This window comes from Grampus griseus, assembly GCF_964374135.1.
Source record: "Grampus griseus genome assembly, chromosome: 18".
NCBI classification, from domain to species: Eukaryota; Metazoa; Chordata; class Mammalia; order Artiodactyla; family Delphinidae; genus Grampus; species Grampus griseus.
Genome location: NC_139012.1, coordinates 38,661,936 through 38,806,114, shown reverse-complemented (window position 1 = coordinate 38,806,114; position 144,179 = coordinate 38,661,936).

Below are 144,179 nucleotides of genomic sequence, written 5' to 3'. Positions count from 1 at the left end.
AATACACAAGTATACAAAATGGATTAAAGACTTAAATGTAAAACCTGAAACTGTAAAACTCCAGAATAAAACATAGGGAAAACCTTCCTAACTTGGGTCTTCACAATGATTTCTTGTAGATGACACCAAAAGCATATGGAACCAAAGCAAAAATAGACCAGTGGACTACATCAAAATTTTGTTTTGATGTATTTATAACATTGTTTAGAAATTCACGATTTAACTCAGGCTTAAAGACTCATCCTTTATGACAAAATTCCATAGCTCCATGAATGTGCATAGGTAAATATATTTAGGAACACTTTCATAGCATTGCCTAAACCATAAGTAGATCTTAAGAGATAGGGAAAGGCAAGTGACAGGATGGTCACTTATTTTGGATTAAGACTGTCCAGGAAAGGCCTTGATGAAGAAAATAGGAAGGAAGTGAACGAAATTCTCAGGTGGAGGGGAGATTTATTTAATATCAACTGGAATGATGTTCCATTGCAAATATCTACAGTGAGATTGTCCTCAGTGTATCCTTATCTTGGGTTAACATGGACAGAAGTAAGAGAGAATGATCCAATAGTGTGGGAGAGAGAATTGGATCAAAAAATAAGAACTCTTAATGAGATTCTAAAACATGAATATTAAGAATTAGGAAGACAGAGAAAAAAGAAAAAGTGTACATTCTTAGTATATTGAAAGTTATGATTTCAGAAATACAAATAGAGAACTGCCATCACAAGTAGCCACAATATTACAAATATATATTATTCATATGTCAAAAACACTAATAATATAAAAATCATATCAAATATCTCTATTTGCTATCAAAACATTTCTGTATTAATAAATGTGTCATTCAGAGATATCAGCTCGGTGTTTTGTGACCACCTGGAGGGGTGGGGTAGGGAGGGTGCAGGGAGGGAGACACAAGAGGGAAAAGATATGGGAACATATGTATATGTGTAACTGATTCACTTTGTTATAGAGCAGAAACTAACACACCATTGTAAAGCAATTATACCCCAATAAAGATGTTAAAAATAAATAAATAAATGTGTCATTTATTTCCCATGTATATGAACACATCAGCTTCATATGTTTTATTCCATAAAAAAAGGAATTAAAACTTAATTCAGTATTCCTCAAAGTGTATTTCACAGAAAAGTAGGTTTTATTAGATGCTTGAAACAAATAAATAAAAAATGTTCATACAGTTAGTCAGAATGAACTAGCCAACCAGAGAGATGGATGTTGTCTAACCAAATTCCCGTGGGAAAGCCCTGGCTTCTCTGATTGTAGTTTAGATTAAATTTGCTCTCATCTTCTGAGTTGGACAGTCAGTTTCACCAGTTAACATCAGTGTTTCTATGTTACTACTGGGCTGTCATATGTCACTTGACTCATCCTAATCTATGAAGTGTCAATGTTATCCACTGTCTGCAAAAGGCCTGGAATAAAGGGATGAAACAAAGGCTTGCAATTTCAATTTGCAGGATGTTGCTGAAACTATAATACTGAGCCTCTTATTAAAAACTAAGTGGGAGGTGGATAGACCTAGAGTCTGTCATACAGAGTGAAGTAAGTCAGAAAGAGAAAGACAAATACTGTATGCTAACACATATATATGGAATTTAAGAAAAAAAAATGTCATGAAGAACCTAGGGGTAAGACAGGAATAAAGACACAGACCTACTGGAGAACGGACTTGGGGATATGGGGAGGGGGAAGGGTAAGCTGTGACAAAGCGAGAGAGAGGCATGGACATATATACACTACCAAATGTAAGGTAGATAGCTAGTGGGAAGCAGCCGCATAGCACAGGGAGATCCGCTTGGTGTTTGTGACCGCCTGGAGGGGTGGGATAGGAAGGGTGGGAGGGAGGGAGACGTAAGAGGGAAGAGATATGGGAACATATGCATATGTATAACTGATTCACTTTGTTATAAAGCAGAAACTAACACCCCATTGTAAAGCAATTATACTCCAATAAAGACATAAAAAAGAAAAAACAACTAAGTGAGATTTGCCCTGTACAAAAGGGCAGAATACATTCATTTGTGATTATCTAAATTCTGAAGGGAATTTTATCCCTTCCAAAGAGTTGATTAATTTCCAGGAACAGTGAGAAACAGTGGCAAGGAATATGATCTTGATCATCTCCATCACATGGCCTGGCAGAAAAATCCTCAGATGACCTGTGCTGTGTAATTGCTTTCTTCCTTCTTTCTTTCTTTCATTTATTTGGTGTGTCTCCTGCATATGAAGGACTATCATTTTCTTTTGCAGAGAAAAATTCCCTACTTTCATCGCATTTCTCTGCTATGGCATGACTTACACAGGTATTTCCTTCTTTCCTTTGGAATTTCCTTTCTGCCTCTAGTTTATCCCAAACTTGCCTCCTCTTACAAAGATGATGATACTGTTTGGCATTCACATAGAGGCTCTTCTTCAAATATCTCTGTCCCAGTAAAGGGATACCTTAGATAGCATGCACAGAGCCAGCTCCAAACACCACCATGACCGTCCCTCCTGAATTGATCACATAACCTGCCACTGGTAGAATTATGATAGACCCTTGTTGGTTGTGTTGGTTTTGGCTCCTGTCTGAACAGTCTGTGCCCCTATCAAACTTGCTGCTGGATCATGCCTTTCCAGTGAGTGATGCCATCTTCCTTAAATGGCTGATAGAAGATGGTCTGTCCTTCAACAGTCTGTGCTACTTGCTGCCCCTAGAGAGTGATCTGCTGCTGTGTTTGCGTCTGACTGGTAGTGACAGTTGTCTGTGGCTGCTGGATGATGATATGATGCATCTGGCCCTTGCAAAGTCTGTCCTTTCTTTTACTCCCAGATCTGGATCTATCTCAATGGAACCAACTGTATCTGCTACAAATATTCTGTGTCCCAGATACAGGTACTAACATGATGGTTTCATCATGTCCACAAGGGATAGTTTGGATAATGATAGGTTGGACAGAGATTAACACTAACTTGTACCACTAATGTATGCCCCTGGACCTGCTGTTGAATCCATCTTGCAATCTGCTCTTTTGAAATATTGCTCTTTGCTGCATTCTGCTCTATGGTCCAATGAAGTTAAAATCCTATTCAAAGACAGCTTTGCTCTGGAGATCCTAGAAGATTATGAAGTATATTTCAGAGTGCAGGGGAGTTGGTAATAGGCAAGATTGCTCTGGGTCTGGTGCCTGAAAATCTGGACCTAAGTGTGAGAGAGAAAGAGGTGCATCTCTATCTGGCACTAGCACTCTGCAAGGGTCAAGAACTCCAATGTGCCTGCTCCAGTGGTCACATCCATGCATGGGACTGGCCTCTGCAGGCCTTGGACTAGAGTGCCTGGAGGCACTCACAGGCTCTGGGCCAAGGCCACCAGCTCTTTTGCTCATGTAGGTAGGCTAAGCTCAATTCTAACAATCTATTTTTTTATTTAATATATATTCATAAACATATGCATATGGACACTGGACTACATTACTTTCTGATAACCATTCTAGGATATTTAGGCAAGTATTATTCATAAAACCATCTATAAGGCATTAGAAAAAGTGAAAACAGCAAAGAAAATTCCTATGACAATGCAAACTAAGAGATAAAAGAGACATAGAAAGACAGTTCTAGGGATATTAGCAGAATAACAACCCTGTCTAAAAATCAGAGACTAGAGCACATAGTGATATTTGAACATGATCTTTAATATAGAAATATTTTGACAAGAAAAGTAGGAAATTTTTGGAAAACAGGATAAACTTCTTTCAAAAAGTGGGGAACAATCCAATTGACATTAATATAAGACACACAAAGGAGCAGTGGTCTTATATTAATAAGACAATATTAATAATAAATATTATAAATAATAAATATAATATAAAAATAAATATTATAAATATAATAATAAATATTATAAGACAATAAAGGAGTTGCAATCTTCTATATTTTGTTACTGTGTTCTCTCAACTTTTTTTTTTTTCTTTCTACAGATATGCTATATTTGTCTAGTATGGACTTCTTATTGCAACCCTGTAAGTCAGCATTTCCAAGGGTTCTGGCTTTAAACTTCTTACTTTGTACACTCATCCTTAGAGCTGACATCACAGCCATGGCTTCCTGAAAAACTTTAATGCTGATGACTCCCATCTTAAATCAGTCTCCTAAACTGCAGACTATTTCACCAAATGCCTCCTAGTTATCTCCCAATGAATGCCCTATAATGATTCTAAAACCATTATGTCCATCATTTCCTCACATATCTATGTTATGTTGAGTTCTCTAACTTAATATATAGCAATGAAATGCTTGAAAAAAACAATAGAGGAATCCCTAGGCAACAGTAATAATCACATGATGTCACATCTGTAGACAATTTAGAATATCCTTCAGAAATTTTCCACACAGAGGAAATAAAAGAAAGTGATAACGATCCACCTTAAAGATAGTTTTACTGGAATAGAATTTCTCTGAAATGTGCCTCTGTGGAGAAGTAGGAAGAAAGAGCAAAAGAGATTTTCAACTGAAAGGGAGCCATGCAGGACTAGCTACATAATTTACAGCGCCCAGTGAAAAATAAGAAGTGGGACTCCTGTTAAAAAATTATTAAGAATTTCAAGTCAGTAGCAGTAGAACATTAAACCAAGTGTGAGACCCTACCATGTGCAAGCCCTGAACAACTGCATAGCCCACACACCTTGAAGCCATCCTTACGTGCAAGGATCCTTATGTGCTAAACCATCCTTTTGTGCTAAGCCATCCTTAGCCTGCTGAAATTGGCAAGTTAGAAAGTACTTGGGGTTCACATAAAAGAGCAATAGGTATTCATAACGAAATTTTAAAGACAATTGAAAGAGAGACAAGATCTCTAAATGAGGACAAATTGTGACATAGAAATTTTCAGTATCCTATTAATCTTCCATTCAGCTCTACCTGTAATTAAATCAGTGATGATATGAAATATTAAGGAACTATGCTTTTACTTTATTAGCTCATAACCATTCTACATTCATAACTTTTCTTAGAAGTATGATTGACATTTATTAACATATTTTGTAATAAAGAAGTTCTCACTGTGTCCATCATTACTTACCTTAATCTGCATGTGCTTATTTTAAAGAAAATATTCATATGGCTTCTATGAAGATTTGTTTTCACTTCTGACATTTTATCTGCAACTTCCTACATGATAACTTCAGAAATAAAGCTTATATTGCTTATAAGCTTATATCTATATTGATATTGTAGGCTATTATTTAATTCCTTCCATTATGTCTTAGTGGTACAAACTCTGCTATTATTGATCATGCTATATTTCAAGACCTATTGAAAAAAATCTTTTGTTGTTTAATTCACTTTCAATGTAGCACATCTTCATATCGTCAACTCTGCCTTTTCATTCAATGGATTTTACCCTCTTTAGATTTATTACATTGTTTACTCTTTTCAGCTTATGAACTATTTTCTCAGATTCAAGAAAATTAGGCACCCGTGAAAAATATAGGAGGATACATAAAAGCATTCTATATTCTATTCTGGAATATATTTGTGCATCATTGTTGACATATGCCCCCTGCTGGTCCAGTTTTGATCCCTCCTCATTGGAACCTGTCAATCATTCTAAATTGTATGTGGGTTTTATAATGTGAGGATATTTCCCAGAGGCTAAAATAACTGAAATTCTTGGGTAAATTGAAAAACAAACAAATACATGAATTAATAGATTCAACAAAAGACATGACAGAATATGCAATTCTGTGTATATTTATTATTTGGATTTTCAATGCTGTGCCATAGAGAAAAGATGGAAAAAATCTATTGCTAAAATTGTTATAGTAAAAGGTTTTTAAGCTCATCTTTCTTTTAGAAAATAAATGAGGTAAGTTAAATATCCTGAGTCGTATCAGGGAGAAAAAGCTATCTAATATCCTGTGTTTGGTATAAGTTTTTTTTATGTTTTCAATAAATGGTGCATATAAATCTTTTGATATATAATTTTAGTGGTGTATATAGAAAATGAGGTTTTCTGTAATTCTAACCTCTTTTGCATTGTCATGTGCTACTTTCGCTTCCAATGTTGTTATATTGCATATCTAGTGTCTCTTTTCTTGTTCATTTCGTACTTATGAATTGGGAAATGCTTATTAGAAAACATTTTTATAAAGTTCAAAAAAAACACAAATTATAAAATGTCCATATATAATTTTCATTTTTTGCAAATTAATGTTTGTTAAATGTCTGTTGTTCGTTATCATATTGTAAATTCCATAATGGTGGTAAAATATTTAGTTCTAGATTAGGTGCACAGTTCCATGGTCATAGTTTCCAATATTTTATCAATTCGCCACATGAGTTCCAAATTCATATTTATTCTGTGAGAATTTTGTAGTAACTATACAAGCACAATCCAAATTATAAAATATAGGAGTATTTGGATGGGTTTGTTTTTATTTTTGCTTGTGTTTATTTACTTTGTGAGAGTGCAATAACCTCCAAAGTTTTATTTATTTAATAGTCTGTGAATCAAAACTCATTGAAAAATGACCAATATCAGGCATGTGATGTGTCAGTCATATTTCCTGAATAATAAAATTTTTACCATAGGAGCTACTGTCCTGGGTTCTAGTTTCTCCTTCTCACATACATTTGAACTTGTCTGTGTTTATGCTGTTGTTTGAGAACATATATGTTAGGTATGATGCAGGCATCTCAGTGAAAAACAGCCTTAATTGGCAATCAGTTCAAGAATACAATCTCAGAGGATAATTCATTGAAAATTGGGGAGATTCTCACATTTCTGTTGCTTTTCTATAATCTTTCACATGAGGATCACATCTTAACTGCCAAAATAAATCCAAAAGAAACAGAAAAGGAGAGTCAAGAACAGAATGGTGATCTTACCCAGGGATAAAGGTACATGCTTAGTATAAGGGGAAGATTAACAGTAAGAAAAAGTCCCAACTGTAATGTTTACAATGCAGTTATAACTACATCATAAGCATTATCAACTTTAAATAAATTCATATGTAAGTAGGGAATGGTAGCTTGGAGGAATACATTTCACAGGTGTAATATAAAACTATATTTACTTGAGATTACATTAATTAAAAACAAGAGCAATGAGCTCATGAAAAATCTTCCAAGCTGAAGCAGGATATGTTACAAATAAATTTACCATTTAATTGTATCTTGAGGTCCAAATTACTTCATACTTATGGAGATGGCTATTGAACTCAAGAGAATAAGGCTACAAGATATGCATCAAATGGGACTGGTTTGTGGGTCAGGTCTATTGCAGCAGATTATCAATTCTGGAATGAACACTAATACCAGATTCAGTACTTCCCATAAATTTGAAGAGGTAAAGAAGAATTTTACAAAAAAAAATCAAAGCCATAAGTGTCTATATTGTCCCTTTTACTGCTAACATCCACTAATTCTCTTGAGGTTCACCCTCTGATAATTGGTATTCTTTGTTGTGAATGGAATTGTCTAGGCTTCCACAAATAATTTTGACTAATAGATGTATTTATAGAATCTTATGCATTACAAATAGAGAACAAACTGCATATATTAAAAATAAACCATGGACTAGAGAAAAGAAAACCTCATATTCAAAAGAAACATCATAAGACCGTGGCTTCTAACCATAATGCAATAAAGTTAAAAATCAATGAGATGATGTAAAATCCTCATATCTCTATGTTAACAAACTACAAAGTGAATGCTGAGTTTAAAAGAAAATAAGGAAATTTGCAAAATACTACTTAATTCTTATGGAATTTTCTTATGCCAAAATATATAAGCCAAAACTAAACTAGCCATTGTAAGAAAATTTGTAGTTTAAAATACAGTTCAAAAGTAAAATGTGTCTACTATACAGCCACTAGAATGGCAAAAGTTAAAAAGACAGACAATAAGAGAATAACAAACATCTGTAAGGATGTGAATGAATAAATATTCATATACTGCTGATGGCAAAGTAAATGGATACAACCACTTTGGAAATTTTTATACCTTGGTGGTATCTTTTAAAGTTAAACAGTTGAATATCTTTTGACCTAACATTTACATGCTTAACAGAAATATTTATGATATATATTAACCATATAATATGCACTAGAATGTTCATGACAGTACTATTTTAATTGACCTAGAACTTTACCAGATGCCCCAAAATAAATTAAATTGTAAATATAAATAAATTAAATTATGCAAATTAAATTGTAGCATATCCATATAATGTAATTCTTTTCAAAAATAAGAATAATCTGGACTACTTGCAATATGAATAGATCTCATAAAGCATTATGGCAAGTAAAAGAAGCAAGACAAAAGAATATACACTATTTGGAAGAAATGCTATAGAATACCATACAGAACGTTGCTTTGAAAGAGGATAGGAACCTAAAGGGAATACAGGACAGCTTTTAAGAGGTTATGAATTTTGATCTAGGTTGCTAGTTTCACAAAGTAGTCAGTTTGTTAAAATTATGCGAGCTATACTCTTATGTGCACTACTCAGTATTTATATTACCCTTCAATAAACAGTTTTAAAAGACAGATGAATAAATGTTGAAAATATGTAAATTCTCAAGTCAAAATTTTAGAAAGAATAAGAAAGCAAATCCAAAATATGAAGAATGAAGGACGTTGGTTTTGAAAAAGAGCCATGGCAATGAGTGAGAGCAAATTACAAAGCCTGATTCATGTTTGAGGATGATGAGAGCAATGATTTGGATTCAATTAAGGTTAGTACCACCTTAATTTATTATGTAATTATCAACAAGTAGTTCAAATTAAAACTCAATTTTTGGTCACAGATACATTTTCCTTCTTTCAAATAGAAAGAACAAAACAGAAAATTAATAGATAAAGGAATCCATGTAGATCATTCTTTTTCTGTTTTAACTGGTAATAGGAGACAGAAGTTGGGAGGGAATATAAATACAAAAGCAGCAATTTTACCTTTCCACATTCTGTTTCTTATTGTATTACTGGGTCTATTTTTGTTTGTATTATGGTAAGTGTGGAGTTTTGATAACCTGTAGGGACACTTTCTCATAAATCTGGTGAGACATCTTTTACTTCCACAGTGAAAAACACAGGGCCAATTTAATTGACAGGTGATAGTACTTTCAGCAAAACTCACTGTACCAAAAACCCTAACACAAAAGTTAGAAAGAATAAAAACTCTATGCAGTTTAGCTCTTTAACCTGCTGGTACTTGAACATGTTTCACTACCCATATGGTTTATGAAATTACAAGTATATGTCTCGTCCTATTCAAGAGTTCAATAAGCCTTTTCTCATTAATAATTGATTAACTGATCATAACATTTCTTAAGGATCTTTAGCCAAGGAAAGAAGGTGTCACTATATCAGGATAATGATGTATGTGGTCTGTAGCAACTGTCTCAGGCTCCGGGTCTGTATGACTGGCAAGCTCCATTTAACTAGACATAACTGGCCATTTGGGGACATAACTTTTGGATTTTGCAAGAGCATTACTCTATCCCTTCAACAAGTTTACCATGAGTATTAAAAAAAACAAAAAAAAGCATTTGTGTAATAATTTCTTCCTCTTCGCCACTAGGCCATATTTCCTAACCCTAACCGTCTCTGCATGATCTACACTGTCTCGGCATATCAAGATAAAAGGCCATCTCAATTTCATAGTGCCAGGGCATTTAGGACTCTTATCCCTTAACTTTTTATTGAGTCTTTAATGAAAAAGAGAGACCAAATTAATATTTCTTACTTTAATTACACATTCCAAACGCTTAGGAATATAACAAGTATTCCATCGAATATTCACCTTGATATTACCACCAGACAACTAACAACGACACACACATACATACAAACAGACTGCACGTACTTCCTCCTACCACATCGTATTGGTAAAGTTTGAGTATGAGAGAATATGCCTGAACCATTATAGAGTAAGGGAAATTTTGGAATTTTGTGGAATGTGTATATTGTACTGCATGTACACTATCCCCTCAGATGCATTGGTGAAACAAACTATGTGGATTCCATGAAAATTTTTCCTGGGAACAAAATACAGTATATTTATTCATGTCTCTTAAAATGACTTGCTGAACAATTTACTCCAGTGGATGTCATTATTGAATTGGAGAGCTTTCTATTTTTATTTGTTGATGTCTAAGTGCTCTTACGATTGCTGTCGATCAGAGATCGATGTCCTTGGGCACTCTTTGGAATGGAAAATATGTCATTTTATTTGAGAGATTGTTGTGTACAAGTACCACAATTAATTGATCATATAGACCCTCCACCTTCCATAAGGACTTTATAACTTCTACCCATTTTTCCAAATCCTCTATTACACAGCCTCATTGTAACTGTGAGGACCTATATAACAAAGATATTCTCATGTGGATATTTTAAAGCCAGTTAACTTCTACCAGTGGAATAAAGGAAATAAACTTAACAAATCAATTACTTCATTCCATTCCCTTGTTGACAGGGCAACAACTATCGTTGTCAAAGTTTGTACTAATGATTACAAGTGTGACACAATGTTATTTAATCCATTCTAGTTCCACTGTGAGGTACCATGACCAATCTACATAGAGGGAGTTGTTTAACAAGAGTAATATAAAGTAAAATAAAATAAATAAATTTTCTTTTACATCTTTGAATATCCACTTAACCTAGAAAGAAGCATTTAAACTTCTTAACCACTAAGACAGGCTGTTCAAATTAAGGGATTTCTGTTGTACCTTTCCCATTATTCTGATCCTTGACTTCCTTCCAAATTCATAAAATAACACTATCTTCTGAAATCTCATTTATTTAGTCCCATAATACTTTCTGCCTGATCTAACATTATGGTTTTCCTAATTTAGAAGGCATCAGAATAGCTGTTTTCTCTGCTTGCAATGACTCCACTAATATTTATATTACCCTAAATAATTCTCCATGTCAATAGGCAGTATCTACATCCCATATTAACACTAACTTCAGCACAACTGCATGTTCCATAGAATGTAGAATGACATAATGGGGGGTGTGACCTTCATGTTTAGCTATTACCAGCCAGGTAAGCTCTGGCACTGGGTTTGCTAAATATCTGAGCCCAAGGGATAAAGTGTGCCATCCTGAGAAGCAATCAAGATACACTACTTTTTTCCTTTCCTGTGACTACCATAGGGTCCTACCACATTTGAGTGGGTTGGAACTTTCTTTGCCAAATCCAGAGTTCTGCTAGTGACTAATTAAGTAGATATTAAGGTGATGAAGTATTTGATAAATGACAGGCACAGAAGATCCACATGGAGGCATCTAAGCAACAGTGATCCCACTCAGGTGTCCCCAATTATACTACAGATTAAGAGTCAGTCTCTGAACTCATACCAGTTGAAAGACATCTGTTAAAAAGAATCTGAGACTAGACATTACAGGGGACCTTGACTCAACAATGCATGCAAGAGTAACAAAAGATCTCACCAGGGGAATTTACCAGTAGAGGCTAGGCCACCTCCAGAGTCCAATCCTCAAACCCTCACTTGGGTTAGAGATTGAAAGGTGCCCTCCTAAACCTTTTTTGAATTGCATGTTGTACTCAAGAGAAGACTGTAGAGACCTGACTGGTTTTCTGCCACAGGCCGTCTCCTAGAGGCCTCTTAGAATGTTCTTTTTTGTTCCTTTTTGCTTAAACCAAAACAAAGGGAGTATGCATCTTATATTTATATCAGCCTTTCCCCTTTCTCACTTAAACCACTAGGCTATTCTGTCAGTCCTGCCACAGCTACTCTAATGCCAGTAGAGTACATTTATAAGATACTTTTCAGAGCTTTGTGTGTGCGTGTGTATATTTGTGCATATGCGCTTATGTACACACTTATAGGCTATAAAATAGGGAAAAATGTCTGTCATTGGAAAAATTGATCAATAAAATGTGGAGGATGAAGACTGTATAATATATATAACATTTAGAAAAAGTCTTCACAAGCAACCTAGGAGAATATTACATAACACTCTTCACCCAGGTACATTCTTCTTTCCTCAAAGAGGATGGCAAAAGGAGTCTTTAATTTTATCTGGCAGCCTTAAAATAGAGCGGTGATTTTTTTGAATCTTAAGCCGCTTCTTAGACAAGGAGAACTGTCATGTCTCCTGCTCTATGTATGTATTTACATGGATATATATACGTGTAATAGGTTGTTCGCTTTAGTATAATAACTGGTATTGTTGGTCTATTTCTCCACATCTGGCTGTTCGACCCACTTTGATCATCCCACAATGGCTAAAATAACCTTCTACTTTGTTTTCTATCTAATCTAAAGTTTGAGTGCTTTACCAAACTTAAAATTATAAAAGCAGCTGCCATGAAATAAAACTATGTCTATCCTCAGTAGCCTGGCATATGAGATATGTATCACTCACTGGATTATGAGCTAGATAAGTGTAAGAACATACTTTGTCATATTTACCAATTTAACCCTGGTGCACAGTACACCACTGGTTTTAATTGTTTTTTAAATAATAAATGCCTTTTAAGTTCCAGCTCCAGTTAAATATTGTAGCTCTTTCTGTGTATTCTTCTTCACACCAGACAATATCATAATCATGTGTGGAATCTCGTACTGTAACTTCCTATTATTTGTTAAAATATATTCTCAAAATATAGATTAAGTAGCTTTTCAAACTTAGAACTGTGGCAGAAATTACTTCTGGTTCTTCTCTATGCTGGACTCAAAAGAATATTATACTGCCCTGTTCCCTGAGGTTAACATGTTTATATAATACTTTGGCCAAGAAAATGTGAGTGAAACTGACATATATCACCCCTGGGTGGAAATACTTAATTGCTAGTGCTTGACTTTTCCATTCATTCTTTCTCTGTCATACAGAACTAGAAAGTTGTGTATTCCTGATATATGTGTACAGATGGTTGAGCCTCATTCAGCTTGGCTCACTGAACTGCCTCATAAGGATAGTTGCACGAATGATCACTTAGATTTGCAGGGGTATTTACCTGTTACTGAGATCAAAGAGTTGTGAGTTGTCAGAGCATAACATAGTCTGTCCTGATGGACACAGAAGTTTCTCACTTCATTGTGTTTTCTTAGCCCGTCTTTTCCCCTAAAGAAATGAGTAATACCTTTTTTTATTTCTTTCTGCATTTTATTTATTTTTTATTTTCTCTTTTTTTATTGAGGGATAATTGCTTTAAAGTGTTCTCTTATTTTCTGCTGTACAACAAAGTGAATCAGCTATATGTATACATATATCACTTCCCTCTTGGACCTCCCTCCCACCCCCACCCTCCAATCCCCCCATCTAGGTCACCACAGAGCACCGAGCTGACCTCCCAGTGCTATACAGCAGGTTCCCACTAGCTATCTGTTTTACACATAATAGTATATATTTGTCAATCCCAATTCCCAATTCATCCCACACCCCTTCCCGCCATGGGACCAAACATTCATTCTTTACATCTGCCTCTCTATTTCCACCCTGCAAATAGTTTCATTTGTACTATTTTTCTAGATTCCGCATATATGTGTCAATATACGATATTTTTCTCTTTCTGACTTACTTCACACTGCATGACAAACTAGAGGTCCATCCACATCTCTACAAATGACCCAATTTCATTCCTTTTTATGGCTGAGTAATATTCCATTGTATATATGTACCACATCTTCTTTATCCATTCATCTGTTGATTGACATTTAGGTTCCTTCCATGTCTTAGCTATTATAAATAGTGCTGCAATGAACATTGGGGTGCATATTTCTTTTCGAATTATGGTTTTCTCTGGGTATATGCCTAAGAGTGGGATTGCTGGGTCATATGATAGTTCTATTTCAGTTTTGTAAGGAATCTCCATACTATTCTCCATAGTGGCTGTATCAATTTACATTCCCACCAACAGTGCAAGAGGGTCCCCTTTTTTCCACACCCTCTCCAGAATTTATAGTTTGTAGATTTTTTGATGATGGCCATTCTGACAAGTGTGAGATGATAACTCACTGCAGTTTTGATCTGCATTTCTTTAATAATTAGTGATGTTGAGCATCTTTTTATGTGCTCCTTGGCCATCTGTATGCTTTCTTTGAAGAAAGGTCTATGCTTTCCACCTATTTGGTGATTGGGCTGTTTGTTTTTTTGATATTGAGTTGCATGAGCTGTTTGTGTATATTGGAGATTAATCCCTTGTCAGTTGCTTCATTTGCAAATATTTTCTCCCATTTTGAGGGAGAATTCTCTATTCGTCTGGTTTATGGTTTCCTTTGCTATGCAAAAGCTTTTAAGTTTAATAAGTCCCATTTATTTATTCTTGTTTTCATTTTCATTACTCTAGGATGTGGTTCAAAAAAGATCTTGCTGTTATTTATGTCAAAGAGTGTTCTTCCTAAGTTTGTTCTCTAATATTTCTATAGTGTTTGGTCTTACATTTAGGTCTTTAATCAATCTTGAGTGTATTTTTGTGTATGGTGTTAGGGAGTGTTCTAATTTCATTGTTTTACATGTAGCTGTCCAGTTTTCCCAGCACCACTTATGAAGAGACTGTCTTTTCTCCACTGTATATTCTTGCTTCCTTTGTCATAGATTAGGTTACCATAGATGCGTGGGTTTAACTCTGGGCTTTCTATCCCATTCCATTGATGTATATTTCTGTTTTTGTGCCAGTACCATACTGTCTTGATGACTGTAACTTTGTAGTGTAGTCTGAAATCAGGGAGCCTGATTCCTCCAGCTCCGTTTTTCTGTCTCAAGATTGCTTTCACTATTAGGGGTCTTTTGTGTTTCCATACAAAGTGTAAAATGGTTTGTTCTAATTCTGTGAAAAAGAGACATTGGTAATTTGATACAGATTACACTGGATCTATAGATTGCTTTGATAATACAGTTATTTTCACAATACTGATTCTTCCCCTCCTAGAACATGGTATATCTCTCCATCTGTTTGTGGCATCTTTGAGTTTTTCATCAGTGTTTTATAGTTTTCTGAGTACAAGTCTTTTACCTCCTTAGGTAGGTTTATTCCTAAGTATTTTGTTCTTTATGTTGCTATGGTAAATGCAATTTTTTTCCTTAATTTCTCTTACTGATATTTCATTGTTAGTGAATACGAATGCAAGAGATTTCTGTGCATAAATTTTGTATCCTGCAACTTTACCAAATTAATTGATTAGTTCTAGTAGTTTTCTTGTGACATCTTTAGGATTTTCTATGTATAGTATCATGTCATCTGCAAATATTGATAGTTTTCCTTCTTCTTTTCCAATCTGGATTCCTTTTATTTCTTTTTCTTCTCTGCATTTTGTGGCTAGGACTTTCAAAACTATGCTGAATAGTAGTGGTGAGAATGGACATCCTTGTCCTGCTCCTGATCTTAGAGGACATATTTTCAGTTTGCTGTGGGTTTGTCATATATAACCTTTATTATGTTCAGGTAGGTTCCCTCTATGCCCACTTTCTAGAGAGTTTTTATCATAAATGGTGTTGAATTTTGTCAAAAGCTTTTTCTGTAACTATTGAGATGATCATATGGTTTTTATTCTTCAATTTGATAATATGGTGTATCATATTGATTTATTTGCATATATTGAATAATCCTTGAATAACTGGGATAAATCCCACTTGATCATGGTGTGTGATCCTTTTAATGTGTGTTGGATTCGGTTTGCTAGTATCTTGCTGAGGATTTTTGCATCTACGTTCATCAGTGATATTTGTCTGTAATTTCTGTTTTGGTGATATCTTTGTCTACTTTTGGTATCAAGGTGATGGTGACCTTGAAGAATGAGCTTGGGTGTGTTCTCTGCAATTTTTCAAAGAGTTTGGAAGGATGGGAGTTAGCTCTTCTCTAAATGTTTGATACAATTTATCTGTGAAGCCATATGGTCCTGGACTTTTGTTTTTTGGAAGATTTTTAATTAAAATTTCAATTTTGTTACTTGTGATTAGTCTGTTTATATTTTCTATTCTTCCTAGTTCAGTCTTGGAAGGTTGTACCTTTCAAATAATTTGTCCATTTCTTCCAGGTTGTCCACTTTATTGGCTTGTAGTAGTCTGTTTTGATCCTTTGCATTTCTGCAGTGATAGCTGTAATTTCTCCTTTTTTGTTTCTAATTTTATTGATTTGAATCCACTCCCTTTTCTTGCTAAAAGTTTATCAATTTTGTTTACCTTCTCAAAGAACCAGGTTTTAGTTTCAATGATTTTTGCTACTGTTTTCTTCATTTTTATTTCATTTATTTCTGCTCTGATGTTTATGATTTCTTTCCTTCTATAACTTTGAGTTTTGTTTGTTCTTCTTTCTCTAGTTGCTATAGTTGTAAGTTTAGATTGTTTATTTGAGATTTTCTTTGTTTCTTGAGTTAGGATTGTATTGTTATAAACCTCCCTCTTAGAACTGCTTTTGCTGTGTCCCAAAGGTTTTGGATCATTGTGTTTTCATTGTCATTTGTCCCTAGGTATTTTGGATTTCCTCTTTGATTTCATCAGTGATCTTTTGGTTATTTAGTAGCATATTGTTTAGCCTCCATATGTTTGGAATTTAGAAATCAATTACAGTTTTTTCCTGTAATTGATTTGTAATCTCATAGTGTTGTGATTGGAAACGATGCTTGGTCTGATTTTAATTTTCTTAAATTTACCAAGGCTTGATCTGGGACCCGAGATGTGATCTATCCTGGAGAATATTCTGTGTGCACTTGAGAAGAAAGTGCATTCTGACACTTTCAGATTGAATGTACTATAAATATCAATAAAGTCTATCTGATCTATTGTGTCATTTAAAGCTTGTGTCTCATTTATTTTCTGTCTGAATGATGTCCATTGGTGTAATTGGGGTGTTAATGTCCCCCACTATTATTGTGTTACTGCCGATTTCCCCTTTTATGGCTGTTTGCATTTGCCTTATGTATTGAGGTGCTCCTATGTTGGGTGAATAAATATTTATAATTGTTAAGTCTTCTTCTTGGATTGATCCCTTGATCATTACGTAGTGTCCTTCCTTTCTCTTATAACAGTCTTTATTTTAAAGTTTATTTTATCTTATATAAGTATTGCTTCTCCAGCTTTCTTTTGATTTCCGTTTGCATGGAATATCTTTTCCATCCCCTAACTTTCATTCTGTATGTGTCTCTATGTCTGAGGTGGGTCTCTTGTAGACCTCATATATGGGTTTTGATATTGTATCCATTCAGCCAGTCCGTGTCTTTTGGTTTGAACATTTAATCCTTTTACATGTAAGGTAATTATCAATATGTATGTTCCTATACCATTTTCTTAATTGCTTTGTGTTTGTTTTTGTAGTTTTTTTCCTTCTCTTTTGTTTCCTGCCTAGAGAAGTTCCTTTCATTTTTTTTGTAAAGCTGGTTTTGTAGTTCTGAATTCTTTTAGCTTTTGCTTGCCTGTAAAGCTTTTGATTTCTCCATAGAATTTGAATGAGGTCCTTGCTGGGGAAAGTAATCTTAGTTGTATGTTTGTCCCTTTCATTATTTTATATATATCCTGTCACTCCCTTCTGGCCTACAGAGTTTCTGTTGAAAAATCAGCTGATAACCTTATGGGGATCCCCCTGAATGTTATTTTTTGATTTTCCCTTGCTGCTTTTACTATATTTTCTTTAAACTTAACTTTTGTTAGCTTGATTAATATGTGTCTTGGTGTGTTCCTTCTTGGGTTTGTCCTGTACAAGTCTCTCTTCATTTCCTGGACTTGGGTGGCTATTTTCTTTCCCATGTTAGAGAAGATGCAGCCCAAGTGCCACCCCTGACATGGTCTCCTCTCACTACCTAGGTCCAGGTGGGTTGAGTGTCAACCCCCTCCAAGGCCTCCTGTGGTGCAGCAAGTCCCTGCGGGTCTGCATGTGGAGGCCTGTACCCCTGCTGGCCTGCAAGGGAAGCTGTGCTCTGTGCCAGCTCCAGGAACAGATACTGGAGGCAGAAATACATGCAGAGGTGGGGCTGACTCAGAGGGTCCAGGGATGTACCTAGAGGTCTTGGAGGGCTGCTGGGGAGCTGGTGGCTTGTGAGGTCTTTGTTCCCAGGCCTGGAGTTGGTCCTGTGCTCCTGTGGTGGGAGCAGTGAGTCCAAGCCACTGGGCTAACAGAGAGCTTTGGTCCCAAGGAATATTAATCAGTGTGAGGTCTCCCAGAGGTTCTCCTCTTGGTGCCAAGACCCAGCTCCACCCAACTGCCTGCAAACCCTGGTGCTGGATACCTCAGGCCAAACAACCAGCAAGACAGGAACACAGCCCCAGTCATCCAAAAAAAAAATAGATAACAAAAAAACATGCTACAGATGAAAGAGAAAGGTAAAACCTACAAAACCAAATAAATGAAGAGGAAATAGGCAACCTACCTGAAAAAGTATTCAGAGTAATGATAGTAATGATGATCCAAAATCTCAGAAATATAATAGAGGCATAGATTGAGAAAATACAAGAAATGTTTAACAAAAACCTAAAAGAACTAAAGAAGAAACAAACAGTGATGAAAAACACAATAACTGAAATGAAAAATACACTCAAAAGGATCAATAGCAGAATAACTGAGACAGAAGAACAAATAATTGAGCTGGAAGATAGAAAGGTGGAAATAACTTCTGAGGAGCAGAACAAAGAAAAAGAATGAAAAGAAATGAGAACAGTCTCAGAAGCCTCTGGGACGACGTTAATCACACCAACATTTTAATTATAGGGGTCCCAGAAGGGGAAGGGTCTGAGAAAACTTTTTGAAGAGCAATATCTTCTTTAAAACTAAAATACCTTTATGTTCATTTGCAGATATCAAAAGAAAGAGTTAACTAGTGAAATTCATTCTTTCAAAAGACCCAAGAGTGAAAGAGTACATGGAGAAAGCAGGCTGAGGCCCTGAAAAATGTGACTATGGTTCTTACTCTCTAATCTGTTCCTTCTTTGGAACATTCTACCTGTTTTGGCTTGCAGTAAAAAGCAGATTGTAATTCATAAGTAGTCTTCCTCAATTGCCATTACATTGCCACTCATGAAAGCCACAGCAGAGTGAGTTCCTGTTTTCCTTAGTAAAAGAATAACTTCACTTAGTGGTATAGTTAAACATGGCTGTGAACCTAATTATATGAGTAAAATATGGTTTCAATAGGCCAATAGTGACCATGCCTGTATAAGTAAGGTCAGGCAGCTATTAAAACCAAAACACATTCATGCACAAAGTTTCATTGCTGTTCTATTTTTTTTCTAACACAAATACCCCAATGTTTGAACCTCTCTACATCTGCTTCATAGAATCTACTCTGTTTTCCCTTTTTCTGTTATTCTGTATGAATTCCAAAGCTATACACTCTATACTTTCTTATTTCTGAATTTTCATGTCCTGCTAAACAAATTATTCTTATGCTAAATGTGATATAACAAAATTTTGCATACATATTATGCTTATGTAGGTTAAAAATAAACTACATAATGTTTTGTAGTAAAATATTGTCAATTAATTAACTAAAAATACATAATCAGAGTTATACTAGTGAGACAGCATAACAGATACAATTTTATATTGATTTGTGCTAATACTGACCATGTATCTGAGCAGGACCCTATCGGGCCTTTCTGAGACAGACCCTTCCCCCATATCCTCTGCTTTAACTCCTCTCTGAAGTACCTAGATAACAGTATCTGATGAATATTTCCTGAGTTGTTTTATAGATAAGAAAAACCCTCACCAAATGGAAGATGTTAACTACTTGATGACCATGAGCCCATAGCCCCAGCCATTGGAGCCAAATGATTGATAATTTTAATCCCTGTGACACTGCCCTGTTACCTTACCTTACCATTAATCAATCAGAGAATTGTACACAAGTTGATCATATATTCTGCAACCTCACTCCATCACCTGCCTTTTAAAAGTGCTTTACTGAAATCCTTCAGGGAGTTTGGGGCTTTTGGGCATGAGCCACCTGTCACCTTGCATGACTCTACAATAAACATTTCTCTGCTCCAAACTCTGATGTTTAGGGAGTGTATGGCCTCATTGTGTATCAGGCACGTGAACTTGGGCTTGGCAATAACTAATCAGTACTTGTGAGCTAGTGATCCACATGGTACCTTGGTAAGTAATCACCTTTGGGCAACAAGTTTGAGAACAAGTTGGATTTATGTGAAGTTTCCATGGGTTTCCAGTTCATGTATTACTCATTAACATGTACACTGGATACTTGGAACTTATTTTTCATGTAATTTTTATTCACCACTTTATTCTAAATATGCCACTTATAGGGCAATCTCCTTTATATACATTTTTTGATACGTGATGAAAATGTTACAAATAGTATAGCTGAGCAGAATAAGGAGAATAGAATAGGTCAGAAGAAATTGAATGTTACAATAGATCTAAATTATTTTGGTATGTGTTATAAACCGCTAGATAAAAAGTGCCATAAAGTTGAGGAAATGGCCTGAAAAATAAAATGAGCTTGTGATATAGGGGAAAAAGAACTGGTGAAGGATTTTAATTACCTAGTGCATAAAAATTAATCTAAAAATGTGCTGTTCAGAACTACATAATATTGTCTCATAGTCAAGATATCACTTACCTTCTTTTCACTCCACTTAAGGTAAAACTTCTATGTAATCCCAAACTATACAGTTTTTTTTCAAATTATCTGCTCAGTTTTGCGTAAGTTTTGACTCATTTATTTGGCATAGATATTCTAAATTTTTAAAATTAACTTTAGTTATGGCATTTTTCCTAGTTAAAAAATAACACTTTGATTATGATTAAACAGTAGATATAAAACAGACCAGAAATCTGTTAATAGGTTACTAGGAAAATCAAACTGAAAATAAATTATATTAATATATGTAGTTCAAAAAGAGAACCATAAGAGTTCAGCACATTTAGAGTAGAAAAAGCACTGCAAATCTACCCACATGTATTTTGGAATATCTATATTATTGAGTCTTGGAAAGGAAAACAAAACAAGTTAATGAAATGTCAAAAGTCCAAAGTTGAATTTAAATAAAAGCATTTCACCTAAAATTACCAAACAATTTTGAACTGAAGTTTAAATCATCATAACTTTGCCCTCTACCTCAATTTATTGCTGTACCACTTTGTCTTCAGAGAAAAAGAATGAAAAAGAAGAATCAAAGAAAGTGTTTGCAAGCACCTGAAATATCAAGGGTCTGGATTCTAGCTGCTAATTGGTTTAAATCCTTAGATAGGCACCTCTTATAGCAAAACCTCTTATTAGTAAGCTTATTTTTTCCCTCAGATCACCAGTGTCTGGACTTCTATAGGAAAAATTCTATTTAACATATCAGAGGAATTTTCATTAATCACTGTGCTTCAATAGTAATTTACTATGTAGTATTTAAAATAAATGTATCCTGTTTATAAAGGAATAAAGGCATCTTAGTGTGCTAGGTTAAACAATAAATAGTTTATAAGTGAATTAAAACATGATGACTTTCTCATCTTCTACAAGCATAACAACCTAGATTCTGGAACCTAGAGTTAATTTACTTTCCCATAAAATATTGAAAAAGGCTACAGTGTTCTTTTGTATTCATTACCAGGTACTTGAACTTCAGTTTTGCAAAAAGATAGAAAATCTTGATAACTTGCTCCAGAAAAGTCTCTGATAAAATTTAATATAATACATTGATAAAAACTTAAGTATTTGAAAGTTGATGCCTGAACTCATAGCCCAACATTTTAGCCATTTTTAACTCGGACACCTTGAGCGAGTTCATTATTCTCTTGGAGTTTCAGGCCCCTAATCTGGAAAATGAGGAAAATAATAACTTACAAGGTTATATATAGAGAGATTAAATGAGATAATAATATAAAATGCTTAGGACAGTGACTAGCATTTGCTGTATAAAAGTGGACTTTCATTTTCTGTAAGCTATTATTTTTGAAAATCAGAGATAAATGGTTCCATCTAAGAGTGCATAGTGTTTCAAAGATAAATTTGAAATGTGCTTCGGGCTAGATGTCAAATATTGTAATTGATTTTTTCTTGGGTCCGTAGCAGAAGAGTTTGATATTTCTAAGTGTATAAATTCATTTCCAGAGACTTAGTAGGAAATCTTTTTATCTCAGCTACCAGTTAACCCTTCATGGTATTTCAGGCAGTCATTTCTGCAATCCGGCTGGCAGTGTATAGAAAAGATTTCCTCTTGATAGAAAATTGAGACTTTTTTATTTTTATTATTATTATTATTTTTTGTGGGGGGGAGGTACGCGGGCCTCTCACTGTTGTGGAATCTCCCGTTGTGGAGAACAGGCTCTGGACACGCAGGCTCAGCAGCCATTGCTCACGGGCCTAGCTGCTCCGTGGCATGTGGGATATTCCCAGACCAGGACATGAACCCGTGTCCCTTGCATCAGCAGGTGGACTCTCAATCACTGTGCCACCAGGGAAGCCCAAGACAGATTTTTTTTTTTAACATCTTTATTGGGGTATAATTGTTTTAAAATGGGGTGTTAGTTTCTGCTTTATAACAAAGTGATTCAGTTATACATATACATATGTTCCCATACCTCTTCCCTCTTGCATCTCCCTCCCTCCCACCCTCCCTATCCCACCCCTCCAGGCGGTCACAAAGCACCAAGCCGATAACCCTGTGCCATGCGGCTGCTTCCCACTAGCTATCTACCTTACGTTTATTAGTGTATATATGTCCATGACTCTCTCTCGCCCTGTCACAGCTCACCCTTCCCCCTCCCCATAACCTCAAGTCCGTTCTCCAGTAGGTCTGTGTCTTTATTCCTATCTTACCCCTGGGTTCTTCATGACATTTTTTTTTCTTCTTAAATTCCATATATATGTGTTAGCATACGGTATTTGTCTTTTTCTTTCTGACTTACTTCACTCTGTATGACAGACTCTAGGTCTATCCACCTCATTACAAATAGCTCAATTTCGTTTCTTTTTATGGCTGAGAAATATTCCATCATATATATGTGCCACATCTTCTTTATCCATTCATCCGATGATGGGCACTTAGGTTGTTTCCATGTCTGGGCTATTGTAAATAGAGCTGCAATGAACATTTTGGTACATGACTCTTTTTAGATTTTGGTTTTCTCATGGTATATGCCCATTAGTGGGATTGCTGGGTCATATGGTAGTTCTATTTGTAGTTTTTTAAGGAACCTCCATACTGTTCTCCATAGTGGCTGAACCAATTCACATTCCCACCAGCAGTGCAAGAGTGTTCCCTTTTCTCCACACCCTCTCCAGCATTTCTTGTTTCTAGATTTTTTGATGATGGCCATTCTGACTGGTGTGAGATGATATCTCATTGTAGTTTTGATTTGCATTTCTCTAATGATTAATGATGTTGAGCATTCTTTCATGTGTGTTTCTTGGCAGTCTGTATATCCTCTTTGGAGAAATGTCTATTTAGGTCTTCTGCCCATTTTTGGATTGGGTTGTTTGTTTTTTTGTTATTGAGCTGCATGAGCTGCTTATAAATTCTGGAGATTAATCCTTCGTCAGTTGCTTCATTTGCAAATATTTTCTCCCATTCTGAGGGTTGTCTTTTGGTCTTGTTTATGGTTTCCTTTGCTGTGCAAAAGCTTTGCAGTTTCTTCAGGACCCATTTCTTTATTTTTGTTTTTATTTCCATTATTCTAGGAAGTGGGTCAGAATGGATCTTGCTGTGATTTATGTTATAGAGTCTTCTGCCTATGTTTTCCTCTAGGAGTTTGATAGTATCTGGCCTTACACTTAGGTCTTTAATCCATTTTGAGCTTATTTCTGTGTATGGTGTTAGGGAGTGATCTAATCTCATACTTTTACATGAACCTGTCCAGTTTTCCCAGCACCACTTATTGAAGAGGCTGTCCTTTCTCCACTGTACATTCCTGCCAACTTTATCAAAGATAAGGTGACCATATGTGCATGGGTATATCTCTGGGGTTTCTATCCTGTTCCAATGATTTATCTTTCTGTTTTTTTGCCAGTACCATACTGTCTTGATTACTGTAGCTTTGTAGTATAGTCTGAAGTCAGGGAGCCTGATTCCTCCAGCTCCTTTTTTCATTCTCAAGATTGCTTTGGATATTCAGGGTCTTTTGTGTTTCCATACAAATTGCAAAATTTTTTGTTCTAGTTCTGTGAAAAATGCCAGTGGTAGTTTGGTAGGGATTGCATTGAATCTGTAGATTGCTTTGGGTAGTAGAGTCATTTTCACAATGTTGATTCTTCCTATCCAAGAACATGGTATATCTCTCGATCTATTTGTATCGTCTTTACTTTCTTTCATCAGTGTCTTATAATTTTCTGCATACAGGTCTTTTGTCTCCTTAGGTAGGTTTATTCCTAGATATTTTATTCTTTTTGTTGCAGTGGTACATGGGAGTGTTTTCTTGATTTCCATTTCAGATTTTTCATCATTAGTGTATAAGAATGCCAGAGATTTCTGTGCATTAATTTTGTATCCTGCTACTTTACCAAATTCATTGATTAGCTCAAGTAGTTTTCTGTTAGCATCTTTAGGATTCTCTATATATAGTATCATGTCATCTGCAAACAGTGACAGCTTTACTTCTTCTTTTCTGATTTGAATTCCTTTTATTTCCTTTTCTTCTCTGATTGCTGTGGCTAAAACTTCCAAAACTACATTGAATAACAGTTGTGAGAGTGGGCAACCTTGTCTTGCTCCTGATCTTAGTGGAAATGGTTTCAGTTTTTCACCACTGAGGATGATGTTGGCTGTGGGCTTGTCATATATGGCCTTTATTATGTTGAGGACAGTTCCCTCTATGCCTACTTTCTGCAGGGTTTTTATCATAAATGGGTGTTGAATTTTGTCAAAAGCTTTCTCTGCATCTATTGAGATGATCATATGGTTTTTCTCCTTCATTTTGTTAATATGGTTTATCACATTGATAGATTTGCGTATATTGAAGAATCCTTGCATTCCTGGAATAAACCCCACTTGATCATGGAGTATGATCCTTTTAATGTGCTGTTGAATTCTGTTTGCTAGTATTTTGCTGAGGATTTTTGCATCTCTGTTCATCAATGATATTGACCTGTAGTTTTCTTTCTTTGTGACATCCTTGTCTGGTTTTTGTATCAAGGTGATTGTGGCCTCATAGAAGGAATTTTGGAGTGTTCCTCCCTCTGCTATATTTTGGAAGAGTTTGAGAAGGATACGTGTTAGGTCTTCTCTAAATGTTTGATAGAATTCGCCTGTGAAGCCATCTGGTCCTGGGCTTTTGTTTGTTGGAAGACTTTTAAGCACAGTTTCAATTTCAGTGCTTGTGATTGGTCTGTTTGTATTTTGTATTTCTTCCTGATTCAGTCTTGGCAGGTTGTGCATTTCTAAGAATTTGTCCATTTCTTCCAGATTGTCCATTTTATTGGCATACAGTTGCTTGTAGTAATCTCTCATGATCTTTTTTATTTCTGCAGTGTCAGTTGTTACTTCTCCTTTTTCATTTCTAATTCTATTGATTTGAGTCTTCTCTCTTTTTTTCTTGATAAGTCTGGTTAGTGGTTTATCTGTTTTGTTTATCTTGTCAAAGTACCAGCTTTTAGTTTTATTGATCTTTGCTATTGTTTCCTTCATTTCTTTTTCATTTATTTCTGATCTGATTTTTATGATTTCTTTCCTTCTGTTAGCTTTGGGGTTTTTTTGTTCTTCTTTCTCTAATTGCTTGAGGTACAAGGTTAGGCTGTTTATTTGAGATGTTTCCTGTTTCTTAAGGTGGGCTTGTATTGCTATAAACTTCCCCCTTAGAACTGCTTTTGCTGCATCCCATAGGTTTTGGGTCGTTGTGTCTCCATTGTCATTTGTTTCTAGGTATTTTTTGATTTCCTCTTTGATTTCTTCAGTGATCATTTCATTATTAACTAGTGTATTGTTTAGCCTCCATGTGTTTGTATTTTTTACAGATCTTTTCCTGTAATTGATATCTAGTCTCGTGGCGTTGTGGTCAGAAAAGATACTTGATACAATTTCAATTTTCTTAAATTTACCAAGGTTTGTTTTGTGACCCAAGATATGATGTAACCTGGAGATTGTTCCATGAGCACTTGAGAAAAATGTGTATTCTGTTGTTTTTGGATGGAGTGTCCTATAAATATCAATTAAGTCCATCTTGTTTAATGTACCATTTAAAGCTTGTGTTTCCTTATTGATTTTCATTTTGGATGATCTGTCCATGAGTGAAAGTGGGGTGTTAAAGTCCCCTACTATGAATGTGTTACTGTCGATTTCTCCTTTTATGGCTGTTAGTATTTGCCTTATGTATTGTGTTGCTCCTATGTTGGGTGCATAAATATTTACAATTGTTATATCTTCTTCTTGGATCGATCCCTTGATCATAATGTAGTGTCTTTCTTTGTCTCTTCTAATAGTCCTTATTTTAAAGTCTATTTTGTCTGATATGAGAATTGCTACTCCAGTTTTCTTTTGGTTTCCATTTGCATGGAATAATTTTTCCATCCCCTTACTTTCAGTCTGTATGTGTCTCTATGTCTGAAGTGGGTCACTTGTAGACAGCATATGTAAGGGTCTTGTTTTTGTATCCATTCAGCCAATCTGTGTCTTTTGGTGGGAACATTAATCCATTTACATTTAGGGTAATTATCCATATGTATGTTCCTATTCCCATTTTATAAATTGTTTTGGGTTCGTTATTATAGGTCTGCTCCTTCTCTTGTGTTTCTTGCCTAGAGAAGATCCTTTAGCATTTGTTGTAAAGCTGGTTTGGTGGTGCTGAACTCTCTCAGCTTTTGCTTGTCTGTAAAGGTTTTAATTTCTCCATCAAATCTGAATGAGATCCTTGTTGGGTAGAGTAGTCTTGGTTGCAGGTTTTTCTCCTTCATCACTTTCAGTATGTCCTGCCACTCCCTTCTGGCTTGTAGGGTTTCTGCTGAGAGATCAGCTGTTAACCTTATGGGGATTCCCTTGTGTGTTATTTGTTGTTTTTCCCTTGCTGCTTTTAATATGCTTTCTTTGTATTTAATTTTTGACAGTTTGATTAATACGTGTCTTGGCGTATTTCTCCTTGGATTTATCCTGTATGGGACTCTCTGTGCTTCCTGGACTTGATTAACTATTTCATTTCCCATATTAGGGAAGTTTTCAACTATAATCTCTTCAAATATTTTCTCACTCCCTTTCTTTTTCTCTTCTTCTTCTGGAACCCCTATAATTCGAATGTTGGTGTGTTTAATGTTGTCCCAGAGGTCTCTGAGACTGTCCTCAGTTCTTTTCATTCTTTTTTCTTTATTCTGCTCTGCAGTAGTTATTTCCAGTATTTTATCTTCCAGGTCATTATCTGTTCTTCTGTCTCAGTATTCTGCTATTGATCCCATCTAGAGTACTTTTAATTTCATTTATTGTGTTGCTCATCATTGCTTGTTTCATCTTTATTTCTTCTAGGTCCTTGTTAAATGTTTCTTGCATTTTGTCCATTCTACTTCCAAGATTTCGGATCATCCTTACTATCATTATTCTGAATTCTTTTTCAGGTAGACTGCCTATTTCCTCTTCATTTGATAGGTCTGGTGCATTTTTATCTTATTCCTTCATCTGCTGTGTGTTTTTCTGTCTTCTCATTTTGCTTATCTTACTGTGTTTGGGGTCTCCTTTTTGCAGGCTGCAGGTTCGTAGTTCCTGCTGTTTTTGGTGTCTGTCCCCAGTGGCTAAGGTTGGTTCAGTGGGTTGTGTAGGCTTCCTGGTAGAGGGGACTAGTGCCTGTGTTGTGGTGGATGAAGCTGGATCGTATCTCTCTAGTGGGTAAGTTCACGTCTGGTGGTGTGTTTTGGGGTGTCTGTGGCCTTATTATGATTTTAGGCAGCCTCTCTGCTAATGGGTGTGCTTGTGTTCCTGTTTTTCTAGTTGTTTGGCATAGGTTGTCCAGCACTGTAGCTTGCTGGTCGTTGAGTGAAGCTGGGTGCTGGTGTTAAGATGGAGGTCTCTGCGAGATTTTTGCCATTTGATATTATGTGGAGCTGGGAGGTCTCTTGTTGACCAGTGTCCTGAAGTTGGCTCTCCTACCTCAGAGGCAGAGCCCTGACTCTTGGCTAGAGCACCAAGAGACTTTAATCCACATGGCTCAGAATAAAAGGGAGAAAAAAATAGAGAGAATTAGTAGAAGTATGAAGAAAGAAAGAGAGAAAAGAGGGAAGGAAGGAAGGAAGGAAGAAAGAAAGAAAGAAAGAAAGAAGCAAAGAAGGAAAGAAGGCAAGAAGGAAAGAAAGGAGGGAGGGAGGAAGGAAGAAGGGGGGAAAAGGAAAAAAGACAGAAAGAAAGCAGATATGGTAAAATAAAATGAAGTATAATAAAGTTATTGAATTAAAAAAATATTTAGAAAAAAAAGGGATAGATAGAACCTTAGGACAAATGTTGGAAGCAAAGCTATACAGACAAAATCTTACACAGAAGCATACACATACACCCTCACAAAAAGAGGTAAAGGGGAAAAAATCATAAATCTTGCTCTCAGAGACCACCTCCTCAATTTGGGATGATTCGTTGTCTAAAGGAGGGAAGGCAGGAAAGAAAGAAAGAAAGAAAGAAAGGAAAGAAAGAAAGAAAGAAAGAAAGAAAGAAAGAAAGAAAGAAAGAAAGAAAGAAAGAAAGAAAGAAAGAAAGAAAGAAAGAAAGAAAGAAGGTAAAGTATAATAAAGTTATTAAAATTAAAATTAATTATTAAAATAAAATTTATAAAAAACCATGGATGGATAGAACCCTAGGACAAATGGTGGAAGTAAAACTATACAGATAAGATCTCACACAGAAGCATACACATACACATTCACAAAAGGAGGAAAAGGGAAAAAATAATAGATCTTGCTCTCGAAGCCCCCCTCCTCAATTTGGGATGACTCGTTGTCTATTCATGTATTCCACAGATGCAGGGCACATCAAGTTGATTGTGGAGCTTTAATCCACTGTTTCTGAGGCTGCTGGGAGAGATTTCCCTCTCTCTTCTTTGTTCTCACAGTTCACAGGGGCTTAGGTTTGGATCTGGCCCTGCCTCTGCATGTAGGTCGCTGGAGGGCGTCTGTTGTTTGCTCAGACAGGATGGGGTTAAAGGAGCCGGTGATTCAGGGACTCTGGCACACTCAGGCCGGGGGGGTAGGGAGGGGCACTGCATGCAGGGCAGGCCTGCGGCGGCAGAGGCCGGCATGCTGTTGCACCAGTCTGAGGTCCGCCATGCGTTCTCCCGGGGAAGTTGTCCCTGGATCATGGGACCCTGGCAGTGGCGGGCTGCACAGGCTCCGAGGAAGAGGTGTGTGGATAGTGACCTGTGCTTGCACACAGGCCCCTTGGTGGCGGTAGCAGCAGCCTTAGCGTCTCCCGCCCGTCCCTGGGGTCCGTGCTTTTAGCCGCGGCTCGCGCCCATCTCTGGGGTCCACGCTTTTAGCCACGGATCATGCTTGTCTCTGGGTTCCGCGCTTTTAGCCGTGGCTCGCGCCCGTCTCTGGAGTTCCTTTAAGCAGCGCTCTTAAATCCCTCTCCTCGCGCACCAGGAAACAAAGAGGGAAGAAAAAGTCTCTTGCCTCTTCGGCAGGTGCAGACTTTTCCCAGGCCTCCCACCCGGGTAGCCGTGGTTCACTAACCCCTTCAGGCTATGTTCAAGTCACCAATCCCAGTCCTCTCCCTGTGCTCAGACCTAAACCAAAACCCGAGCCTCAGCTCGCAGCCCCACCCGCCCCAGCAGGTGAGCAGACAAGCCTCTGAGGCTGGTGAGTGCCGGTCGGCACTGATCCTCTGTGCGGGAATCTCCCCGCTTTGCCCTCCGCACCCCTGTTGCTGTGCACTCCTCCGCGGCTTCGAAGCTCCCCCCGCCACCTCCCACAGTCTCCACCCACGAAGGGGCTTCCTAGCGTGTGGAAACTTTTCCTCCTTCACAGCTCCCTCGCACTGGTGCAGGTGCCATCCCTGTTCTTTTGTCTCTGTTTTTTCTGTTTTTCTTTTGCCCTACCCAGGTACGTGGGGGAGTTTCTTGCCCTTTGGGAGGTCTGAGGTCTTCTGCCAGCCTTCAGTAGGTGTTCTGTAGGAGTTGTTCCACGTGTAGATGTATTTCTGGTGTATCTGTGGGGAGGAAGGTGATCTCCGTGTCTTACTCTTCCGCCATCTTCAAGGTCCCCCCCAGTTTTTTTTAAAATATAAATATTACCAGTTCCTATGCTAGATTCTCAGTAATATATTTTTCCCTGTGTTTAACATATAGACTAATTTTTGCTTTAAGAAATTAACCTTGCTAGAGATAATGGTAATATTTTATTTCACTTCTACAAACATCATGAAATTGTGGGTGATTTTTCTAGGCAGTATTCATCTATTAAAATCCAGATAATCGAGACGAGGGGAAGATGGTGGAAGAGTAAGATGCAGAGATCACCTTCCTCCCTACAGACACACAAGAAATACATCTACACGTGGAATAACTCCTACAAAACACCTACTGAACACTGGCAGAGACGTCAGACCTCCCAAAAGACAAGAAAGTCCCCACATACGTGGGTAGGCCAAAGAGAAAAGAATAAACAGAGACAAAAAGATAGGGATGGGACCTGCATGAGTGGGAGGGAGCTGTGAAGGAGGAAAAGTTTCCATACACTAGGAAGTCCCTTCACGGGTGGAGACTGTGGGAGGTGGCAGGGGGAGCTTCGAAGCCACGGAGGAGTGCACAGCAACAAGGGCGCGGAGGGCAAAGTGGAGAGATTCCTGCACAGAGGATCAGTGCCGACTGGCACTCACCAGCCCAAGACGCTTGTCTGCTCACCCACCAGGGCAGGCAGGGCTGTGAGCTGAGGCTTGGGCTTGTCAGAGTACAGGGAGAGGACTGGGGTTGGTGGCGTGAACACAGCCTGCAAGGGGTTAGTGCACCACGGCTAGCCAGGAGGGAGTCCGGAGAAAATCTGGACCTGCCGAGGAGGCAAGAGACTTATTCTTCCCTCTTTGTTTCCTGATGTGCAAGGAGAGGGGATTAAGAGCACTGCTTAATGGAGCTCCAGGGACAGGTGCGAGCCACGGTTAAAAGCACGGACTCCAGAGACAGGCATGAGATGCTAAGGCTGCTGCTGCTGCCACCAAGAAGCCTGTGTGTGAGTACAGGTCAGTATCCACACGCCCCTGCCAGGGAGCCTGTGCAGCCTTCTACTGTCAGCATCCCGGGATCCAGGGAAAACCTCCCCAGGAGAATGCACGGTGTGTCTCCAACTGGTGCAACATCACGCTGGTCTCTGCCACTGCAGGCTTACCCCGCACTCTGTAGCCCTCCCTCACCCCCGCCTGAGTGAGCCAGAGCTCCTGAATCAGCTGCTCCTTTAACCCCATCCGGTCTGAGTGAAGAAAAGTTGCCCTCCGGTGGCTCATGTGCAGAGGCGAGGCCAAATGCAAAGCTGATACCCGGGAGCTGTGAGAATAAAGAAGAGAAAGGGAAATCACTCCCAGCAGCTTCAGAAGCAGTGATTTGAAGCTCCACAATCAACTTGATGTATCCTGCATCTGTGGAATACATGAATACACAACGAATCATCCCAAATTGAGGAGGTGGACTTTGAGAGCAAGATTTATTATTTTTTCCACTTTTCCTGTTTTTGTGACTGTGAATGTGTATACTTCTGTGTGAGATTTTATCTGTATAGATTTGCTTCCACCACTTATCCTAGGGTTCTATCCGTCTGTTTTTTTTTTTTCTTTTTAAAGAAAAAAAATTTCTTAATAATTATTTTTTATTTTAATAACTTTATTTTATTTTATCTTATTTTATTTTATTTTATCTTCTTTCTTTCTTTCCTTGCTACCCTCCTTCCTTCCTCCCTTCCTCCTTTCCTAACTCCCTCCTTGCTTTCTTTCTTTCTTTCCTTCTTTCATTCTCTTTCTTTCTTTCTTTCTCTCTTTCTTTCTTTCTTTCATTCTATTTTTTCTACCTTTTTTTCTGAGCTGTGTGGATGAAAGGCTCTTGGTGTTGCAACCAGGAGTCTGCACAGGCTCCCCGGCAGGGACATGTGGATACTGACTGTGCTGTGCCTCTGAGGTGGGAGAGCCACCTTCAGGACACTGGTCCACAAGAGACTTCCCAGCTCCGCATAATATGAAATGGTGAAAATATCCCAGAGATCTCGATCTCAACACCAACATCCAGCTTCACTCAATGACCAGCAAGCTACAGTGCTGGACACCCTATGCCAAACAACTAACAAGAAAGGAACACAACACCACCCATTAGAAGAGAGGCTGTCTAAAATCATAAGTCCACAGACACCCCAAAACACACCACCAGATGTGGACCTGCCCACAAGATAGAAAAGAACCAACCTCATCCAACAGAACACAGGCACTAGTCTCCTCCACCAGAAAGCCTACACAACCCACTGAGCCAACTTTAGCCACGGGGACAGACACCAAAAACAATGGGAACTACGAACATGCAGCCTTCAAAAAGGAGACCCCAAACACAGTAAGATAAGCAAAATGAGAAGACAGAAAAACACACAGCAGATGAAGGAGCAAGATAAAAACCCATGAGGCCTAACAAATGAAGAGGAAATAGGCAGTCTACCTGAAAAGCAATTCAGAATAATGATAGTAAAGATGAGCCAAAATCTTGGAAATAGAATAGACAAAATGCAAGAAACATTTAACAAGGACCTAGAAGAACTAAAGATGAAACAAGCAACAATGAACAACACAATAATTGAAATTGAAAATACTCTAGATGAGATCAATAGCAGAATAACTGAGGCAGAAGAATGGATAAGTGACCTGGAAGATAAAATAGTGGAAATAACTACTGCAGAGCAGAATGAAGAAAAAAAAATGAAAAGAACTCAGGAGAGTTTCAGAGACTTCTGGGACAATATTAAACACACCAACATTCGAATTATAGGGGTTCCAGAAAAAGAAGAGGAAAAGAAAGGGACTGAGAAAACATTTGAAGAGGTTATAGTTGAAAACTTCCCTAATATGGGAAATGAAATAGTTAATCAAGTCCAGGAAGCACAGAGAGTCCCATACAGGATAAAGCCAAGGAGAAATATGCCAAGACACATATTAATTAAACTATCAAAAATTAAATACAAAGAAAAAATACTAAAAACAGCAAGGGAAAAACAACAAATAACACGCAAGGGAATCCCCTTAAGTGTAACAGCTGACCTTTCAGCAGAAACACTGCAAGCAAGAAGGGACTGGTAGGACATATTTAAAGTGATGAAGGAGAAAAACCTACAACCAATATTACTCTACCAAGCAAGGATCTCATTCAGACTTGATGGTGAAATTAAAATCTTTACAGACAACCAAAAGATGGGAGAGTTCAGCAACTCCAAACCAGCTTACAAGAAATGCTAAAGGAACTTCTCTAGGCAAGAAACACAAGAGAAGGAAAAGACCTACAATAACAAACCCAAAACAATTAAAAATGGGAATAGGATCAAATATATCGATAATTACCTTAAAGGTAAATGGATTAAAGCTCCCACCAAAAGACATAGACTGGCTGAATGGTTACAAAAACAACACCCACATATATGCTGTCTACAAGAGAACCACTTCAGACCTAGAGACACATACAGACTGAAAATGAGGGGATGGAAAATGATATTCCATTTAAATGGAAACCAAAAGAAACCTGGCGTAGCAATTCTCATATCAGACAAAATAGACTTTAAAATAAAGACTATTAGAAGAGACAAAGAAGGACACTACATAATGATAAAGGGATTGATCCAAGAAGAAGATAAAACAATTGTAAATATTTATGCACCCAACATAGGAGCAACACAATACATAAGGCAAATACTAACAGCCATAAAAAGGGAAAATGACAGTAACACATTCATAGTAGGTGACTTTAACACCCCACTTTCACCAAAGGAAAAATCATCCAAACTGAAAATAAATAAGGAAACACAAGCTTTAAATGATACATTAAACAAGATGGACTTAATTGATATTTAGAGGACATCCCATCCAAAAACAGCAGAATCAACATTTTTCTCAAGTGCTCATGAAAAATTCTCCAGGATAGATCATATCTTGGGTCACAAATCAAGCTTTGGTAAATTTAAGAAAATTGAAATTGTAGCAAGTATCTTTCCCGACCGCAATGCTATGAGACTAGATATCAATTACAGGAAAAGATCTGTAAAAAATACAAACACATGGTGACTGAACAATACACTATTTAATAACGAAGTGAACACTGAAGAAATCAAAGAGGAAATCAAAAAATACCTAGAAACAAATAACAATAGAGACACGATGACCCAAAACCTATGGGATGCAGCAAATGAAGTCCTATGAGGGAAGTTTATAGCAATATAATCCTACCTTAAGAAACAGGAAATATCTTAAATAAACAACCTAACCTTGCACCTAAAGCAATTAGAGAAAGAAGATCAGAAAATAACCACAAAGTTAGCAGAGGAAAGAAATCATAAAGATCAGATCAGAAATAAATGAAAAAGAAATGAACGAAATGATAGCAAAGATCAATAAAACTAAAACCATGTTCTTTGAGAAGATAAACACAATTGGTAAACCATTAGCCAGACTCATCGAGAAATAAAGGGAGAAGACTCAAATCAATAGAATTAGAAATGAAAAAGGAGAAGTAACAACTGACACTGCAGAAATAAAAAAGGTCATGAGAGATTACTACAAGCAACTCTATGCCAATAAAATGGAAAACCTGGAAGAATTAGACAAATTCTTAGAAATGTACAACCTGCCAAGACTGAATCAGGAAGAAATAGATAATATGAACAGACCAATCACAAGCACTGAAATTGAAACTGTGATTAAAAATCTTCCAACAAACAAAAGCCCAGGACCAGATGGCTTCACAGGAGGATTGTATCAAACATTTAGAGAACAGCTGACACCTATACTTCTCAAACTCTTCCAAAATATAGCAGAGGGAGGAACACTCCCAAACTCATTCAACGAGGTCACCATTACCTTGATACCAAAACCAGACAAGGATGTCACAAAGAAAGAAAACTACAGGCCAATATCACTGATGAACATGGATGCAATAATCCTCAACTAAATACTAGCAAACAGAATTCAACAGCACATTAAAAGGATCATACACCATGATCAAGTGGGGTTTATTCCAGGAATGCAAGGATTCTTTAATATATGCAAATCAAACAATGTGATACACCAAATTAACAAAATGAAGGAGAAAAACCATATGATCATCTCAATAGATGCAGAGAAAGCTTTTGACAAAATTCAACACCGATTTATGATAAAAAACCCTGCAGAAAGTAGGCATAGAGGGAACTTTCATTAACATAATAAAAGTCATATATGACAAACCCACAGCCAACATCGCCATCAATGGTAAAAAACTGAAAGCATTTCCACTAAGATCAGGAACAAGACAAGGTTGCCCACTCTCACAACTCTTATTCAACATAGTTTTGGAAGTTTTAACCACAGCAATCAGAGAAGAAAAGGAAATAAAAAGAATCCAAATCAGAAAATAAGACATCAAGCTGTCACTGTTTGCAGTTGACATTATACTATACATAGAGAATCCTAAAGATGCTACCAGAAAACTACTAGAGCTAATCAATGAATTTGGTAAAGTAGCAGGATACAAAATTAATGCACAGAAATCTCTGGTATTCCTATACACTTATGATGAAAAATCTGAAATTGAAATCAAGAAAACACTCAAATTTATCACTGCAACAAAAAGAATAGAATATCTAGGAATAAACCTACCTAAGGAGACAAAAGACCTGTATGAAGAAAATTATAAGACACTGATGAAAGAAATTAAAAATGATACAAATAGTTGGAGAGTTAAACCATGTTCTTGGATTGGAAGAAGCAACATTGTGAAAATGGCTCTACTACCAAAAGCAATCTACAGATTGAATGCAATCCCTATCAAAGAACCACTGGCATTTTTCACAGAACTAGACCAAAAAATTTTGCAATTTGTATGGAACACAAAAGACCCTGAAGAGACAAAGCAATCTTGAGAACGAAAAACAGAGCTAGAGGAATCAGGCTCCCTGACTTCACACTGTACTACAAAGCTACAGTAATCAAGAAAGTATGGTACTGGCACAAAAAAAGAAAGATCAATCAATGGAAAAGGATGGAAAGCCCAGAGATAAACCCATGCACATATGGTCACCTTATCTTTGATAAAGGAAACAGGAATATACAGTGGAGAAAAGGCAGCCTCTTCAATAAGTGGTGCTGGGAAAACTGGACAGGTACATGTTAAAATATGAGATTAGATCACTCCGTAACATCATACACAAAAATAAGCTCAAAATGGATTAAAGACCTAAATGTACTGCCAGAAACTATCAACCTCCTTGAGGAAAACATAGGCAGAACACTCTATAACATAAATCACAGCAAGATCTTTTATGACCCGCCTCCTAGAGAAGTGGAAATAAAAACAAAAGTAAACAAATGGGACCTAAAGAAGCTTAAAAGTTTTTGCACAACAAAGGAAACCATAAACAAGACCAAAAGACAACCCTCAGAATGGGAGAAAATATTTGCAAATGAAGCAACTGACAAAGGATTAATATCCAAAATATATAAGCAGCTCATGCAGCTCAATAACAGAAAAACAAACAACCCAATCCAAAAATGGGCAGAAGTCCTAAATAGAGATTTCTCCAAAGAAGATATACAGACTGCCAACAAACACATGAAAGAATGCTCAACATCATTAAGCATTAGATAAATGCAAATCAAACTACAATGAGATATCATCTCACACCAGTCAGAATGGCCTTCATCAAAAAATCTAGAAACAAGAAATGCTGGAGAGGGTGTGGAGAAAAGGGAACACTCTTGCACTGCTGGTGGGAATGTGAATTGGTTCAGCCACTATGGAGAACAGTATGGAGGTTCCTTACAAAACTACAAATAGAACTACCATATGACCTAGCAATCCCACTACTGAGCATATACCCTGAGAAAACCACAATTCAAAGAGTCATGTACCAAAATATTCATTGCAGCTCTATTTACAGTAGCCTGGAAATGGAAACAACCTAAGTGTCCATCATTGGATGAATGGGTAAAGAAGATGTGGCACGTATATACAATGGAATATTACTCAGCCATGAGAAGATACGAAATTGAGCTATTTGTAATGAGGTGGGTAGACCTAGAGTCTGTAATACAGAGTGAAGTATGTCAGAAAGAGAAAGACAAATACCTTATGCTAACACATATATATGGAATTTAATTTAAAAAAATGTCATGAAGAACCTAGGTGTAAGACAGGAATAAAGACACAGACCTACTGGAGAGTGGACTTGAGCATATGGGTAGGGGGAAATGTGAGCTGTGGCCGGGCGAGAGAGTGGCATGGACATATATACACTGCTAAGCGTAGGGTGGATGGCTGGTGGGAGGCAGCCGCATAGCACAGGGAGATCAGCTCAGTGCTTTTTTACTGCCTGGAAGGGTGGGCTGGGGAGGTTTGGAGGAAGGGGGACGCAAGAGGGTAGAGATGTGGGAGCATGTGTATGTGTGTGGCTGATTCGCTTTGCTGTGGAGCAGATGCTAACACACCATTGTGGAACAACTGTACTCCAATAAAGAATTTTAAAAAATCCAGATAATCACATCAAAGCCAAACTGATCTTTTATGGTATTTATAGTTAGAGTAATATCAAATTTGGCAATTTTATATTTTCTTCTTGACATTCCCTAAACCATATGAGTCAAAAAAATCCATATCAAGTTTTACTCAGAATTTGTGGATTTCAAAGCATTCGTTAAAATTCTTTAATTACAAAAACTTCCATAGCTACCACCTATAAATCTCACCTCCCTGAAAACAAAATCCTATGTTCTCCTTCACATCTATTTGAGAGGATGGGATTTAGAGGCAAACAAGAAATAAATTACGGCTGACTACACTGTCATTTTTTGTTGGAGTGCTTCTGATCTGAACCCATCCTGTGAGATCTTGGCCTATAATGTCTTCTTTACCTACAAGCCTTGAAAAAGCTGAGTTGAGTATATACTTTGGGATCAATAACAAATTCCAAAATCACTAAATATATATTTCAGATTTGTTTGGAGACTACTTGTAAATGAGACTCACAAGTCAGGAGTCCCAAGTTCCAATTTTCTAATAAAGGAAAAATATACACATAAAGTAAACCTACCTTAAGTGATTGCAATTTTTTTGTTTCAATATTTTGATCATTTAATTAAATTGTAGCAAACCTCACATTTTTTTCAAGTTCAGATAATATGCTAGTTGTCACCTTCTAATATTAATTCCGTTCTACATATATTTAAATTAATTTCTAATTAGCCCTAGGTGGATAAGTTTCTGTTGATTATTACACATGCGGTTTACAAAATATCAACAATTACAGAAAGACACTTATGATGCTCAGTCATTGGTTTAATTTAGTATGTCACTGCAGGCAACTAAAAGAATCATAAATATGCTTCTTCTCCTTAAGTATAGATGTAATACTAAGAGTATTATTCCAACCGTCTTTTGTCATAGACATATGAGGCTCTTAACCTGGCCACCAAAATGAAACATTTATAATTTAGAAAATAATTGCATATAGTTAAGTGTACAAACTTGCATCAGAGAATAGAGATAATTATCTAGATTCTTTACTGTAAATTCCCAAAGTAATTTTCATCTTGTAAAAATATTTGACATTTTATTTCTGAAAAAAAATGCTGTTTTTGCATTTCACTTAAACATCATTACAATACTTGTAAACATATGACCACAAAAATATTTTCTTTAGCACTAAAATTGTATATCATATGTTTAAATATTGTCACAATAATAATAAATAACAGAAGGAAACAAATAAAATAAACTAATTGTGCTAAGAATCTATATTTTTTTGGCTTAATAGAAGCATCTTCTCATGAAAGAAAAAAACTGTTCCAGTGTACCAATTATTTTCTTAACAGGATAAATAATCTGCATTAAGAGTATTTAATCTCAGGTAATAGAAGACAAAACCATTAGAACCATTCATACAATTTCTTGGTGTTAACAATCTAATTTGTGAGCTCATTTTGAGGAAATTTCAGTCCCCACCACAAACACTATGGTAGTTTCCTTCCCCCAGATTGGTTCATAACCTTGACTAGAGATATAAAAAAAGAAAGAAAAAAAAAAAAAAACATGTTAGACCAGAGTAAAACAATTGGGATAGGAAAAGCTATATAATTAAATATAAAAGAAAATTTTTTAATGATTTCCTTAATCTAAAAATATAATTTGGTATTATGGACATATTTCCATAAAGAATTGGTATTTCATAGTTATTTTATACCTAGAGTTATTTCCTTTTTTTAATATGAAAAAAGAATTTGCTCCTTGGCAAACATCACATAAGGCTATTAGCTCAATATTTTAGTTAAATATGATTTTTTAAATTTAATTCATAATAACTGAGAAAAAAGGGAAAAATTAGAAAATGAATTTAAAGAGAATGAAGTCTTTATTATGCCCTATATTTATGCCCTATAATTATCAATTAAGTCTATCTGGTCTATGTGTCATTTAAGCCTTGTGTTTCCTTACTAATTTTCTGTCTGAATGATCTGTCCATTGGTGTAAGTAGAGTGTCAAAGTCCCCCACTATTATTGTGTTACTGTTGATTTCATCTTTTATGGCTGTTAGCATTTGTCTTATACATTGAGCTGCTCCAATGTTGACTGTCTATATATTTACAATTGTTATGTCTTCTTCTCGGATTAATACCTTGATCATTATGAAGTGTTCTTCCTTGCCTCTTGTAACAATCTCTCTCTTAAAGTCTATTTTGTAGCTACTCTAGCTTTCTTTTGATTTCCATTTGCATGAAATATCTTTTTCCATCTGCTCACTTTCAGTCTGTATGTGTCTCTAGGTCTGAAGTGTGTCTCTTGTAGACAGGTCTTGTTTTTGTATCCATTCAGCCAGTCTATGTCTTTTGGTTGGAGCATTTAACCCATTTACATTTAAGGTAATAATCAGTATGTATTTTCCTATTTCCATTTTATTAATTGTTTTGGGTTTGTTTTCTTAGGTCTTTTTCTTCTCTTGTGTTTCCTGGCTAGAGAAGCTTCTTGAGCATTTATTGTAAAGCTGCTTTAGTGGTGCTGAATTCTCTTAGCTTTTGCTTGTCTGTAAAGCCTTTGATTTCTCTGTGGAGTTTTAATGAGATCCTTGCTGGGGAGAGTAATCTTGGTTGCAGGATTTTCCCTTTCATTACTTTAAATATATACTGTCACTCCCTTCTGGCCTTTAGAGTTTCTACTGAAAAGTCAGCTGATAACCTTATGAATATTCCCTTGTATGTTATTTGTTGTTTTTCCCTTGCTGCTTTTGATATTTTTTCTTTGTATTTAATTTTTGGTAGTTTGATTAATATGTGTCTTGTTGTACTCCTCTTTGGGATTATCCTGTATGGGACTCTGCACTTCCTGGACTTGATTGATTATTTCCTTTTCCATGTTAGGGAAGTTTTTGACTATAATCTCTTCAAATATTTTCTCAGTCCCTTTCTTTTTCTCTTCTTCTTCTGGGACCTCTATAATTTGAATGTTGGTGCATTTAATGTTGTCCCAGAAGTCTCTGAAACTGTCCTTATTTCTTTTAATTCTTTTTTCTTTATTCTGTTCCATGGCAGTGACTTCCATCATTCTATCTTCCAGCTCACTTCTCCATTCTTCTGCCTCAGTTATTCTGCTATTGAATCCTTCCAGTGTATTTTTCATTGCATTTATTGTATTGTTCATCACTGTTTGTTTGTTATTCAGTTCTTCTAGGTCCTTGTGGAACATTTCTTTTATCTTCTTGATCCGTGCCTCCATTCTTTTTCTGAGATCTTGGATCATCTTTACTATCAGTATTCTGAATTATTTTTCAGGTAGATTGCTTATCTTCTTCATTTAGTTAGTCTTGTAAGTTTCTACCTTGCTCTTTCATCTGCAACATATTTCTCTGTCACCTCATTTTCCCCATCAGTGTTTTCCCCCCCGTTGCAAGCCACAGCCAACCCCCACCTCCCCAGGAGGCATTCCAAGACCTCTAGGTAGGTCTCTATACCTGCTGTGGGCATTGTGGGGGCAGCTCACCCTCTGACCTGGCCCAACCCCCTCATATACATGCCCACAAAATCCACACCTGCTAAAGCTAGACCCTTCTCAGTTGTAGGAGGACTTGTCCATTCAAATGTTCTGCAGACACAGGGTTCACTAAGCCAACTGCGTGGGTTTAATTTGTGGTCTGTGCAGCTGCAAAGAGAGATTTCAGTTCTTTCTTAGTCACACAGCCCCTCGGGCTCAGCTTTGGTTTTGCCACCACCTCTGCATTTAGGCCTTCCTCAGGCATCTGCTCCCCACCCAGGTGAGAGGGAGGTGAAGGCAATGACTGACTGGAGCAAGCTTGCTAACTTAAGTGAGAGGGGCAAGTGATGGTGATTGACTGTGTCATGTGCTTGCTCAGGAGGAAGAGGAATAAGGTGGCAAGACTGGGACACACGACCTCACCCCAGTGGGATTCCCTTCTACTATCTGTGGTGGCAGGGGCCATCAGGAGGTTGCAGCACACTGGGAATATGCACACCCACTTAGGCCTGAGGGGGACAAAGTGGCAACAACTGGAGTACACATGGTAACTCCAGTGGGAGCCCCCTCATTGCTCATGGAGCTGGGGCCGACAGGAGGTGATGAACAACTGAGGTGCGTGTGCTCTATCAGGTGTGAGGGGGACAAGGTGGCAATGACTGGGGTGTGTGGGCTCCCTCTGGTGGTATTCCCTCCCAGAGCCTGCTGAGGCAGGAGCTGGTATGTGGGGAGAGAGGCAGTGATGTCTCCCCTGCCCCTCATATGCCACTCAACAATGGCATCTCACTTCCAACGCAGTCTGTGCTTTCTCCAAGAGCATTCCCTGCTGCAGAGCTCCTCATTCTGGTACCTTCAGGCTGTCTCACACAGAAAGGCATCTCACTTCTGTCCCTTCAGGCCATCTACATGCAGCCAAAAGCAGTCTTGTCCTAGGGTCTGCTTTCCAAAGTCCATGCTTCAGCACCCAGCCCCCACCAGCCCTGGCAGATACCCATTTCAGGCTGGGGCATGCAGGACTGTGGCATGGACTATCCATGCAAGTCTTGCTCTGTCCTGCCTGCCACAGACTGGCTACTGTGTTTTCCTCCAGTAGCCTCCAAATCACCCCCTCTATTTCAGCAGATCTCACTGGTGAGAGAACTGCCCCAGGTGTGATAACCTCTCCTCTCCTTCAGCTCCCACCAAGCGTTGCAGGTTCCATCCCCTTTCTTCTTTTCTTTTTCTTCCTTTTCTCTCTTTCATCTTACCTGATTATGAAGGGATCTTTTCTTGTCCTTTTAGGTGTCTGAGGTTCTCTGCTAGTTGTCAGCAGGTGCTCTATGTGAATTGTTCTACTTATAGATGTATTCTTAATGTACTTGTGGGGTGAGGTGATTCCCAGGTTCTCCTATTCCACCAGCTTGACCTCTTCTGGGGATTTACTATATTAACTGAATATTGCCTTACTAGGATCAAGAAATTTCTTTTATTTCTCTTTTTTTATTGTTTTATTTTTATTGGAGTATAGATTTACAATGAAGTGTTAGTTTCAAGTTTACAACAAAGTGAAAAAGTTTTATATATATATATATATATCCACTCTTTTTTAGATTATTTTCCAATATAGGACATCACAGAGTATTGAGTAGAGTTCCCTTTGCTGTACAGTAAGTTCTTATTAATTATCTATTTTATATATAGTAGTGTGTATATGTCAATCCCAATCTCCCAATTTATCCCTCCCTCCCTTACCCCCTGGTAACAGTTTGTTTTCTACATCTGACTATTTCTGTTTTGTAGATAAATTCATTTGTACCCATTTTTAGATTCCACATATAATCAATGTCAATGATATTTGTCTTATTCTGTGTGACTTATCTCATCCAGTATGATCTCTAGGTCCATCCATGTTGCTGCAAATGGCATTATTTCATTCTTTTTTATGGCTGAGTAATATTCGATTGTATCTATGTACCACACCTTCTTTATCCATTCCTCTGTTGATGGACATTTAGGTTGCTTCCATGTCCACACTATTGTAAATAGTGCTGCAATGAACATTGAGGTGCTTGTACCTTTTCTCATTATGATTTTCTGTGGATATATGCCCAGGAGTGGGATTGCTGGGTCATATGGTAGTGTTATTTTTAGTTTTTTTAAGGATCTTCCATACTGTTCTCCATATTGGCTGTACCAGTTTACATTCCCACCAACAGTGTAGAAGGGTTCTCTTATCTCCACACCCACTCCAACAGTTACTGTTTGTAGATTTTTTTGATGATGGTCATTCTGGCTGGTGTGAGGTTATACCTCATTGGGTTTTTTTTTTTTTTTTTTTTGCTTTTTTTTGCGGTACACAGGCCTCTCACTGTTGTGTCCTCTCCCATTGTGGAGCACAGGCTCCAGACGCGCAGGCTAAGTGACCATGGCTCGCGGGTCCAGCCACTCCACAGCCTGTGGGATCTTCCTGGACCAGGGCATGAAGCCACGTCCCCTGCATCAACAGCATCCGCAGGCAGACTCTCAACCACTGCACCACCAGGGGAGCTGCTTATTGTTGTTGTTTTGATTTACATTCCTTTAATAATTAGTGATGATGAGCATCTGTTCATGTGCTTTATAGCCATCTGTATGTCTTCTTTGGAGAAATGTCTATTTAGATTTTCCACCCATTTTTTTTATTGTGTATGTGTGTGTGTTTTTTTTATATTGAGCTGCATGAGCTGTTTGTATATTTTGGAGATTAATCCCTTGTTGGTTGCTTCTTTTGCAACTATTTTCTCCTATTCTCTGGGTTACCTTTTTGTATTGTTTATGGTTTCATTTGCTGTGCAAAAGCCTTTAAGTTTAATTAGGTCCATTTTTGTTTTCATTTTCACTGCTCTAAGAAGTGGATTGAAAAAGAGCTTGCTGTGATTTATGTCAGAGAGTGTTCTGCTTATGTTTTCCTCTAAGAGTTTGATAGTTTCTGGCCTTACATTTAGGTCTTTAATCCATTTTTTATTTTATTTTTGTGTATGGTGTTAGGGAGTGTTCTAATCTCATACTTTTACATGTACCTGTCCAGTTTTCCCAGCATCACTTATTGAAGAGGCTGTCCTTTCTCCACTGCACATTCCTGCCTCCTTTTTCAAAGATAAGTTGACCATATGTACGTGGGTTTATCTCTGGGCTTTCTATCCTCTTCTATTGATCTATATTTCTGTTTTTGTGCCTGTACCATACTATCTCGATTACTGTAGCTTTGTAGTATAGTCTGAAGTCAGGGAGCCTGATTCCTCCAGCTCCGTTTTTCGTTCTTAAGATTGCTTTCGCTCTTTGGGGTCTTTTGTGTTTCCATACAAATTGTGATTTTTTTGTTCTAGCTCTGTGAAAAATACCATTGGTAATTTGATAGAGATTGCACTGAATTTGTAGATTGCTTTGGGTATTATAGTCATTTTTACAATATTGATTTTTCCAATCCAATAACATAGTATATGTCTTCATCTGTGTCACCTTTTATTTTTTTCATCACTATCTTTTTCATCATTTTCTGAGAACAGGTCTTTTACCTCCTTAGGTAGATTTATTCCTAGGTACTTTATTCCTTTTTTTTGTGATGGTAAATGTATTGTTTCCTTGATTTCTCTTTCTGATTTTTCATTGTTATTGTATAGGAATGCAAGAGATTTATGTGTATTAATTTTCTATCTTGCAATTTTACCAAATTCATTGATAAGCACTAGTGTTTTCCTGGTAGAATCCTTAGGATTTTTTCTGTATAGTCCCATGTCATCTGCAAACAGTGACTGTTTTACTTCTTCTTTTCCAATTTGGATTCCTTTAATTCTTTTTCTTCTCTGATTGCCATGGCTAGGACTTCCAAAACTATGTTGAATAATAGAGTAGAAAGTGGACATCCATTTCTTCTTCCTGATATTAGAGGAAATTCTTCAGTTTTTCACCATTGAAAATGATGTTTGCTGTGGGTTTGGTTTTTTTGGCCTTTATTATGTTGAGTTATGTTCCCTCTATGTCCACTTTCTGGAGAGTTGTTATCATAAGTGGAGAGTTGCTATCATAAACGGGTGTTGAGAGTTGTTATCATAAATGTGTGCTGTTATTATAAACAACACCCATTTCTGTGTGTTGTTATCTGGAGAGTTGTTATCTTAAATGGGTGTTGAATTTTGTCAAAAGATTTTTTTACAGCTATTGAAATTATCACATTATTTTTGTTCTTCAATTTTTTAACATGGTGTATCACCCTGATTGATTTGTGGATATTGAAAATTCCTTGCATCCTTGGGGTAAATCTCGCTCGATCGTGGTGTATTAGCCTTTTAATGTGTTGCTGGATTTGCTTTGCTAGTATTTTGTTGAGAATTTTTGTGTCTGTGTTCATTGGTGATATTGGCCTGTAATTTTCTTTCTTTTTGTGTGTGTGTGATATCTTTTTCTGGTTTGGTATCAGGGTGATGGTGGCCTCATAGAATGAGTTTGGGAGTGATCCTTCCTCTGCAACTTTTTGGAAGAGTAAGTGTTAGCTCTCTCTAAATGTTTGATAGAGGTCACTTGTGAAGCCATCTTGTCCTGGACTTTTGTTTGTTTGAAGATATTAATCCCTGTTTCAATTTCATTACTTGTGATTTTTTTAATATATATTTTATATTTCTTCCTGGTTCAGTCTTCAAAGTTTGTACATTTCTAAAATTTTGCCACTTTCTTCTAGGTTGTCCATTTTATTGGCATACAGTTGCTGGTAGTAATCTCTTATGATCCTTTGTATTTCTGTGGTGTCAGTTGTAACTTCTCCTTTTTCCTTTCTAGTTTTATTTGTCAACCAACAGATCACTGAAGAAATCAAAGAGGAAATTAAAAAAAATACCTAGAGACAAATGACAATGAAAACACAATGATCCAACCCATTTCTTTTAAATGCTGTTTAATCAATTATATGAATATAGCAACCATAAAATAACACATCTATTCACCAGATTTTTTCTTTTAAATATTTTGTCCTTTTCTGTGTGTATAATTCTCCAAGTTTTAAAAGCTCTCATTGTGTAGCCATCACCACAATCAGCATATAAATCAGTGATTCCAAACCTTCTTCCAAGCCAAGAGGTGATCAACATTTTCCTCAACCTCCACCCTCTGGCAACACTGATATTTCCTCTCCTGATAGTATTTTTTTGTTTGTTTTTTACAATATCATATCAATGGAGTTATATTAAATACACATTTTAGAGTGTGGATATTTTTAAATTGAATGATACATTTGTGATTTGTCCATGCTTTGTGTGTTTAATAAGTTAATTCTCTTTAACTTATAGTCATTCTACAGTTTGGTTATGCACTCGCCAGTTGACTGACATTTGGATTTTTACTGGTTTTAGATGATTATATAAATCCACTCTAAACATTTACTTACTGTGTTTTATATGAACATGTTTTTATTTTATTGGGTAAATACCTTGAAGTGGGATTCCTGGAATGATAAGTAAGTGTATGTGTGAACTCATAAGAAACTGCCAAACTGTATTCTAAAATGACTGTACCATTTTGAATTTCCACCACCTATATATGAGTTCCAGAAACTACATCTTATTCAATGCTTGATATTGTCAGGGTTTTCTTTTCATATTATTGTTGCTATTGTTTTGTTTTTCCCATTTCATTAGGTATAATCAATTTATTGTATGTTTAATCTGCATTCCTCTTTTGACTAATGAAATTAAGAAACTTTTTTATGTTTGTCTATTTTCTAATTCATACTGAATTCAATATAGACACTCAATAACACTTTGAAAAAATAAAATTGTTACATATTTTTAGAAATTTATTCTTAGCTTCCCTTATCAGAAAAAAGTAGTTCAGTTCTCATCTCTTTATAAAACTAAAATTATCTTTCACAGTTATGTACTAAAATGAAGATCAAAAAAATGCCAGTAATCAAATGCAGTGAATGTTATAATAGTAAAACTCACCCTAGGGATTATTCTAATGTTACTCTGCTAGATATATTATTAAAAAATTTCTAGTACAAAAATTAACATTTAAGGAAGAAATTATTTATAAATGAGAGAAAATACCACAAATAATCAAGAAATGGGAATGTCTCTGAAAATAAACCTGAAACTTATCATGCTTCCTCAAAATCAACAGATTATGCTTGTTGAACTAGGTTAACATTGGGTACTTCTGAAAACATGAACTCTGTTTGAATCATGTTGCTATAGGAATTTTAGTATCTAGTATTAATCATTATTTTGTAACCATAGCCACATACAATAATTTCAAGTTACTTATGCTTTGGAACATAAAAGAATGCCCTATAGATAGACTCATTGTATTGGAATGATAGTTAAATACTACAAGTTTTGCTAGTTCAAGTTTGACCTACATTTAGCTCAGCAAAGCTAATCAGTTCTAGTCAGCAAAGAACCAGGCCAATCCTTCCAGAAATTTGACTCTTTAATAAGTTTGAAAAAGTAGTAGTACTTTTAAGTGGCTACAGTTAAACAAATCAGTTTATTAATTTTTAATCTACTATCAGTCCCATCCTCTACAGACCTCAACATTTTTTGTATTGGATTCAGTTTTATTCATCCATTTAAGAAGCAAATACTTAAAGCTATTTTGTCTTTGCATTAGACATGCCACATATACATTCTCAACATGATAGGTTTGGAGAAAAAAAGTATATTTGTAGAAATAAAGTATTATTTGAAAATTTTGTCTTGAAATACATACCTATTTAGCCACAATACATTGCATGCATTAATTTAATGTATTTGAATCACATAACAGTTTTGCTTCATTTCCCCTCAATTTAATTCAATTCTAGTAAAAAAAAAAAAAAAGAAAGCTCTCAATGATAAATGATGAATGTTTTGAGAGAATATCAATATATTAGTATTAAGAATGTACAAAACTGATAGTTTTTTAAATAAAAGAACAGCAAATTTTCACTTTCTATGTTGGTGGGAAAATCCTGTATGTGTAGACATACTTAAATGCAAAGACTGTCCACATTTTTATAAGTACAAGATAATTAACTTTTCTTCCACATTTATCATGGATATAAAGATTTATATGCAGCTAAATTTCTTGTTAACTTATAATACAACACATTCTAGATAGTGAATGGGCCCAGTGCAGAAAAGAAATATATATGGCAATCCCACAACCAGAACAACTTTTCTTAGAATTATATCACTTTATTTTGTCTACTGTCTAGTTCATTTTGCCTCTATATCTTCTTTAGATAGGTCCTATATTACAAAATTGAGATTTAAAGTGAGGTTTTATTATACACTACAGAGTTTGAAAATAATTTTTAGATTATTTATTGAAGTCAGCAGTAACATCTAGTGGCCCAAAAATTATTTAAATGGAGGAAAGCTGTTGAAAACCTTTAGGCAACAGAAATAAAGTGACTACATTATTTACCTAGTTTCTATAAACTGACATTTAATAAAGTAATCTTGTGGATGTCAATATATGACAAAATTCTTCCTGTCAGCTACATCTTTAAATCATAAATCTTCTGACATAACTTGCCAAAAGGCTCTATTTAGTATTTGGTACGGAAATATGTCGACAAACAGTACATCCTGGGGATCATATCACCACATTATATATGATATACAACTTCATATCTCAGTAGACTCACATGAGTGATCATTTCTCTCACTTTGCAATTACATAAATTGTGGTTATTTACCTGCTTATATATAGTACTTTGTAACAAATTAAGGAGTTGTTTGCAGGTACATCTGATTACAAAAATCTGTGACTTTCGTACTATGCTACATTGTCTCTCTATAGCCTACTACTATCTTCTAACATAGTGATGGAAGAGGGAAATTTTTGTGAAACTTAAAGCATGATGTTGCACAATAACATAGTGCCCGCATGTATTAGGTTTTTTCAGAGAAACAGCACCAATAAACAAAATGTGGTATGTTAACACAATGTAATATTATTCATTCAAAAACAGAAAGGAATTTAGTACTGAACTGAGACATATTACAACATGAATGATCCTTGAAAACATTATGCTGAGTGATAGGAACTAGTCACAAAAAAACCCATATATTATATGATTTAACTTATATGAAATATCCAGACTACATAAATCTATAGAGAAAAAGAGTAGATTAGCTGCTCCTTAGAATGGTGGCCAGAAATAGGGTGTTAAAGGATGATAGCCAAAGGTCATGTGTCTTAATGTGGTGGTAAACATGTTTTAAAATTCACTTAATTGAGGTTGCACATATCATTGAATATGCTAAAATTAATGCATAGTACACTTTAAATGGGTGAGCTTTACAGTTCTCAATAAAGCTTTTTTTAAAAATAAAACTGCTTGACTAAAACAGCAAGGCAAATACACATATTAGCTCTTATTATTATCTATTTTGAGATGTAGCACTTGACACAAACCATTAAATCTTATATTCAGTTTCCTTTGAATTAAACCATATTCTGAGGGGTTTTTTTATCAGAGAAATTATTTACCTGCTTGTCTCTACAAATTCTTTCACTTATATAGTATTCTTTCTAGACAGGAAACTGTGTTTAGTGAATATACAACAGTATTTGGATTTATTCATATTCTAAAAACTGTATGTGCCAGTTCACAGTCAATCTGATCACAGACAGTTTGAAACAACTTTTTTCTACTTTAGAGCAAAAGACACATCTTGAAACTATGCAACATTTTAAAAATCATTTGTTAAATTACCCCGGAGTTTTAGCCAATTTATTTGGAAACAAATTGCAGTAATTTTAGTATTTACAGGGATATTGCTGGGTCACTGAATATCAGTGTTTTTAAACATGACTGTATTTATGTATAGATATAAGGAAAAGAATGAAAAAGATAGTGAATAGAGAGCAAAGTGGCAATTATAACACTCAATTGTCCAACAATAACAATTCAAATGATTGCTAGAATGATTATCATTGCGCTGGCTACAATTTGTCTTCCTTTTCATTTTACTCTTTCATTTTCTGGCCTATATACCCACAATGTAGATTCTTCAAAAGATACTATTTTATTCCCTACCAACTTTTTTTGCTACAATTATTTACATTTTGAACATTTGCTCTAAATGAATGTTTCTTTGCCACTTATTCTATATCAAGGTTTCTGTTTGCCTTTCCTGTTCCCATTGCCTTTCCTTCCCATGTTTATGTTGTGGACAGCTAGACAACGACTTCACAGTCATTACAACCCATCTGTAATTGAAATTTATGTAAATCACCTCTGATTATCCACGATCACCAAAATTACAAACATTTTTTCAAATGTTCAAGATTACACTCTCCTGCTTCATATATACAATTTTCCTGACCTTTTCTGGTGATTTTGATGAAAGAATTCATGAAATTGAATTGATTGAAAGGTAAATTTGACACAGTTATTGTGAATGAAAAATATTGCTTGCCGTATCAGTAAACAAAGGACGCTGCAGCCATCAAGACATCACATTATAGCTGCCCCTATGGTGAGCCCTGGGGGAACTCAGGATAGAAATATAATTCCTACCATCAAATCATCAGACACTGTAGCCACCCCCCACCCCCTTGGTGACTGTGCATCCTGAGGAAACTCACAATGAGAAAACACAGGGTACTGTATCCAGATAGCTGAGGTACATATCAAAGGAATGATTTCAGTGAGCCCAGACTCTTGCATCTTCCCATATATAGAAAAGCACTAAATTCCTTAACTTGAAATATCTGGTTTTCTTTAATTAACAGTAATCTTATGATGTTCTGACTACCTGGCCTTTGTTGCAAAAACTCCTACGTATCCTGGTTTCCTCCTTGCCTCTTCAGAGCAGTCTCTCAGAGTTATCTGAGATGCTGTATGCCAGGCTTAAGTCTTCAGTTTTGCTCCTTGAATAAAACATAAGTTGCAACTTTTAGGTTGTGCACTTTTTTCAGTCAACAATATCATCTATTTGAATAAAAATAAAAACTTTTTTTTACCAAATTTTGTGCATGATAGAACATCACAGCTGTTATTCTGTTCTTAATCATTGCACTGATTTAAATGAAGGCTATACATTTATACAGAATCTGAATAAATTACAAGTTTGGACTACCTCTGTATTTTGGAAAGCCTATATTTTCTAAAACCATACACACAGTTTTAGTATTAAAATATATATCTTTTAAAGCTGCATACCTCAACAAAGGCATTTATTTATATTAATATCACAGCTAGGCTTAGTTATGAGAAAATTGTTAAAAGTATTTTAGAATTTTCTGTTTGATATGAAGCACAGAACAAGACCTTATAATGTAGCCCACTTTTTTCCTCTCAATTAGTGTCAAATATAATCAAATGTGTATAATCAGGTACTCTAGAAAAATTACCAGTAATCAGATTTTATATTAAATTGATATTCAGATTTGTGATTTGTGAACCTTATTCATTTATTAAACCTTATTCATATATTTATAAAAATTAAAAAGTATAATTTTTGAACTTTTAAGAGAAAAAAATCAAACAATTTTTAATGATTAAAAATAGTAATGCAGGGGCTTCCCTGGTGGCGCAGTGGTTGAGAGTCTGCCTGCGGATGCAGGGAACACGGGTTTGTGCCCCGGTCCGGGAAGATCCCACATGCTGCAGAGTGGCTAAGCCCGTGAGCCATGGCCGCTGAGCCTGCGCATCCGGAGCCTGTGCTCTGCAACAGGAGAGTACACAACAGTAAGAGGTCCATGTACCGCAAAAAAAAAAATAAAAGGAAAAAAGAAAAAAAGAAAAAGAAAAAAATAGCAATGCAATGAATAATTTTAGTGTCCAAATCTAACAAAAAGTAAGGATGTTAACAAACTTGGCAAACACTATGGTTGTGTCAAAAGGTTCAGGAGTCAAAGTAAAGTGGATCCTGCTGGCCAGAAGAAGTAATTTATGCTTGAGTAAGAACTGCGATGAGTTAAAACTCATCAAATATGTTTAAACTCATGAGTTTCTAATGATGCTTAGATAAGAAAACAAAACCAGTTAGTCAAGTTCTAAGACATTAGGGAGACAATTCCTTATCTAGACAACTTGTTAAATAGGAAAGAAAAAATGAAGGTATTTCTCCTCCTATCCTATATCAACTATACCAAAGAATAATAGAAGAGTAACTAAATAATATAAAAGACCATCTTTTTATAAATATTATAATATTTATGTACACTCATGCTAAAAATGAAAACCGAAGATGTAGTAATGACTTAAAAGACATAAATTTGAGAAGCAGTGAATGCTAATATCATAAAAAGAAAGACAACCATTACATACTACCTGATAAAAGAACAAAACCACCAATTTTCTTGTCAAATAAATCAAATCTAAGTCTGGATCCACCTTCCTTTTTTTTTTTTTTTTTTTTTTTATAAAAGATTGACACCAGAGGAACCTGTAGAACTTCACAATGAATTTGTAATCTGTAAATTATAGAGAGTGGAATATTCTAAAAAGTAATGGACTGGGTTTGTCAAAAACTAAATTATTTCCTGCAGAAGTTAATTCTCTGACAGGCTTACTAAAAGACATGCTGATTTTTAAAGCCTGACAATCTATTACATACTCAATTTTTTCAAAGAGATATTTCAACTCATACTTTCTTGAAGATAGCCAGGAAGTTACATCTGCATGGCTCCACCTTGGCTATTCTCTCCTCAATCTAAGGGTTTCTTTGATTCCAGAGTGCATTATTGAAATCATGTTTGTGGTAACTACAATGTGGGGGAGGGGCGGTATAACCACATTTTTTTTTTTTAGTGTAATATTAGTTTTCTCTACAAAATGGCAAAATAAGTATGCCATATTCAGTTACATTAGACTAAATTTCTGGAAGTTTTTTTCCTGTTTTTCATCTTGAAGAAAATGTAGCATATTCCACAGCTACAAGACAAAAAGACAATAAATTTTTTTTTATAATTACATTGTTTTCAGTTTAATAAATGATTATTTTTCATTGGAAACCTCCATATTAGACAAATTACTATTCTTCCTTACTATTTCTTTCTTCTAGAATGGCATAGAATTGACTAAATAGCACCCATTAGATATTTCCAATTGTGTTCATGCAGCTCTGGTCTCCCAAAAGTCTATAGATGTGTTACAATCTGTGCCATGTTTATACACTGACAAACTAAAATCAGAAATCTGAAGCAACTTTCCATATTGGTATGATTGAGGTATCTGAAATTTTTTCAGCTTACTCTTTGACTACAATTCCTTCTGTCTTATATTTTTATAAAAGTACCTGACTCCAGACAGCTCCACCAAGAATCAAACTAAGGCTTTTGGCAGCATGCTTGAGTAGTGATTTGGATGGGGACTTAGGTACCTTTACAATTTTTTCTCAGCTTTATTGATATAGAGTTAACATGTAATATTATATTTGCCCAAGGTATGCGACATAGTCATTTGATATACGTATATATTGTGGAATGATCACCACAGTAGGTTTAGTTAACATCCATCACCTCATGTAGTTACAGTTTATGTGTGTGTGTGACTGCTTTTAAGATTTACTCTCTTTGCAACTGCTGCTTTTTTAGTTGAAGTATGTGTCAGTGACCTACAACACCATGTTAGTTCACAACATAGTTATTCAATATTTTTATACATTACAAAAAGGTCTATAAGTCTAGTTACCACTTGTCAACAAAGTTATTAAGATATTATCAAGTTTGTATACCTTAAACTCCCTCATCTATTTCACTCATCATTCCACCTCACTGCCCTCTGGCAACCACGTGTTTAATTTTTGTATCTGTGATTTGTTTCTATTTTGTTATATTTGTTCATTTCTTCTGTTTTTCAGTTGTTCCATGCAGCATGCAGGATCTTAGTTCCCAACCATGGATCGAACCCACAGCACCTGAAGTAGAAGTGCAGAGTTAACCACTGGACCACCAGGGATGTCCCATCTTCTGACTTTTAGATTCTGCTTGTGAGTGGAATCATATGGTTTTTATGGTTCTCTGTCTGACGTAATTCACCTCTACATCCATTCATGTTGATCCAAATGGCAAAATGTTGTTATTTTAGTATGGCTGAGTAATACTGCATACACACACACACACACACACACACACACACACACACACACACACACATATATATATATATATACACACACACACACATACCACATATTCCTTTTACATTCATCTATCAATAGACACGTAATTACTTCCATTTCTTAGTTATTGTAAATAATGCTGCTATGAACATTGGGGTGCAAATATCTTTTTCAAGTAATGATTTCATGTTTTCAGATGAATACCCAAAAGTGGAATTGCTTTATCATATGGGAGTTCTAGGTTTAATTCTTGAGGAAACTCCATACTGTTTTCCATAGTACTGCAAAAATTTATAGTCACAAAAACAGTGCATGAGGGTTTGCTTTACTCCACATCTTTGCCAACACTTGTTATTTGTTGACCTTTTGATCATGGCCATTCTGGTAGGTGTGAGGTGATCTCTTATTGTGGTTTTAAGTTGCATTTCCCTGATGATTAGTGATGTCGAACATCTTTCTTTTCTCATGTCTGTTGGCCATCTGTCTGTCTCCTTTAAAAAACGTCTGTTCAGTTCCTCTGCCCATATTTTATTGGGTTGTTTTTTTCTTTTTCTTGACATCAAGTTGTATGAGTCCTTTGCATATTTTGGATATTAACCCCTTAGAGATGTATCTTTTGCAAATATCTTCTCCCATGCAGGAGGTGCTTTTTTTTTTATTCTTTTTTATTTTGCTCATAGTCTCCTTCACTATGCAAAAGTTATTTAGATTGATGTAGTACTATTTATTTTTTATTTTGTTTCTCTTGCCTGAGGAGACATTTCCAAAAAATTACTGCTAAGGCCAATGTCAAAAAACATACTGCTTATGTTTTATTCTAGTATTTTTATGGTTTTACATCTAAGATTTAAGCTTTTGTCTATTTCAAGTTTAATTTTGTATATTGTGTAAGAAAGTAGTCCAGTTTGAGTCTTTTGCATGGAACTGTTCAGTTTTCCCAACATGATTGATTAGAGGCTATTGTTTTGCCATTATATATTCATGCATTTTTTGTCATAGAATAATTGAACATCTAAGTGTGGCTTCATCCAGACTATTTTGTTTCATTGAGCTATGTGTCTACTTTTGTGCCAGTTCTAAACTGTTTTGATTGCTATAGCTTTTAGTATAATTTGAAATCAGGAAGTATGATAAACTTTGTTTTTCTTTCTCAAGAACATTTTTTGTGGCATTCAGGGTCTTTTGTGTTTCTATACAAATTTTAGAATTACTTTTTTAGTCCTGTGAAAAATTTCACTGGTTTTTAATAGAAGTTGCATTGAGTCTGTAGATTGCTAGGGTGGTATGGTCATTTTAGCTGTACTGATTCTTCCAATCAATGAGCATTGTATATCTTCCCATTTGTTTGGGTTGCCTTCAGTTTCTGTCATCAATGTCATAGATTTTTGAGTGCAGGCCATTGGCCTCCTTATTTAGATTTACTCCTATGTATTTTATTATTTTTAATGCAATTGTAATAAGGCTGTTTTCTTAATTTCTCTTTGTGATAATTTATTGTTAGTGTATAGAATGCAGCAGAATTCTGCATCTTAAATTTGTATCCTTCAACTTTGCTGAATTTATTTATTTGTCCTAATAGTTTTTCATGGTGGTGCCTTTAGGATTTTCTGTATATAGTACTATGTCATGTGCAAACAGTGACAGTTTTAATTTCATTCCAATTTGGATTTCTTTTACACCTTTTTCTTGTCTGATTGCTAAGGCTAAGACTTCCAATACTATGTTGAATAGAAGTGGTGATAGTGGACAACCTTGTCTTATTCCTGATCTTATGGGAATTTTTTCAGCTTTTCACCATTGAGTATGTTGTTAAGTGTGGGCTTGTCATATAAGGCCTTTATTACATTAAGGTACGTTCCATCTATGTCCACTTTTATGAGAGTTTTTATCATAAATCGATCTTGAATTTTGTCAAAAGCTGTTTCTTCACGCTTCCCTGGTGGCATAGTGGTTGAGAGTCCACTTGCCAATGCAGGGGACATGGGTTCGTGCCCCAGTCTGGGAAGATCCCACAGGCCGTGGAGCGGCTAGGCCTGTGAGTCATGGCCACTGAGCCTGAACATCCGGAGCCTGTGCTCTGCAAAGGGAGAGGCCACATAATGAAAAAAAAAAAAAAAAAAGCTGTGTCTTCATCTGTTGAGATGGTTATATGGTTTTTATTCTTCAATTTGTTAATGTAATATATCACAGTGATTGATTTGCAAATATTGAAACATTTTTGCATCACTGGGATAAATCCCACTTGATCACAGTGTATGATCCTTTTAATATACTGTTGAATTTGGTTTGCTAATTTTTTAGGGGATTTTTGCATTTGTTTTCATTGGTGATGTTGACCTGGAATTTTGTGTGTGTGTTTTGTGTGTGTGTGTGCATGTGTGTGTGTGGAATTTCTTTGTCTGGTTTTGTTTTCCAGGTGATGCTGACCTTGTGGAAGGAGTTTAGAAGCTTTCCTTTTTCTTTAATTTTTTTGAATAATTTGAAATATATAGATGTTAACTCTTATTTAAATAATTTGTAGAATTCACCCATGAAATCTTCTGGCTCCAGACCTTTGTTTGTTGTCAATTTTATGAATAACAATTCAACTTCCACTGGTAATTGGTCTGTTCATATTTTCCATTTATTCCTGATTCATTCTTTTAAGATTGAATTCTAAGAATTTCTTCTAAGTTGTCCATTATATTGTTGTATTAATGTCAAAATTCTTTGTATTTCTGAGGCAGCAGTTGGGACTTCTCTTTCATGTTTTATTTATTTGGGTGCTCTCTTTTTTTTTTTCTTGATGCATATTGCTAAAGGTTTATAAATTTTGTTTATCTTTTCACACAACCAGCTCTTGGTTTCATTAATCTTTTCTATTGATTTTTAGTCTCAATTGTATTTATTACTGCTGTGATCTTTATCATTCATTCCTTCTACTACATTTGGGTCCCTTTTTTAAATTCTTCTTTTTATAGTTTATTTGGGTGTAAGGTTAGTTTATTTATTTGAGATTTTTATTGTTTTCTGAGGTAAGGATGTATGGTTATACACTTTGCTCTTAGCATTTTGGCTGTGTCCCATAGATTCTGGGTTATTGTACTCTCATTTTCATTTGTCTGCAATTATGCCTTGACTTCATTTTTTGATATCTTCAGTGACCCATGGGCTGTCTAGCAGAATATTGTTTAGCCTCCAACTGTTTGTGTTTTTTGTAATTTTTTTCTTATACTTTATTTTTAGCCCCATAGTGTCATAGTTGGAAAAGATGCTTGATATTATTTCAATCTTTTAAAATTTATTGACTTGCTTTATGTCCCTAGCATGTGATCTATCTTGGAGAATATTCCATTTCCAGTTGAAAAAAAAGTATATTCTGCTGCTTTGGGGTGGGATATCCTACATATATCAGTTAAGCTTATCTGGTCTAATGTGTCATTTAAAGCCAATGTTTCCTTATTGATTTTTTGTCCTCGTGATTTGTCCAGGATCTGTTACATCTGGTCTGTTACATCACTTGAGGTAAGTGTAGTGTTAATGTCACTTACTATTATTGTGTTGCTGTCAATTTATCCCTTTATGTTTGTTAATATTTGCTTGATGTATTTAGGAGCTCCTATGTTGGGTGCATATATATTTGCAATGATCATATCTTCTATTGGATTGATCTCTTTATTATGATGTAGCTTCTTTCTTTGTTTTTTATTACCATCTTTGTATAAGTATTGCTACTTCAACTTTCTTTTTGTTTGTTTCCACTTGCAAATAATACTTCTTTCCATTCTGTCATATTCAGTCTGTGTCTTGAATTCTGTAGTGAGTCTTTTGTAAGCAGCATATAGATGGGTCCCGTTTTTTATCCATTGAGCCACTCTATGACTTTTGCTTGGAGCATTTAGTCCATTTTCGTTTAAAGTAATTATTGACATGTATGTAGTTATTGTCATTTTGTTCATTGCTTTGCATTTGTTTTTGTAGTTCTTATATGTCCCTTTTTTCTTTTCTTGCTCTTCTCCCTTGTGATTTGATGATTATCTTTAATATGTTTGGATTTTCTCATCACTTGTGTGAATATTTATTATAAATTTTTGGTAGGTTTTTCTTATGTTATTATATTTAGTTATTTTTATTATTACTTTATCTATTTATTATATATATTTGGTTTGTGGTTACCATGAGTTATATATAGCAAAACTTATATACATGTGATTAATTTGTGCCTCTTATGTTCAAACACATTTTAACAACCCTGCATTTTTAATCCCCCCCACAACATTTAATGTTTTTGACATCATATATTACATTTTTTATTTTGTGTGTCCCTTAACTACTTATTGCAGATATATGTGAATTTACATCTTTTGTTTTTAATCTTCCTACTAGCTTTCTAAGTAGTTGATTTACTATATTTACTTTATTTTTTCCTATACCAGTAAGAGTGTTCCTTTCATAATTTTGATATTTCTAGTTGTTGTCTTTTCCATTTAAAGAAGTCCCTTTAATATTGCTTGTAAAGCCAACTTAGGAACAGTGAAATATTTAGATTTTGATTGTCTATAAAACTATTTATCTCTACTTCATATCTGAATAGTAGCTTTGACACACAGTGTATTCATTTTTTTTCTTTTTTTGTACATTTCTTGTACTTTCAGTACTTTGAATATATATATATATATATATATATATATATATTACAACTTTATTGGAGTATAATTGCTTTACAATGGTGTGTTAGTTTCTGCTTTATAACAAAGTGAATCACTTATACATATGTTCCCATATCTCTTCCCTCTTGCATCTCTCTCCCTCCCACCCTCCCTATCCCAGCCCTCTAGGTGGTCACAAATCACCAACCTGATCTCCCTGTGCTATGAGGCTTCTTCCCACTAACTATCTATTTTAAGTTTGGTAGTGTATACATGTCCGTGCAACTCTCTCACTTTGTCACAGCTTACCCTTCCCCCTCCACATATCCTCAAGTCCACTCTCTAGTAGGTCTGGGTCTTTATTCCTGTCTTACACCTAGGTTCTTAATGACATTTTTTTTTCTTAAAATCCATATATATGTGTTATCATAAGGTATTGGTCTTTTTCTTTCTGACTTACTTCACTCTGTATGACAGACTCTAGGCCCATCTACCTCATAACAAATAGCTCAATTTCGTTTCTTTTTATGGTTGAGTAATATTCCATTGCATATATGTACCACATCTTCTTTATCCATTCATCTGATGATGGACATTTAGGTTGTTTCCATCTCCTTGCTATTAAAATAGAGCTGCAATGAACATTTTGGTACATGACTCTTTTTGAATCATGGTTTTCTCAGGGTATATGCCCATTAGTGGGATTTATGGGTCATATCGCAGTTCTATTTGTAGTTTTGTAAGGAACCTCCATACTGTTCTCCATAGTGGCTGTACCAATTCACATTCCCACCAGCAGTACAAGAGTGTTCCCTTTTCTCCACACCCTCTCCAGCATTTGTTGTTTATAAATTTTTTGATAATGGCCAATCTGACTGGTGTGACATGATATCTCATTGTAGTTTTGATTTGCATTTCTCTAATGATTAATGATGTTGAGCATTCTTTCATGTGTTTGTTGGCAGTCTGTATATCTTCTTTGGAGAAACGTCTGTTTAGGTGTTCTGACCATTTTTGGATTGGATTGTTTGTTTTTTTGTTATTGAGCTGCATGAGCTGCTTGTAAATTTTGAAGACTAATCCTTTGTCAATTGTTTCATTTGCAAATATTTTCTCCCATTTTGAGGGTTGCCTTTTGGTCTTGTTTATGGTTTCCTTTGCTGTACAAACGCTTTGAAGTTTCATTAGGTCCCATTTGTTTACTTTTGTTTTTACTTCCATTTCTCTAGGAGGTGGGTCATAAAGGATCTTACTGTGATTTATGTCATAGAGTGTGCTGCCTATGATTTCCTCTAAGAGTTTGATAGTTTCTGGCCTTACATTTAGGTCTTTAATCCATTTTAAGCTTATTTTTGTGTATCGTGTCAGGGAGTGATCTAATCTCATACTTTTACATGTACCTGTCCAGTTTTCCCAGCACCACTTATTGAAGAGGCTGTCCTTTCTCCACTGTACATTCCTGCCTGCTTTATCAAAGATAAGGTGTCCATATGTGCATGGGTTTATCTCTAGGCTTTTTATCCTGTTCCATTGATCTATCTTTCTATTTTTGTGCCAGTACCATACTGTCTTGATTACTGTAGCTTTGTAATACAGTGTAAAGTCAGGGAGCCTGATTCCTCCAGCTCCGTTTTTTGTTCTCAAGATTGCTTTGGATATTTGGGATCTTTTGTGTTTCTATACAAATTGTGAAATTTTTTGTTCTATTTCTGTGAAAAATGCCAGAGGTAGTTTGATGGGGATTGCATTGAATCTGTAGATTGCTTTGGGTAGTACAGTCATTTTCACAATATTGATTCTTCCAATCCAAGAACATGGTGTATCTCTCCATCTATTTGTATCATCCTTAATTTCTTTCATCAGTGTCTTATAATTTTCTTCATACTGGTCTTTTGTCTCCTTAGTTAGGTTTATTCCTAGATATTTTATTATTTTTGTTGCAATGGTAAATGGGAGTGTTTTCTTGATTTCACTTTCAGATTTTTTATCATTTATCATAGGAATGCCAGAGATTTCTGTGCATTGATTTTATATCCTGCTACTTTACAAATCCATTGATTAGCTCTAGAAGTTTTCTGGTAGCATCTTTAGGATTCTCTATGTATAGTATCATGTCATCTGCAAACAGTGACAGCTTTACTTCACCTTTTCCAATTTGGATTCCTTTTATTTCCTTTTCTTCTCTGATTGCTGTGGCAAAAACTTCCAAAACTATGTTGAATAAGAGTGGTGAAAGTGGGCAACCTTGTTTTGTTCGTGATCTTAGTGGAAATGCTTTCAGTTTTTCACCATTGAGGACGTTGTTGGCTCTGGGTTTGTAATGTATGGCCTTTATTAAGTTGAGGAAAGTTCCCTCTATGCCTACTTTCTGCAGGGTTTTTATCATAAATGGGTGTTGAATTTTGTTGAAAGCTTTCTCTGCATCTATTGAGAAGACCATATGGATTTTCTCCTTCATTTTGTTAATATGGTGTATCACATTGTTTGATTTGCATATATTAAAGAATCCTTGCATTCCTGGAATAAACACCACTTGATCATGGTGCATGATACTTTTAATGTGCTGTTCGATTCTGTTTGCTAGTATATTGTTGAGGATTTGTGCATCTATGTTCATCAGTGATATTGGCCTGTAGTTTTCTTTCTTTGTGACATCCTTGTGTGGTTTTGGTATCAGGGTGATGGTGGCCTCGTAGAATGAGTTTGGGAGTGTTTCTCCCTCTGCTATATTTTGGAAGAGTTTGATAGAATGTTTGATAGAATTCGCCTGTGAAGCCATCTGGTCCTGGGCTTTTGTTTGTTGGAAGATTTTTTTTTTTTTTGGCAGTACGCGGGCCTCTCACTGCTGTGGCTTCTCCTGTTGTGGAGCACAGGCTCTGGATGCGCAGGCTCAGCGGCCATGGCTCACGGGCCCAGCCGCTCTGCGGCACATGGGATCTTCCTGGACCGGGGCACGAACTCGCGTCCCCTGCATCTGCAGGCGGACTCTCAACCACTGTGCCACCAGGGAAGCCCTGTTGGAAGATTTTTAATCACAGTTTCAATTTCAGTGCTTGTGATTGGTTTGTTCATATTTCTATTTCTTCCTGATTCAGTCATGGCAGGTTGTGCATTTCTAAGTTTGTCCATTTCTTACAGGTTGTCCATTTTATTGGCATTGAGTTGCTTGTAGTAATCTCTCATGATCTTTTGTATTTCTGCAGTGACAGTTATTACTCCTCCTTTTTCATTTCTAATTCTATTGATTTGAGTCTTATCTCTTTTTTTCTTGAGGAGTCTGGCAAATGGTTTATCAATTTTGTTTACCTTCTCAAAGAACCAGATTTTAGTTTTATTGATCTTTACTATCATTTCCTTCATATCTTTCTCATTTATTTCTGATCTGATCTTTATGATTTCTTTCCCTCTGCTACCTTTGGTGTATTTTTGTTCTTCTTTCTCTAATTGCTTTAGGGCAAGGTGAGTTTGTTTTTTCAAGATGTTTCTTGTTTCTTAAAGTAGGATTGTATTGCTGTAAACTTCCCTCAGGTTTTGCTTGTCTGTAAAGCTTTTAATTTCTCCATCAAATCTGAATGAGATCCTTGCTGGGTAGAGTAATCTTGGTTGCAGGTTTTTCTCCTTCATCACTTTAAATATGTCCTGCCAGTCCCTTCTGGCTTGTAGGGTTTCTGCTGTAAGATCAGCCATTAAACTTATGGGGATTCCCTTGTGTGTTATTTGTTGTTTATCCCTTGCTGCTTTTAATATGTTTTCTTTTTATTTAATTTTTGAAAGTTTGATTAATATGTGTCTTGGTGTGTTTCTCCTTGGATTTATCCTGTATGGGACTCTCTTTTCTTCCTGGACTTGATTACTCTTTCCTTTATCATATTAGGGAAGTTTTCAAATATAATCTTTTCAAATATTTTCTCAGTCATTTTCTTTCTCTCTTCTTCTTCTGGAACACCTATAATTCGAATGTCGGTGCATTTAGTGTTGTCCCAGAGGTCTCTGAGACTGTCCTCAGTTCTTTTCATTCTTTTTTCTTTATTCTGCTTTGCAGTAGTTATTTCCACTATTTTATCTTCCAGGTCACTTATCTGTTTTTCTGTCTTAGTTATTCTGCCATTGAACTTTTCTAGAGTATTTTTAATTTATTTATTGTGTTGTTCATCATTGCTTGTTTTATCTTTAGTTCTTCTAGTTCCTTGTTAAATGTTTCTTGCCTTTTCTCTATTCTATTTCCAAGGTTTTGGATCATCTTTACTATCATTATTCTGAATTGCTTTTTAGGTAGACTGCCTAATCCCTCTTCATTTGCTAGGTGTGGTGGGTTTTTATCTTGCTCCTTCATCTGCTGTGTGTTTTTGTCTGTCTTCTCATTTTGGTTATCTTATGTGTTTGAGGTCTCCTATTTGCAGGCTTCAGGTTCATTTTTCCCATTGTTTTTTGTGTCTGTCCCCGGTTGTTAAGGTTGGTTCAGTGGGTTGTGTAGGCTTCCTGGTGGAGGGGACTAGTGCCTGTATTCTGGTGGATCAAGCTTGATCTTGTCTTTCTGGGGGGCAGGTCCACGTCTGGTTGTGTGCCTTGGGGTGTCTGTGGACTTATTATGATTTTAGGCAGCCTCTCTGCTAATGGGTGGGGTTGTGTTCCTGTCTTGTTAGTTGTTTGGCATAGGTTGTCCAGCACTGTAGCTTGCTGGTCATTGAGTGAAGTTGGGTGTTGGTGTTGAGATCGAGATATCTGGGAGATTTTCACCGTTTTATATTATGTGGAGCAGGGAGGTCTCTTGTGGACCAGTGTCCTGAAGTTGGCTCTCTCACCTCCGAGGCACAGCACTGAATCCTGGCTGAAGCAACAAGAGCCTTTCATCCACACGTCTTAGATTAAAAGGAGAAAAAGTAGAAAAAGAAAGAAAGAAAGAAGGAGGATAAAATAAAATAAGGTAAATTAAAATAATGTTATTAAATTAAAAAAATAATTATTAAGAAAAATTTTTTTTGAAAAGTTAAAACAAAAATAAACAGACAAATATAACCCTAGGACAAATGGTGAAAGCAAAGCTATACCAAAAGAATTTCACACAGAAGCATACACATACACACTCACAAAAAGAGGAAAAGGGGAAAAAATCATAAATCTTCCTCTCAAAGTCCACCTCCTCAATTTGGGATGATTCATTGTGTATTCAGATATTCCACAGTTGCAGGGTTCATCAAGTTGACTGTGAGGATTTAATCCACTGATCTTGAGGTTGCTGGGAGAGATTTCCCTTTCTCTTCTTTGTTCTCACAGCTCCCAGCGTTCAGCTTTGGATTTGGCCCTGCCTTTGCATGTAGGTCGCCTGAGGGTGTCTGTTCTTCTCTCAGACATGATGGGGTTAAAGGAGCCGCTGATTCGGGGGCTCTGGCTCACTCAATGCGGGAGGCGGGAAGGTTATGGATTGCGGGGCGATACTGTGGCAGCAGAGGCCGGCATGACATTGCACCAGACTGAGGCATGCCGTGCATTCTCCCAGGGAAGTTGTCCCTGGATCCTGGAACCCTGGCAGTGGCGAGCTGCACAGGCTCCCTGGAAGGGGTGTGTGGATAGTGACCTGTGCTCGCCCACAGGCTTATTGGTGCGGCAGCAGCAGCCTTAGCATCTCATGCCCATCTCTGTGATCCATGCTGTTAGCCATGGTTTGCACCCTTCTCTGGAGCTCCTTTAAGAAGCGCTCTTTATCCCCTCTCCTCACACACCAGGAAACAAGAGGGAAGAAAAAGTCTCTTGCATCTTCGGCAGCTCCAGACTTTTTCCTGTACTCCCTCTTGGTTAGCCGTGGTGCACTAACCCCTTCAGGCTGTGTTCTCACTGCCAGTCCTCTCCCTGCGCTCCGACCAAAGCCCGAACCTCAGCTCCCAGCCCCGCCCACCCCGTCAGCAGGTAAGCTGACAAGCCTTTCGGGCTGGTGAGTGCTGGTCATCACCGATCCTCTGTGCAGGAATCTCTCCACTTTGCCCTCCACATCCCTGTGGCTGCACTGTCCTCCGGGGCTCAGAAGCTCTCCCCTTCTGCCACCCACAGTCTCTGCCCATGAAGGGGTTTCTAGTGTGTGGAAACCTTTCCTCCTTCATGGCTCCTTCTCACTAGTGCAGGTCTCGTCCCTATTCTTTTGTCTCTGTTTATCCTTTTTTCTTTTTCCCTACCCAGGTACGTGGGGAGTTTCTTGCCTTTTGGGAGGTCTGAGGTCTTCTGCCTGTGTTCAGTAGGTGTTCTGTAGGAGTTGTTCCACATGTAGATGTATTTGTGATGTATCTGAGGGGAGGAAGGTGATCTCCGCGTCCTACTCTTCCACCATCTTCCCCCTCTCTCACTTTGAATATATTGTGCCTTTCCATTCTGGCCTGCAAATGTTTTGCTACAAAGTCAGCTGAAAGACTTATGGGAGTTTCCTTGTATATAAATAGTATATTTTAATTCTTCATCTTTATTTTTTTGCTATTTTAATTAGAGCATTTTGGTGTGTTCCTCTTTGGTTTAATCTTGTTTGGAACTCTCTGTGCTTCCTGAACCTGGATGTCTGATATTTTTCCTAGTTAAGCAAGTTTTTAGATACAGTAAGCCCCCTACATACGAATGAGTTCTATTCTGAGAGCATGTTCATGGGTCCAATTTTTTCTTTAAGTCCAACAAAGTTAGCATAGGTACCCAACTAACACAACTGGCTATTATACTACTGAACTGTAATAGGTTTATAATACTTTTCACACAAATTGATACATATAAAACAAACACAAGAAGTAAACATTTTTAAATTTTACAGTACAATACCTTGAAAACTACAGTAGTACAGTACAATAGCTGGCACTTCTTAGCAGTACCAGCTACATCACCACTGCTTTTACACTTGCTTCTTGACATCCTGGGCTTGAAGTAAAGATACTGTAGTACTGTACTCTATATAGTACTCTACAGTAAAGTACACAAAAGCACAACCACTTGTAGAGGATGCACACACATGAAAACGTACACCAGACATGTGAACTAACTTACATGACTGGACATGAGAACATTCTTTTGCATCTTTGAAAGTTCACAACTTGAAGGTTCATATGTAGGGGACTTACTGTATTATATCTTCCAATATGTTCTCTGCCCCTTTCTCTCTCTCTTTTCCTTCTGGTTCCCCTTTAAAGTGAATGTTAGTATGCTTAATATTGTCTCTGAGGTCTCTTAATCTGCTCTCATTTTTAAATTTTTATTTATTTATTTATTTATTTATTTATCTATCTATTTATTTATTAGTTTGGAAGATTTTCACTACTCTGTCTTTAAGTTCGTTGATCCATTCTTCTGTATTAATTAATGTACTATTAATTCCTTCTAGTGTTTTTTTGTGTGTGTGTGTGGTACACGGGCCTCTCACCATTGTGACCTCTCCCATTGTGGAGCACAGGCTCCAGCTGCACAGACTCAGCAGCCATGGCTCACAGACCCATCTGCTCTGCGGCATGTGGTATCTTCCCAGACCGGGGCATGAACCCGTGTCCCCTGAATTGGCAGGCAGACTCTCAACCACTGCACCACCAGGGAAGCCCTTTTTAGGGTATTTTTCAATTCAGTTATTGTATTCTTAACTCTGGTTCTTTTTTATATTTTAAATCTTTGTTAACCTCATTGTGTTCATCCATTTTCTCAAGCTTGTTCAGCATTTTTATGATCATTATCTTGAACTCTTTATCATGTAGATTGTTTATCTACATTTTGCTTATCTCTTCTGCTGGGATTTTATCTTGTCCATTTGTTTGGAACATATTCCTCTATTGCTTCATTTTGCCTAATTCCTTGTTTTTATCTCTATGTATTATGTCAGTAGGTTACATTTCCCAATTATCAAGAAGAGACCTCATATGGGAGAAGTTATAAGGAGGCCAGCAGCAAAATCCCCTCTGGTTATCTCAACTATATTCTCTAGGATTGCCCCCTATAGGGACTGCATGGACCCTTCTAATGTGGTGGAACTGACTACCATCAGAATTTTGGTAGTTGGGGCTGGACATTGACCCAGTTGGCTGACTTGTCCTGCCTCACGTGAAGCCTATCAGGCAGCTTGTGATCTGGTGTGGGCCTTGGCATTGATAGCCAAGTAGCCCAGGGTTTCTGGGGGCTTATTTGCCCTGATGGTATGCAGGGCTGTGTCCCGGGCCCACTAGTGGGTGCAGTCAGATTACTGGGCAGGTGACTGTGGGGCTCTGGGAGACCCACATTTGGTGCTTCACCACTGGTGGATGGGACTGTCTCTCCATGTGGCTGGCTGGCTTGTCTTTGGGGTCTTGGGACTGGTGCCAATTTGTTGGTGGTTCAATAAGCCTGCAGTGCTAATAGGGTAAACGTAGGACTCAAAATGGCCTTTTTCAGCACCAGAGACCTCGTGGTATAACAATTTTCAAAAATGGCTGCCACCAGCATCCCTCTCTCTAAGGTAATCCTAGCTGCCTCTTTTCCAGGAGGCATCGACAAATGAATCTGACCCAACCTCAAATTACTGCCTTGCGTTGGGTCTTGTTGAATGTAAGATTTTGTGTGTGCCCTTTAAGAGGCACACACACACACACACAAAAGGGACACTCCTTTTTCTATCACAATCTGGTTCTTTGTATGCAAGTCCTGCTGGCCTTCAAAACTAGATATTCTGGGTGCTCCTCTTCCTTCCCTATACTGTGAAGTCTGATGTGGGGCTCAGATCCCTCAGGCCTTAGGAAGAACCTCTGCAATTGTGATTATTCTCCGTTATATGCGTCATCTACCCAAGGGTGTCGGTCTTGACTATACTGTGTCTCCATCTCTTCTACCTATCCCACTGTGGTTCTTTATTTATATCTTTAGTTGTGGAGCAATTTTTCACTAGTTTTCAGGTTGCTTGTACTGACAGTTGCTCTGTAAATAGTTTTATTTTGGTGTGCCCATGGCAGAGGTGAGCTCAGGGTCTTCCTACTCCACTATCTTCAAAAAATCTAAACCTGTTCCATTATTTTTGAGTTGACTGTTTTTAGTCATAGTATGTCTTAAGAAGTTCTACTACTATTAAAAATTTTAGTAACAATAACAATTAGAATAAAGTTGAATCTCCCCAAAATATTTCACACACACACCAAACAAATCTTATGAACTACTCAGAAAAGCTATAAGAAGTTTGGGGATGCCTACTCTCTACAGTTTGTGGTCCATTTTATCTAAGACTGAGGTCTGAGTAAGAATTTCACTCCATGCACAGAATTTAAAGCCAGAGAAATACAGGATTAGAGGTATAGGATCAGAGGATATATCTCCCTATTTTCTTTGTGTTGTTTAATAAAGTACTAATCTAGAGATATTAAATAAAATTCAACATTTTTTTGCAGACACAGAGAGTTATTGCCAACATCTTGCTTAGACATCATGCATTTCTGTGGGGCTGTCTTGTTTTTGTCAAGATAAATGAGGACATGGCATGAAATTAGAATCCTTCTATTATCTAAGGTAGGCAAAGAGCACTTCATAAGCAAGAAGTATACTTTTTAATTTCATGAGCATTTAATTCTAACACTAAGTCAGAGTCTTTCATATAAATTTTATCCAAATCAAGAAAAGCCAGTTTTATTTAATCAGAGTCCTCTGATCTCTAAACCATAGAAAACTGTTTCAATCTTTTAAATTGCATACATTTCACCATGTTATGGTAGATATGTTCCAGTTAGATAAATCTATAGTCCACACAGTTGAAAGATTCATCTCCAAAAGTTTTGAAATGGAGCCAATCATAGACACAAAAGGGTTACAGTTAGAAGCAAAATTCTGTAAAACTCTGTTATCTTCTTTTTTATTAGGAAAAATTGCACATACACTCACCACAAAGAAATATAAATAAGAAGTAGCCTTAGTTTTTCAACTTTGGCCACTGATCACATGTAAATACAAAGGACAATTTGCTGTATTTCACAGAAAATTCAGTAATCAGCTGCATCACTTTCAGGTTGGGATGTTTAGGTAGACCTGAATAATCTCTTTGAGATGTTCCTTGAAGCAAAAATTGATTTTCATCTTATTGATCTTTTTAATCTAAGCTCTTTTTGTTATTCACATACACACAGTGTGCAAACAACAAACTTTAAGGATTTTATCCAATAATCAGATTAAATATAATTAATGATTTAACATGTAGTATGAACACTCTGTTATTCTTTCATTAGATAGAAATCACCTACCTTTTAAAATTATATTATTATGTCCATTGGCAGAGAGAATGGCTTCTAAAAATGAAGAGATAGCAGAATCCTAAACACACATAAACAAAAGGGCTAAAAAGAAAGATATGACCAGTGTTGTCTGTCATTTGGAGAAGACCATATGCTCAGATAATATAATCAAAACTAGCTTCCAAATGTTGCTGTGAAGAAGAAAACAAAATAATACTCATTTAGAAAATGAAATCAGACTTGGCTGAGGAAGAAAACAAAGTCAGAAATAGTCAAGAAGAATAAATGATCTTCCCTGTCCAGTTAGGTTTATTATTAAATCCAAAAAAAGAGAATTAAGGGAAAACTCAGAAGGGAAAAGTATTTTAATTTGCAAGTTTTACAGGGGAGTTTAATCTTCTGAAGAAACTTAGTTCTATGAAGGAATAAAAAGCAATGGAATGAGTAAACATGTTGTACATATTCTTTCAGTATTAATAACTATTTAAAGGATATTTGGTACATGAAAAATAATGAAATGTAGAATTTATAAATTTATAGGTAAAATATATTACACAAAGAATGGGTAAGTGTAAAAGGAGTTATACTGTGGTAAAATTCTTACTTAATATGTGAACTGATACTCTGTTATATGAAGGATATCCTTGAGAAGTTAAGAATCTTTACTGTAGTGTCCTTTTTATAGAGATATTTAAATTAATCCTAAGGTAAATAGGAAACAAAGATCTCCCTCAAAAAGTAAAATAAGAGAAAAACAGAAAATGAATGGCAACATGGTAAAGAAATATTTTTAAAGATTATATCTAGGACTTCCCTGGTGGTGCAGTGGTTGAGAGTCTGCCTGCCGATGCAGGGGACACGGGTTCATGCCCTGGTCTGAGAAGATCCCACATGCCACAGAGCGGCTGGTCCCATGAAAAAAAAAAAAAAAGATTATATCTGAAGGTAAAGCATTTTTTTTCTGTCGAAATATGCAATGCCCTTAACTTTAGTGATTACAGAAATTTCCAATTTTGTTTTCTCAATCAGAGTAATATGTGAATCATTGAGTGTCTGCAAAATTCTCACATCAGATTTATATTTGAATTAAATATAAAATTTGGGGTCCAAAATGATTTTCTTTTGGAAATTTAAGAGGCTTAGTTATATTCTATTTTAAAATCATACAAATATTTTCTAATAGACATCTAATTTTTGTTATTTTACAACCAAACCACTTTTTCTCTCTGATGATTTTACAGCCTTCTTTTACATTTAGAAGTCTGATATTTAAGGTACTTTGCTTGGCTAACTTTAAGGCTAACTTGGCAGTTCAATAGCCCTTTCAAGCAGAAGACTGATAACTATCATCTGATTAGGAACAGTTACTCCTATCATATTTAATAATGTATTTTCTTCTTTTTCTGTTCTATAACTCTACACATTTTATTATGAAAATTTGGAAAAAGTGAACAGATTTTCTATGGTTCTTTTCGCTGACATTTTTTTTTTTTTGTACATTGTGCTCTACATTATAAAACATTTCCTAAACCTCCAATGCTAAATCACTAAGTAATTTTAGCCGGGAAAGTTGATTATAATTAGAAAGACCAAGTGGACATTTGTGGAATTACACTTCACTATATAATCAATAAACCAAAGACCTGTAGGAATAGCAGTGTTTATTAACACCTTACATATTTGAAAGAAAATAAGGTAATTTTTTTCTTTACTGTCTCAATTATTCTCATTTGATATTGTTGATAACAAATGTATCTTGAAGGTTTATGGTGGATTATTGTAAACTAAATTAGACAATTCAAATTGCAAATTATGTTTCAAATATAGACTCTTTAATGGGACAAATCAACACAACCCTGGTATACATTGAATAACCGATAATTTTGTACATAATTTATCTCTATGAATATAACCCAAGAAAAGTAGAAGCTGTTTGCATTCCCGTGACAAGGACAACAGAGTGCCTTAATTTAAAGTTCTAGAAACTTTGTTTAGGGGTATAATAACACTCCAGCTCTACCTCATAATTAATATGCAAAGTTCTTTATTACATTGACCCACATCACTAATGAAAATTTGACAGATCATCATGCTACCTGAGATGTCTGTGTTACACTGTTAGGGACATTTTAGGATAACCCCTTAAAATTAATGACAAATTGCTTTGCCTTGTGACCTGAACTAATAAGAAAGTGATAGAAGATGAGTTTCTTTGGACTTTGGAGATGAGATGCATCACATTTAAGTGTGTTGCTCTTCTCCATTTATATAATTACCAGTAATACTCTCAGCATAAAGAGGTATTCTAACCAAGAAAAGATTTTCCACTGTTCTAGAATGCAGTGCAAACGGATTTTTCATTTGGCTTAGATTCAACTGTGCCTGAAGTGCATATTGCAGGTAATTATGCTCTATGTATCCTGTGGATGACACTACAGGAGAAACATGAAGTAGACCCTGATAGTTTCGGAGCAAAGCAATATCATCTTAGAACATAGATATTTTCTTTCAGTCAGGTGGTGATTTCTGGTAATTCAGAAATGCTCCTATAAGTTAAGCCTAGGAACTTCCAGCTATTCCAATCTTATTTCAATTTGTAAGTCACCTAATACTTACACAAATCCCTGTCTACTGAAATTATCAATTGCTATTATATGCCATGAAATACAAACTGATAAACCATATATTTATGAGGCAGCTCAGATTCCAACTCCTGCAAGGCACACTTGATGTGTCTTAGCTAGAAATAATATCTCCTTTGTTAACTCTCTTATAGCACCTGAATTTCAACTTTTAAAAAATATTGATCACATTGTCCTTTTATGTGTTATCATTTTTATTATGATGTTGAATACTATTACTAATAGGATATTGTCAATAGTTATAATAATATTTTAGTTTAACATGATAATTAATATCAAAATACTTCCATTTTCATTTATTTGACTTTCAATTTGAGTCAGAAATGCTAGCACCACCAATTAGATACTAAAATTAGTTATCAAATAAACACATTTTTTAAGAAAGGGAAAAAAAGAACTTTCAATGTTCTTCCCCCAAATATCTATCTCATCAATAAAATTGGATATGGTGAGCCAATTATCCATGCTAAGAATTATACATAATAATTTTTTAAATTAGTAAGGATAAAGGAATGTGACAAATATTAGATCATATATATTTTTTCTTAAAAAAAGTCAGTTTATAGATGGTGAAATATATTATCAAAATATGATATATTTTGAATAAATTACATGGTTTGCTAAACATTTTATTTTTGTCTGTGAGTTTTTTTGCAAGTAAATATTATAAATAATGGAAGAATCTTTTATGAAATAATCCTGCATTCTTGACACAGAGTGATCTGTCTGCACATTTTGCACATTCAGTCTAACTCTATTTCTCTAGTTCACGCATAAAAAGCATTCATTGTAGTGATGAAAGAGTAGATCTGAGGACTATAGCACCAGTGTCCTGAGTAAGGATGATAAAATGGAACAGGAAAGACAAAAAGCTTAGACATTTCACAATGTGTTCCTTCATTCGCAACTCATTCTGCAAAGGAATCCTAGAATACTTTTAAAACCTAGTGTATCTGAAGTTATTTAAGAGAAAATGTGTAGATCAAAGTCGACCCCACCTGGATTTTTTGGTCCTGTTCTTGTTCCCTCGTCTACAACCTCCTAAATTCTCTAAGCTTTGAACAAGGCCATTATTTTCTTTATGATCGGATAGTTGTGAGATTGCAGGGGTATTTTTTTATTTTACTGTTCTTGTAAATAACATACAAAATCAGAAACTCTAGAATCAAATGTCATTTATTCATATTAACATTGATGAATAATTTTCAAAAGTCCTTAGGACACTGATGACATCCTTCTGCTAAAAGGCTTTTGTGTTTCAAAGGTTGGGGTTTTACTGTTGTCCACTTTGAGGTCCAAATTTCAAAGACACAAGTCCCACTCATTTACCTCAAGTTAAAGGGAAAATACTAATTCAAAATTCAAAACAAAATTTTTACACTGTGAAAACTCTGGAGTATACATACTGAACTAATAAATGGTAGAATTTTATACACCATTATCTAAAGAACATTATAAGAAACTTCTTATAAATTACTACTTTAATTGTTAAGAGAATTGATGAAATAAAATCCTGGATTTATTAAAAAAATAATAGTATTTACCCTCTTTAGTACTAAACCCTCTTTGCTTAATTTAATATTTGCATTTATATTGTAGCTTTGAGATTATCTTTTACTTATTCATTATGGATTACTGGATTTAATACTCATTGGATGATTCTTCAATATTTTGAGTATCATTGATTGACATATTTACATAATCAAAGAATATAATTAGTGACCACTGAATGGTATAAAGTTTGAAAATATGAAATTGAAGAAAAAAGATGTATAAAACATTACATATGTAAACTGATAGCAACTTTATTTAGATGCATCATGTAGATTTCATCTCATGCCCTGTTTTTCTGTTGCCCCCATATTAAATGCCTACAGGAATTAAAATTTAATACATCTGTAAATTTGAAGTTGGAGAATGTTAATGTTTCATATGATCACATGTTTTAATCCTTCATCCCCTTAAATTTCCTGCATAAATAATAATTTATTTTAAAGGTATATGGAGACATTAGGAATGCAAACTAAAACACTGAGAAAATCTAGGCATTAAATATGTCTATATCATTGTAAAAATTGGAATAGAAGATTTTAAAGTGGGTGCTAAGTGGAGTGTGATATCCTGAAACAGGAATTGGACTATATTCAAGAGGAACAGAATATGATCCAAATACAATATATAAATATTTAGAGTAAAAATAAGCAAAGAAGAATTTGAACAACAAAGAACCTCGCATATGTGATGTGAGAGTGTCAGGAAGCAAGGTTGAGTAATATAACAATCCAAGAATACTATGTCAAGCAAAAAAAGTTTTGTGAATATGGTATAATCTTTGTTAATAAAGGCAAAAGTCCTTAAAAAAGGCAACTGTGGAGTTTGGAAGTAGAGAAAGGTGGAATAATTATTAGCTCGCCCCAGTTTCCTATCACATACAAATTATACTCTCTTAGTTCCAATCTTTAATTACCTGTAGGAGGAAGTATCAAGAACCTTTAATCAATTGGAATTCATGTGATAGTTCTCCAGAAGTTAAAAAAAAAAATCTTTGTGACAACATCAAGCATACTAGCATTCACATAATGGGGGCCTGATGGGGAATAGAGAGAGAAAGTGGCAGAGAACATATTTGAAGACATGATAACTATAAACTTCCTTAACCTGGGAAAGGAAACAGACATCCACATCCAGGAAGCACAGAGTCCCAAATAAGATCAGCCCAAAGAGGTCCATAACAGGAAATATTGTAATTGAAATGGCAAAAATTAAAGATAAAGAAATAATTTTAAAGAAAAGCAACTAGTTACATAAACAGGAATTCACATAAGTGTATCAGTGGACTCTTCGGCAGAAATTCTGTAGGCAAGAAAGGAGTAGCACAATGTATTTTAAATGATAAAAGGAAAAAAAAAAAAAAACTACAAACAAGAGTAACCTATCCAGGAAGGCTATGAATCAGATTTGAAGAAGAAATAAAGAGTTTCACAGACAAGTAAAAGCTAAAAGAGTTCAGCACCACTAAACCAGTTGTACATAGTATTAAATGGACCTACCTAAGTGGAAAATAAAAGACCACATCTAGAAATATTAAAAATACACAAGGAAAAAATCTCATTGGTAAAGGCAAATATACAGTAAAGATATAAATAAATCACTTTATAAAACCAGAAGGAAGATTAAAAGACAAAAGTAGTAAAATCATCACAATAAGTAGTTAAGGTAGACATACACACAAAAAAATGTAAAATATGATGTAAAAAAATTAAGCATTGTGGGGAGAAGTAAAAAATCAGAGTTTTAAAAATGTTTTCAAATATAAGAGAACATAAACTTAAAATAATCATGTTTAAACACAGGTTGCTATATGTAAACCTCATGGTAACCACAAACCAAAACTCTATAATAGATGCACACACACAAAAGAGAAAGGAATCCAAATATAACTCTAAAGATAGTCATTAAATCACAAGGGAGAGAGTAAAAGAAAAAGAAAGGAACAAAAATAATAACAAAAACAAGAAGAAAATAATTAACAAAATGGAAATAAGTATATATCTATTACAATTGTTTTAAATGTAAATAGACTAAATGCTCCAATAAAAAGACATAGAGTGCCTGAATAGATACAAACACCAAATCCAAATATATGCTGCCTCACAGAGACTCACATCAGATCTAAAGACACACAGTAATTGAAAGTGAGGAGATGGAAATATGTATTCCATGAAAATGGAAAGTAAAAGAAAGCTGTAATAATAATACTTATATCAGATAAAATAGACTTTAAAGCAAAGGCTGTAAGAGGAAACACTGAAGGACATGACATAAGGAATAAATCCAAGAAGAAGATATAATAATTATAAATATATATAGAACCAACATAGGAGCACCTAAATACATGAAGCAAATATTAACAAACATAAAGAAAGAAATTGACAGTAACACAATAATAGTAGGGGACTTTAAAACCCAATTAAATCAAGGGACAGATTATCAGGACAAAAAATCAATAAGAAACCATTAATTTTAAATGACAGATTGATGGACATAATAGATACAGAATGTTCCATCCAAAAGCAGAATGCACATTCTTTTCAAATCACGTGGCACTTTCTCAGTATATATCACATGCTAGGACACAAAAGAAGTCTCAATAAATTTAAGAAGATTAAAATAATGTCAAACATTTTTTCCAACCACAATGCTATGAGACTAGAAATCAACCACAAGAAAAAAAAGTACTGTAAAAACACACAAACACGTGGAGGCTAAACAATATACTACCAAACAATCAATGGGTCAGTGAAGAAAATAAGAGGAAATTAAAAAAACAAAATTGGAGACAAATGATATTAAAACACTATGATCCAAAATATGGGATGCATCAGAAGTAGTTTTAGAGGGAGTTTATAGCAGTAGAAGCCTACCCCAAGAAACAAAGTAAAGCTCAAATAAACAATATAATGTTAGAACCAAAGGAACTAGAAAAAGAACAACCAAAAGAACAACAAAGTTAGTGGAAGGAGAGAAATAATACAGATCGGAACAGAAATAAATTAAACAGAGGCAAAGAAACAACTGAAAAGATCAGTGAAGCTAAGACATGTTTCTTTGAAAAGATAAACAAAATTGATAAGCCTTTAGCCAGACTATCATGAAAAAATGAAAGAACAACCAAGTAAGTAAATTCAAAAATAAATGAAGAGAAGTTAAAAATGACACCACAGAAATACAAAGGATCACAGGAGAATACTATGAACAATTATAAGCCAATAAAATGGACAACCTAGAAAAAATAGATAAGTTCTTAGAAAGGCACAATCCCCTAAGTCTGAATCAGGAAGAAATAGAAAATATGAACAGAGTAATTAGCAGGAATGAAATTGAATCTGTAATAATAATTTTTTAAAACTCCCCCAAAATAAAAATCTAGAAGTAGAATGCTTCACTTGTGATTTCTACCAAACATTTAAAAGAGTTAACATATATCCTTACCAATCTATTCTAAAATATTTCAGAGGAAGGGATGCTTCCTCATTGTATGAGGCCAGCATCACTGTGTTACTACAACCAGATAAAGACACCACAAAAAAAGAAAATTACTGGTCAATACCATTGATGAATGTAGATTCAAAAATCCTTGACAAAATATTATCAAACCAAATTCAACAATACACTAAAAGGATAAAACAAAATGATCATGTGGGCTTTATCCCAGTGATGCAAAGATGGTTTAATATCCACAAGTCAATCAAAGTGTTAAACTAAATTAAAGGGTAAATATCATATGATCATTTCAGTAGATGAAGAAAAGCTTTTGACAAAATTCAACATCCATTCATGATAAGGAAAAAAACCTCTCAACAAAGTATGTATAGATGGAATGTACCTCAACGTAAAAAGGCCATATGTGACAAGCCCACAGTTAACATCACAGCAAAGAGTGAAAGCTGAAAGATTTTTCTCTAAGAGCAGGAACAAGAAAGGATGTTCACTCTCACCATATTTAATAAACAGTATAGGAAGTCCTAGCTGAAGCATTAAGACAAGGAAAAGAAATAAACTAAATTCAAATTAAAAACAAATAAGTAAAACTCTCACTGCACATGACATGATACTATATATATATATATATATATATATATATATATATATAAAATCCTAAAGATGTCACCTAAAAGCTGTTAGAACTAATAAATGAATTCAGTAAAGTAGAAGGATACAAAATTAGTATACAGAAATTGGTAGCTCTTTTAAACACTAATAATGAAGTATCAGAAATAGAAAATAAGAAAACAATCCCATGTACAATTGCATCAAAAAGAATAAAACACCTAGGAATAAATCTAAGTAAGCAGGTTAATGGTCTGTACTTAAAAATCTATGACGCCTATGAAAGAAATTGAAGATGAAACAAACAAATGTAAAGAGATACTGTGCTCTTAGATTGGAAGAGTTAATATTAAAATGACCATACTACCCTGGAAATCTAAATCCAGTGAAATCCCTATCAAAATAACAATGCCATTTTTCACTGAACTAGAACAAATAATTCTAAAATTTGTATAGAAACACAAAAGACTGCAACTAGCCAAAACAACCTTGAGAAAGAAGAACAAAGCTGGAGGCTTTATGATCCCTGATTTCAAGCCATACCATAAAGCTACAACAATCAAAACAGTAAGGTACTGACAAAACAGATACATAGATCAATGGGACATAATAGAGAGCCCAGAAATGAACTCACAATAATATAGTCAATTAATTATGACAAAAAAATAAGAATATACAGTGCAAATATATAGCCTCTTCAATAGACAGTGTTGGGGAAACTGGACACATATATGCAAATGGATCAAACTGGACTAACTTCTCATACCATATACAAAAATAAACTCAAAATGGATTAAAGACTTAAATATAAGACCTGAAACCATAAAACTTCTGGAAGAAAACATAGGCAGTACAGTCTTTGACATCAGTCCTAGCAATATTCTTTTTGGATATGTCTTCTCAAGAAAGGGAGACAAAAGCAAAAATAAACAAATGGTACAACATCAAACTAAAAAGCTTTTGTACAGCCAAGGAAACTATCAACAAAACAAAAAGATTGCCTACTGAATAGCAGAAGATATTAGAAAACAATATATATGATAAGGGGTTAATATTCAAATATAGAAAGAACTCATACAACTCAACATCGACACACACACACACACACACACACACATAATGAAAAATTGAGCAGACAACCTAAATAGACATTTTTCCAAAGGAGACATACAGACAGCCAACAAACACATGAAATCATGTTCAATATCACTAATCATCATGAAAATGTAAATCAAAGCCACAAAATATCACCTCATACCTGTTAGAATGGCTGTTATCAAAAAGTCAACAAAGATCAAGTGTTAGCAAAGATGTGGAGAAAAGGAAACCCTAGTGCACTGTTGGTAGGACTGTAAATTGATGCAGTCACTATGGAATGCATTAAGTAGCTTCCTCAAAAATTTTTAAAAATATGACTACCATGCAATCTAGCAATTCCACTCCTGGGTATTAATCTGAAGAAACTGAGAACACTAAATCAGAAAGATATATGCCCCCATTTTTCATTTCAGCATTATATTATGTATATATGTTATCTAATATATATATATATAGTAATACATAATGTTATATATATATATACACACACACACATAATGGAGCATTACTCGGCCATAAAGAAGTATGGACTTTTTCCACTTGCTACCACATAGTTGGACCTAGAATATATGTTAAATGAAGTAAGTCAGACAGAGAAAGCCAAATATCATATGATTTCTCTTATAGGTTGAATTAAAAGACAAAAGAAACAAACAACACATAAACAAACTCACAAATACAGTGAACAAACTTGTTGTTGGCAGATAGGATGAGGGTGTGGGGATGAGTAAAATAGGTGAAGCATATTAAGAAGTACAAACATCCAGTTATAAAATATATGTCAAAGGATTAAGTACAACATGAGGAATGTAGTTTAGTACTATAATAACTTTTTATGGTGACAGATGGCATCTAGATTTATTGTGATGCTCATTTTGAACTGTATAAAAATTTAACATAACTATATTGTGCACCATGAACTAACATAGTTTTACAGGTCAATCATACTTCAAAAACGAACAAGCAGAGGAGAAGGCAGAAGATGGCGGAAGAGTAAGACGCGGAGATCACCTTCCTCCCCACAGATACACCAGAAATACATCTACACGTGGAACAACTCCTACAGAACACCTACTGAAGGCTGGCAGAAGACCTCAGACCTCCCAAAAGGCAAGAAACTCCCCACATACCTGGGTAGGGCAAAAGAAAAAAAGAAAAAACAGAGACAAAAGAATAGGGACGGCACCTGCACCAGTGGGAGGGAGCTGTGAAGGAGGAAAAGTTTCCACACACTAGGAAGCCCCTTCGCGGGCGGAGACTGCGGGAGGCAGAGGGGGGAGCTCCAAAGCCACGGAGGAGTGCACAGCAACGGGTGCGGAGGGCAAAGCGGGGAGATTCCCGCACAGAGGATCGGTGCCGACCGGCACTCACCAGCCCGAGAGGCTTGTCTGCTCACCCGCCGAGGCGGGAGGGGCTGCGAGCTGAGGCCGGAGCGCAGGGAGAGGACTGGGGTTGGCAGCTTGAACATAGCCTGAAGGGGTTAGTGCACCACAGCTAGCCGGGAGGGAGTCCGGGGAAAAGTCTGCACCTGCCGAAGAGGCAGGAGACTTTTCCTTCCCTCTTTGTTTCCTGGGGCGTGAGGAGAGGGGTTTAAGAACGCTGCTTAAAGGAACTCCAGAGACGGGCGCGAGCTGCGGCTGAAAGCGCGGAATCCAGAGACGGGCGCGAGCTGCGGCTAAAAGCGCGGACCCCAGAGGCGGGCGGGAGACGTTAAGGCTGCTGCTGCCGCCACCAAGGGGCCTGTGTGCGAGCACAGGTCACTCTCCACACCCCTCTTCCGCGGAGCCTGTGCAGCCCGCCACTGCCAGGTTCCCGGGATCCAGGGACAACTTCCCCGGGAGAACGCACAGCGCGCCTCAGGCTGGTGCAAAGTCACGCCGGCCTTTGCCACCGCAGGCCCGCCCCGCACTCCGTGCCCCTCCCTCCCCGCCGGCCTGAGTGTGCCAGAGCCCCCGAATCAGCAGCTCTTTTAACCCCATCCTGTCTGAGCAAAAAACAGACGCCCTCCAGTGACCTACATGCAGTGGCAGGGCCAAATCCAAAGCTGAGCCCTGGGAGCTGTGAGAACAAAGAAGAGAAAGAGAAATCTCCCCCAGCAGCCTCAGAAGCAGCGGATTAAAGCTCCACAATCAACTTGATATACCCTGCATCTGTGGAATACCTGAATAGACAACCAATCATCCCAAATTAAGGAAGTGGACTTTAGGAGCAAGATGTATGATTTTTTCCCTTTTCCTCTTTTTGTGAATGTGTATGTGTATGCTTCTGTGTGAGATCTTGTCTGTATAGTCTTGCTTCCACCATTTGTCCTAAGGTTCTATCTGTCCATGTTTTTTTTTTTTTTTCTTTTTTTTTTTAAATTTTTTTTCTTAATAATTAATTTTAATAACGTTATTATACTTTACCTTCGTTCTTTCTTTCTTTCTTTCTTTCCTTCCTTCCTTCCCTCCTTTAGACAACGAATCATCCCAAATTGAGGAGGTGGTCTCTGACAGCAAGATTTATGATTTTTCCCCATTTACCTCTTTTAGTGAGGGTGTATGTGTATGCTTCTGTGTAAGATTTTGTCAGTATAGCTTTGCTTCCAACATTTGTCCTAAGGTTCTATCCGTCCCTTTTTTTTTTAAATAAGAATTTTTTAATTCAATAATTTATTATAGTTTATTTTATTTTTACTGTATCTTCTTTCTTTCTGTCTTTTTTCCTTCTTTCCCTCCTTCTTTCCTTCCTCCCTCCCTCCCTCCCTTCTTTCTTTCCTTCTTGCCTTCTTTGCTTCTTTGCTTCTTTCTTTCTTTCTTCCTTCCCTCCTACCCTCCTTTCTTTCTTTCTTTCCTCATACTTCTACTAATTCCCTCTACTTTTTCTCCCTTTTATCCTGAGCCGTGTGGATGAAAAGCTCTTGATGCTCCAGCCAGGAGGCAGGACTCTGCCTCTGAGGTAGGAGAGCCAACTTCAGGACACTGGTCAACAAGAGACCTCCCAGCTCCACATAATATCAAACGGCGAAAATCTCCCAGAGACCTCCATCTTAACACCAGCACCCAGCTTCACTCAACGACCAGCAAGCCACAGTGCTGGAAAACCTATGCCAAACAACTAGCAAAACAGGAACACAACTCCACCCATTAGTAGAGAGGCTGCCTAAAATCATAATAAGGCCACAGACACCCCAAAACACACCACCAGACGTGAACCAGCCCACTAGAGAGACAAGATCCAGCCTCATCCACCACAACACAGGCACTAGTCCCCTCCACCAGGAAGCCTACACAACCCACTGAACCAACCTTAGCCACTGGAGACAGACATCAAAAACAGGAGGAACTACGAACCTGCTGCCTGCAAAAAGGAGACCCTAAACACAGAAAGATAAGCAAAATGAGAAGACAGAAAAACACACAGCAGATAAAGGAGCAAGATAAAAATGCACCAGACCTAACAAATGAAGAGGAAATAGGCAGTCTACCTGAAAAAGAATTCAGAATAATGATAGTAAGGTTGATCCGAAATCTTGGAGATAGAATGGACAATAGAATGGACAAAATGCAAGAAACATTTAACAAGGACCTAGAAGAAATAAAGATGAAACAAGCAACGATGAACAACACAATAAATGAAATTAAAAGTACTCTAGATGGGATCAATAGCAGAATAACTGAGGCAGAAGAACAGATAAGTGACCTGGAAGATAAAATAGTGGAAATAACTACTGCAGAGCAGAATAAAGAAAAAAGAATGAAAAGAACTGAGGACAGTCTCAGAGACCTCTGGGACAACATTAAACGCACCAACATTCGAATTATAGGGGTTCCAGAAAAAGAAGAGAAAAAGAAAAGGACTGAGAAAATATTTAAAGAGATTATAGTTGAAAACTTCCCTAATATGGGAAGGGAAATAGTTAATCAAATCCAGGAAGCACAGAGAGTCCCATACAGGATAAATCCAAGGAGAAATACGCTAAGACACATATTAATCAAACTGTCAAAAATTAAATACAAAGAAAGCATATTAAAAGCAGCAAGGGAAAAACAACAAATAACACATAAGGGAATCCCCATAAGGTTAACAGCTGATCTCTCAGCAGAAACCCTACAAGCCAGAAGGGAGTGGCAGGACATACTGAAAGTGATGAAGGAGAAAAACCTGCAGCCAAGACTACTCTACCCAGCAAGGATCTCATTCAGATTTGATGGAGAAATTAAAACCTTTACAGACAAGCAAAAGCTGAGAGAGTTCAGCACCACCAAACCAGCTTTACAACAAATGCTAAAGGATCTTCTCTAGGCAAGAAACACAAGAGAAGGAAAAGGCCTATAATAACGAACCCAAAACAATTTAGAAAATGGGAATAGGAACATACATATCGATAATTACCTTAAATGTAAATGGACTAAATGCTCCCACCAAAAGACACAGATTAGCTGAATGGATACAAAAACAAGACCCTTATATATGCTGTCTACAAGAGACCCACTTCAGACCTAGAGACACATACAGACTGAAAGTAAGGGGATGGAAAAAGATATTCCATGCAAATGGAAACCAAAAGAAAGCTGGAGTAGCAATTCTCATATCAGACAAAATGGACTTTAAAATAAGGACTATTAAAAGAGACAAAGAAGGACACTACATTATGATCAAGGGATCGATCCAAGAAGAAGATATAACAATTGTAAATATTTATGCACCCAACATAGGAGCACCTCAATACATAAGGCAAATACTAACAGCCATAAAAGGAGAAATCGACAGTAACACATTCATAGTAGGAGACCTAAACACCCCACTTTCACCCATGGACAGACCACCCAAAATGAAAATAAATAAGGAAACACAAGCTTTAAATGATACATTAAACAAGATGGACTTAATTGATATTTATAGGACACTCCATCCAAAAACAACAGAATACACATTTTTCTCAAGTGCTCATGGAACATTCTCCAGGATAGATCATATCTTAGGTCACAAATCAAGCCTTGGTAAATTTAAGAAAATTGAAATTGTATCAAGTATCTTTTCTGACCACAACGCCATGAGACTAGATATCAATTACAGGAAAAGATCTGTAAAAAATACAAACACATGGAGGCTAAACAATACACTACTTAATAATGAAGTGATCACTGAAGAAATCAAAGAGGAAATCAAAAAATACCTAGAAACAAATGACAATGGAGACACAACGACCCAAAACCTGTGGGATGCAGCAAAAGCAGTTCTAAGGGGGAAGTTTATAGCAATACAAGCCCACCTTAAGAAACAGGAAACATCTCGAATAAACAACCTAACCTTGCACCTAAAGCAATTAGAGCAAGAAGAACAAAAAAACCCCAAAGCTAGCAGAAGGAAAGAAATCATAAAAATCAGATCAGAAATAAATGAAAAAGAAATGAAGGAAACAATAGCAAAGATCAATAAAACTAAAAGCTGGTTCTTTGAGAAGATAAACAAAATAGATAAACCACTAGCCAGACTCATCAAGAAAAAAAGGGAGAAGACTCAAATCAATAGAATTAGAAATGAAAAAGGAGAGGTAACAACTGACACTGCAGAAATAAAAGAGGTCATGAGAGATTACTACAAGCAACTCTATGCCAATAAAATGGACAATCTGGAAGAAATGGACAAATTCTTAGAAATGCACAACCTGCCAAGACTGAATCAGGAAGAAATAGAAAATATAAACAGACCAATCACAAGCACTGAAATTGAAACTGTGATTAAAAATCTTCCAACAAAGAAAAGTCCAGGACCAGATGGCTTCACAGGCGAATTCTATCAAACATTTAGAGAAGAGCTAACACCTATCCTTCTCAAACTCTTCCAAAATATAGCAGAGGGAGGAACACTCTCAAACTCCTTCTACGAGGCCACCATCACCTTGATACCAAAACCAGACAAGGATGTCACAAAGAAAGAAAACTACAGGCCAATATCACTGATGAACATAGATGCAAAAATCCTCAACAAAATACTAGCAAACATTATCCAACAGCACATTAAAAGGATCATACACCATGATCAAGTGAGGTTTATTCCAGGAATGCAAGGATTCTTCAATATACGCAAATCTATCAATGTGATAAACCATATTAACAAAATGAAGAAGAAAAACCATATGATCATCTCAATAGATGCAGAGAAAGCTTTTGACAAAATTCAACACCCATTTATGATAAAAACCCTGCAGAAAGTAGACATAGAGGGAAATTTCCTCAACATAATAAAGGCCATATATGACAAGCCCACAGCAAACATCATCCTCAATGGTGAAAAACTGAAAGCATTTCCACTAAGATCAGGAACAAGACAAGGTTGCCCACTCTCACCACTCTTATTCAACATAGTTTTGGAAGTTTTAGCCATAGCAATCAGAGAAGAAAAGGAAATAAAAGGAATCCAAATCGGAAAAGAAGAAGTAAAGCTGTCACTGTTTGCAGATGACATGATCCTATACATAGAGAACCCTAAAGGTGCTACCAGAAAACTACTAGAGCTAATCAATGAATTTGGTAAAGTGGCAGGATACAAAATTAATGCACAGAAATCTCTGGCATTCCTATATACTAATGATGAAAAATCTGAAAGTGAAATCAAGACAACACTCCCATTTACCATTGCAACAAAAAGAATAAAATATCTAGGAATAAACCTACCTAAGGAGACAAAAGACTTGTATGCAGAAAATTATAAGACACTGATGAAAGAAATTAAAGATGATACAAATAGATGGAGAGATATACCATATTCTTGGATTGGAAGAATCAACATTGTGAAAATGACTCTACTACCCAAAGCAATCTATAGATTCAATGCAATCCCTATCAAACTACCACTGGCATTTTTACCAGAACTAGAACAAAAAGTTTTGCAATTTGTATGGAAACACAAAAGACCTCGAATAGCCAAAGCAATCTTGAGAACGAAAGAAGGAACTGGAGGAATCAGGCTCCCTGACTTCAGACTATACTACAAATCTACAGTTATCAAGATGGTATGGTACTGGCACAAAAACAGAAAGATAGATTAATGGAACAGGATAGAAAGCCCAGAGATAAACCCATGCACATATGGACACCTTATCTTTGATAAAGGTGGCAGGAATGTACAGTGGAGAAAGGACAGCCTCTTCAATAAGTGGTGCTGGGAAAATGGGACAGGTTCATGTAAAAGTATGAGATTAGATCACTCCCTAACACCATACACAAAAATAAGCTCAAAATGGATTAAAGACCTAAATGTAAGGCCAGAAACTATCAAACTCTTAGAGGAATACATAGGCAGAACACTCTATGACATAAATCACAGCAAGATCCTTTCTGACCCACCTCCTAGAGTAATGGAAATAAAAACAAAAATAAACAAATGGGACCTAATGAAACTTCAAAGCTTTTGCACAGCAAAGGAAACCATAAACAAGACCAAAAGACAACCCTCAGAATGGGAGAAAATATTTGCAAATGAAGCAACCGACAAAGGATTAATCTCCAAAATTTACAAGCAGCTCATGCAGCTCAATAACAAGAAAACAAAAACCCAATCCAAAAATGGGCAGAAGACCTAAATAGACATTTCTCCAAAGAAGATATACAGACTGCCAACAAACACAGGAAAGAATGCTCAACATCATTAATCATTAGAGAAATGCAAATCAAAACTACAATGAGATATCATCTCACACCAGTCAGAATGGCCATCATCAAAAAATCTAGAAACAAGAAATGCTGGAGAGGGTGTGGAGAAAAGGGAACACTCTTGCACTGCTGGTGGGAATGTGAATTGGTACAGCCACTATGGAGAACAGTATGGAGATTCCTTAAAAAAACCACAAATAGAACTACCATATGACCCAGCAATCCCACTACTGGGCATATACCCTGAGAAAACCAAAATTCAAAAAGAGTCATGTACCAAAATGTTCATTGCAGCTCTATTTACAATAGCCCGGAGATGGAAACAACCTAAGTGCCCATCATCGGATGAATGGATAAAGAAGATGTGGCACATATATACAATGGAATATTACTCAGCCATAAAAAGAAACGAAATTGAGCTATTTGTAATGAGGTGGATAGACCTAGAGTCTGTCATACAGAGTGAAGTAAGTCAGAAAGAAAAAGACAAATACCGTATGCTAACACATATATATGGAATTTAAGAAAAAAAATGTCATGCAGAACCTAGGGGTAAAGCAGGAATAAAGACGCAGACCTCCTAGGGAACGGACTTGAGGTTATGGGGAGGGGGAAGGGTGAGCTGCGACAGGGCGAAAGAGAGTCATGGGCATATACACACTAACAAACGTAGTAAGGTAGATAGCTATTGGGAAGCAGCCGCATGGCACAGGGATATTGGCTCGGTGCTTTGTGACAGCCTGGAGGGGTGGGATAGGGAGGATGGGAGGGAGGGAGACGCAAGAGGGAAGACATATGGGAACATATGTTTATGTATGACTGATTCACTTTGTTATAAAGCAGAAACTAGCACACCATTGTAAAGCAATTATACCCAAATAAAGATGTTTAAAAAAAAAAAAACGAACAAGCAAACAGATAGATTCATAAAAAGAGATCAGATTTGTGGTTACCAGAGGCTTGTGATGTTGGGAAGGAGAATTGAATGAAGGTAGCCAAGAGTTTAGAAGATGAATAACTATTAGGGATATAATGTACAACATGATAAGTATAATTAACACTGCTTTATGTTATATAAGTTAATAACAGAGTAAATATTCAGTTCTCATCACAAGGAAAAAATTTTTCTTTTATTTTGTATCTACATTTGTTGGATATTAAATAACTTATTGTGGTAATTATTTCATGATGTATTTAAGTAAAATCATTATGCTGTACCCAAACTTATAAAATGCCGTATGTGAATTATGTCTCAATAAAACTGGAAAGAAAGAAAAAAAGCAACACCAATTGTTAAGGTAGAATAAAAGTAAATTAGCAATTACAAAGTAATATAATAAATACTATGCTAAAGTACTATGAGATCACTTGTCTCAGTTGGAAGCTCTTCTAGGAAAATTGAAGACCTTTTCATCTGAATTTAATATTCTTCATGCTGGAGGCTATTCATATTTCAAAACCACATGATTGAGTTTTCCAGGAAGCACCAGAGCTACCTCTGAAAAAATTAATGCTTCCAAAATTAACCAAAGTTATTAGGATATTTTCTGTGAAAAAAATAAGATCAGTATGTCTTATTATTGAAATAAGTGGTAAGAATTGGTGATTTAACCATATCAAGGGTAGAGACAGAATGAAACGTGAATAATTATTCTGATGATAAAATGAGACATTTTATCTGAAAGTAATTTGAAACATAATAAAATAAATTTTACATTCTCACTAAATTTCTATAATCTAATATTTTAAGGAAGTGGAGATAAGTGCTAGTAAATAATTTAATATTTCTGATATTAATTACTCTAACTCAGGTATTCTGCCTGATATCTTTTCCTGTGTTCTACTTCTTATTACCTAGAGAAAATAAAATGTAATAAATTGTTCACATATACTCCCACCACATGCAAAAATTCTGGCCCCCCAAATAAATTCCTTTTTAAAAAACCCCAAAATAAATATATTTTAAGGAAACGTGGAAAGACATAAAACTATCTTATTACCCATATCACCTTGATAATCTCAACTATGAATATTTTAGTTAAATAATTTAACAATACTGGGATCCAGCACTCTAATATTTGTAAATGGCTAACTTGCACTGTTTTTACCAAATGTATTCACAAATAGACCGTGTCACATTACCATGCATATTCTGATTTTGCTTCACATTCATTTGGGGATTCTTCTGTTGACCTGTTTTATAAGCAGATCAAAAACAATAAGATAACCCTGACTGTAAATGTATCAGTGACCTTGATAGTTATAAAATCTCTGTGTTTTTGTGTCAAGTGGAAGTCCAGGTTTTTTCCAGTTTCATATAATTCAACAAAAAATAGTGCTAGAGTAATACTGCAGAAGAAAGGTATAAATTGTTACACTCCTGCCAGATATTAATGATGTATTAGCAAGAAATAGCACTTTTACTCATGGCAGATGAAAGTACCTATCTAAGATTACCAGTGAGAAGAAAACAATGATTAAAAGTTCTACTTCAAAATAAAGTATCTGGATTAGATATCATTTCAGTGACATGTAAGGCTGGTAATATATTAGTAAAATCATGGTTTTTGCTTCTTTTTTTTTCTTAGAAGTTTGGAGATTTAGTAACTGAATTCACCTTGATAGGATTGGAAATTTTAGAGGGCTGTTGACTTCTCAGAGTATCACAGCCTATCATATAAATGTAATGCACAAAAATTTATAAAGATAAGAGGCAGGCACTTTTATAGTCTTACTGAAAGAGATACTTCCTAGATACTTGCTAGATGAAATTAGAGTATCTGGAAACTTGATTCTATTTATTGACTCACAGTGGATATGAATAATACGAATAAACTTCACTTGGAAATGAAGTAAATAAACTGAAACTAAAGATTTTTCAATAGTGTAGGAAGGGAAAATCTTTTCAGATATAAGGGAAAGTGTTCTACAAGAAACAAATGAAATAAAAAGAATTAAAAAGTAGATGTTATATGATTTTAGGTTCTTTTCTGTCAGGAAAAAAAATTAATAAATCAGTCATGCAGAACTGAAACTGTCACTCATCTTTGCATGTTGCCCCTGCCAAGTATTTCTAAATCTATTTTCTAAAATTGACATCCTCTAATTCTGCAAAATTTATCTCCATTTCAACAATTGAAGCCATGGGATACAATCTAGACATTGTTATCAATCTGAACTGTTCTACTAATGTAACATAGAACTACGTACTTCTTTGAACATATTCTTTGGATATCTTTGCATATCTCTGTTTCACTATTATGAGGTATTCCAAATGTTTAGTATTCTTCTTTGACTACCAAACTTACCTGTAAAAATTTATTCTGTGGCTACTGCATTGAAAAAAATAGAGATTATCCCTCATGAATCTAATCAATTATATTTAGCTCAGTTATTAAATGGCTTTACACGTTTATTTCACCATTATCTGACTTGTTCCTCAGGCAGACAGACCATCTTCACTATTTTTCAAGGACAATTTTCCAGAGATATCTGCAGAACTGTAGGCTTATATATCAAACTGCCTTTTCGATATCTCCACCTGGATGTTAAGACACTTCCAAACTTTCCATGTTCAACAATGAACTTCTGATTTTCTCCACACATAAAACCTGCTCCACCCATAGGTTTCTCATTCTCATCAATGATAACTCTGTATTTCCAACTGTTTAGAACAAAAACATTGGAGTCATTCTTGAATCCTCCTTTTTATTTATAAACTGCTTTAATTTGGCAAGAAATCTTGTTGGTTCTATCATGAAAATATATGCATATATAAATACAGTATCGTGTCAAATATAATTTCATGATTTCAATTATTGAACTCTGGTTAAAGAAAACATTCTTGTTTTAGGAAAAGGATAAGAAACAAAAATTTGAAAAATAACATATATTATTCTACAGGAAAAAAATAGTCCATAATCAACATTTTCCTCATTCTATTCATTGCTAATCCCCTAGTCTCAGCCATCATCACTTTCACTTCAATTATCTGAATAGCTTTCTCACTAGTCTCCTTGGATCTACCTAATGAGTCTCCATAGTTCTCAGACTTTATTATGAAAGCTACCATAAGGATCTTTCAATTTTATAATTCAAAGTATGTTAATCCTCTGCAATAAACTGCAATTGTTCCCCATTTCACTCAGGATAAAAGTCAAAGTCTAAACATGACTTAAAATATCTTGCATATTCTCATTCTTCATTATGTTTCTGGTCTCCTATCATTCTATTCCTTACCTCTCTCAGTCTATGCTAAGCTCAGAGGCAGTGTGAAGGCAGTGGTCCACTGGGGTGGTAAATACCTATGTACCATCAAAAAATATATATATATCATCTTACATATCCTAGCTCTAGAAACATCACATTTTGGTAAAAACTATCTAAAACTATTAGGTAGATGGATACTCAAGACTAATATGGCAAAAAAGAATTCCTTGAATGCCTGTATTTCCAAATCATAATATTTACAACACTTTTGTGTATTTAAAAAAGTGTATTTTATCTGCTCTTAAATCTTAAACTTTGATCTCAGGGACCTAGGCAAGTATTGTACACTATAGGATTCATAATGTTAGTTTAATTAATATCTACTGCTTTAACACAAATATTCTCTCTCTTAAACTTCTTTAATTAACGAATGCTTTGAAGCTTTCTGGATTTGGACTGTTCAGATATGTATGCGTACACACAAGTACCTATTTACTATAGCCTAAGGGCAAAAAACCTTCTCTCCTTTACCAGAAATAGAACTCTGGATGCCGCAGTAAACTAAATTTACTTATTCAGCTTAAGTGATTTAGAAATAAAGATGATATTTATTTGTTTGGGTTCCATGTACAAATATACAACTGTATCTACTCAGTACACCTAAATTATAAAACAAAATATATTAGAATAGGATGAGGCTGATGAGATAAGGATCCTTAAGAAATGTTAAGAATTTTAGGTATTATTTATTTGCTTATTTATTGACTTTATTTATTTACTTACTTGTATTTGACAGTGTACTTCTCTTTTATCATAATTAAGGAGTCTCTTCCCTTTAAGGTCTTGATCAAATATCTCCTCTTCTATTAAATATAATTCTCCCTTTATTTACCAACAATATTTCCCAGACATTTCCAAAAAATTTTGCACATATTTTTCATATAAGGCTTATCCTACTAAATTTTACTTAAAACATGAATGTATCTATCAAATCACTTCAATGCCTGCTACTTGAACAAATGTGATCATTTGAATATTTTATTTTCCAGTAAATATTTTATTTCCTTTTATTTTATGAAATATGTAATACAATTATTTTCATTATTTTTTATTTATTTTTTAAGTTAAGAAGCAGTGTAAGCTAACCTTACTCTATCCATAGCAAAGAAAGATGCTTTTAAATTGGTAATGGTTTTCTTTTCCAGAAAATTGGTGCCAGGTCCATTGTAGGTCAGCATACTCTTTGTGAAATCATTTTCCTGTATATGTTTTTTCCCAAAATGCTTATATATTTGAACATCTTAGGGTATATCTACACAGGTGGAATAATTACTCCTAAAACCCCATTCAGAAATATATTTTCAGACCCTGAGAAACATGTAGAAAAGTGTCAATGTCAACTGTGGAAACTGGAAATTCTTTAAACGGAAATAAATTTCCTGAGTACAAGAAAAAAAAAATTTCCCATTTGATCTCCGTAGAGTTAGGTTTCATAGGGAAAGTGTTAGCTGAGTCATGACCAAAAGGATTTAAAAATCACTAATGGGGCTTCCCTGGTGGCACAGTGGTTAAGAATTCACCTGCCAATGCAGGGGACACGGGTTTGAGCCTTGGCTTGGGAAGATCCCACATGCTGTGGAGCAGCTGGGCCCGTGTGCCACAACTCTGAGCCTGCAATGTAAAGCCTGTGGGCCACAGCTGCTGAGGCCCGTGTGCCACAGCTGCTGAAGCCCACGCACCTAGAACCCATGCTCCACAGCCATAGAGGCCACTACAATGAGAAGCTCTCATACCACAACGAGGAGCAGTCCCCGCTCTCAGCAACTAGATAAAACCTGCGTGTAGCAGTGAAGACCCAATGCAGCCAAAAATTAAATAAATGAATTAAAAATAAGGAAAAGAAGCCATTAAAAAATAATAATAATTTAAAAAATCACTAATGATAAATGGATTACTTTATTCAGATAAATGGAAATTATAAATAATGTGTAATATTTATTGTTAACAAATGTTTCAGAACTTTTAGAAAATAACAATATCTTGTTTAGTGTGTATTACAAATAAGTTATTAAAATTGTGTTTGTATTGATGAATTCACAGGCCATTATCCACCATGCATCTGTTATTTAACAATGCTTATAAATAATCTTGTCATTATTAGAAATAAACAGGAGTTAAATTAATAATGCATTACTTACCCAAATTTACCTTGCTTCAATAAAACTTTTTCTTTGGCATACAGTAGGTAATTGATAAGTATATATATATATATATAAATATATATATATCATAGTAAGTTAAACAAATAAGAACCATCATGTACAACTTTTTCTATGCTTGCCCTTATGAAACTGTTCACACTTGCCTCCGTGATAAAATCTAGGACAACTCTAACAATTCTTCAATTCCTCTGAGTAATAAAAATTCCTCTTTTCATTTTAAGTTACAAAAGTATTGCCATGTAATCAATACAGTTCAGTGTAATGAGCAATCTCTAAATTTCAAGTTATGTCTTCTCACTTTGTCTAGCTCAAGCCTGGGTAAGTCTCTTCTCTCTTTATCTAGTTCTACTATTTCGCTTTCCTCAATACTTCTGGTGACTTCAGAGTTGAAAGGAGATAACAAAACAGGAGAGGTAAAGTGCCTTTTTAGGTCCTCCTTTCCTGGTATCAATGTAATTAGGCTTTGTTACCTCTGGCCTGAGCAGTCACCAAGCTGACATACCCTTGGCTTGGCAAATAATAAAAGCTATCAGCTTTTTTGGAGTTTATTTGTGAGTTATTTAGAGACATCCAGTGGGGATATTTGACTAGACTTTCTTTGACATGTGTAATTTATTTTCTTTCTGTTGATCACTTACATTTCTTCTCTCAGCACTTAAAACATTGGCATTTTTGGCTACCTTATTTTTTAAGGGGTGACGGGGAATACCTTTCTTAAACAAGCTCATGGAAGTGATTTAAAATGCCTATAACTTTTTATTCTCTGCTATGTGAGAGATATATATATATACACATAGTAACAAAACCAAAGAAAACCAAAACAAACAAGCAAGCAAGCAAATACCCGGCAATAATAGCAAAAAGAAAATGACAAAAATTGAATAAAAATCATACTTTCTTTCCTCTGCAGTCAGTGAAGATACAAGCTAGTAAGGATTGACTGTAATGCATAATTTAAATATAAAATCTTTGTTCCAAAGGAAGGAAAAAAGGACTATTAAAGATACTAATTATAAAAATTTTTTTCTTCCATAGTTTTTCTGTCTCCCTGTCATGATATTGTTTATTTGCTATTAAATGTCAATTTCTCCCAAACACTGGGATACTCAGTGGCTGCATTTAGACCATCACAAGCACCTGGGGACCTGACCCCCAACTCAATGAACAGCCAACTTTTTGCTGGGTTCCCTCTCCTGTAAGCTGCTAGACTAGACCTGGGTCCATCACACCTACCCATGGCAGACAAGCAGCCACCAAGGGATTGTGATCTCAACACCAAGCTATGCTGAGTCCTTGGATCATGGGTGTATGAGGAGCTCAGTCTTTCAAGTCACTAACTGAACATGCTGTGCCATTGACAGCCCAGAGCATGATGACTACAACAGGCTCCATCCCAAGATGCCACAGGATGTATGCTCCAAAACTAGACAATCTTCATGACGAAGTCCACATCCTTATTTCAGACAGACAACCAAAATAGAACATTGGGTTCCCAAAGGCAATATGATTTGGATGTCACCCTGGCTACTGGAAGTGGAAACTGAACAGGGACGGTAAGTAGGAGGCTGGGAGGGCCCATGAACATTAGGAGTAGGAAGCTAACTTCCAAGAACCCATCTCAGAGAAGTGTCAAGATGCAGGGCCACAAGTGAGGATCGAAATCCCTGGGGCAGAGTTAAAAACAATGAACTAGATTTGCATATTGTACTTTTCATAGTTTTTTGACATAGTTAAATGAAAAAATAAACAGGATGAGATTTATAATACAATACAATATATAAAAATTAAACATTAACAGTGAGAAAAACTCTTTCTTATGGATAACTTATAGATAAATAAACACTGAAGGTAAAAACAAAAAAACAATCCCAGGGGCAAGCTCCATTGTCCTATGGATTACACTTCTAAACACAGATTCAGGATTAACATTATGAGTTTCAACATGTTGACCACAGAGAATTAAGCCCTAAGTATAAGTCTCTCCTAAATGTGGGGCCCTGTGAAACTCCACTGGTCATTGAACTTGAAGCAGCCCCTGACAAGAGTTTGGTGAAATTCTCTCACTCTCCCTCTATTTCTCATGAGCTCACTCAGTTGAGATTTCTTTTTCTCTCTCTTGGTTTTTTTCACTTATTTTCTCTCTCTCAATTTCTTCTGATACCTCAGGGTGAAACCTCTTGTCTTTAGATTCTCTAAGAATTGTAAGATCATAATTCAGTATACCTACAGAGTTTTAAATTTCACTCTATAAGGCAAAGGTCCCCAACCCTTGGGGTGTGAACCAGTACCAGTCCATGGTCTGTTAAGAACTGGGCCGTACAGCAGGAGGTGAGTGGTGGGCGAGCACGCAATGCTTCATCTGCCACTCTCCATTGCTCCTCATTGCTCGCATTACTGCCTGAACAATCCCCCAGTCCCCTGTCCGTGGAAAACTTGTCTTCCATGAAACCAGTCCCTCGTGGCAAAAATGTTTGGGACTGCTGCTATAAGGGATTCACTTAAACCTCTCTTAATAGGCTTGGGAAAGGAAGGAAGGAGAGGCAAGACTCACACCCCTTCCCTCCTGAGGATGGAGTGAAAGGTAGATAGAGATTTGGACTCACAACACACTGACGAATCTCTCCAAATAACATTCTGACTTTTAATTTCCAAATTATTCTTTCAATTATAGATCACAGTATGTAGTCAAATGAGAATGACCACATTTGCTAAAATCCACCTTCCCTGTAAATGTTTGTTTAGTACCTAATATTACAATAAGTTAGAGCATTTAGCCTCTATACTCATGGGATTGCCTCATTCAAGACCAAGGTATCCTTTAAATATGTACATACATGTATTAACATAAAAGTAAGTGTAAAGAGGTGGAATCAAGATGCTTAAGTAAGAATACCCTGAGCTCATCTTCGCCCCAAAACACAACACAACTACAATTATATATACAGCAACTCTCTCTGAGAATGATCTGAAGACTAACAGAATGACACTTCTATAACAAAGGTGATAAAGAATGGTAGATATGGTAGAAGGGAAGGAGAAGTGATCTATCAGGACCCACACCCCTGGCAGTTGACCCATAAAAGGAGTGAATATCACAGGCTAGGGGATCTTCTCTAAGGAGTGAAAAGTTTGAGCTCTACTTTGGGCACTCCAGCCTTGGGGTCCAGCACTGGGAAAATGAGTGGCTAATTTGAAAACCATTGGGACTTACCAGTAGACTGTATGAAACTAAGACTCCACTCTTGAAGAGTACACACAGACTTGCTTGCTCCCAGTGTTAGTGCAGAAGCAGCAGATTGAAAACTGCCTGGTGCTCTGGCTGGTCTGCCAGGATCTCCCAAGGATCCCTCTCACATTGCATGGAGCCCCTTCTCCAGCCCCTCCTGCTACAGCACTGCTCACAATGAAGGCAGACACTGCAATCTGTGCAGGGGAGAAGTGGGGCTAGCTCAGACTTGTGGCTCCAGCCCCTGGGGACCCAGCTTCCACCCCAACCAAGTCAGAGGACACCATTGTGTCAGGAAGAAACAGAGCTAACTTAGATTTGTGCCTCCAGCCCATTGGGCTCCATCCCTACTCCTGACCAAAGTGGGCACTGCCATCACACCAGGGAGAAGCAGAGCTAGCTCGGATTTGCAGCTCCAGATTCTTGTGTCCTGACTTCATTCTTGACCAAAACAAAGAATCATATCATGCTGAGGAGAAGCAAAGCTACCTCAGATTTTTGGCTCCAGACCATGGAGCCCCATCATGGCCCTGACAAAGATGGAGACTACCATGTGTGTAGGGGAGAAGCAGAGCTAGCTCAAAATTTTGGCTCCAGCCACTTAGACTCCAGCTTCACCCTCAATCATGGTGATTACCACCACTGCACTGAGGAGAAGCCCACCTCTCTCAGGGCTCCTGCTCAAGCCCCTTGATACCAAGCTATGTTCCCCATCAGGGAAGTGACTGCTATTGAGGCTGAGAGAAGCCCTGGCTCACAACTGATTCCAGCTCTAGCCCTTCTGACACCAGCTCTACACCCTACAAAGGTGGTGACTATCAACACACACCAGTAAAAGTTGTGGCCAGTACACAGTTCAGACTCTCCCACCAAACCCACTCAGCACACATAGACTATATAGGGATGCTTCTACACAAGAGCATGCTTTCAAGGCCAAGATAGAATTGTTTTTCATAATTTCAAGAGTCAAACATAGAAATGTAAACATAATGAAAAGACAGAGGAATATGTTCCAAATAAAAGAACAAGATAAAAACCCAGGTGCGGAGGAAAATAATGAAATGGAGATAAGCAATTTACCTAACAATTAATTCAAAGCAATAGTAATAAGAGTGCTGATTGAATTTGGGAAAAGAATAAAGAAACACAGTGAGAACTTCAACAAAGTATTAGAAAATATAATAAAAGAAACAATCAGTGCTGAAGAATATGATAAATAAAATGAAAAATATATGGGGAATTAACAGTAGATTAAGTAATAACAGAAGAATGCATAAGTGAAACAATATTCTAACATGTGCATTGTGGGGCCCAAGAACATACTAACATGTGCACTGTGGGGACCAAGAAGAAAAGGAGAAAAAAATATATTTGATTAAATTATGGCTTAAAGTTGAAGAAGAAACCAAAGATCCAGGTCCAGGAAGCACAGAGTCCCAAAAAAGAAGAACCCAAAGAGACCCACACCAAGACATATCATGATTAAAATGACAAAATTTACAGACAAGAGAGAATTGTAAGGCAGCAGGAACCAATAAAGAATCACATACAAGGGAACCCCCATAAGGCTATCAGCTGAATTTTCAACAGAAACCTTGCAAGCCAGAAAAGAGTGGTATGATATATTTAAAGTGTTGAAAAGAAAAAAGAAAAGAAAAAGAAAAAACAAACTACAATCAAGGATATTCTACCCAGCAAGTTTATCATTTAGAATTGGAAAAGAGATAAAGAGTTTTCCAGACAAGCAAAACTAAGAGTTCATCACTACTAAATTGGCCTTACAAGAAATGTTAAAGAGTCTTGTTTAAGTGAAAAAGAAAAGACCATAAAAAGAAATATGAAAATATTAGAAGGAAAATATCTCACTGGTAAAGGTAAATATAAAGTAAAAGCAGCCAATCAACAACTATAATAAGCTAGTACAAATATTAAAAGACAAAAATTGTAAAATCAACTCTAACTACAATAAACAGTTGAGGGATATGCGTAAAGATGTAAATATGACACCAAAACATAAAATAGAAGGAGGGAGCAAAAATGTAAAGCTTTATAATGTGTGAACTTAAATGACTATAATTCAAAGACAAGTAAATATATTTATAGATTGTTATAAATGAACCTCATGGTAACCACAAATCAAAAACCTACAACTGATGCACAAAATCAAACATATAGGAGCCCAAACATAATATTAAGGAAGATCATCAAACAAAAAAGAAAGAGAATAAAAGGAAAAGAAAATAACAGAGAACTATAAAAACAACCAGAAAACAAGTAACAAGATGACAATAAGTATATACCTAACAATAATCAGTTTAATGTAAATGAAATAGGTGTCCCAGTCAAAAGGCAAATTGTGGCTGATTGGAAAAAAAAAGACCCATCTATATTATGCATACAAGAGATTCACTTTAGAGCTAAAGACACACACAGATTGAAAGTAGAGGAATGGAAAAAGATATTTCATGAAAATAAAAATAAACAAAAAAGCCAGAGTGACAATATTCATATAAGACAAAATAGAATTAAAAAAAAAATCTTTCACAATAGACAAAGAGAGACATTTTACAATGATAAAGGGTCAATCCAAGAAAAGGAGATAATAGTTGTAAACATATATGACCCTAACATAAGAGCACCTAAATTTATAAAACAAATATGAGCAGATATAAGAGGATATATTGACAGTAATACAATAAGAGTAGGGGACTTTAATATTCCACTAACAACAATGGCTAGATCATCCAGATGGAAAATCAGTAAGAAAACTTTTGTCTTAAAGGACACTCTACACCAGGTGAACTTAATAAATATTTAAAGAATATTCCAACCAAAAAAAACATAATACACATTTTTTTTTTCAATTGCACAACATGTTCCATGATAGATCACAGGTTAGGTCACAAAATAAGTCTCAATATATTTAAGAAAGTTGAAATCATATCAAGCATCTTTTCTGACAGCAGTGGTATGAAACTGAAAATCAATTATAGGAAGAAAACTGGATAAAAACACAAATGTGGATACTGAACAACATGCTACTAACAAATAAATGATCAATAAAAAGTCAAAGAGGAAATTTAAAAAATACCTTGAGATAAATACAAACACAATTTTTCAAAACCTATGGGATGCAGGAAAAGCAGTTCTAAGAGGGAAGTTTAGAAAAATGCAAGCCTACCTCAAGAAACAAGTAATATCTCAACATAACTTTCCATCTAAAGGAATTAGAAAAAGAACAAAGCCTAAATTCAGCAGAAAGAAGGAAATAATAAAGATGAAAGCAGAAATAAATAACTGAAACAGAGATTAAAAAAATAGGAAAGACTGATGAAACAAAGAGCAGGATTTTTGAAAAGCAAAACAAAATTGATAAAACTTTAAACAGACTCATGAAGAAAAATGAGAGCTCAAAAAATTTTTAAATGAAAAAGAAGTTACAACCAATAACACAGAAATACAAAAAAATCATAAGAAAATGTTATGAACAGTTTTATGATTGGAACACATCCAACAAATTGGACAACCTAGAAGAAACTGATACATTTCTATAAACATATAATCTTCCAAGACTGAATCAGGAAGAAGCAGAATATATGAACAGACCAATTACTAGTATCAAACTTGAGTCAGTAAACAAAACAAACAAAAAAACCAAAAAACAAAAGTCATAGGGAATTTCTACCAAATATTTAAAGAGATAATACTTGTGCTTCTCAAACTATTTTACAAAATGGACATAGACACTACAGAAAAGTAAAATTACAGGCCAATATCCTTGATGAACATAAAAATTTAAAATATTCAAAAAATATTAGCAATTCAAATTCAGCAACACATTAAAAATATCATACATCACAGTTAAGTGGGATTCATTCCAGGGACACAAGAATGGTTCAATATCTGCAAAAAAATCCAGGTGATACATCACATTAACAAAACAAAGGATAAAAAAACAGGATCATCTAAATAGATGCAAAAAGGAAGCATTTGAAACAAAAATAGCATCTATTCTTTATTAAAACTTTCAATAAAGTACAGAGGGAACATACCTCAACATAATTAAGGCCATTTATCACAAACACACAGTTCACATCACATTCAATGGTGAAAGGCTCAAAGCTTTTCCTTGAAAGTCAGAAAGAAGAAAAGGATTCCCACTGTCACCATTCTATTCAACATAGTATTGGAAGTCCTAGCCACAGCAATCAGACTGGAAAATAAAATTAAAAGGCATCTACATTGAAAAGGAAGAAGTGAACTGTCACTACTTGTAGAGGACATGATACTATATAGAGAAAACCCCAAAGACTCCACAAAAAAACTACTCAATCTAATAAACAAATTTATTAAAGTTTCAGAATACAAGACTAACATTCAAAAACCTTTTGCATTTATAAACACTAACAATGGACTATCAGAAAGAAAAAAAATCAAGGAAGCAATCACATTTATAATCACATCAAAAAGAATAAAATACATAGGTATAAATTTAACTAACAAGGTGAAACAACTACTCTAAAAAATATGACATTGATGAGGGAAATTGAAAATGACACAAATAAAAAAGATATCCCATGTATATGGATTAGAAGAATTAATAGTGTAAATATTTCCAGACTAACTAAAGCAATCTACAGATTTAATACAACCTCCATTAAAATACACAGGGCATTTTTCACAGAACTAGAAAAAATAATTCTAAAATTTGTATAGATGTGCTCGCTTTGGCAGCACATATACTAAAATTTGTATAGAACCACAGAAGATCCCAAATAGCCAAAGCAATCTTGAGGAGAAAAAAATTATATTGAAGTATCACACTCCCTGAATTCAGACTAAACAGTAAAACCTCAGCAATAAAAACATTATGGACAACTGCAAGCTCACAATAAGTATAACAATTCTGAGGAGAGGGGGAAGATGGCGGAAGAGTAAGATGCAGAGATCACCTTCCTCCCCACAGATACATCAGAAATACATCTACACGTGGAACAACTCCTACAGAACATCTACTACACACTGGCAGAAGACCTCAAGCTTCCCAAAAGTCAAGAAACTCCCCACGTACCAGGGTAGGGCAAAAGAAAAAAGAATAAACAGAGACAAAAGAATAGGGATGGGACCTGCACCAGTTGGAGGGAGCTGTGAAGGAGGAAATGTTTCCACACACTAGAAACCCCTTCATGGGCAGAGACTGTGGGTGGCAGAAGGGGAGAGCTTCTGAGCCCCGGAGGACAGTGCAGCCACAGGGATGTGGAGGGCAAAGTGGAGAGATTCCTGCACAGAGGATCGGTGCCTACCAGCACTCACCAGCCTGAGAGGCTTGTCTGACCACCCGCTGGGGCGGGAGGGGGCGGGAGGGCTGGGAGCTGAGGCTTGGGCTTCAGTTGGATCGCAGGGAGAGGACTGGCGGCATGAACACAGCCTGAAGGGGTTAGTGCACCACGGCTAGCCAGGAGGGAGTTCGGGAAAAAGTCTGGACCTGCCGAAGAGGCAAGAGACTTTTTCTTCCTCTTTGTTTCCTGGTGCACAAGGAGAAGGGATTGATTCAGAGTGCCGCTTAAAGGAACTCCAGAGATGGGTGCAAGCCGTGGCTAACAGCACAGACCACAGAGACGGGCATGAGATGCTAAAGCTGCTGCTTCCACCACCAAGAAGCCTGTGTGTGAGCACAGGTCACTATCCACACCTCCCCTCCTGGGAGGCTGTGCAGCCCGCCACAGCCAGTGTCCCGTGATCCAGGGACAACTTCCCCAAGAGAACGCACAGTGCACCTCTGGCTCATACAATGTCATGCTGGCCTCTGCCGCCACAGGCTCACCCTGCACTCTGTGCCCTTCTCTCCCCCCAACCTGAGTGAGCCAGAGCCTGTGAATCAGCTGCTCCTTTAACTGTGTCCTGTCTGAGAGAAGAACAGTTGCCCTCTGGCGACCTACATGCAGAGGCAGGGCCAAACCCAAAGATGAACCCCGGGAGCTGTGTGAACAAAGAAGAGAAAGGGAAATCTCTCCCAGCAGCCTCAGGAGCAGCGGACTAAATCTCCACAATCAACATAATGTACCCTGCATCTGTGGAATACCTGAATAGACAATGAATCATCCCAAATTGAGGAGGTGGACTTTGAGAACAAGATATATTATTTTTTCCACTTTTCCTCTTTTTGTGAGTGTGTATGTGTATGCTTCTGTGTGAGATATTGTCTGTATGGCTTTGCTTTCACCATTTGTCCTAGGGTTCTGTCTCTCTGTTTTTTGTTTGTTTGTTTGTTTACGTTTTTTTAATTAAAATTTTTTTTTCTTAATAATTATTACTTTATTTTAATAACTTTATTTTATTTTATCTTACATTATTTTATTTTATTTTACCCTGTTTCTTTCTTTCTTTCTTTCTTTCTTTCTTTCTTTCTTTCTTTCTTTCTTTCTTTCTTTCTTTCTTTCTTTCTTTCCTTCTACGTTTTCTCCCTTTTATTTGGAGCTGTGTGCATGAAAGGCTCTTGGTGCTACAGCCAGGAGTTAGTACTGTGCCTTTGAGGTGGGAGAACCAACTTCAGTACACTGGTCCACAAGAGACCTCCCAGCTCCATGTAATATCAAATGGCGAAAATTTCCCAGAGATCTCCATCTCAACACCAAAACCCAGCTTCACTCAATGACCAGAAAGCTACAGTGCTGGACACCCTATGCTAAACAACTAGCAAGACAGGAACACAGCCCCACCCATTAGCAGAGAGGCTGCCTAAAATCATGATAAGTCCACAGACACCCCAAAAGACACCACTGGACGTGGACCTGCCCACCAGAAAAACAATATCCAGCCTCATCTACCAGAACAGAGGCACTACTCCCCTCCACCAGAAGCCTACACAACCCACTGAACCAACTTTAGCCACTGGAGACAGACACCAAAAGCAATAGGAACTATCAACCTGCAGCATGTAAAAAGGAGACCCCAAACACAGTAAGTTAAGCAAAATGAAAAGACAGAAAAACACACAGCAGATGAGGAACAAGGTAAAAACCCACCAGACCTAACAAATGAAGAGGAAATAGGCAGTCTACCTGAAAATGAATTCAAAATAATGATAGCAAAGATGATCCAAAATTTTGGAAATAGAATAGAGAAAATGCAAGAAACAATTAACATGGACCTAGAAGAACTAAAGAGGAAACAAGCAATGATGAAGAACACAATAAATGAAATTAAAAATACTCTAGAAGGGATCAATAGCAGAATAACTGAGACAGAAGAAGAGATAAGTGACCTAGAAGTTAAAAAAGTGGAAATTACTGCAGAGCAGAATAAAGAAAAAAGAATGAAAAGAACTGAGGACAATCACAGAGACCTCTGGGACAACATTAAATGCACCAACATTAAAATTATAGGGATCCCAGAAGAGGAAGAGGGAAAGAAAGGGACTGAGAAAGTATTTGAAGAGATTATAGTTGAAAACTTCCCTAATATGGGAAAGGAAATAGTTAATCAAGGCCAGGAAGTAAGAGAGTCCCATACAGGATAAAACCAAGGATAAACGCACCAAGACACATATTAATCAAACTGTCAAAAATTAAATACAAAGAAAAATATTTAAAGCAGCAGGGAAAAATAGCAAATAACATACAAGGGATTACCCATAAGGTTAACAGCTGAACTTTCAGCAGACACTCGGCAAGCCAAAAGGGACTGGCAGGACATATTTAAAGTGATGAAAGGGAAAAACCTACAACCAAGATTACTCTACCCAGGAAAGATCTCATTCAGATTTGATGGAGAAATTAAAACCTTTACAGACATGCAAAACCTGAGAGAGTTCTCCACCACCAAACCAGATTTACATCAAACAATAAAGGAACTTCTCTAGGCAAGAAACACAGGAGAAGGAAAAGACTTACAATAACAAACCCAAAACAATTAAGAAAATGGGAATAGGAACATACATATCGATATTTACCTTAAATGTAAATGGATTAAATGCTCCCACCAAAAGACACAGACTGGCTGAATGCATACCAAAACAAGAACCATATATATGCTGTCTACAAGAGATGCACTTCAGACCTAGGGACACATACAGACTGAAACTGAAGGGATGGAAAAATATATTCCATGCAAATGGCAATCAAAAGAAACCTGGAGTAGCAATTCTCATATTAGACAAAATAGACTTTAAAATAAAGATTTTTACAAGAGACAAAGAAGGAAACTACATAATAATCAAGGGATCGATCCAAGAAGAAGATATAACAATTGTAAATATTTATGCACCCAACATAGGAGCACCTCAATACATAAGGCAAATACTAACAGCCATAAAAGGGGAAATTGACAGTAACACATTCATAGTAGGGGACTTTAAACCTCCACTTTCACCAATGGACAGATCATCCAAAAGGAAAATAAATAAGGAAACACAAGCTTTAAATGATACATTAAACAAGATGGACTTAATTGATATTTATAGGACATTCCATCCAAAAACAACAGAATACACATTTTTCTCAAGTGCTCATGGAACATTCTATAAGATAGATCATATCTTGGGTCACAAATCAAGCCTTGGTAAATTTAAGAAGATTGAAACTGTATCAAATATATTTTCTGACCACAACCATATGAGACTAGATATCAATTACAGGAAAAGATCTGTAAACAATAAAAACACATGGAAGCTAAACAATACACTACTCAATAGCGAAGTCATCACTGAAGAAATAATAGAAAAAAGCAAAAAATACGTAGAAACAAATGACAATGGAGACACAATGACCCAAATTCTATGGGATTCAGCAAAAGCAGTTCTAAGACAGAAGTTTAAAGCAATATAATCCTACATTTAGAAACAGGAAACATCTCAAATAAACAACCTAACCTTGCACCTAAAGCACTTAGAGAAAGAAGAACAAAAAAACCCCCCAAGTTAGAAGAAAGATAGAAATCATAAAGATCAGATCAGAAATAAATGAAAAAGAAATGAAGGAAATGATAGCAAAGATCAATTAAACTAAAAGCTGGTCCTTTGAGAACATAAACAAAATTGATAAACCATTAGCCAGACTCATCAAGAAAAAAAGGGAGAAAACTCAAATCAATAGAATTAGAAATGAAAAAGGAGAAGTAACAACTGACACTGCAGAAATACAAAACATCATGAGAGATTACTACAAACAACTCTATGCCAATAAAATGGACAACGTGGAAGAAATGGACAAATTCTGAGAAATGCACAACCTGCCGAGGCTGAATCAGGAAGAAATAGAAAATATAAACAGACCAATCACAAGCACTGAAATTGAAACTGTGATTAAAAATCTTCCAACAAACAAATGCCTAGGAGCAGATAGCTTCACAGGTGAATTCTGTCAAACATTTAGAGAAGACCTAACACTTATCCTTCTCAAACACTTCCAAAATATAGCAGAGGGAGGAACACTCCCAAACTCATACTATGAGGCCACCATCACCCTGATACCAAAATCAGAAGATGTCACAAAGAAAGAAAACTACAGATCAATATCACTAATGAACATAGATGCAAAAATCCTCAACAAAATACTAGCAAACAGTATCCATCATCACACCTAAAGGACCATACACCATGATCAAGTAGGGTTTATTCCAGGAATACAAGGATTCTTCAATTTACACAAATCAATCAACATGATACACCATATTAACAAATTGAAGCAAAAAAAATATGTTCATCTCAATAGATGCAGAGAAAATCTTCGAGAAAATGCAACACCTATTTATGATAAAAATCTTGCAGAAAGTAGGCATAGAGGAAACTTTCCTCAATATAAGAAAGGTCATATAAGACAAACCCACAGCCAACATCATCCTCAATGGTGAAAAACTGAAAGCATTTCCACTAAGATCAGGAACAAGACAAGGTTGCCCACTCTCACCACTCTTATTCAACATAGTTTTGGAAGTTTTAGCCACAGCAATCAGAGAAGAAAAGGAAATAAAAGGAATCCAAATCGTAAAAGAAGAAGTAAAGCTGTCACTGTTTGCAGATGACATGATACTATACATAGAGAATCCTAAAGATGCTATCAGAAAACTACTAGAGCTAATCAATGAATTTGGTAAAGTAGCAGGATACAAAATTTGGTAAAGTAGCAGGATACATTCCTATACACTAATGATGAAAATTCTGAAAGTGAAATTAAGAAAATACTCCCATTTACCTTTACAACAAAAAGAATAAAATATCTAGGAGTAAATTTACCTAAGGAGACAAAAGACCTGTTTGTAGAAATTTATGAGACACTGATGAAAGAAATTAAAGATGACACAAATAGTTGGAGAGATATTCCATGTTCTTGGATTGGAAGAATCAACATTGTGAAAATGAATCTACTACCCAAAGCAATCTACAGATTCAATGCAATCCCTATCAAACTACCACTGGCAATTTTCATAGAGTTAGAACAAAAATTTTCACAATTTGTATGGAAACACAAAAGAGCCCGAATAGCCAAAGCAATCTTGAGAACGAAAAACAGAGCTGGAGGAATCAGGCTCCCTGACTTCAGACTATACTACAAAGCTACAGTAATCAAGACAGTATGTACTGTCACAAAAACAGTAGTATAGATCAATGGAATAGGATAGAAAGCCCAGAGATAAACCCACACACATATGGTCACCTTATCTTTGGTAAAGGAGGCAGGAATGTACAGTGCGGAAAGGACAGCCTCTTCAATAAGTGGTGCTGGGAAAACTGGACAGGTACATGTAAAAGTATGAGATTAGAACACTCCCTAACACCATACACAAATATAAGCTCAAATTGGATTGAAGACCTACATGTAAGGCCAGAAACTATCAAACTCTTAGAGGAAATATAGGCAGAACACTGTATGACATAAATCACAGCAAGATCCTTTTTGACCCACCTTCCAGAGAAATGGAAATAAAAACAAAAATGAACAAACGGGACCTAATGAAACTTAAAAGCTTTTGCACAGCAAAGGAAACCATAAAGAAGAACAAAAGACAGCCCTCAGAAAGGGAGAAAATATTTGCAAATGAAACAACTGACAAAGGATTAATCTCCAAAATTTACAAGCAGCACATGCAGCTCAATAACAAAAGAACAAACAACCCAATCCAAAAATGGGCAAAACACCTAAATAGACATTTCTCCAAAGAAGATATAGAGATTGCCAACAAACACATGACAGAATGCTCAACATCATTAATCATTAGAGAAATGCAAATCAAAACTACAATGAGACATCATGTCACACAAGTCAGAATGGCCATCAGCTAAAAATCTAGAAACAATAAATGCTAGAGAGGGTGTGGAGAAAAGGGAACACTCTTGCACTGCTGGTGGGAATGTGAATTGGTACAGCCACTATGGAGAACAGTATGGAGGTTCCTTAAAAAACTACAAATAGAACTACCATATGACCCATCAATCCCACTACTGTTCATATACCCTGAGGATACCATAATTCAAAAAGAGTCATGTACCAAAATGTTCATTGCAGCTCTATTTATAATAGCCAGGAGATGGAAGCAATGTAAGTGTCCATTATTAGATGAATGGATTAAGAGGATGTGGCACATATATACAATTGAATATTACTCAGCCATAAAAAGAAATGAAACTGAGTTTTTTGTAGTGAGGTGGATGGACCTAGAATCTGTCATACAGAGTGAAGTAAGTCAGAAAGAGAAAGACAAATACTGTATGCTAACACATGTATATGGAATCTAAGAAAGAAAAATGTCATGAATAACCTAGAGGTAAGATGGGAATAAATACACAGACCTAATAGAGAATGGACTTGAGGATATGGGGAGGGGGAAGGGTAAGCTGTGGCAAAGTAAGAGAGTGTCATGGACATATATACACTACCAAACGTAAAATTGATAGCTAGTGGGAAGCAGCTGCATAGCACAGGGAGATCAGTTCAGTGCTTTGTGACCACCTAGAGGGGTGGGATATGGAGGGGAGGAGGAGGGATATGCAAGAGGGAAGAGATATGGGAACATATATATATGTATAACTGATTCACTTTGTTATAAAGCAGAAACTAATACACCATTGTAAAACAATTATACTCCAATAAAGATGTCAGAAAAAAAATTATGGTACCAGCACAAGAACAGATGCATAGTTCAATAGAACAGAATAGAGAGACCAGAAACATACGGTTAATTAATCCATGACAAAGGAGGCAAAAACATACATTGGGGAAATTAGAGTCTCTTCAATAAGTGGTGTTTAGAAAAATGGATATGTATATGTAAAAGACTGGAATTTGAACACTTTCTTATACTATATAAAAAAATAAGCTCAAAGTGGGTTACAGACCTAAATGTAAGATCTGAAACCATAAAGCTCCTAGAATAAAGCATAGGCAGTAAGTTCTTCACTTAGTAATATTTTTTTTTTGGACACATCTCCTCAGGCAAGCGAAACAAAAGTAAAATGTTTTTTAAAAAGGAATTACTTCAAAAACCTTTTGCACATTCAAGAAAAGTATCAAGAAGATAAAGAGACCACCTACTGAAGGGGAAAAGATATTTATAAACAATATACCTGATAAGTGATTAATATACAAAATATACAAAAACTCATACAACTCAACATAAAAAAAAAAAAAAAATTGGGCAGAGGACCTGAACAGACATTTCTCTGAAAAAGATATACAGATTTCCAACAGGTACATGAAAAATGCTCAAAATCGTTAATCATCAGAGAAATGAAAATAAAAACCACAGTGAGATATCACGTCACACCTGTTAGAATGGCTATCATAAAACACACAAGCAATAACAAATGCTGGAGAAAGTGTGGAGAAAAGGGAACCTTTATGCACTGCTGGTAGGAATATAAATTTGTACAGCCACTATGGAAAACAATATGGAGATTCATCTAATAAATAAAAATAGAACTACTTATAATTCAGAAATTTCACTCCTGGATATTTATCCAAAGAACACTAAAGCTCTAATTCAAAAACATTTGAACCTTAATCTTCATAACAGCACAATGAACAATTGCTAAGATATGGAAACAACCTAAGTGTCCATCAACAGATAAATGAATAAAAAATTTAATATTATTCAGCCATAAAAAATAATGAAATTTTGCCATTTGTGACAACATGGATGTACCTAGACAGTATTATGCTTAATGAAATACGTCAAATATAAATACTGTAATATTATTCCTTATATGTGAAATCTAAAAAAAATAAAACAAATGGATAAATTTAACAAAACAGAAGCACACTCACAGATACAGATAACAAGCTAGTGGTTACCAGAGGGGAGAGGGATAGTGGGAATGGCAAAATAGGTAAAGGAGATTAAGTGGTACAAACTACTAGGTATAAAATAAATGTTACAAGGATACAATGTCCAGAACAATGAATACAGTCAATATTTTACAACTACTTTGTATGGAGTATATTCTATAAAAAAATATTAAATTACTATGTTATACACCTGAAACTAATATAATACTGTAAGTCAACTATACTTTATACTGTATAAATACTAAACAAAAGTAAGTATATAGTGTATGTTATATAACCATAGGCTAAATTTTGCCATGAATAATAATCTCTTAAGTATAAACCACTCAATTTTGCACACACATTTTTGAAGATTCAAATCGTGTTTAGGGTAGTCAGAAAACCCAACATATACCTTTGCCCAATTCACCTCGAAATAATCAAATCAATTGACAGTAAGCTAAAGTGTTCATTGTCAATACAGATCTCTACCTTGGTTAGGGGCAGGGTTGGGGCCCAGGCATTTGGAGCCACACTTCTGAGCTGGCTCTGATTCTCCCCAGTGTATGTGCCTGATGTCTATGGCAGTCTTTCCTGGTCAGAAGCAGAGTTGGGTTTGAGCTGGACTTCTGAGCTGACTCCAGTTTTTCACTGGTGCCTGTGCAATGGCAATGTCAGTGTCTGCCTCAGGGAGAAGGAACAATGCAGAAGCATGAAGTTCTGGAACAGGAGCCTGGTGTGGACTGGGGAGACTGCTGGGGTGGTCCTGGCAGGCCTGCAGGAGCCCCATGTGGTTTTTAATCTTTTGCCTCTGCACTGGGGCTGGGATCAAGAAAGTCTTCTTGTACTCTTCAAGAACAGAGCCTTGGTTTCCCTATAGTCCTCCGGTAAACCCCACTGGTTTTCAACTGGCTAAGCGGGCTCATCTCCCTGAATCAGATAGTAAATATGGGGCTTGAACCCTTTGCTTCTCAGGCAGGATCCCCTAGCCTTTGATATCCTCTCTTCTAAGTCACCAGCTAGGGGTGTGGGTCCCAAATAGATCTCTTCTCCTACCCTGCTACCAGACTCTGTGTAGCTCTTTGTGTACAAGCTTGCTTGTAGAAGAGCCCTTGGGCTAGTCCTCAGGTCATTCTCAGTGAGAACTGCTTTATATGTAGTTGTAGTTTTGATGTATTTGTCGGGGAGGTGAGCTCAGGGTCTTCCTTCTCCATTATCTTGATCCCAACTAAAGAAATACTTTAGTATGTGCATTTATCCCTTTTATTTTGATAATTTCCAAAGTTATTAAATATTTATTTAGTCTGTTTTAAGTTCTTTCAATTTATCTTGATTGGATAGGTTCAACATTTCAATACCTCTATATATGTTATGCAACTATTTTTCTACTTTACATTTTCCAGATCTACCTCCCTATATTTTATAACTTACTAAAATGTGTTTACATTCAATAATAAGCTTATATCTCTTATTTTTTCCTAAAATCCTTAGTTTACTCATACTGTTCATTCTTCAGTAATTTCCTCCATAAATACTCCTCGAGACCCCAATATCCAAACTATTCTTTTAATAATTATTCAAGAAGTGTATTATGAGTTATCTTGAATTATTTTATTAATTTAATTTAATTTTTTAAAAAATTAGATGCTATAAAATATTTTTTCATTATAGATCGCAATGTTATATTGGTAAGTGCTATATGCAACTATTCTGTGGAGGAAGAAGGGAAATGAGATTAAGGAATGTAAATAAAGGAAAATAAATGATAAATTAGCTAAGTGATTAAGTAAATAATTTGAGGGGTTTTGCATGGGGCATGTTGATAATGTGGCATAAACTGAAAATAAAGATTCACTCAAACTTCTGACCTTAGTTTCAAAAAGCAAAGCAATGCTTATGAAAAAGTAATAAAATTTAAATACATATGGATGTTTTTGCTTTCCAAAAAACAGGAGAAGGAATACTGAAAACATAATTACTTTTTAAGTGTTCTCTTATTCATAAGAATTTTTAAAGCCTAAATATTCAAGCAAAGTTTAGGATTTATCTTTTTTTCTGTATTATTTTAAGAAATGTATCACCGTATATGGCTTGAGAAAAAACACTTACAGAACATTTCTTACCTTGGTATAGATTTGAATTGCTAGAGCACTGAGAAAGAAGAAAATGACCTAAGTATATGTATGGGACAGGAACTGAGACGAGAGTTCCTGATGCAAGGGAAAATAAGATACAACCTTATCCCAAAAATTTATATCAAGAGGAATATAGATAAATGAACAAAGTAGATTCATTAAAAATAATACTACATTGAAATCACAATGGATAAAATGTTGTAAAGAATTGCTTTCTTTGTTTCCTAGCATCTGTATAAAATACATGTATAAAGATTGAATGAATAAATTTAGGACTCTGTAAAATTCCCTCTAAGGTTGAGAAACTGTTTTTCTCTTTTACTACTTTAAACCTAGTGCTTAACATATATTATATGTTAACATTATATGTTATATTATATGTTAACATATTTATACGTTGATTAACTAAGTCAAAATTTTCCCAAATAATGAGATACTGAATATGCTAGTCAAATTAGTAGCAGTTTAGGTTCTAATTAAAGATGACTTAACTCAATGTGTAACTTTTATTAGGCATAACATAATTCTAAGATAAGAGACAAAGATTGCCTGAAAAGACCCCAGGGATCAAAGAACACATATCTTTAACCCTCACATGAGGAGGGTTTGAAATGTTTAAACAGCTATTTCTAGTTCTTATTTCAGAGATTTTCTTTTCCTGTTGGAAGATTTTTTTCCAAATTTTATACAAATTGGACTCTTTTTTCTCTATTTCATATGACAGACACAACTATGAAAACTCTATTCTGGGGTAGAGATGAAAGAGTTTTAAAAATGGAGCTCCTATAGCCCCAGAGACACAATATAGATAGAGATAATTCCCAGGAAAAAAAAATGGCAACCATAGCAACTGTACAGAGCACACTAAAGGCAGTACATATCCTTGAAGATCAGACTTGTTCAAACTAAGCAGTATCTGAAAGGAATTGTGCTACTTATAGCTACAAAATATAATTTCATAAAACTCTGCCCTTAATGTGTGAATTTGTTAAAAGATATGATCATAACTAGATTTAAAAACTTTGACACAAGAAGAAATTATATTTTTATATATTTAAACTTATATGAGATTGCTTAAAATTCTATTAGAAAAAACATAAACATATAAAAGTAATTTAAGATGGTAAAGGAAGACACATTTACATAGCATTTGACTCATTAAAAAGAACAGAAAGTAATTCAAATTGATAAATGTATTATATGCTGTTTGTAAATTTAGATGCATAACTCTCTCTAGATTATAACAGGAAAAGGAGGAAACGCTAAATGGGATAATGTGAGTAAGGTTTAATTGCAATTTTAATATTTACAAAGATGTAGTTTTTAATGGAAACAACAAGACTACTGCAGTAACTCAGGGTTGCTAGTAGGAAATCATTACCATCCCTAGGCCTGGAGGAGATAGAAAGGGGGCTAATCACATCAGAGACCAGATATCATGACCTAACAAACATATATCATAAAAGTCTGAAGGACAGAACATTGAATAAGGTCAGCAATCTTGAGATCAATATGATTTGAGTCAAGAATTGAATTCAGAAGCCTAAAGCAACTTTGTCAGAAGTTAGACAAAGAAATACTCTCATCTTTCTTTCACAATTTTTTAATGAGGTTTCCCATTGTCTGAACCTAGTTGAAACCCAGTGGTATAGAGCACTGCTGATGAAATAATACAGGTCATCTACCTTGGCCAAAGAGAAAGGCAGAGACAGATAATTAGGAAAAATAGAGGGATATAGAAAATATAGTCAGATCAAGCAACCACACTTAGAATAATTTTTCAGTTAATATTCACATAGTTTATTTCACAATATATGCTGACATTCTTTTATTTAGAGTTTTCTCTGTTTGTTTAATTGAGGAAGTCATATGTTAAAATATTCCCTCAGGTCCAAATGATGACTGCATTCAGGACACCAGTACTCCTATTAAAAAATTGTATCCAATGTCACTTTTTCTACTCTGGAAGTGCTTTTTCCTGGGTTCTCCAGAAGCAGACTCTGAGATGACAATTTGTTGACAAATCGTTTACTAAGGAAGTGTACCCACAGAAGAAATGGGGAAGACAGTAGGAGAAGCAGGCAGATTAGGAAAATAACCCAACCCAGGCTGTACTTTCTGCAGAGGGCTCAAGCCTCAGCCTGATCCTGTAGGGAGCTCTAGAGTATATATATATATATATATATATATATATATATATATATATATATATATATACACACACACACACACACAAAACCACATATATAGTTATGGGTGTGTGTTTGTACAGAACAATTATATGTACATATATATAATATACAAATTTTGACCATGCTATATAAGATTTGTATAATCTGCTTTATTCATTTTAAACGAAATTCTATAATTTTATTATAACTTTAATAATTATTTGCTTAAAAAAGGACAACAGTTCAAATATAAGGGACAAAATTTTGACTGTTTACTTAGGATAGATTCTTGAAATATCCTTGATCAAAGGAAATATTTTTCTAAGGGCTTCTGGTGCTTTATTCACAGAAAGTTTTCTATCCTACACAACAGTGTATGAGACTCATTCTTCCACTGCAGCTTTTCAGCACTATCTGTTTGTGTTTTTCTTAATATTTCCTTATTTTACATATACAGAAAAAAATGATATGTCACAATTTAAATACGCAAATCTTTTATTTCTTGGACACTGGAACAATACTTTTGTTATTAGCAATTTGTATTTCTTCGTTTAAGTTCTTAGACAATTTTTCTACTGCTATGTTAGTGTGTTTCCTTCCTTTAGTCATTACGTCTCATATAATAAGGATAGTAATACATTAATCCTGTATCAGTCATATTTACTACATGTATGTTTTTACAAATATTCCATACTGTTACACTCTATAAATATTGTCACTAATACAAAAGTTTTTCCTATTAGTCAAAAGTTTATAAAACATACATTAAGAGTCTCCAGGAGTGCTGTAATTTGTTGTGACATCTAGCTGTCCAGGAACCACTTTTAATTCATATTCACTTGAACTCTGTACATTCTATCCACAGTTACCAGGGTCAGTTTACGAGTTTGTTCCAAGGTCACTTAATTTCACTCCACATGTATATGCCCAATTTTTCTCCTTAAAAATCTTTAAGGACAGCTAGAGTCAGACCAATATAAAAAAATGTTCTCCTAGAACTAGCAAGAGGTTAGAAAGTTTCTCATGGAACTAGCAAGAGATTAGAAACTTTGTTTGGTTTTTTGACGGCAAAATAGATCGTTTCTTCATTTCATGAATACAAGTAATGGCAAGTACTTTCATGAATCCTTGTCCTATAAGAAAAAGCAAGAAATATGCCTTAGAGAGGTCAATTATTTTAATGTCTTTTTAACGTTCATTTTGTGGCTCCGTATGTGCTGGATTAATTTGCACAAGAGCTATGTAGGGAAATGACACAAAACAGGCTGTTCTCTCTAATGTGAGTAAGCATAGAATAAAATAATTATAATTTAGTAATTTCTTGAATGATTTCAAATTTTATCTCTTTCGAGTGAAAATACTGCAAAGTATAAGATATTATTAATGTACACTGATGAACTTTTGTCTCATTTATTTCTCAAAGCTCAGCATTAAGTTTTCTTTTGTTCTTCTGCTTCTTTCATATTTGTGGTTGTACAAAGATGTTTTGTTCTGTTTCTTTATCTTTCACATAGGTTAGATGTAATAAATTTCCCACTTGTCTTAATTAGAAAACTAAGACTATATATATAGTCTAAGATTTTATATATATATATATACACACAAATATATATATATATATATATATATATATGCTCTTGTGTGCTAGCACCAGTATTCAAAATCCATCAGGCGTATATGATATATGTCACAGAATCACAAGAATTCAGCTAGATGTAAAGTTATAGCTATTTAGTGCAGCTCACTCCTCTAAAAATGAAAGGTTTCATAAGTCCATTGCATAAATTCTATGAACTATTGCTCTGCTATATAAGAAAACAGTAATCAATGTTCAGTGACCATTTTCTATATCAATGGGTGTTCTTTTTTATCCAATTTCATTGAGATATAATTGACATAAAACACTGTGTAAGTTTAAGGTGTAGAATATAATGATATGACTTACATATATCATGAAATGATTATGACAATAAGTTTAGTAAAAATTTATCATCACTTATAGATATAAAATTAAAGAAATAGAAAAAAAATATTTTTACTTGTGATGAGAACTCTTAGAATTTACTCTTAATAACTTCAATATATAACATAGAGCAGTGTTCATTATATTTATCATGTTGTACCTTACATCCTTACTACTTATAACTGGAGGTTTATACCTTTTGACAGCTTTCATCTAATTCCCCTTCCCCTCAACCCTCCACCCCTACCTCTGGTAACCATATATCTCATCTCTTTTTTCCATGAGTTTGTTTGTTCTCATTTGTGAGAATTTAAAGCAGCTCTTCCTTGGTTAAGCACAATGGAAGATAATTAAGAGCATAATGGGCATTTCATAAAATCATTAGGAAGGTTGGGAACTATGTCAGATACTAAGCAGCAAGAAAAGTACCCCAAACCTTATTTTAATGACCAGTACAAACATACAGGTAGAAATGGTTAAAACCAGGATTTCCCATAAAATACCCCAAACCGTTTTTGGTAATGGATCTTCTCCTTTGTTCCAGCTCTCTCTACCAAATCTTGAAAAAGAGCTCTCCTTGTTTCTTGAATTTATCTGCCAACATCTGAGCCCATGTTGGCATGATGAGTCTGATTGCCAGATCCTGGGTCACATAGGGGTATCCTACTTGAAATGGAGACTTGAGAAAAGAGCAACCAACACTCAAACCCTGTGGTGGAGGCAGCACTTGCTGCTAGTTAACAATCATAACATAGAAGAATGTCTAAAACATAAAATGTAGGCCTGACTGGTAAAAAAGTCAAACACTTGGGTTTCCTTGGTGGCACAGTGGTTGAGAATCTGCCTGCTAATGTAGGGGACATGGGTTTGAGCCCTGGTCTGGGAAGATCCCACATGCCGTAGAGCAACTAGATCTGTGAGCCACAACTACTGAGCCTGCATGTCTGAAGCCTGTGTTCTTCAACAAGAGAGGCCGCAACAGTGAGAGACCCGCACACCGTGATGAAGAGTGGCCCCCACTCGCCGCAACTGGAGAAAGCCCTCACACAGAAACGAAGACCTAACACAGCCAAAAGTAAATAAATAAATAAATATTTTAAAAAAGTCAAACATTCATTAAAATGTCCTTGTGCCAGGCATTGTGCTCAGATATTTGTAAGAAATTCCCAATTTACTTTTCTGTATGTGAGAAGATTATTTAGCTAGAGAAAAGCTAAATAATTTGTCCAATGTCACAAGGTTAATAACTCCACCAATATTCAAACAAGATTTCCCAAATCATGGGGTGTAAAATCTCTCTTTAGCTACATTCTTGAAAAACAAAAAACAAAAAAACACAAAGACATCATTAAGTGCCTTATAATTTTTCTTAAGAACAACATATATTTGAAAAAAATTCAGATTTTGATTGTGCTTCCAATAATTTCCACATTCATTCTGAGCATTCAAATATATATGGAAATTGTGAGGGTAGCATTCACTTAACCAGTATTATTCAACATAGTTTTGGAAGTTTTAGCCACAGCAATCAGAGAAGAAAAAGAAATGAAAGAAATCCAAATCAGAAAAGAGGTAAAGCTGTCACTGTTTGCAGATGACATGATACTATACAAAAAGAATCCTAAAGATGCTACCAGAAAACTACTAGAGCTAATCAATGAATTTGGTAAAGTAGCATGATGCAAAATTAATGCACAGAAATCTCTTGCATTCCTACACACTAATGATGAAAATTCTGAAAGAGAAATTAAGGAAACACTCCCATTTACCATTGCAACAAAAAGAATAAAATACCTAGGAATAAACCTACTTAAGGAGACAAAAGACCTTTATGCAGAAAACTATAAGACACTGATGAAAGAAATTAAAGATGATACAAACAGAGAGATATACCGTATGCTTGGATTGGAAGAAGCAACATTGTGAAAATGATTTTACTACCCCAAACAATCTACATATTCAATGCAATCTCTATCAAACTACCAATGGCATTTTTCATGGAACTAGAACAAAAAATTTCACAATTTGTATGGAAACACAAAAGAGCCCGAATAGCCAAAGCAATCTTGAGAACAAAAAACAGAGCTGGAGGAATCAGGCTCCCTGACTTCAGACTATACTACAAATCTACAGTCATCAAGACAGTATGGTACTGGCCCAAAAACAGAAATATAGATCACTGGAACAAGATAGAAAGCCCAGAGATAAACCCATGTACATATGGTCACCTTATTTTTGATAAGGAGGCAGGAATATACAACAGAGAAAAGACAGCCTCTTCAATAAGTGGTGCTGGGAAAACTGGACAGGTACATGTAAAAGAATGAAATTAGAACACTCCTTAACACCATACACAAAAATACACTCAAAATAGATTAAGGACCTAAATGTAAGGCCACACACTATAAAACTCTTATAGAAAAACATAGGCAGAACACTGTATGATATAAATCACAGCAAGATCCTTTTTGACCCCCCTCCTAGAGAAATGGAAATAAAAACAAGAATAAACAAATGGGACCTAATGAAATTTAAAAGCTTTTTCAAAGCAAAGGAAGCTACAAACAAGACAAAAAGACAACCCTCAGACGGGAGAAAATATTTGCAAATGAAGCAACTGACAAAGGATTAATCTCCAAAATTTATAAGCAGCTCATACAGCTCAATAACAAAAAAAACAAACAACCCAATCCAAAAATGGGCAGAAGACCTAAGTAGACATTTCTCCAAAGAAGATATACAGATTGCCAACAAACACATGAAAGGATGCTCAAAATCACTAATCATTAGAGAAATGCAGATCAAAACTACAATGAATGGATAAAGAAGATGTGGCACATATATACAATGGAATATTACTCAGCCATAAAAAGAAATGAAATTGAGCTATTTGTAATGAGGTGGATAGACCTAGAGTCTGTCATACAGAGTGAAGTAACTCAGAAAGAGAAAGACAAATACCGTATGCTAACACATATGTATGGAATTTAAGAAAAAAAAATGTCATGAAGAACCTAGGGGTAAGACAGGAATAAAGACACAGACCTACTGGAGAACGGACTTGAGGATATGGGGAGGGGGAAGGGTGAGCTGTGACAGGGCGAGAGAGACACATGGACATATATACACTAATAAACGTAAGGTAGATAGCTAGTGGGAAGCAGCCGCATGGCACAGGGATATCGGCTCAGTGCTTTGTGACCGCCTGGAGGGGTGGGATAGGGAGGGTGGGAGGGAGGGAGATGCAAGAGGGAAGAGATATGGGAACATATATATATGTATAACTGATTCACTTTGTTATAAAGCAGAAACTAACACACCATTGTAAAGCAATTATACTCTAATAAAGATGTAAAAGAAAAAAAAAAGAGTCATGTACCACAATGTTCATTGCAGCTCTATTTACAATAACCAGGACATGGAAGCAACCTAAGTGCCCAGTGAGAGATGAATGGATAAAGAAGGTGTGGCACATATATACAATGGAATGTTAGCCATAAAAATAAGTGAAATTGAGTTATTTGTAGTGAGGTGAATGGACCTAGAGTCTGTCATACAGAGTGAAATAAGTCAGAAATAGAAAAACAAATACCATAAGCTAACACATATATATGGAATCTAAAAAAAAAAAAAGAGCTCTGAAGAGCCTAGGGGCAGGACAGGAATAAAGATGCAAATGTAGAGAATTGGATTGAGGACATGGGGAGGGTGAAGTGTAAGCTGGGATGAAGTGAGAGAGTAGCACTGACATATATACACTACCAAATGTAAAATAGATAGCTAGTGGGAAGCAGCTGCATAACACAGGAGATCAGCTTGGTGCTTTGTGACCACCTACAGGGGTGGGATAGGGAGGATTGGAGAGGGACACAAGAGGGAGGAGATATGGGGATATATGTATATGTATAGCTGATTCACTTTGTTATCAAGCAGAAACTAACAAACCATTGTTAAGCAAATGTACCCCATTAAAAATTTTTTAAACATTAAAATAAAAAGTTAAAAAGTGATTGAGTTCATATTGGAAGTTTTTCCCTTAATGAGTGGCATCAGCAGAGATAATTTTTTTAAGAAATAAAATGTTCATTTTACTACAAATACAAAAACTTTAGGCTTGTAAAACCATATTCTTCTAGTACAAGTGCAGTAAGTTAAATATGTTAAATAATTCCTTTACTAATTACTGTTCAGCTCTATAAGGAAGTTCATCAAATATTCAAACACATTTGCCCCCTCCCAAAATGATAAAAAAATATATATAATATATCCCAGAAGCTATAAGAACAATGTAATTAAGAGCTCACTTATATTTTAATGAGAATGTATTAGATCTCCAAATACAAGATTAGGGTTAAGTGATGCAAAATTGGCTTAATAAAATGCAGTAATTTTAACGATAGACATGACATTGGTCTATATATTTTTTACATCAATCTCTTTAACTGGATACTCTTCCCTCTCCTTATTATGAGGGTACATTACAAGCAAATATGCAAGAGATGAAAAGTGAAAATTTATGTTAAAGGTAATGATCTTTGAAAATTTTTTTCTCTAATGAGAACTTTGTTTCTCAGTAGATTTCAAGAGATTATTGGTTTTGGAAATCGATTATATCAACTAAAGAGGTAATGAAAATTATTAGGGCTGAATAAAATAAAACAGCAAATTTATAATGCACAGTAGCATTTTCCAAGTCTCTAGCTTGCCATACAATTTTAAAGCCTTTTTTAAAAACACAGATATGAAAGTTGCTCTATGTAGGCTAAGATATTTCTGTATAATACAGAGTTTATATATGTAGCAAGAAATAATATTATTTTGAATGTATTTTTTGAATACAAATATTTCAAAATATGAAATTTAGGATGATATTATATAATACAAAAGAGAAAGTAATCTCCATCTGCTTGATATACAGTAATTAATTAATTTACATGTTAAATATATTAAAATAATTTGACTCAGAACAAGTTTGTATAATATTCTCTCTCTCTATATATATATATATATATTTAAAAATATATGTATATAATTATAAATTTAAATATATATATTTTAAAAACCTCCCAGTATTATTTCTGGATGATTTGTTTGACAAACTAGACCAATTCTTTAACATTTTATTTTTCTCATACATTCTTGTCTGTTTCAGTTTTTGTATTCTCAAGCCTTAGATCTGTTCCATATACACAAGAGGAACTCAATTAAAATTTGTTAAATAGCCATGTCAAGGAATGATATATATTCACACTTAAAGATGAATTACAGAAGCTTTAATTGTATAAGATTAAATGATTAACTCCACGAACTTCTTGAAACATGTAAATATGTATTATATTAATGTATTAGAAAATGAATGGATTATACTTATAAAACTAATATTTTAAAAGCTTAGTTTGGTCATTTTTAACCACTAAGTGGAAACCAGTTATTAATAAAATTCTTGATAAAACTTTACAAAGTATTTTTCTTTAGGGAATGTAAATATATAAAAACAAATCCAATAAACCTTTTGTTTAATTAAAAACGTTGAAATATCTACTTCATATAGCTCCCCTGATCTCAATTATTTTCTTTCCTGACCGTTTCTCATTAATGAACCCTATTATAAAATACTTTTAAAAGAGCTCATTCATTTGTATTTGGTAATTTCAAGTGCCAATTATAGATGTGTACAGTGTATGAAACTGACTAATACACAGGTGAGCTGTGAATTTGGAAATGCTGATATGATATATTCCTAGAGTTTTAATTATGTTAATATCAAAATTGTCCTACTGAAATAAGAAAAAATGGTGAGATCACTAAAAATAAATATGACGCTATTTAAAATACTATCTTATTCATCTAAGAGGACATATAGGCATGGGCATAGACATAGTCTTAATTGTATTCATCTATTAGTATAGAAAAATAATGCAAAAATAACATAAAATATCTAATTATTTATGATATTTTTGTAGCGGATTGTAAGTTGCAGGATAGAAAATTAATACATAGAACTCTGTTGCATTTTTATACAATAGCAACAAAAGGTCAGAAAGAGAAACTAAGGAAACAATCCCATTTAGCATTGCATCCAAAAGAATAAAATACCTAGGAATAAACCTAACTAAGGATGCAGACACCTGTACTCCAGAAACTATTATATAAGACCCTGGTGAAAGAAATTGAAAATGACACAAACAGGTTGGACAGGTATGTTCTGATCTTGGATTGGAAGAATCAATATTGCCAAAATAACTATACTACCCAAGGCAATCTATAGATTCGGTGCAATTCCTATAAAATTACCAATGGCATTTTTCACAGAACTAGAACAAAAAAATTTAAATTTGTATGGAAACACAAAATACCTCAAATAGCCAAAGCAAACTTGAGAAAGAAAAATGCAGCTGGAGGAATCAGGTTCCCTGGCTTCAGACTATACTGCAAAGCTACAGTAATGAAAGTAGTACAGGACTGACAGAAAAACAGAAATCAATGGAATAGGATAGAAAGCCAAGAAATAAACTCACAGATATATGGTCAATTAATCTATGACAAAGGAGGCAAGGCTATACAATGGAGAAAAGGAAGTCTATTCAATAAGTGGTGCTGGGAAAACTGGACAGCTACATGTAAAAGAATAAGATTAAATTATTTTCTAACACATACAAGACAGAATACTATAAATGTCCCAGAGGAAAACATAGGCAGAGCACGCCTTGACATTAATTGCAGCAAGATCTTTTTGGTTTGCTCTCCTATAGTAATGGAAATTTAAAAAATAAACTAATGGGATCTAATTAAACTTAAAATCTTTTGCATAGCAAAGGAAACCATAGACAAATCAAAAAGATAACCTACAGAATGGGAGAAAATATTTGCAAATGATGTGACCAACAAGGGATTAATTTCCAAAATATACAAACAGCTCATACAGCTTAGTACCAAACAAACAACACAATCAACAATTGTGCAGAGGAGCTAAAGGGACATTTCTCCAAAGGGGACATACAGATGGACAAGGGGCACATGAGAAGATGCTCAACAACACTAATTATTAGAGAAATGCTAATCAAAACTACAATGAGGTATCACCTCATACCAGTCAGAATGACCATCATCAAAAACTCTACAAGTATTAAATGCTGGAGAGGGCATGGAGAAAAAGGAACCCCCTACACTGTTGGTGGGAATCTAAATTGGTACAGCCACTATGGAGAACAATATAAAGTTTCCTTAAAAATACTAAAAATAGGGCTTCCCTGGTGGTATGTGGTTGAGAGTCCGCCTGCCGATGCGGGGGACACAGGTTCGTGCCCCAGTCCGGGAGGATCCCACATGCCACTGAGCGGCTGGACCTGTGGGTCATGGGCACTGATCCTGCGCGTCTGGAGACTGTGTGCTGCAACAGGAGAGGCCACAACAGTGAGAGGTCCATGTACCGCAAAATAAAAAAAAAAAAAATTAAATAAAAATAAATAAATAAATACTAAAAATAGAGCTACCACATGATCCTGCAATCCCAGTCCTGGGCAAATATCCAGAGAAAAACATAATTCAAAAAGATACATGCACCCCAATATTCATAGCATCACTATTTATAATAGCCAAGACATGAAAGCAATGAAAGCAACATACGTGTCCTTCAACAGATGAATGGATAAAGAAGATGTGGTATATATATATATATATATATATATATATATATATACACACACACACACACACACACACACACACACACACACACATATATATGTATATATGTTATTTGTTGCTTTTCCCTTGCTGCTTTTAATATTTTTTCTTTGTATTTAATTTTTGATAGGTTGATTAAAATGTGTCTTGGTGTGTTTCTCCTTCAGTTTATTGTGTATGAGACTCTCTGCACTTCCTGTACTTGACTGACTATTTATTTTCCCATGTTAGAGAAGTTTTCAGCTATAATATCTTCAAATATTTTCTCAGTCCCTCTCTTTTTCTCTTCTTCTTCTGGGACTCCTATAGTTTTTTTTTGTTGCTTTTTTGTTTTTTTGTGGTACACAGGCCTCTCACTGTTGTGGCCTCTCCCGTTGTGGAGCACAGGCTCCAGACACACAGGCTCAGTGGCGACGGCTCATGGGAACAGCCGCTCCATGGCATGCGGGATCTTCCTGGACCTGGGCACGAACCTGTGTCCCCTGCATCGGCAGGCAGATTCTCAACCACTGCACCACCAGGGAAGCCCCTATAGTTTGAATGTTTGTGCGTTTAATGTTTTCCCAGAGTTCTCTGAGACTGTCCTCAATTCTTTTCATTCTTTTTTCTTTATTCTGTTCCATGGCAGTTATTTCCACCATTCTATCTTCCAGCTCTCTTATCCATTTTTCTGCCTCAGTTATTCCACTATTGATCCCTTCTAGAGAATTTTTAATTTTATTTATTGTGTTGTTCATCATTGTTTGTTTGCTCTTTTGTTCTTCTAAGTGATTGTTAAATGTTTCTTCTATTTTCTCCATTCTATTTCCAAGATATTGGATCAACTTTACTATCATTACTCTGAATCCTTTTTCAGGTAGGTTGCCTCTTTCCTCTTCATTTATTTGGTCTGGTGGGTTTTTACGTTGCTCCTTCAACTGCTGCATATTTCTCTGCCTTCTCATTTTGTTTAACTTACTGTGTTTGGGGTCTCCTTTTCACAGCCTGCAGGTTCATAGTTCCTGTTGTTTTTGGTGTCTGTCCCCAATGGGTGAGGTTGGTTCAGTGGCTTTTGTAGGCTTCCTGGTGAAGGGGACTGGTGTATTTGTTCTGGTGGTTGGGTCAGGGCCACATAGAGTGGTGTGTTTTGGGGTGTCTGTGAAGTTAGTATGATTTTAGGCAGCCTTCTTCTAATGGGTAGTGTTGTGTTCCTGTCTTGCTAGCTGACTGGCATGGAGCATCCAGCACTGGAGCTTGCTGGCCGTTGAGTGGAGCTGGGTCTTTGTGTTGAGATGGAGACCCCTGGGAGAGCTCTTGTCAATTACTATTCCTTAGGGCCAGGAGTTTTCTGGTAGTCCAATGTCCTGGACGTGGCTCTCCCACCTCAGGGGCTCAGGCCCAACCACTGTCCAGAGCACCAAGACCCCACAAGCCGCATGGCATGGAAGAAAAGGAAAGAAAAAAAATGAAAAAGGAACAGACACACACAAAGAGACACACACACACAAAAGAAAATGAACAGTCGAACTAAGCCCCAAGACAAATGGTAAAATCAAAACCAAACAGACAAAAACACACAAAGAATAACACACACACACACACACACACACACACACACACAAATAGAACACAAAAAAGAAGAGCAACCAAACAAATAAATGAACCCAAAATCAAAAACAAACACTAAAAACTAAACTAACAAAAAAAAGAACCAAAAACAAATCAAAAGCTGAAAGCAAACCCTAGGTAGCTCTCTGGGCCTGCTGTAGGCAATGTGGGGCCAGCTCAGACTCTGACCAGACCTAACTCCTGCTTATACTTGCCCCCAAAGTCCACAGTTTCACCCAAAGTACACAGCTTCAGTTGTGGGAACACTAGATGTCTATTCAGATATTCCACAGATGTAGGTAGGGTTTTCCAAGCATATTGCAGGGATTCAATCTGCTGTTCCATCAGCTGCATGGAGAGATTTCCCTTTCTCTGGCCACGTGGAGTTCAACTTTGGTTTTGGCCACTCCTCTGCATGTGGACCACCCTCAGGCAACTGTTACCCACCCAGACAAGAGGGGGTGAATGCAGTGGCTGATTAGGACTCACTTACTCACTCAGGCCAAGTGAGAGGGAGAGATATGGCAGTCACAGTTGGGATGTGTGACAAGTGCCTTGTGGTGGTACAGGCTGGCAGGAAGTTGCAACAGCCTGAGGCAACCCATTCACTCTTCTGGGGAAATTGGCCCTGGATCATGGGACCCTTGGCCGTGGTGGGTTGCTCATATTCCTGGGAAGGTGTGGGCAGTGACCTGAGCTTGCTCATAGGACCCTTGGTGGCAGCAGCGGTAGCTATAGCTGTTGCATCCGCCTCTGCAGTCCAAGATAGCAGCCATGACTTGTGCCCAGCCCTGGAGCTGTGTAGGCAGTGCCCTGTTGTCTGTGAGCACACAGAGAAAAAGCTCCTATGGTGGACCTGCACTTCTCCTCACACATCCTGCAACAATGGTCCCTTGCCTCTTGGGCAGGCCCAGGTTTCTTCCTGGACTCCCTCAGCTGTGACGCACTAGCCCCCTCAGGCTGTCTTCATTCAGCCAACCCCAGTCTTCTCCCTAGGGTCTGATCTCTGAAGCCTGAGCCTCAGCATCCAGCCTCCACCATCCCTGGTGGGCAGGCAAATGTCTCAGGATGGGGAGTGCTGGACAGTACCAATCCTCTTTGCAGGATTCTCTCTGCTTTGCCCTCCACACCCCTGTTGCTGCACTCTCCTCTGAGACTCCAAAGCTCCTCCCTGTCCCCACCAGTTAAGGGACTTCCTAGTGTGTGGAAACTTTTCCTCCTTCACAGCCCCCTCCCGGAGACACAGGTCCCATTCCAATCCCTTTGTCTATTTTTTTTCCTTTTTTCTTTGCCCCACCCAATTACATGGAGATTTTCTTGCCTCTTTGGAAGTCTGAGGTCTTCTGCCAGCCTTCAGTAGGTGTTCTGTAGGAATTGTTCCACATGTAGAGGTATTTATGATGTATTTGTGGGGAAGAAGGTGATCTCCACATCTTACTCCTCCACTATCTTTCCAAAACTTTCCAATTTCAACTATTTTGTTTAAGAAATGTTTTCTTCTTATGGAATGGCATACTAGAATCACAGTAGATTACTGAACAAATTCTCTTGTCACATCCTAATGATAGTTTTCTTTCTTTGACAGGTTATTTTTTGTTCATCAATTTTGGACTACCAGACATAGTTTCTAACCAAAGCTTCAATTAATGATGATGTGCAGATATTCTATATACCCTGCAAATAATCTATGCAAGATAATTTTGCAGACACTTTGAGCAGGAAGACAAGAGTACAGCCATTTTGGAAAAGGACCAGAAAATGGCCATGGGCAAAACGGGTCTTCCAAGCTAAAGAACAAAGTCCTTGGGGGCCTGAGTTCTAGAGACAGAAACAAACAAAAAACAGTCTCATAGGAATAAAAGGTTAACTTTATCTCTGTTACACTAATGAGTATATTTAATTGTACCACAAAACAAGAAACTCAGCTATAAATTTTAAATTTATCCATTTCTGTGCTTTCTTTCAGAAAATTCCCATGCATTTCTCTCCCCTCACAGAAGCACTCCTTATTCCTGATAGCCACCTGCTGATAAAAGAAGTTTGAGGGGCTTCCCTGGTGTTTTGCAGTGGTTAAGACTTTGTGTTCCCAATGCAGTTTCAATCCCTGGTCAGAGAACTAGATCTCACATGTATGCCACAACCCAGAATTCACATGCTGCAACTGAGATCCAGCCAACCAAATAAATAAATTAAATATTAAAAACTTTAAAAAATTTTAAAGAAAGGAGTTTGAATATTTCTGGAAATTATCAGTCATCATGAGACAAATTCTCTTTTGTTATAAAAGCAACTCACCACTTCTACTTGGGGAGCTGGCAATTTTTTTCTGCCTTCTCCCTTGTGCACAAGCTATTTCTCTTAAGAAAAAGCTTTGCTTGCCTTAGAGTCTTGTGTAAGTGCTACTCATTTCTATGATAATGTTGTCCAAGAATCTGGAAAGGGTCAGTAACAACTTCTAAAATAACTGAGTGATTTCCCCAAAAGAGATGCCTCTTAGATGACTAAAAACTGAGTGAGACAATTTAATATTTCATAAATATCTAATGCAGTCTAAGATAACATAGTATAAATAAAATCTAAAACAGAATAAAAAAATGAAAACCTCTTAATGATACTGTATATGTTAAATTGATCAGTTTATATTAAATAATATATTCAGTTCTGGGAAACAAAATTCAAAACACAGTTCAAAATGAACCTTATCAAACAGATATGCATGGGATATCAATAATGCTTCTCTTTCTAAGAGTTGTTCTAAAAGAGCTTTGTAACCAGTGATATAATAAGGATAATTATCTTCAAACTGGGAGAATAAGGCAATCATAGATAAACAGAAATTGAAGCAGAAAGAAAATGAGTAGTTAATAAAAGAGTACCTATCTAGCTAAAATATTTCAAATTTTAGGCCTTGATTTGTTAAATGTCAGTGTACTGAAAACATTGGAAAGTGCAAATACAATCCTCAATCTTCTATCCTTATTCCTTAGTGGGTCATAGATGGTAAGAGATGTATACACTAAGCAGAAATTAATGTATGTGAGTGTGTATGTTATAAAACACTTTCTAGAATAATTTAATAAAATAAGCTACCATTACCATCATTTCCTTAAAGGAAGTATTTTTTTCTGAAATACATGAAAGTTACAACTTCAAAGTAAGTCTTAAAATATATTTATGTTTATCAAAATTAACCATATAGTGCTCATTTTTTCTAATTTTGCTCTGCACATAAGAAAATATTACTGTTTGGCATTTGGAAACCAGTGACTTACAGTGGTTTCTAAAGTTATTTGACATGCTACTTTGTATAGCGTCTCAAGGGGTATGTAATTATGGAACAATGTCTCATTAAAGTTTGTGATCAATGACTGTTACAAAGATGTTGAACACAAGATTTTGCTCTTGAAAATACCACGTCTGGAAGAAATAAAATGATATACACAAAAAAGTTGTTAAATACATATGGTAAGATGGATGAAATAAACAAGGGCAATTCAATAGTTACAAATGCAAAATCCTTTCACTAGGTGAAAAAGCAATTAAAAAGAGGATGTGAATTATTTATTTAAAATAATTTAATGTTAAAAGGTTTTCTGTAAGAAGTGAAGTAGAAATAAACAATGTAGTATATTATTAGGCTTGATCTGGAGTCAGCTCACCACTTGTTTTTCTCTAGGTTTTGTTTTTTTTTTAACTAATCATGCACATTCATTTATATGTAATCTATGATTGCTTTCATGCTACAGTGGTAGAGTTGAGTAGTTGCAACATAGACCATATAGTTCACAAAGCTAGAAATGTTTAGTATCTGTTTTTTAAACAGAAATGTTTGCCAATCCCTGGGCTATACCAAGAGAAAAATAATATATTGTCTGAGTCAAAAGAAGTAATAATGTCTATGTTCTTTATGTTGTTTTAAAAACAATAATAAACCCTATTCATTATTTAGATTTCAGTTCAAAAGTCACTTTGTCAGAGAAACATTTATGACCCACACTCACCTAGTCCACATAAGGCACTTCTCTGTATAAGGTATCAGAGTATTCTGTTCTTTTTTGTAACAGTAATCATCATAATTATAAACAAATATTTTGGTGTGATTACTTGATTATCCCTTTATTCCCCATAAGTCAAAAGCTCTATAACTGAAGATACACGTCTATTTTGTTTATCATGAATAAACAGTTATTGAAAGTATCAGTGGAGGGCTTCCATGGTGGTGCAGTGGTTAAGAATATGCCTGCCAATGCAGGGTACACAGGTTCAAGCCCTGGTCTGGGAAGATCCCGCATGCCATGGAGCAACTAAGCCCATGCACCACAACTACTGAGCCTGTGCTCTAGAGACCAAGAGCCACAATTACTGAGCCCACATGCCTAGAACCCATGCTCTGCAACGAGAAACCACCACAATGAGAAGCCAGCACACTGCAAAGAAGAATAGCCCCCACTCGCTGCAACTAGAAAAAGCCTGCACACAGCAACAAAGACCCAACTCATCCAAAAATAAATAAATTATTTAATTAAAAAAGAAAGAAAGAATCAGTGGACAACATAGAAAGTACAAGGAACATAAAAAATAAATTAAGATAAATGTAATAAAAGAAGAAACACTGTATGTCATGTTGTAATTATGGGGGAAGTACTGCAAAAAACATCTTTCTTCCCCTCTGTTATTCAGAAGTAAATAGGAAAATAGAGATTTGATAAATGGGATTAATTGTAAAATGAGTTTTCTGTATCTATGAGCAAGTAAATTTGCTAATACTTAATCTCTGAAGATAAGTAGACTTCCACATAAGATCATTTGCACAGTTGTACAACTACAGGATTACCAGAGAGTAGTAAGTCATTTCTCATACAGAAGCAGCAGATCAAAACACAACTGCTCTCCAGAAGGAAAATATAATAGCAAACACAACAACAACAGATCTTTCAACTGTCCTTTTCCAAAATTTGCCATTCAGGTAAATCACTCCTACTTCCCTTAGCAAAGGTAGGAAAACAATGAAAGGCCAATGGTTTTACTATACTAGAAATCAACTCATATAAAAACATAAAATCACAAAGAAAGGAAGCCCTTTTTATACACTGGAAAATGTACCAGAGTATAATATCTCATATACCTTTTCTCTCTTTTGATTGGAGAGATCATATTTAGTTGTTTTATTAATAGAAATAACATTTGACATAAATGTAGACAAAAATATTTAAAAGGTACATTTACAATAACATCAAACATCTACCAACTGGTAAAAAATCTATTAGATGTACAATATCTATATGTAAAATATAGAAATATTATTGAGATAATCAAAGGGCATATAATTAAATAAATTAACAAACCATAGTCACATATTAGAAAGTTAATGCTGTTTCTCCACAATAAACTATTGACTCATAATTGCAATATATTAGTAGAATCTTAAAAACAAAAATTGTTGTTTTTGAAATTTAGAAATGCAAAGGATGTTGGGTAGTCAAGACACTATTGAACATAATGTTTGGAGGAATTATAGTATTATTTATCAAAACTTACTATAAATTTTCATTGTGCATTTTGATTTTCTATTATATGCATGCATGTTATAAACTTTCCTCTAAGCTCTGCTTCCACTTCATCTGCAAATTTTGACAAATTGTATTATTTACTCAGAGAGATTTTATTTATTTTTCATATTGAAATATAGTTGGTGTACAATATTATGCTAGTTTTCAGTGTTCTACCTTATGATTTGATATTGGCATACATTAATAAAGTGAACACCACAAATCTAGTAATCATATGTTCCCATTGTAATAAGGTTATTATAATATTATTGTCCATATTCCTTACGCTGTATCCCCGTGGCTTATTTATTTTGTAATTGGAAGTTTGTACTTCCTAATCCCATTTACCTATTTTACACAACCCAACCCCCCCCCCCCCCGGCATCAACCTGTTTGTTAGCTGTGTCTACAAGGATATTGTTGTTTTGTTTGTTAGAGTTAGGGTGTTTTAGATTCCATGTATAAGTGAGAGCATATGGCATTAGCTTTACCTGTCTGACATATTTCACTTAGCGTAATACCCTCTAGATCCATCCATGTTGTTGCAAACGGCAAGATTTCATTTTTAAAAATGGCTGAATAATATTCCATTGTGTGTGTATACCATGATAAATATATATATATATGTATATATATATATGTATAAATCTTTCCTATCCATTCATATATTGATGGGCACTTAATTGCTCCCATATATTAGCTATTTTAAATAATGCTGCAAAAAACATTGGTGAGCATATATCATTTTGAATTAGTGTTTTAGTTTTCTCTGGGTAAACACAAAGAAGTTAAATTGCTGGATCATATGGCAGTTCTGTTTTCAATTATTTGAGGAACCTCCATATTGTTTTCCATAGTAGCTACACCAGTTTGTAATCATCAACACTGAACAAAGCTTCCCCTTTATCCAAATCCTTCCCAACACTTGTCATTTGCTATCATTTTAAAAATGACTATTCTGATAGATGTGAAGTGGTATCTCACTGTGGTTCTAATTTCCTCAATGATTAGTAATGTTGAGCATCTTTTCATGTGTCTTCTGGCCATCTGTATGTCTTTTTTCTAACAATGTCTATTCATGTCCTCTGCCCATTTTTTAAATTGGGTTGTTTGTTTTTTGTTGTTGGGTTGTATGCATTCTATGTATATTTTGGATGTTAACCCCTTATCACATATATCATTTGCAAAAATCTTCACCCATTCAATAGGTTGCCTTTTTCTTTTGTTGGTAGTTTCCTTCATTGTGCAAACACTTTTTAATATATTGTAGCCCCAATTGTTGATTTCCCTTGCCTGAGGAGCCAGATATTTAAAAAAATGCATTGTTATAACTGATGTGAAAGAGACTCTGCCTGATTCTTCTAAGTGTTTTATGGTTTTAGGTCTTACATTCAAGTCTTTAATCCATTTTGAGTTTATTTTGGTATACAGTGTGAGAAAGTAGTCCAGGCTGATTCTTTTGCATGTAGGTATTCAATTTTCCCAACACCACTATTGAATAGGATATCTTTCCAACACTGTATGTTCTTGCCTCTTTGCTATAGATTAACTGACCATATAAGCATGGGTTTACTTCTGGATTCTCTATTCTGTTCCATTTATCTGAATCTGTTTTAGTGCCAGTGCCATACTAGTTTGATAAATTTAGCTTTGTAATATAGGTTACAATCAAGGAGCATGATATCTCCATTTTTGTTCTCCTTTCTCTAGAGTGATTGCCTATTTAGGACCTTTTGTTGTTCCATACAAATTTTAGGATTACTTATTTTATAAATTATGGGTATGAAAAATACCATGAGTATTTCGATAGGGATTACATTGAATCTGTAGATTGCCTTGGGGTGTATCATCATTTTAACACGATTGATATCTCCAGTCCATGCACATGGTATGTCTGTTGATTTGTTTGTGTCATTTACAATTACTTTCATCTATGTCTTATAGTTTCCAGAATACAGGTCATTCACCTCCTTGGTTAGATTTAATCCTAGTTATTTTCTTCTTTTTTATGCAATTGTAAATAGGATTGTTTTCTTAATTTCTCTTTCTGAAAGTTCATTGTTACTGTATAGAAATGCGACATATTTCTGTAAGTTAATTTTGTATCCTGTAACTTTACTGAATTCATTTATTAGTTCTGATATTTTTTTGGTGGCACCTTTAGAATTTTTTATATATAGTATCAGGTCATTTGCAAACATTGACAGTTTTACTTCTTCCTTTCCAATTTGGATTTCCTTTACCTCTTTTTCTTCTCTAATTGCTGTGCCTGGAAATTCCAATATTATGATGAATAAAATGGCAGGTGTGGGTATCCTTGTTTTGTTCCTCACCTTAGAAGAAATGTTTTCAGCTTTTCATCGTTGAGTCTGATGTTAGCTGTGGCCTTGTTATATGTGGTCTTTATAATGTTGAGATATGTTTCCTCTATACACACTTTTTTGAGGGTTCTTATCATAAATGGTATTGAATTTTGTCAAAAGTTTTTTTTGGATCTACCGAGATGATTACATGATTATTATTCCTCTGTTTGCTAATGTGGTGTATCTCATTATTTGAGTTGTGCATATTGAAAAATCCTTACATCCTTGGGATAAATCCTGCTGGATCATGGTGTATGATCCTTTTCAGGTACTTGTTGAATTTGGTTTGCTACTATTTTGTTGAGAATTTTGCATTTATAAATAACTGGTATTCATCATCCTGTAATTTTCTCTTTTTGTGGTATCTTTGTTTTTGGTATCAGGATGAGGATGGCCTTATAGAATGATTTCAGAAGTCTTCTATTCCTGTCAATTTTTTGGAATAGTTTAAAAAGAATAGTTGTTAAACCCCTTTTAAATGTTTTATATATTTCACCAATGAAGTTTTCTGGTCATGGAATTTTGTTTGCTGGGAGTTTTTTTTGTTTTTAATTACTAATTCAATTTCATAATTCATCATCTTTCTGTTCATGTTTTTTATTTCTTCCAATTCAGTCTTGGGAAATTGTATGATGGAGGAAATTTATTCATTGCCTCTAAGATGTCCATTTTTTGGCATATAAATGAAGTAATCTCTTACAATACTGGGTATTTCTGTGGTGTTGTTTCTAACTTTTATTTCTAATTTTATTTATGTGGGCTTTCTCTCTTTTCTTCTTGATGAGCCTAGCTAAACTTCTAAAATTTTGTTTATCTTTTCAAAGGACCAGCTTTTAGTTTTATTTTTTTTTCCTATTTTGGGGGAGCTGTATTTCATTTATCCCGCATCTTTATTATTTTTTCCTTCTACTGACTTCAGATTTTGTTTGTTCTTTTTTTTATAGTTTCTTCAAGTTTAAAGTTATATTGCTTTTGAGATTTTTCATGTTTTCTGAGGTAGACTGTATGGTTATAAGCTTCCCTCTTAGACCTGCTTTCTCAGTGTCTTGTAGTTTTTGCACGGTTACATTTTCATTTTCATTTATCTCCAAGTATTTTAAAATTTCTTCCTTGATTTCTTCAATGACCCATTGGTTATTTAGTAGCATGGTGTTTAAACTTCACATGTTTGTATTCTTTATAATTTTTTTCTTTTAGTTGATTTGCAGTCTCGTACCTTTGTTGTTGGAAAAGATGCTTGATATGATTTCAATCTTAATTTTACTAATACTTGTTTTGTGGCTTAACATGTGATCTGTCCTAGAGAATGTTCCAGGTCCATCTTAAAAGAATGTATATTCTGCTGTTTTTGAATGAAATATTCTGTACAGATCTATTAAATCTATCTGACCTAAGGTGTTCTTTATGACTATGGTCTCCTTACTGATTTTCTATAGATGATCTGTCCACTGATGGACAAAAGCCCCTCCTATTTTGTGTTACTGTTAATTTCTCTCTGTATGGGTTAATATTTGCTTTTTTGCATTAAGGTGCTGATATATTGGGTACAAATACATTCATAATTGTTATATATTCTTATTGAGTTGAGCCCTTGATCATTATGTAATGTCCTTCTTTGTCTCTTGCTACAGCCTTTATTTTAGTATATTTTGTCTTATATAAGTAATGCTACCCTGGCTTTCTTTTCATTTGCATTTGCATGGAAAATGCTTTATCATCCCCTCACTTTCAGTTTGTGCGTGTATTTAGATCTGAAGTGAGTCTCTTGTAAGTAGCATATATATGGATCTCGGGATTTTTTTAAATCAATTCAGCTATTTTATATTTTTTGACTGGAGCATTTAGTCCATTTACATTTAAAATAAATATTGATAATAAGTATATACTTATTGCCATTTTGTAATTGTTTTCTGGTTACTTTGTTTTGTCCCCCCCCCTTTTTCTTTTTTTTGCTTTTAATATGTCAGTGCCGTGTTATTAGGCACACACACCTAAAGATTTGCTGTGTGTTCTGGAGACATAATCCATTTATGATTATGTAAGGCCCTCTTCATCTCTGATCATTTTTCTTGCTCTGAAATCTACTTTGTTTTTAATATAGCTACTCCAAATTTTTTGATTAGTGTTATGATAGTATATCTTTCTCCATGACTTTACCTTTAATATATAATTTATTTTATATTTAAAGTAACTTTCTTGGACTTCCGGGAAGATGGCAGAAGAGTAAGACGCGGAGATCACGTTCCTCCCCACAGATACACCAGAAATACATCTACGCATGGAACAACTCCTACAGAGCATCTGCTGAACGCTGGCAGAAGACCTCGGACCTCCCAAAAGGCAAGAAACCCCCCACGTACCTGGGTAGGGCAAAAGAAAAAACTAAACAGAGACAAAAGGATAGGGACGGGTCCTGCACCAGCGGGAGAGAGCTGTGAAGGAGGAAAAGTGTCCACACACTAGGAAGCCCCTTCGCGGGTGGAGGCTTCGGGAGGCGGAGTGGGGGAGCTTGGGAGCCGCGGAGGAGAGCACAGCAACAGGGGTGCGGAGGACAAAGCGGACAGATTCCAGTGCAGAGGATCGGGCCGACCGGAACTCGCCAGCCGAGAGGCTTGTCTGCTCGCCCGCCGGGGCGGGCGGGACTGGGAGCTGAGGCTCCGGCTTTTGTCGGAGCACCGGGAGAGGACTGAGGTTGGCGGCGTGAACACAGCCTGCAGGGCGTTAGTGCACTGCGGCTGGCCAGGAGAGAGTCCGGGGAGAAGTCTGGAACTGCCGAAGAGGCAAGAGACTTTTACGTCCCTCTTTGTTTCCTGGTGCACGAGGAGAGGGGATTAAGAACACTGCTTGAGAGAGCTCCAGGGACGGGCGCGAGCCGCGGCTAAAAGTGCGGAGCCCAGAGACAGACATGAGACGCTAGGGCCGCTGCTGCCGCCACCGGGAGGCCTGTGTGCGAACACAGGTCACTAGCCACACGCCCTTCCGGGTAGCCTGTGCAGCCCGCCACTGCCAGGGTCCCGGGATCCGGGGACAACTCCCCCGGGAGAACGCACAGGCGCGCCTCAGGCTGCAACTTCTCGCCGGCCTCTGCCGCCGCAGGCCCGCCCCACACTCCGTGCCCCTCCCTACCCCCGGGCCTGAGTGACCCAGAGCCTCCGAATCAGCGGCTCCTTTAGCCCCGTCCTGTCTGAGCAAGGAACAGACGCCCTCCGGCGACCTACACGCACAGGCGGGGCTAAATCCAAAGCTGAGCCCCTGGGAGCTGTGAGAACAAGGAAGAGAAAGGGAAATCTCTCCCAGCAGCATCAGAAGCAGCGGATTGGGGCTCCACAATCAACTTGATGTACCCTGCATCTGTGGAATACCTGAATAGACAACCAATCATCCCAAATTAAGGAGCCCTGTGGATGAAAGGCTCTTGGTGCTGCAGCCAGGAGTCAGTGCTGTGCCTCTGAGGTGGGAGAGCCAACTTCAGGACACTGATCCACAAGAGACCTCCCAGCTGCACATAATATCAAACAGCAAAAATTTCCGAGAGATCTCCATCTCAACGCCAGCACCCAGCTTCACTCAACGACCAGCAAGCTACAGTGCTGGACATCCTATGCCAAACAACTAGCAAGACAGGAACACAACCCCACCCATTAGCAGAGAGGCGGCCCAAAATCATAATAAGTCTACAGACACCCCAAAACACACCACCAGACGTGGACCTGCCCACCAGAATGACAAGATCTAGCCTCATCCACCAGAACACAGACACTAGTACCCTCCACCAGGAAGCCTACACAACCCACTGAACCAACCTTAGCCACTGGGGACAGACACAAAAAACAACAGGAACTACGAACCTTCAGCCTGCAAAAAAGGAGACCCCAAACACAGTAAGATAAGCAAAATGAGAAGACAGAAAAACACACCGCAGATGAAGGAGCAAGATAAAAACCCATCAGACCTAACAAATGAAGAGGAAATAGGCAGTCTACCTGAAAAAGAATTCAAAATAATGATAGTAAGGTTGATCCGAAATCTTGGAGATAGAATGGACAATAGAATGGACAAAATGCAAGAATCAGTTAACAAGGACCTAGAAGAACTAAAGATGAAACAAGCAACGATGAACAACACAATAAATGAAATTAAAAGTACTCTAGATGGGATCAATAGCAGAATAACTGAGGCAGAAGAAAGGATAAGTGACCTGGAAGATAAAATAGTGGAAATAACTACTGCAGAGCAGAATAAAGAAAAAAGAATGAAAAGAACTGAGGACAGTCTCAGAGACCTCTGGGACAACATTAAACGTACCAACATTCGAATTATAGGGGTTCCAGAAGAAGAAGAGAAAAAGAAAGGGACTGAGAAAATATTTGAAGAGATTATAGTTGAAAACTTCCCTAATATGGGAAAGGAAATAGTTAATCAAGTCCAGGAAGCACAGAGAGTCCCATACAGGATAAATCCAAGGAGAAATACGCCAAGACACATATTAATCAAACTGTCAAAAATTAAATACAAAGAAAACATATTAAAAGCAGCAAGGGAAAAACAACAAATAACACACAAGGGAATCCCCATAAGGTTAACAGCTGATCTTTCAGCAGAAACTCTGCAAGCCAGAAGGGAGTGGCAGGACATATTGAAAGTGTTGAAGGAGAAAAACCTGCAACCAAGATTACTCTACCCAGCAAGGATCTCATTCAGATTTGATGGAGAAATTAAAACCTTTAGAGACAAGCAAAAGCTGAGAGAGTTCAGCACCACCAAACCAGCTCTACAACAACTGCTAAAGGAACTTCTCTAAGCAAGAAACACAAAAGAAGGAAAAGACCTACAATAACAAACCCAAAACAATTAAGAAAATGGGAATGGGAACACACATATCGATAATTACCTTAAATGTAAATGGACTAAATGCTCCCACCAAAAGACACAGATTGGCTGAATGGATACAAAAACAAGACCCATATATTTGCTGTCTACAAGAGACCCGTATGCTAACACATATATATGGAATTTAAGAAAAAAAAAATGTCATGAAAAACCTAGGGGTGAAACAGGAATAAAGACACAGACTTACTAGAGAATGGACTTGAAGCTATGGGGAGGGGGAAGGGTAAACGGTGACAAAGCAATAAAGAGGCATGGACATGTATACACTACCAAATGTAAGGTAGATAGCTAGTGGGAAGCAGCTGCATAGCACAGGGAGATCAGCTCGGTGCTGTGTGACCGCCTGGAGGGGTGGGATAGGGAGGGTGGGAGGGAGGGTGACGCAAGCGGGAAGAGATATGGGAACATATGTATATATATAACTGATTCATTTTGTTGTGAAGCTGAAACTAACATACCATTGTAAAGCAATTATGCTCCAATAAAGATGTTTAAAAAAAAAAAAAAAATGATCGTCCTCACCAATGCAGGTGGACATCATCCAATGTGCTGAGCACCTGAATAGAACAAAAAGGTGCAGGATGGGCCACTTTGCTCTCTCTGCCTGAGCTGGGACATCCATCTTCTCCTGCCCTCAGCTTATCGGTGCTCCTGGTTACTGGGCCTTTAGACTGGGACTAAATTACACTATCTTCCTTCTTGGTCTCCAGTGTGCAGTCAGTCGATCATGGGACTTCTCGGCCTCCAAAATCAAGTGAGCCAATCCCTGTAATAAATAAATATATATAATTGGTTTTATTTCTTCGGAGAACCTTGACTGATACAATATTTCCCCAAAAAAGTGGAAAGAAACATGATTTCGTCTTTTGCAGATGAGGACTGAGCAGTTAAGAAGAAAGTGAATAACTAAACAATGTACACGTCTGTAAAGTGCCACGGAGGGACTCTTACCCACACTTACCTGACTGCAAGGTTCATAATCTTTTGATCACCCAGTGTGGCTGGGGAGATAGATAAGGCCCGTGTGTGAGGAAAAGTATGAAAGGCAGTCCATAAAATATGCCTAAGCCCGTACAAGGCACATGCTGAGGAAATGGCAGGATCCTCAAGGGCCGTGGAATTTCTGACACAGGCCATCTCATTCTGATACAGTCAATTGCTTATTCTGAAGAAGGGTCTTAAAAATAAGTGTCCGGCAGTCCAGTCGTTGCCTTGGCCCAAGGTGGACATGCAACACGCTGACAGCTCAGACTTGTCCTTTGACAAACACTACAAGTACCAGTACGTCACATTACCCAGAGAACTTTCCAAACAAATACCCACTACCCATCTGATGTCTGAAGTAGAGAAGAGTGGAGGAGACTTGGTATCCGAAGAGTTCAGGCTGGGGGCATTACATGGTTCATGAGTGAGGACCACCTGTTCTTCTCTTCAGACCACCCCTCCAAAAGATCAACAAAAAAGAAGTATATCTAGGGATCGGCAGATAAATCTTTCTCAAATGAATGTACATGTGTATATAAGATAGTATTCAGTGAATGCTTGAAAGATGTACAAATTATTCATCCATACCTGTGTGTGAGCTGTATTCTTCACAGCAACAGGGCTCAGCTAAATGCCAGTAGGTTACTGTAAGGTGTTTAAGATAAAATTTCTTCTGGTCAGTTTTTCTCTTCACATAAGTTTGAGTTGATATAAAGCCAGTTTGACTTTACCCGTTACTTTTGTTAAATAAAGTTTGTACATTGCATTTAAAAAAAAAATAAAGTAACTTTCTTATAGAAAGATAGAGGTTTTTTTTTTAATATACTCTGATAGTTTCTATTTTTTATTTGGGATACTTAGATCATTGACATTCAATCTGATTGCCATTATAGTTGGTTTAAGTGTTTACCATAATTGTTACTCTATTTTATTTATTATCCTTTCTTTTTGTTTCTTTCTTGCTTTCCACCCTTTTTCTGACTTTTCTGGTTTTAAATAAGCATTTTATATGATTCCATTTTTTTTCTCTTCTCTTTTAACATATTAAATATGTTTCTTTTCTTGTTTTCTTTAGTGTTCACTCTGGAATTTGCAATGTATATTTGCAACTGATATAATTTCACTTTCAAATAACAATATACCACTTGATAGGTAGTGCAAGTACCTATGAACAATGAACAGTGTTCCTAATTCCTCATTCTTGTTCTTATAACATTGTTGTCATTTGTTTCACATATCCATAACCTATAATTACCAAATAAAGAGCTTCTATTATTGTTGTGACCAAACTGTTATCTGATGATCAATAAAAAGTACAAAAAATAGATTTTATTTTACTTCACTTTTTTTTTTCTCTAACACTCTTCCTTTCTGTTTTCTGATGTAAGTTTCTGACATATATAATTTTTCTGCTCTCTGAAGAACTTCTTATAACAGTTTTTTGCAAATCAGGTCCACTGACAACAAATCATGTCATTATTTTTTTCCTGAGAACATCTTTACATCTCTTTCACCTTTGAAGAAGAATTTTTCTGGACACACACATCTAGATGATAGAATTTTTTTTTTCTTTCAACATTTTAAGTATTTCACTGTACTATCTGTTTGCCTGTATTCTGAAGAGAAGTTCAGTCTTAGTCAATTCTTATCATTGACCATCTATAGGTAACATGGGGTACGTTACCCCTCTGGCTTATTTCATACTTTTTCTTTGATTTTATGAAGTTTGAAGATGTTATGCCTATGTATAGATATTTGGTATTTATCCTACTGGATGTTCTGAGATGCCTGAATCTGTGGTTTGATGTCTGTTATTGTTTGGAAAATATCAAGAATAATTAGTTAAAATAATTTATTTTACTCCATTCTTACTAATCCTTCCATTATTACAATTACATATATGTAACACTCTGAGATTGTATCACCATTCTTGAATACTGTTCTATCTTTTTCATTCTTTTTCTCTTTATATTTTTGCATTGTAAATTTCTTTTTACATATTGTCAAGTTCATTGATTCTTTCTTTGGCCTTCTCCAGTCTACTACTGATCCCATAAAAGTATAATCCATTTATGTTAGAGTATTTTTTTTTCATTGGACATGGGTTTTATAGTCAGGGAAGAGAGGTTCAAAAATTTTCAGAAATCTACAAGAGAAGCTTTTTTTTTTCTTCCAGGAGATTTATTGTTTTGGGTTTTACATTAAGTCTTTTTTTTTCTTTTACATCTTTATTGGAGTATAATTGCTTTAAAATGGTGTGTTAGTTTCTGCTTTATAACAAAGTGAATCACTTATACATATACATATGTCCCTGTATCTCTTCCCTCTTGCATCTCCCTCCCTCCCACACTCCCAAACCCACCCCTCCAGGCAGTCACAAAGCACTGAGCTGATCTCCGTGTGCTATGCAGCTGCTTCCAACTAGCTATCTATCTTACGTTTGGTAGTGTATATATGTCCATGCCTCTCTCTCGCTTTGTCACAGATTACCCTTTCCCCTCCCCATATCCTCGGGTCCATTCTCTATTAGATCTGTGTTTTTATTTCTGTCTTACCCCTAGATTCTTCATGACATTTTTTTTTAAATTCCATATATATGTGTTAGCATACGGTATTTGTCTTTCTCTTTCTGACTTACATCACTCTGTATGACAGACTCTAGGTCTATCCACCTCATTAGAAATAGCTCAATTTCGTTTCTTTTTATGGCTGAGTAATACTGCATTGTATATATGTGCTACATCTTCTTTATCTATTAATCTGATGATGGACACCTAGGTTGTTTCCATCTCTGGGCTATTGTAAATAGAGCTGCAATAACCATTTTGGTGTATGACCCTTTTCGAATTATGGTTTTCTCAGCCTATATGCCCAGTAATGGGAATTGCTGGGTCATATGGTAGTTTTATTTGCAGTTTCTTAAGGAACCTCCAAACTGTTCTCCATAGTGGCTGTACCAATTCACATTCCCACCAGCAGTGTAAGAGTGTTCCCTTTTCTCCACAACCTTTCCAGCATTTATTGTTTCTAGATTTTTTGATGATGGCCATTCTGACTGGTGAGACATGATATCTCATTGTAGTTTTGATTTGCATTTCTCTAATGATTAATGATGTTGAGCATTCCTTCATGTGTTTGTTGGCAGTCTGTATATCTTCTTTGGAGAAATGTCTATTTAGGCCTTCTGTCCATTTTTGTATTCGGTTGTTTGTTTTTTTGTTATTGAGCTACATGAACTGCTTGTAAAATTTGGAGATGAATCCTTTGTCAGTTGCTTCATTTGCAAATATTTTCTCCCATTCTGAGGGTTGTCTTTTGGTCTTGTTTATGGTTTCCTTTGTTGTGCAAAAGCTTTGAAGTTTCATTAGGTCCCATTTTTTTATATTTGTTTCTATTTCCATTTTCTAAGAGGTGGGTCAAAAAGGATCTTGCTGTGATTTATGTCATAGAGTGTTCTGTCTATGTATTCCTCTAAGAGTTTGATAGTTTCTGGCCTTATATTTAGGTCTTTAATCCATCTTGAGCTTATTTTTGTGTATGCTGTTAGGGAGTGATCTAATCTCATACTTTTACATGTACCTGTCCAGTTTTCCCAACACCATTTATTGAAGAAGCTGTACTTTCTCCATTGTACATTCCTGCCTCCTTTATCAAATATCAGGTGACTATATGTGCATGGGTTTATTTCTGGGCTTTCTATCCTGTTTCATTGATCTATCTTTTTATATGTGTGCCAGTACCATACTGTCTAGATTACTGTAACTTTGTAGTATAATCTAAAGTCAGGAAGCCTGATGCTTTCAGCTTCGTTTTTCGTTCTCAAGATTGCTTTGGCTATTCGGAGTCTTTTGTGTTTCCATACAAATTGTAAAATATTTTATTCTAGTTCTGTGAAAAAAGCCAGTGGTAGTTTGACAGGGATTGCATTGAATCTATAGAATGCTTTGGGTAGTAGAGTCATTTTCACAATGTTGATTCTTCCAATCCAAGAACATGGTATATCTCTCATTCTATTTGTACCATCTTTAATTTCTTTCATCAGTGTCTTATAATTTTCTGCATACAGGTCTTTTGTCTCCTTACGTAGGTTTATTCCTAGATATTTTATTCATTTTGTGGCAATAGTAAATGGGAGTGTTTTCTTGATTTCACTTTCAGATTTTTCATCATTAGTGTATTGGAATGCCAGAGATTTCTGTGCATTCATTTTGTATCCCACCATTTTACCAAATTCACTGATTAGCTCTAGGAGTTTTCTGGTAGCATCTTTAGGATTCTCTATGTATAGCATCATGTCTTATGCAAACAATGAAAGCTTTATTTCTTCTTTTCCAATTTGGATTCCTTTTATTTCCATTTCTTCTCTGATTGCTGTGGCTAAAACTTCCAAAACTATGTCGAATAAGAGTGGTGAGAGTGGGCAACCTTGTCTTGTTCCTGATCTTAGTGGAAATGCTTTCACTTTCTCACCATTGAGGATGAGGTTGGCTGCAGGTTTTTCATATATGGCCTTTATTATGTTGAGGAAAATTCCCTGCATGCCTACTTTCTGCAGGTTTTTTTTTTTTTTTATCATAAATGGGTGTTGAATTTTGTTGAAAGCTTTCTCTGCATCTATTGAGATGATCGTATGGTTTTTCTCCTTCAATTTGTTAATATGTTGTATCACATTGATTGATTTGCGTATATGGAAGAATCCTTGCATTCCTGGAATAACCGCACTTGGTCATGGTGAATGATCCTTTTAATGTGCTGTTGGATTCTGTTTGCTAGTATTTTGTTGAGGATTTTTGCATCTATGTTCATCAGTGATATTGGCCTATAGTTTTCTTTCTTTGTGACATCCTTGTCTGGTTTTGGTATCAAGGTGATGGTGGCCTCATAGAAAGAGTTTGGGAGTGTTCCTCCCTCTGCTATATTTTGGAACAGTTTGAGAAGGATAGGTGTTAGCTCTTCTCTAAATGTTTGAATGAATTCGCCTGTGAAGCCATCTGGTCCTGGGTTTTGTTTGTTGGAAGATTTTTAATCACAGTTTCAATTTCAGTGCTTGTGATTGGTCTGTTCATATTTTCTATTTCTTCATGATTCAGTCTTGGCAGTTGTGCATTTCTTAGAATTTGTCCATTTCTTCCAGGTTGTCCAATTTATTGGCATTGATTTTCTTGTAGTAATCTTTCATGATCTTTTGTATTTCTGCAGTGTCACTTGTTACTTCTCCTTTTTCATATCTAATTCTATTGATTTGAGTCTTCTCCCTTTTTTTCTTAATGAGTCTGGCTAATGGTTTATCAATTTTGTTTATCTTCTCAAAGAACCAGCTTTTAGTTTTATTGACCTTTGTAATCATTTCATTCATTTCTTTTTCATTTATTTCTGATCTGATTTTTATAATTTCTTTCCTTCTGCTAACTTTGAGGTATTTTTGTTCTTCTTTCTATAATTGTTTTAGGTGCAAGGTTAGGTTGTTCATTCGAGATGTTTCCTTTTTCTTAAGATAGGATTGTATTGCTATAAACTTCCCTCTTTGAACTGCTTTTGCTGAATCCCATAGGTTTTGGGTCATCATGTCTCCATTTTCATTTGTTTCTAGGTATTTTTTAATTTCCTCTTTGATTTCTTCAGTGATCACTTCGTTCTTAAATAGTGTATTGTTTAGCCTGCATCTCTTTGTATTTTTTACAGATCTTATCCTGTAATTGATATCTAGTCTCATAGCATTGTGGTCTGAAAACATGCTTGATACAATTTCAATTTGCTTAAATTTACCAAGGCTTGATTTGTGACCCAAGATATGATCTATCCTGGAGAATGTTCCATGAGCACTTGAGAAAAATGTACATTCTGTTGTTTTGGGATGGAATGTCCTATAAATATCAATTAAGTCCATCTTCTTTAATGTATCATTTAAAGCTTGTGTTTCCTTACGAATTTTCATTTTGGATGATCTGTCCATTGGTGAAAGTGGGGTGTGAAAGTCCCCTACTATGAATGTGTTACTGTTGATTTCCCC